This window comes from Salvelinus fontinalis, chromosome 42, assembly GCF_029448725.1.
Source record: "Salvelinus fontinalis isolate EN_2023a chromosome 42, ASM2944872v1, whole genome shotgun sequence".
NCBI lineage: Eukaryota > Metazoa > Chordata > Actinopteri > Salmoniformes > Salmonidae > Salvelinus > Salvelinus fontinalis.
In genome coordinates this window covers 23,364,482-23,485,567 of record NC_074706.1, presented here as the reverse complement: position 1 = coordinate 23,485,567, position 121,086 = coordinate 23,364,482, and the positions used below count along the sequence as shown (strand labels likewise).

The following is a 121,086-nucleotide window of genomic DNA, read 5'->3' as shown; positions in this document are numbered from 1 at the left end:
AGGTTTCTATTCAAGCGTTGATCGACATGGTAATGGCTCTATAGTATTGGAGAAAAGTTGAAAAAACGGACCCTCCGTTAAAGTACAGCACACATAAAGCAACTATTTCTGTCTTCCAATGTCTCTCCACCAGGTGTAGCACTTCGCTCATCGTTTAAAAACAAGAAATGGACAGTGACAGGGGTAAGTCATTTTTTGCGTCATCATAGCATGCAATCATCATTCTCAAAGCCGCTGTTTACTTCTAAGATCACTTTAGCACCGCCCTAAAAACCTGATTTAAATTCAATTCAACACAAACCTTCAAATAGGTATGTAATGACACATTATATAAACTCTTTATAGTGTTTTATTTACATTTTAAAGGTGATAAGTTGGACAGATCGAGTGAAAAAAAGCAATTTTCCCACACAACATCTCTTTCTCACTATCACGCGTTAGTTTCGCTTCCCCACCTGCCATTTTTTAAAAGACCCGACGGGGCTCATTGCCTGCTTGAATTATGCAGAAACGGGCTGCGTTTAGGTCATGTAATTGATTCTGTTGGAAAGGGGAGAAATTGTGCTTTACAATGGTATTGACATTACAGTTGATCTGGAAGTATTACGTTTTTGGGGTGCTAAAATAAGGGCAATTGTTCCTTACCAAGGCGATGTACGAGTTTACGTGAGTTTACGTTACATTCAATAATGACAAACCTTCCCTTTGCAAGTCAGAATATTTAATAAACTTAATTTGAATTTACTCTGCCGATTATCCGTGGTGTTCGTCCTTCTGTTGGTATACATTTTAGACAAAATATCAACAGGACAGTGTTATTAACCCGACTTCAAAACACTGATCTTTGTGTGTGGCAATCAAGATTTTTTTGCCCGTGCACAAGACGGAAGTACGTGCACATGCGACGTTTTCATGAAAAAGTTTGCAGGCGTTTACATGGTTTTGTGCACGTGCCAGGTGATCATAATTTAAAACGGCAGTAATGGTGCTCTAAAAATTCGGGTAAACAATACTTTCCTATGGATAATTTGTCTCGAATTTCGAGCAATTGAAGGTCAAACCGCACAGATCACCGGTGTAGAGTAAGTTCAAATGTAATTGTATTCAATATTCTTGCTTGTAAGGAACATTTGCACAATGTTACATTAGTTTCAGGCTGTATATACCAATTGCATGGTGTAGTACAGCCTAATTAAATAAGACAATTAACAAGTCTGTTCTCAGCTTGAAAGATACTGATTTTATGAGATTTTATGTGTAATGCAATACGCAGCACATATTTCAAAAGAACAGCTACACACCCTTTGAACTATGACTTCAACCAATAAGATCCTTTATTTTCATTGTAAACAGAAATAAACATGACCAAGAACAATTTTCTAGTTAGTGTTTTTAATGTTGTTATTTAGATTAGCGTCCAGGTCTTGTGCTGAAAATCTCCCCCTGACAAAATCACCCTACCCCACACTCAATTCTTCATTGATGCGACTTGCTTGCTATTTGAGATTTCTGCTCTTTACTCCGTTGTCAGTTTAGCCTACATTTCACTGATCTTAGTAGCAGAAAGCATTTTTATTTGTGTCCTTCAAGGCAGCTGTCAGTGATCACGTTAGACTGCATTTGATTTGATATGGAGGTTTGATCGCGGGGGAGGCACTAGTAATGTCTGCAGTTTTCGGTTTGGCTATTTGTTTCAAATGTATTAGTTCATAAATAAATCTCTTTGCCATAATTCGTAATCTCTCCCATGTCTTATTCGACTAGTAGTTGTTCTGAAATGTTTATTGCTTGCCTACATTTTACTCCCTCTGTTTAATATAACACACATATATTTATTTCGGTTGCCTATCCTGACGTGAAGTTTGTTCTATAGAAAGTATTTGACTCTAGTGACAAAATTAAGGAGATTTAATTTTGTCCCCTCAATAATTTGTGCAGCTTTGTATAATGTTAAAAATGATGTTAAAAAGGGTAACTACACAGTGGTGACCCGTCGTTCATGGCAGGTGAGGCAGAGCTGTTTTGAGCCCCACCTCTCCCATCAGGAGTAGGGTGCAATAGGAGTGGGGTGTAATACATGATCAGACTCAGAACATGATATTAAAACCAGTCCAATAATGTTAATGAACAGTAACACATACCAGCTTTTAAAATAGAGAAAACAACAATCATTAGGATTTCATAATTACCATGTGAAGAGTTTCACAACCTTGAAATAATTTTTTAAAGGTGTATGTTTTTTTGTTGTTTAAAAAAATATATATTTTTATTTTTGCATTTTCCAATTAACTACATTCAAGACAAACGTGAAAAGATATTAGACAACAATAGGACAAAGTGACAGTGACAGATGAGTGTAACAAAGAAAGAAAAAAGAAAACTAATTATATATACAAACATACAATAAAAAAGATATATAATGAGACATTGGATCATATAGTCACCTGCTGTAGGCTACATATTATACATTGCGTATGAAACATTATATAAGGATAATATAGAGATTCATTCAATGTGATGTGGGGGGAGATTCTCCATATAGTCAAAAGGTTGCCAAATTCTGTAAAATGTATTTAACTTATTCCTCAAGCGGTAAGTAATTTTCTCCAGTGGGATACAACTATTAACTTCTGATAGCCACATTGCAACTGGCAGGGGGGAATCCAGTTTCCATTTCAAGGCGATACATTTCTTGGCAATCGCTAGCAATATTTCTGTTAGCTCTATAGTGTGGCTTTGCCTAAGATTGGTGTTAGTCAAGTTGCCCAGTAGACAGACCTCCGGGTCTAAAGGGAATGCAACCCCATGAATTGAGGATATGGTATCGCATACTGTTAGGAATTTTGTTAATAAATAGTTAAAACAAATTCTAGCTTTAGATAAAACTATAACTAATTGAACTCTGCACGCCTGGTGAAAAGAGATTTGTGTTGTGGGTTATAAAATAAGCAGAAAGGGTCGTTAAACTATGGTTGAACTGACCCAACTTAGCCCTGAGATGTTTAGATAAGGCTGTGGGTAACTTTTTAGGTCTTCCATTATCTTGAGTTGTCTGCTAAAGTGGTAATAAATTATAGTGAGCCTTCAGGATAAATGATTATATTGTGTGTCATGTGTGTGCCCTGTGAAGTTGGAATGAACTTTTGAACCTGTTTTCTATTTGTCAGGACAATGAGACTTATTTTGTAAACTATGACGTCATATCTTGTATATAAACCTGTGTTTATGATCAAATGGCAGCGTGCTCTGAGAATAAACACTATTATCTAATTTTAATAAGACTGTATCCTGTCTATTTTATGTTAATAAGTATCTTACAAATTCTTATAAATAGACAGATTGAATTTAATGAATGAGTATATTAGAGGAATTATTTAATTCCACTAACACATACCCCCTGCCAGAAACCGTGTAGTTTTGAACACTGCCAAGTGGAATGGAGGAATGTTCCTTTATCTGAGCCACATCTAAAACATAGGGAGGAGATATCAGGGTTGAACTTGTGCAGTCTAGATGGGGTGATATAGAGCTGATGGAGGAAATTCAACTGGATCAGTCTGTATCGGGAGTTCAATGTGGATGTAACACCATCCCTGCATAGGTCACTCCATAGACCCTCATCAAGATCAATACCCAGATCTTTTTCCCATCTAAGTTGGGATTTATCTAGCCCAGACAGTGTTAGTCCTGACATAAGAGCATCGTAAACACGGGAAATGGTCTTGAACAGTGGTTGGTCTGCGTGGCAGAGTTGTTCAATAGGTGACATCTTAGGTAGGTTCCATTGTCCCTTGAGAGACACCCTAATAAAGTTTCGTAGTTGTAGGTAGCTAAAGAAGTCCCTGTTAGGCAAGTGGTATTTCTGTTTCAGCTGATCAAAAGACATAAGAACTCCCTCCTCGTAACAATGTTCCAGAAGAGTGATCCCCTTATCAGACCATGGTCTAAAGTTACTATTCTGGAAAAACATAGGAATCAATCTATTGTTCCATAAAGGGGTTTTAGGGGAAAGGAATCCCCCTCGTCCGAACAGCTCATGCAGTTTGCAGTTTGCACCATGCCAGGACAGAATGTATGATTAAAGGGTTGTCTGTGATGGTTTTTATAGATTTTCTGTCCCATTTGTAAAACAATTCTGCCCCAGTGTCATCATTTACCTCAAGCTTTTCAATGTTCAACCATGAGGGAGAGGGACCCTTGTCAAACCTCTGAGCCAGAAACCTAGACTGTGCTGCCCAGTAGTACATTCTAAAATTGAGGATGTTTAAGCCCCCTTGACTGTAATCCAGGATCAGTTTATCCAGGCCAACCCTAGGGGTTTTGCCGTGCCAGATAAACCGTCTGGTCATCTTGTCGAGAGAGGAAAAGAATGCTGCGGGAACAGGGATAGGGAGAGATTGAAACAGATATAGAAATTTGGGCAGGACATTCATTTTAATTACATTGATTCTACCCAGTAGAGTGAGAGGTAAGTCCATCCATTTACAAAGGTCATCCTCCACCTTTTGCAACAAACTGGCCAGATTGAGTTCATAGAGGTTGTTCAGGTTACCATCCACCATTATGCCCAAATATGTGAAGCCCATAGGCGACCATCTAAAAGGAAACTTGTGCTTGATGGTATGATGGTGAAAGACAGACAACGGTAAGATTTCGCTTTTATCTAAATTGACCTTATATCCAGAGAAAAAACTATAACACTGTAGTAGGATCTGCAAGTGAGAGAGGGAGTGTTCTGGGTTTGTTAGAAATAAGATAAGGTCGTCCGCAAAGAGTGATAATTTATGGGTATGGGGGCCCACCTCAAAGCCATGTATGTCAGGGCACGTTCTAATAGCCTCAGCCAACGGTTCGATGGCGAGGGCAAAGAGGTGGGGGCTAATTGGGCAACCTTGTCTGTTCCCCCTATAGAGAGGGAAAGAGGAGGAAGTAATCCCATTGGTAGTAATCCTAGCTTTAGGAGATTTGTAGAGTGATTTTTATCAAATTTACAAACACGGTACCTAAACCAAACTTTTCCAAGACGCGAAAGAGGTATGGCCATTCAACCCTATCAAAGGCCTTTTCAGCGTCGAGGGAGACTGCGACACTAGGTATTTTGTTTTTGTTAGCAAGGTGAATTATATCAAAGAACCTTCTGAGATTATTGGAGGACAATCTATTAATTATGAAGCCAGTCTGATCTGGGTTGACCAACAGGGGAAGACATGACTCCAGTCTCTTAGACAGCATCTTGGTGACCAGTTTACAATCTGTGTTAAGGAGAGAGATTGGTCTATATGAGGCGCACTTTAGTGGATTTTTCCCTTTCTTGTGGATTACAGTAATCACTGCTTGAGAGAAAGACTCTGGAAAGCAGTTGTCTTCCCTGGCTTTTTTACGTACCTCCATAAGGTAGGGGACCAACAGCTCCCTAAATTCTTTATAGAACTCTGGAGGGAAGCCATCCTCCCCAGGAGATTTATTAGAAGGTAAGGATTTAATGGCCCCCAACAATTCAGGAACTGAGAAGTGTTCACTCAGGCGCTCGCTCTCTTCCCCTGACAGGCATGGGAGGTTGAGAGAGGAGAGAAAGGAGTCGATCTCTGATAGATCATCGCTTGATTGGGAAGTGTAGAGGTCTTCATAGTATTTCTTAAAAGTATTATTAATTTCAGTAGGGTCGAAAGATATCTCATTAGTAAGAGTTTCTATAGCATTAATTGTCCTCTTACTTTCCTCTGCTTTCAGTTGCCATGCCAATACTTTGTGAGCTTTCTCTCCAAGCTCGTAATAACGCTGTTTTGATTTAGTGATGGCCCTCTCAGCTTGATACGTGTTCAGAATATTATATTTCAGTTTTTTATTTACCAAAAGCCTGTATAGATCTTTAGTCGGGCCTCTTTGGTAGGTTTTCTCTAGCTTTGAGATTTCAGATTCAAGGGCACTCAGTTCCGCACCGTGTTTTCTCTTCAGCCCTTTAGTATAGGAAATGATCTGTCCCCTCAGATAGGCCTTCAATGTGTCCCAAAGAATGAAACTGTCAGGAGCAGAGGGTTTGTTTGTCAAAGTGAAAATATTGATCTGCTCTTTGATGATTGCACAAAATTCAGGTTGCTTTAGGAGTGTAGAATTTAGTCTCCATCTATATGCTCCATTTACCTTGGTAGGAAAAGGTGTATGTTTTTAACCAGTTCAATAAAATGTCAGAATTAATTAACAATAATAATTAACCTACTGAACAATAACTCATTAAACCTGTTTATTTATCAGTGGGAAAACTGTGGGTGTTTTTTCAGTTTTATACGTTTATCGAACTCTGAGATGATGATTGACAGGGCAATTCAGAGGTCATGCTTGCCATCCAGTTTGTTTCTGCTTTTAGTTTTCAGCACGGCCATAGCAGAGAAGACACTTTCACACAGATAGGTACTGCTGAACGGTAGCATGCTTCTGATTGCATGACAAGTGAGAGCAGAATGCTCTCCGACTACGCTGCACCAGAACTTTGGCAGTGTCATTTCCTGGAAGCGCATGCTCAGTCCGTGGTCAAATGACAGCTCCACCAGCTGATCCTCTTTGTTGCTTGGCAGCGTGACTCTTTACATCTCCACTCGAAAGGAGTCCTGTACCCAGTCGTCTTGTCTCCTGTTCTCATCCGGGAAGTAGTCTCAATTTTCCCTGCAGCTTAACAAGATGTTTAACAGCAATCTCTGCGTGAAGCTCATAAAAGTGACCCAACACTTTACCCTTGGAAAGCCAGCGGACCTCTGCATGATAAAGCACCTGCTGGTGCTCGCTCCTCATATCCCTACAGAAGGCCTGGAAACACCAGCTTTTTGTGGAACTCTTTTTGATATAATTGACACACTTGATCACATCCTGGAGAGTGGCGTGGAGCTCATGCACCATGTCCTTCGCTGCCAATGCCTCCCTGTGTAGGAAACAGTGGTTCCACGTCACACTCAGTGCTCTCTCCAGTATTCGCTTTACTTCTCCGGAGTGCTTTCTCTTCATGGCAGCTTCCCCATCAGTGGTCACACTGACGCACCCATCCCAGGCCAGTCCCACAGAGCCCAGGTACATATCCATTGTGTTAAAGACAGCCTCTGCAGTGGTGGTGATGGGCAAATCAGCACTAAAAAGGAACTGCTCCTCAAAGTTATTATCCCAGACGTGTCTGACATAGACCATTAGAATTGCATGGTTAGCCACATCTGTGGATTCATCAAGCTGCAATGCGTAATGGCCATTTGCACTGATGCGCTCTGATGTCTGACATGTCCTGGATTCTCCTCCTCACGGTGTCATTGGATAGGGGTATGGTTTTAAGTTTGTTGGTGGCTGACTCTCCCAAGATTTCAGTGCACATATCATTCGCAGCAGGGTGTATGAGATCCTCTTTGCTGGTGTGGGCTTTTTTGCACTTAGCAATGCGCTGGGCCACAAGGTATGATGTGCAAAGTGCCTTTTCTTGTACCGTGCATACGTTCTTTAATGAATCTTGTGAGGCCTCCAGATATTGACATTGTCTTTTTAAAAAGTCAGCTGTCTTGTCTTTATGGCTTGGATGCTTGGTGTCCAGATGCCTTTTCATTTCGGAGGGTTTCATGCTCTCATAAGCTATCAAATCAAATCAAGTTTATTTTATATAGCCCTTCGTACATCAGCTAATATCTATAAGTGCTGTACAGAAACCCAGCCTAAAACCCCAAACAGCAAGCAATGCAGGTGTAGAAGCACGGTGGCTAGGAAAAACTCCCTAGAAAGGCCAAAACATAGGAAGAAACCTAGAGAGGAACCAGGCTATGAGGGGTGGCCAGTCTTCTTCTGGCTGTGCCGGGTGGAGATTATAACAGAACATTGCCAAGATGTTCAAATGGTCATAAATGACCAGCATGGTCAAATAATAATCAGGAGTAAATGTCAGTTGGCTTTTCATAGCCGATCATTAAGAGTATCTCTACCGCTCCTGCAGTCTCTAGAGAGTTGAAAACAGCAGGTCTGGGACAGGTAGCAAGTCCGGTGGACAGGTCAGGGTTCCATAGCCGCAGGCAGAACAGTTGATTGCAGTTAACAGTTAACAGCTCATTGCATAGGACACACAGCGGTCTACACTCACCCTGCCTGTCTTCTCTATACAGTACCAGTCAAAAGTTTGGACACACCTACTCATTCCAGGGTTTTTCTTTATTTTTACTATTTTCTACAGAATAATAGTGAAGACAACACAACTATGAAATAACATATATGGAATCATGTAGTATTGAGATTCTTTAAAGTAGCCACATTATGTAGTCACCTGGAACGCATTTCAATTAACAAGTGTGAATTTCTTTCCTTCTTAATGCGTTTGAGCAAATCAGTTGTGTTATGACAAGGTAGGGGTGGTATACAGAAGATATCCCTATTTGGTAAAAGAACAATAAGAAGAAGAGACTTGCTTGGGCCAAGAAACATGAGCAATGGACATTAAACCTGTGGAAATCTGTCCTTTGGTCTGATTTATTTAGAATTCAAGGCACACTTAACCAGCATGGCTACCACAGAATTCTGCAGCAATACGCTATCCAATCTGATTTGCGCTTAGTGGGACTATCATTTGTTTTTCAATAGGACAATGACCCAACACACCTCCAGTCTGTGTAAGGGCTATTTGACCAAGAAGGAGAGTAATGGAGTGTTGCATCAGATGACCTGACCTCAACCCAATTGAGATGGTTTGGGATGAGTTGGACCGCAGAGTGAAGGAAAAGCAGCCAACAAGTGCTCAGCATATGTGGGAACTCCTTCAAGACTGTTGGAAAAGCATTCCAGGTGAAGCTGGTTGAGAGAATGCCAAGAGTGTGCAAAGCTGTCAAGGCAAAGGGTGGCTACTTTGAAGAATCTAAAATATTTGTTTAACACTTTTTTGGTTATTTTATAGTTTTGATGTCTTCACTATTATTCTACAATGTAGAAAATAGTAAAAATAAAGAAAAACCCTTGAATGGGTAGGTGTGTCAACTTTTGACTGGTACTGTATGTAAAACCATATTTGATAAAGTTAATATCACTTTTAAATTATATTATAATTTAAAAGCTTCAACTGGCTTGGCAAACTCAGATTATTATAATTTGTTTTGCATATGTTGTTTAGACCCTATTTTACATAATCTGAGGTGTTTGTGCCTGCCATCGATTGAGACACAGCATGCTCTTGAATACAGGGTGGGAGTCATTTCAATCAAATCAAATGTGCGGTCAAAGAGTGATTGAAATCAAATGGAACAACCCCTCGGTTTGGCGTTTATCCAAAACCCCTACAAAAAAAATAACACATTAATTTCCCCATAGGTTGGGGTGTAGGGTTTGAGCATAGCTTAAAGGTAGGGAATGTCAGTTCCTCTTCCTGCTCCATAGTCAAGTACCATGGTCTTGTAGTGGATGCGAGCTTCGACTGGAAGCCAGTGGAGTGTGCTGAGGAGCGAGTTGCTGCGTTCTGGCTAAATTGCAGTGATTTGAAGTCACAAGCGGGGAGCCAAGCCAACAGCGAGTTGCAGTAGTCCAGACAGGAGATGACAAGTGCCTGGATTAGGACCTGCGCCGCTTCCTGTGTGAGGTAGGGTCATACTCTACAGATGTTGCAGAGCATGAACCTGCAGGAGCGAGTCACTGCTTTTAATGTTTGCAGAGAACGAAAGGGTTCTTTGCACTCTGGGAAGGAGACAATGTGGAGTGGTCAACCATGATGGAGAGAACTTGAAGACGGCAGGCCTTCCCTGGGAGGAAGAACAGCTCTGTCTTGTTGAGCTTGAGGTGAGCCAACATCCAAGCGGAGATTTCTGCTAGGCAAGCAGAGATGCGTGCTGCCACCTGGGTGTCAGAAGGGGGGGAAGGAGAAAAGTAGTTTAGTGTTATCCGCATAGCAATGATAGGAGAGACCATGTGAGAATATGACGGAGACGAGTGATTTGGTGTATAAAGAGGGCCTAGAACCGAGCAGTGGGGTACACCAGTAATGAGAGTATATGGTGCAGACACAGATCCTCTCCACGTCACCTGGCAAGAGTGGCCTGCCAGGTAGGATGCATTCCAAGAGTATACAGAGACTGAGAAGCCCAGCCCTTAGAGGGTGGAGAGGAGGATCCGATGGTTCAGTGTCGAACGCAGAGGATAGATATAGGAGGATGAGAACAGAGGAGAGCAGTGAGGAGAGCCTCCGTGACACAGAGGAGAGCAGTCTCGGTTGAGTGATCTGTCTAGAAGCCTGACTGGTTAGGGTCAAGAAGATTGTTCAGAGCGATAACGAGAGTTGGTCTGAGACAAGAAGATAGTGTCTTGTAATTGGAACATAAGGGAGGAAGTTATGTTGTGCAGAATGAGATTGGGGCATACGGGATTAAATACTTCTTTGAAATTAATAGGGAAACATGGTACTGGAATGGGTGTATGGTAGAGAACGGTTGAACATGTATTATTATGTGAAATTATGTAGAAAGGGAGAGTTTATTTGATAGGGTTAGAGAGGTATATCTGAGATGGGGATTCGGTGGTATTTTTTTGGAGGGAGGCAGTGAGGTTTGTAGGGAATTTATTTTATTTTATTAGAAATTCAGGGTTAGTTATAGAATAGTAGTAGGGAGACAGTGACCGTCCTCACACTCCACTACAGTAGGTGGCGGTATATGCACCTTTCAGTTGGTTGCGATTCGCCAATAGAAATGTAAAGAAGAAGTAAATGGAAGTGAACATGACCAAGAACAATTTCCACGATAGCGTTTTTATTTAGATATTAACACCACAGAACTCAAAATTACTAATTTAACTGCACAGCATCACATACCTGCTCCGGGTAGTCATTAATTCGTGTTGGAGACAGGACTTGGTTGATAGATGTTATCTAGGTAACTAAGCTATATAGCAGTTAACGTTAGCTAACAATGGCTAACTGTGTGGTTTCTCACACTCAAATAGCCTCCATTATGGAGGTGCTAGCGAATGCCGCCGTGGCAGAGATCTGTAAACTCGTAGACGACGACTATGTAGTGTTTCGTTTGGAAATTTCTCAAAGCCAGAAAGAAAACAGGGGATTGCGGAGGAAACTACAGCTTCTCGAACTGAAGATGGCACGGGAGCGCGCAGAGAGGACAAGGCGAGAGCGCGTCCTCACCAGTCCTCCCAGTAGTGTCAATATTCTCGATGGACACAGAGGAATGGCAAGAGGTACAATTAGCAGAAGGCCGTTCCACTTTGTGCATGTGTCACTAGATTTGTTACACACATATGGTTAACCAGAATTGGTCAGATTTTTTTTTTCTTGGTCAGTTTTTGGACACTATACATTAATTGCCCTTATTACTATCTACCTACCTAATTATCGATCTAGCACAAAGACACTTTCATATTCTAACCAGATTTTTGATTTACTGCATTTTCTATCATTTACTAATTGAAAACAAATAGTATATAAAGAAGTTATACGAAGTGTTACCTAACATCCTTTCCAATTCTATACAGTGTCAATAGTGTACAATATATACTGTTGAACAGTAACAGTACCTAACCTAACCACCTCTTTTCCCCCAATCACTCTCAGGTGAAGGACATCTCACTGGAGGCCACAGGAGTATTGTGAAGCCAGCGGGACACAACGCGTGGAGAGATGACCAACCCATAGCTATAGATGAGGGGAGTGGAACCTCAACCAGACACGTTATCATGATAGAGGTTAGTGTAATTGTGTTGCATTAAAAAGGAGATCGTTTGTAAATCAAATGTGCAGCATTTATTTCAGAAGGGCTCGCCTCAGCTATTCACTTGCTTACATGGACTAATATGTCTGACATAGGGGAGCTTGTGAGACTTCCCTATGACATTGTTATCCAATTCAACTCATGTACCGGTAATAACCTCCTCTCTTCTTGTGTCAGTCTGCAGATGCAGAGGCTGCAGGTCCTGGGCTCAAGCAGGAGACGTCTGAAGGAGAGGAGGACCCACGGCACAGCAGAAACATCCAGACTGGAGACCCTACCATCGCTCCAGCGCCGCCCAGGATCCGAAGCAGCATCACGGAGGTCAGTGGAACGCCGAACGCCGTCCTCAAGTCAGAGACAGACACAGAGACTTTAACTGTACCTTACAGGCTCTTACACACAGGATCTGACCACAGATCAGACCCAGTGGGGCTTGAGCGACTGGGCTGTCCTCCTGCTCCTGGCTCAGAGTATTTACCGGTATTTCACCAGAGCGAGGGGACGGTTAATTCCCAAGGAGATGATGATGGTGACACATTAGACACTGGTGGTGATTCATCTTGTTCTTACGCTACAGAGATGGACCCTTGCAACATGCCCTTGGGTTTAGAGACACAGACTGATCTATCTAGAGGAGACTGGAATCGGTACAGTAGTAGTGTATACTCTGAAGGGTGCCTAGATAAGAAAGGGGAGGTTATAGTGGTAGATGAGGTGAAAGTGGAGGGCAACGCTCCTCTGACATGGAGTGCAGATGAGACTCACTTAGGACACTCACAAGGCAGAGATTTCTTAGATTACACGGAGAACTTAGAGACAAATCAAAATGTCACCACCCACTCCCCTCCACATGCTTTCAGGGATCGCAACCCAGTGTCCACGTCAATGAGGCCTTCTGATTCACACAGCCAGGTCCTTTTCGATCAGGTATTGAACTCAAACGACAGGGCTAGAGCCCAGGCTCAGGGACAGGGAGCCACATCAGGCAATAGTAAAGAGAAGCGGTTCCTCTGCATGTTCTGTAACAAAGGCTTCAGCTGCCCCCAGAAGGTGGAGATCCACCAGAGAGTCCACACAGGGGTGAAACCATTCAGCTGTACCCAGTGTCACATGCGCTTCGCTGAGGCTGGCAGCCTGAAGAGGCACCAGAGGGTCCACACAGGAGAGAAACCCTTCAGCTGTACCCAGTGTCATATGTGTTTCTCCCACTCTTTCAGCCTGAAAAGGCACCAAAGGGTCCACACAGGGGACAAATCCTACAGCTGCCCTCAGTGTGAGAAGAGCTTCACCCACCAGAACCAGCTGAAGATGCACCTGACGGTCCACATGGGAGAGAGGCCGTTTGCCTGTACGCACTGCGGGAAGAGGTTCTCAGAGAGGAGCTACCTCCGGATACACCAGCAGAAAAAACATTCCACTTTATAACATAGAAAGTACCCATTCCACTCGATAGCTTCTGACTTTTCGATCAAACCCTGCATAGAAGACAGATTAATTTTCATTGTCTGCATTAAAGATCCCCAGATGCATTTGGAATAATGAGAGTAACAGATCTGTGTTGAATATTCCTGGGTAGAATATTGCATACAGACATTGTTTGATATAAGGCATATATAAGCCTAAAATGGCTCTTACATAATGTTTGTTCTGTTTAAGCTATATGATGTTCACAAATGCCTCTTTCCATGCTTCCATTGAACTACATTCTTTTCCCCAATACATTTTTTATGAGAAAATGAATGCTGTTGATGCAGATTTTTAGTTGAGATTTTACATTGACATTTTTGTCATTTAGCAGGCGCTCTTATCCAGACCGTCTTACAATTACTGCATTAAGAAAGCTGGGTGAGACAACCACATAACACAGTCGTAGCAAGTACATTTTCCCACAAAATAGTTATCAGCAGAGTCGGTGCTTTTTTTGTTGCCTGTTGTATGGGTGGGTAGGAGGCAGCGTGAGATTCATTTAAGATACTCTTTGAAAAGGTCAGGCTTCAGATTTTTTCAGAAAATGGGCAGGGACTCATGGGGAAGGAAGCTGGTTCCACCATTGCGGTGCAAGGACAGGGAACAGCTTGGTCTGGGAAGGGTGGGAGGGCCAAGATACCAGTGGTGGTAGCACTGAGTGCTTGGGTAGGGGTGTATGGTTTGAGCATAGCATGAAGGGAGAGAGGGTCAGCGCCCCTTCCTGCTCTGAAGGCAAGCACCATGGTCTTGTAGTGGATGTGAGCTTCGACTGGGAGCCAGCTGAGTGTGCAGAGTAGCGGTGCGACATGGAAGACCTTGGAAGGGTTGAACACCAGGCGGGTTGCAGGGGTTTGTTAGCACAAACAGGGAGCCCAGCCAACAGTGAGTTGAAGTAGTCTAGACGGGAGATGACAAGTTCCTAGGACCTGCGCCGAAGGGTCGTACTTTACGGATGTTGTAGAGCATGAACCTGCAGGAGCGAGTCACTGCTTTGATGTTTGCAGAGAATGACATAGTGTTGTCCAGGGTCACGCCAAGGCTCTTTGCACTGTGGGAGAGGGACACCGTGTAGTGTTCAACCGTGATGGAGCGGGCAGGCCTTCCCCAGGAGGAAGAGCACCATCTGATGGAACTGTGGGTTTACACAACTGAAGAATTTATTTTACACCAACTGTCAGAAACCATCTCAGGGAAGCGCATCTGCGTGCTTGTCATCCTCACCAGGGTCTTGACCTGACTGCAGTTCGGCATAGTAACTGACTTCAGTGTGCAAATGCTCACCTTCAATGGCCACTGACACGCTGGAGAAGTGTGGTCTTCATGGATGAATCCTAGTTTCAAACGGGCAGATGACAGACAAGCGTGTATGGCTTAGTGTGGGTGAGCCGTTTGCTGATGTCAACGTTGTGAACAGAGTCCCCCATGGTGGGGTTGTGGTATAGGCAGGCATAATCAACAGACAACGAATACAATTGCATTTTATCGATGAGCAATTTGAATGCACAGAGATACCGTGACGAGATCCTGAGGCCCATTGTCGTGACATTCATCGCAAGGATCTGGACACAATGCCTGGAAGCTGAAAATGTCTCAGTTCTTCCATGGCCTGCATACTCACTCTACATGTCACCCATTGATCATGTTTGGGATGCTCTGCATCGACGTGTACAACAGAGTGTTCCAGTTCTCGTCAATATCCAGCAACTTCGCACAGCCATTGACGAGGAGTGGGACAACATTCCACAGGCCACAATCAACAGCCTGATCAACTCTATGCGAAGAAGATGTATTGTGCTGCATGAGGCAAATGGTGGTCACACCAGATACTGACTGGTTTTCTGACACACTCCCCTACCTTTTTTTTAAGGTATCTGTGACCTAACGGATGCATATCTGTATTCACAGTCATGTGAAATCCATAGATTAGGGTCTAATGAATTTATTTCAATTGACTGATTTCCTTATATGAACTGTAACTGAGTAACATCTTTGAAATTGCTGCATGATTCGTTTTCATATTTTTGTTCGGTATTGATGGCTTCTGACTTCTAAACTTGAAATATTGTTGATCATCAGGTATCCTATGGAATGGAGAAGTTAATGGTTATCTGTAGGAGGAATGTATATGGTGGAGTCAATTAAGGATGAATATGAGCCAGGGGATTGGAATGTTACTGAGTAAGGGAAAGGCAATCACATGGTTGCGGGCACTGATAAGGGGGGAGAGCTGTGGTTTAGTGATGAATGGGGGCCGGGACAGGTCAGGTCACATTAAGGGAGAAGGAACCGTTTATACCCACATCACTTAACTTCCTGCCTAGCAATAATGTTGTGTCTAGAGGGAAGGGGGAGACTTCACCTAAATTGGGGTATATATATTTGTTCTGGTGGGAACATGTCTTTGTCTGTTCAGCTGTCTGACCCATTGGGTGAATAAACTTGGTTTGAGCTTCAATAATCATCTGTGAGTTTTTACTCGGTTCATTTAGAACAGGCCTGGGCAACTCCAGTCCTCGGGGGCCTGATTGGTGTCACACTTTTGTTTGCTAGGGATGGGGGAAAAGTGTGACACCAATCAGGCCCACGAGGAGTGGAATTTCCTATGCCTGATTTAGAACTTAACAGTATATATTATAGCACCACGTCTGATCTCATTAATATGCTACCTTGTAACCGTTTCACGATAAACCATGGTAAAATTCCCAACGGTTAGTATTACTGTTTCAAATTATAATCATCATTAAAACCATGTTTGATTACCGTGGTTTGAAAAACTCACGGTAAATACTGTCCAGCATCAACCAAAGTTATCAACAGTCTGACGCAGTCGCAGCATGCAACGTGGGTTTTTTGTTTTGTGTGAAAACATGGTGGGAGTCAGTGACAGTGCTCAAGAGATTTTTCAGCCTTCTAAGAGGACCAAATCTGAAGTGTGGTCGTATTTTGAGTTTAACAAGAGTGCTGAGGGAAACTTGATCGAAGATGGTCACCCTATCTGCAGCACATGCAAAACCAAAAAAACTTCAAATCAACACTTCAAATCTCTTGAGTCATCTTCGTGACCACCATCTTCGTGCTACTTTATAGCAAATGCAAGCTAAGTTAACTTTTAGCTCAATGCATGGATGTGGTGACTTCAGAATGGGGGAAATATCATGGTTTGTCTGTCTAACTTGCTAATAGCTTGTCAATAATGTAAACTGAAGCTTTCAGTGTTATCTACTCTTTTAAAAACACTTTGTGTGTCTGCAGACTATTCGCCCATTGCACACGATAACACGTTATGTAGTTTAGTTACCCAACCAACATATTTTGTGAAGTTAAAATCTGGCAGTCGTCGACTTGGTTGTGAAAGTGTTCCAACGAGAAAGACTATAGACTCCTATACAAGGCTCCTGTATTTGTCAATTGTTGGGCTCATTGCAATTACTGTCACTATCTTCTTAAGACTCTTGTGCATGGGGGTCATTGCATATACTCATGCAACACAGAAGATGATAGACTGTGTGAGTGAATAATAATTATAATGTAACAACTAGTGATGCAGCGATATTGATATTTTCCTTGACAAAAAAACGATATCGATAACCGATATAAAAAACATTTGCGGCCTTTTAAGCATTCTATTACAGTTAAATAGTTACACACATATGGACGCAGCGTTCTAAGGCACTGCATCTTAGTGCAAGAGGTGTCACTACAGTCCCTGGTTTGAATCCAGGCTGTATCACATCCGGCCATGATTGGGAGTCCCATAGGGCGCCGCACAATTGGCCCAGCGTCGTCCGGGGTAGGCCATCATTGTAAATAATAATTTGTTCTTAACTGACTTGCCCAGTTAAAGGTTACACACACATCACACTGACCAAAGAGTTATTTTGTTGGTATTTACGTATGTCCCCATTAACAGTAAAACATAATCCAAACCTATTTCTTTCACTACCTTGCTGTGCTGTTTCGTTGTTCATTTGTTCAGTCGTTTCATTCTCAACCAGGATTTCTATGGAACGCCGTTGGGGTCTTGGCATGTCAAAAAAGATACACGTCAAATAAGCTTGTTGACCAATCAGGACCGGAACATGACTGCATGTTACAAAATAATTTAAGGCTTTAATTCATTTTTACGTAGTTATTACACATTGATTACACTATCACTCGTATTTCATATGTCACAATGATTCATTGATACGTATGCTATGATGCTGGTAAAGTTGTCCCGCGCGCCTCTAGCTAGCTCATGGAAGCAAAAAAATGTCAAAACAAAATCCGTTTCAGACACTCTAATGTGCTTGTCCTCTTGCTCAGTTGTGCACCAGGGCCTTCTCCTCCTCTTTCTATTCTGGTTAGAGCCAGTTTGCGCTGTTCTGTGAAGGGAGTAGTACACAGCATTGTTTCTTGGCAATTTCTTGCATGGAATAGCCATAATTTTCCAGAACAAGAATAGACTGACGAGTTTCAGAAGAATGTTCTTTGTTTCTGGCCATTTTGAGCCTGTAATCGAACCCACAAATGCTGATGCTCCAGATACTCAACTAGTCTAAAGATGGCCAATTTTATTGCTTCTTTAATCAAAACAGTTTTCAGCTGTGCTAACGTAATTGCAAAAGGGTTTTCTAATGATCATTTAGCCTTTTTAAAATGATAAACTTGGATTAGCTAACACAACGTGCCATTGGAACACAGGAGTGATGGTTGCTGATAATGGGCCTCTGTTCGCCTATGTAGATATTCCATAAAAAATTAGCAGTTTCCAGCTACAATAGTCATTTACAACATTAACAATGTCTACATTGTATTTCTGATCAATTTTGTTATTTTAATGGACAAAGAAATGTGCTTTCCTTACAAAAACAAGGACATTTCTAAGTGACCCCAAACTTTTGAACAGTAGTGTATGTTATATAGGTGTGCACGTCAGCTTTGACATCGGTTTTTCACATCAGTGTTAAACTAGACATCGGGCTGATACTGATGTTGGCATTTTTAGCTAATATCGTCCGATTCCGATATGTTCACCGACTATATCGTGCATCCCTAGTAATAATAATACATTTGCTATTCCCTAGTTTACAGAGTGGGCGTGCAGCTGGCAAACCCAGTGATGCTACTGGTCCCTCATCTCCAGTTGTGACACACACTCGAGCAAGCATTTATAAGGCAGGCTGCTGATGCACCCACATCAAAAAATGCTCAAAACCTCACCGCAGCCCTTTCATATTACATTGCAAAGGACATGATGCCATTTCAAATTGTTGCGAGGCCTGGCTTTCTGAGGCCGATGAAGGTTGCCGTGCCTACCTACGGAGTGCCAACACAAACATTATTTTCCAAAACTGAAATCATAAGCCTGTACAACCAGGTTTCAAGCTGATGTTGGAAAAAGTTTGGCTCAAGGCACATGGTTTCTCAACCCTACATCAGCTTCACTATCCATTACCTCACCCCAGACTGGCAACTGGAATCAAACTGCCTGGAAACACAGTTCTTCCCAGAAGATCACTCAGCTCACAACATCAGGGAGTTTTTTGAGAATAGACTGGAAGAGTGGGGGATCAACAAGAAAGACCTGGTCTGCATAACCACAGACAATGCAACAAACATGATCAAGGCTTTTGAAGAGTTCCCAGATCTGTGGCTTAGGTGCTTTTCCCATAATTTGAACCTGGCCATCTCAGAGTTGACACAGCAGTCAAGGCCTGCCGTCATCTGGTCCAAGGCTTCTCACAGAACCTGGATTTCTGCATAAATTGGTCATAATTTGATCTGATCTTTATCTAAGTCACAACAATAGACAAACAGTCTGCTTAGTCTAACAACATACAAACGATTATACGTTTTCATGTCTTTATTGAACACACCATGTAAACATTCACAGTGCAGGGTGGAAAAAGTATATGAACCCTTGGATTTAATAACTGGTTGACCCTCCTTTGGCAGCAATAACCTCAACCAAACGTTTTCTGTAGTTGCGGATCAGACCTGCACAACGGTCAGGAGGAATTTTGGACCATTCATCTTTACAAAACTGTTTCAGTTCAGAAATATTCTTGGGATGTCTGGTGTGAACTGTTCGAGGTCATGCCACCGCATCTCAATCGGGTTGAGGTCAGGACTCTGACTGGGCCACTTCAGAAGGCGTATTTTCTTCTGTTGAAGCCATTCTGTTATTGATTTACTACTGTGTTTTGGGTCGTTGTCCTGTTGCATCACCCAACTTCTGTTGAGCTTCAATTGGTGGACAGATAGCCTAACATTCTCCTACAAAATGTCATGATAAACATGGGAATTAATTTTTCCGTTGATGATAGCAAGCTGTCCAGGCCCTGAGGCAGCAAAGCAGCCCAGACCATGATGCTCCCTCCATCATACTTTAGTTGGGATGAGGTTTTGATGTTGGTGTGCTGTGCCTTTTTTTCTCAACACATAGTGTTGTGTGTTCCTTCCAAACAACTCAAATGTAGTTTAATCTGTCCACAGAATATTTTGCCAGTAGCATTGTGGAACATCCAGGTGCTCTTTTGCTAACTTCAGATGTGCAGCAATGTTTTTTTTTGGACAGCAGTGGCTTCTTCTGTGGTGTCCTCCCATAAACACCATTCTTGTTTAGTGTTTTACGTATTGCAGACTCGTCAACAGACATGTTAGCATGTTCCAGGGATTTCTGTAAGTCTTTTAGCTGACACTCTTGGATTCTTCTTAACCTCATTGAGCATTATGCAATGTGCTCTTGCAGTCATCTTTGCAGGAAAGCCACTCCTAGGGAAAGTAGCAACAGTGCTGAACTTTCTCCATTTATAGACATTTTGTCTTACTGTGGACTGATGAACATCAAGGATTTTAGAGATACTTGTGTAACCCTTTCCAGCTTTATGCAAGTCAACAATTCTTTATCTTAGGTCTTCTGAGATCTCTATGGTTCAAAGCATGGTTCATAACAGGCACAGCTTCATGTGAATAGCAAACTCACATTTTGTGAGTTTTATATTGCAGGGCAGCTCTAACCAACATCTTCAATCTCATCTCATTGATTAGACTCCATGTTAGCTGACTCCAGTTATCTTTTGGAGAAGTCATTACCCTAGGGGTTCACATACTTTTTCCAACCTACACTGTGAATGTTTAAATTATGTATTCAATATAGTCAAGAAAAATACAATATTTTGTGTGTTATTAGTTTAAGCACACTGTTTATTGTTGTGACTTAAAGGAAGATCAGAAAAAAAAATTGACCAATTTATGCAGATATCCAGGTAATTCCAAAGGGTTCACATACTTTTTCTTGCAACTGTAGCCACCGTAGGTAGCTAGATAATAATGGTTTACGATAATTGCAGTTTAGTTCATTATCCATCTAGCTACGTGTAAAACTGACAGCTGTAAAACACAGCTAGCTAGCAATTGTCTGTATTTTAGCTATCTTGACGCTTACCATGCTTTGCAGGACAACATGACATTCTTCTCGCCACTCCCGTCTGTCTTCTTCTAGGTTTCAAACCCTTATGGTTACAGCAGCATCGATTTTCTCAAATTTCCAATGTTGATTTATTTTTTATTCAACGAAGACCACAAACCAGGAACTACTGCTGCTCGTAATCACATAATTCTACACAAGTATTGACAGATTCTCGCCGTTTAGACATGAATCTGTCCACGAGAGGTTACCCCACAAATACAGACAGGGTCAGAATTGGCATTCACCATGAGAACATATAAGGAGAACCTAGCCCATAACATAACACAATCCCAACAACACCCAAACAATGGCTTGAGGAGGGAGCTCAAAGACTAGGATGGTGGTTCCTGCTTCTACCTCCTCGAGTGTCATTGGGTCACAATGTGGGAGGCTGATCGTTATGACGTACACCTGCCCCACGTGTGGGAAGCGCTTTTCCAAGGCAAACTATGCCAATTGTTGCAAACATTGCCACTCAACAATTGACTCACTCAGCCACACAACTCACACACTCAAAGTTGGCTGTATTTATACTGAATTACGTCACCATGTCACTTTGTTCATTACATTTTTATATTTAAGTCATTTAGCACAGGGGTTCCCAAACTTTTTCACTCCGCCCCCCCCACACCCACCACCCAGGATTGGGGAACATCCCGCACCTACCACATCTATTTCTATGGGTACAAGCACTGTTCATGACAGACTGTTCACACCCCTCTTGTTGGCGGAGAGAACATTTTGCCTCTTTAAAGCTAAGTTTCTTGCAATTCTATATATTTTGCCATGTCTAATATGTATGTATTTGTGATATTTGATTGACTCGAACATTACTACAAAATCTATGGGCAAAAAATTGTTAGCTGACATGGCTTACTTGATCTGGACATTTCTGACAAGTTCTAAATAGCTGTCTAAGGTATGCAGTGACTAACATGACAAGAGGAATACTGATGATGCACTACACAATTTAGAGATTTCACCTTGTGCATTCTACTATTACAACTTTCAAAAGTATGTTGAAAGCCAGACAGACTGAGCCCCACAGTTTAGGAACCACTGATTCAGCAGACGCTCTTAGGAAGAGCGACTTACAGGAGAAATTAGGGTCAAGTGCCTTGCTCAAGGGCACATCGACAGATTTTTTCTCCTAGTCTGCTTGGGGATTCTTTTAGGTTACTGGTCCAACGCTCTTAACCGCTAGGCTACCTGGAACAACGAGCAAAACATGCTCAAGTCAAGTCCCTCTTAACTGTTTGTTATTTAAAAAAGAAAAGCTTGTGAACTCAGTTATCTAAATCTTTAATTTGTGGTTTGAGATCTTTACAAACAGTCCTTGACCTCAAGCTGTTTGCAGTAAATGGCATGAAGGCTTCAGGTCTTGTGATAACTGGGGTAAAATATAAAAAATGAATGCATTTGCACCTCTACTTGATATTCCAAAATTACTTGTCACATTCTTTTAAAGGTACAATGCTGCCATTTTTTATCTAAATATCAAATAATTTCTGGGTAACAATTAGGTACCTTACTGTGATTGATTATTTTTGACAGTTTTAATTTAAAAACAAAGAACAATTTCTCAAGAATTTTGCTAGAACTGTCAGTGGTCTGAGTGGGTAGAGGAAAACTGAAAATGAGCTGTTATCGGCAGAGGTTTGAAACTCTTTCTTGGTTTCTAGGTCATTTTCAATGAAAAAAAGTATTGAGCTTTCAATTTGCCTGCTGGGGGGCAAGGAGAGACACCGCTCTGCTAAAACCATTTACAACTGTGCCATTTTCAAGGAATTGTTAAATAAATGTTAACTATTTGGTCATAATATCATTACCTCTTGAAGAGAATAGTCAGACCTACACATTTCTGATTATTCCATGTAAAACTTTGTACAGTTGGCTAAACATATAAGTAGACCCAAGCAATGTAGGCCTACCTAGGGAAGTTAGCTAACATGATCCCCTTTTCAACATTGTTTATAGGAGTGTTTAATCACGATTGCTGCTGACAGACATGATATAGGCTACATTAATTGATGGGCCACATTAAATTGGAGAGCTAGCTAATAACATCACGTCAATATGGCTGGTTAACAAACAAACTTTCAGGTGTTAAACTAGATGGCTATAACCAGATATTGTTTGAGTTGCGTGCCATCTATAGTGGTGATGACAGTAGTCCAACTGACAACTTTACCAGGATGAGGACTTGCCGATGTCAAGCTCTTTCCAAAAACCTAATCTCTGATGAACAAGATAAATGTTGCTTGCTAAGCTAGCCCAGGAATGAACGTGGGTCTGTAGTAACGCCTCTATTAAACAATATATTAATTCATTTACATCATGGTGATGTCACCATGGAAGGCCAAAACTCCATCCCACCAAAACAGGCAGAGATTTCAGGCGGTATTTTCAAACAGCTCACAGGGTCTGAGCGAATCCGGGACAAAGAGAGGCGTGTTTTTTTTAAATGGAAAAGCGTCGCGGTAGCTTTTGATAAAGAAAAATATCAAGACGAAGCAGCTGCTTTACAAGTGCGACGCAGACAGGGTGGCGAGAGTGGTTAAATAGAAGTCATTGTCTATTCTTTTGAGTTGATGTTGAGTCTTTGCCCAACAAAGTGATGTTAGGATATATAAGTTATCCTGTACGAGCTTTTGTGCCGAATACATTCTGTTATTACAGGTGTCAAGCTCATGGGCATGTGGCAGCAGTGTGTAGGCGGGAGGGTCCAAGGTGTGCAGAAGGGCATGAGACAAAGGAATGTGTAGCATTGGGGAAAGTAGTGGTATGTGTCAATTGTAGGGGTGCCCATGGGGCTGGGGATCAGAAATGTCCCCGTGCGAGAGAGGCAGGTTGCGGTTTCCAGGCTTAGAGTAGTGCAGAATTTGGCATATGCTGAGGCAGTGAAGAAAGTAGAGGAACATGGGTCAAGAAGGAGAAGTGGTGTAAGTAGTAGATCTGATCTTTTTTTATCCTGCTGCTGAGCCACTTTACCCCTGATTTGTATGCATATAACTACCTCGTCTATCACTGATATTGTTCTTGTACATACTGTGTATTTTATTTATATTGACACTATCTATTTCTGATATTGCTACTATGCAAGTAACCATTTGGCTGTACCGTTTACACCTTCTGTAGAGACCATCACCACTTAGCAAAATATTGATATATATAAAATTAATATTGAAATGTGTGGTCGTAACATGATTTTGTGACCTACCACAACAATATCATGTGACCGTATCAAGTGTCCACCACATAAATATATGGCGCATGCATCTGTTTATGTACTGTACATGTGCACCTCACTCAGGTTTCAATTCAGGTTGCATGGCCTTATCACATAGTATTCCATACATAAGTTAAGTGCAGGTGTGACTGTATATATATGCTAATGTGCTGGTGTGAAGGCATTTGGGCAGTGATGTAAAAATACTTTAAAGTACTACTTAAGTAGTTTTTTATGGTATCTGTACATGACTTTACTATTTATGTTTGGCAACGTTACTTCACTACATTTGTAAAAAAGAAATAAAAAAAGAATGTACTTTTTACTCCATTTTCTTTGACACCCAAAAGTACTTGTTACATTTTGACAGGAAAATTGTCAAATTCAAACACTTATCAAGTGAACATCCCTGGCCATCCATACTGCCTCTGATCTGGCAGACTCACTAAACACAAATGGGTAGTGCGGTCTGCACAACGCATCACCGGGGGCAAACTACCTGCCCTCCAGGACACCTACACCACCCGAGTCACTGCCTGTTCACTCCACTATCATACAGAAGGCGAGGTCAGTACAGGTGCATCAAAGCTGGGACCGAGAGACTGAAAAACAGCTTCTATCTCAAGGCCATCAGACTGTTAAACAAGTGTGTCTGGTTAAGCGTCATCTAATATTTATAAAATATTTTGATCTGGACACTTTCTGTTTACCTGGAATTTTTCCTTATTGTAGGCTACTACCACTTTCAGTCTTTAGCACATGACCTCATGTGAATTCTTAAAGAGATGGGTGGGGCTGGCTTAAGAGGGTGCTGAATGGGTGTATGCTGAATGGGTGTAGACAAATGAGAGCTCTAGTTGGTAACAAAACATTCAAAGTCTGTTTTCTCAAAAGTGAGTTTACAAGTGTATCAACTTTCCCATTGTTACTCAAAAATGCTGTGTTTGATATACCATTTTGTAGCTCTGAGTCGCTACTTTTATCCAATGTAAAAAACTGAAGTTCAAATTTTGCTACTTAAAACAGAATCCAGGTGGGGAGTCACATATGCTGAGGCAGTGAAGAAAGTAGAGGAAGATGGGTCAAGGGGGAGGGATCCTGAGAGGAGTGGTGTGAGTAGTAGATCTGTACCAGTACAGAGGAATAAACCAATAAGTGATGTGTTTCAATAAGATTGGATTTTTGGCATTTATAGCAATGGTTATTAACTGTACTGCAGGGGTGGAACATAAGTTGCAGAAAATTGAGGTTGTGGTGGCAGCTGCAGAGAGGTATTTGGGTGTGCGAGACTTGACATCAGAAGAGTTACAGGGTGTGTTGAGTGGTGGTGTCCCATCCTTTCAGGTTGTTGGCCTGACATAGGACTAAATAGATTTAAATAGTGGAGTTTTTTTTGTGAGTGTAGTGTTAGATGGTAGTGTATTTGTTGTATTATTATTATTAAACCATTTTTTCAAGCAAAGTATAAGGGAGTTATACTCCAGTCTAGTAGGAGGCAGTAATGCAACATTTATTGGATGCCAACCGCCCTTAAACGTCATCGAAGAAGAAGTAGTAGTAAACGGAAGTAAACAGTGACCAATAACCATTTCCACGTTAGCGGTTGTATTGTTATTTAGACGTTTATTAATATCTTGGAACTCAACATATTACTAAGTTAACTGCACAGCATTACATACTTACCCCAGGTAGTCTTTAACCTGCGTTGGAGACAGGACTTGGTTGATAGATGTTATTTAGCTAGGTAATGCTAGCTAGGTAGCCGCTAATGGATAACTGTATGGGTTTTCACACTCAAATAGCCTCCGTCATGGAGGTGCTAGCGAATGCAGCCGTGGCAGAGATATGTAAACTCGTAGACGACGACTATGCAGTGTTTCGTTTGGAAATGTCTCAAAGCCAGAAAGAAAACAGGGGATTGCGGAGGAAACTACAGCTACTGGAACTGAAGGTGTCACGGGAGCGCGCAGAGAGGACCATTAGAGAGCGGGTCCTTGCCAGTCGTCCCAGTAGTGTCAAGATCCTCGACCGATACAGAGGAATGGCAAAAGGTACATTTTGCATAAGTTGTCCCGTTCCCCTCTGGGCATGTGTTCAGATGTTACACAGAATTGTGACTTGGTCAATTTTGGATAGTATGCAATATACGCTTTGGTTGTTTTAGAGTTTTTCCTGGTCAGGTAAAACTCTGTGTCCTCTTCGTAGGCTATGACAAAAGATTGTTATAGATAGCTTCCCTTTTCATCTATGTTATGACTATAGGGCTTGAATTTTTTGTCAGGTCATGTGAATTGGAAACACTCAGGACAGGTTTGAAAGTCTTAATTTAATGTCTTAAGACCTATTTCTTCGTCTGTTTACAGTGCTCTTTAGAAAGTATTAATTATGTTATCTTTATATAAGGCATGGTTTCATTTAACACTATACACAGACTTTGTAACAATTTTTGTAAGTCATAAAACCAGTAACTTTGTGTTATCCTGGTCTCCATCCATCCCACCAGAAGTTGGTTTCCTGTCGCTCACTGTAGGAATTGATTGCCTGTAAAATCCATATATTCAATCATTAAATCAACTATTTCCTAAAGTTTAATTGAAAATAATACCCCCCTTTTCATTAAGTATATTTTATTGAATATTACTCATTCTATTGCACTCTATTCTAACCAAAGTTGCATTACCAGTTCATATCAGTAAGTTGGAACCGGTTCAGGGAACAGAACAGAAAACCGGAAAATAACGAAATTATATTTCATAGGTTTAAAAGGGAACAGAAAGGAACTATATAATCGGGTACTTTTCTTAGGTTTGAACCAGTTCAGGAATTTATTTTGCTGGTCGGAACAGAACAAAAAAAATAATGGTTTTAACTTACTTCGGGTTCAACCCTTGGTCACGATGCACGTGACTAGCTAGTCGAAAAAGACTGATGCCCTGATGGCTGCCTGTCTCTGTATTTAAGAAAGTTATGGTGGTGCTAGAATCCATAAATTCTCTCTATCTGCATTAGCTATCCATCTGTTATGGTTGGACAAATGTGTTCATATTGTCTGTGTAGACTGCTCTGTGGTGGAATTTGTTTTTTTACTTTGAAGATAGGGAAACTTGCTCCAGAAACATAATAATAAGTAAAATAATATGCCAACAACGTTTTTTAGACTAATAAACTGGCTGACTAACCCTTTCAGGAATTTGAGTATCCCTAAGCCTTGGGTAGCAGCAGTAGATTGTTTCATCTTCTTTACCTGTGCCAAACACATGTATTCAGTGAGTCTAAATCAGGGGCGCAACTTTCACAGGGGACGGGGGGATATGTCCCCTCCACATTCTGAAATAGCATTTTTGCCCCCCCCAGTTGTATCATTGGAATGTGATACAAAACAAGGCAACGGTGTGCTTTAGGACCATGCGGACGCCTCCAAGCGGTCGAGTAGGATGCTTCTGGAACAAAGCCTATTCCCCCTCAGGAGACTGAAAAGATTTGGCATGGGTCCTCAGATCCTCAAAAAGTTCTACAGCTGCACCATCGAGAGCATTCTGACTGGTTGCATCACTGCCTGGTATGGCAACTGCTCAGCCTCCGACCGCAAGGCACTACAGAGGGTAGTACGTACGGCCCAGTACATCACTGGGGCCAAGCTTCCTGCCATCCAGGACCACTATACCAGGCGGTACTGGAGCGCCAAGTCTAGGTCCAAAAGGCTTCTTAACAGCTTCTACCCCCAAGCCATAAGACTCCTGAACAGCTAATCAAATGGCTACCCAGACTATTTGCATTGTTGTTGTCCCCCCCCCCCCCCCCCCCCCCCCCTTATGTTATGCTGCTGCTACTCTGTTTGTTGACTATGCATAGTCACTTTAACTCTACCTACATGTACACGTTACCTCGACTAACCTGTGCCCCCGCACATTGACTCTGTACCGGTACCCTGTATATAGCCTTGCTACTGTTATTTAACTATTGTTATTTTTTATATTAAAAACACCCCCACGTATATAGTTTTACTTAACAGTTATTTTTATTGTTGGTTAAGGGCTTGGAAGTAAGCATTTCACTGTAAGGTCTACACCTGTTGTATTCGGCGCAATTTGATTTGGAGTGTATCTGACTGGATTTTTTTAAAAGTGCGCCCCCCCCACTTCTAAAAATCAATATTAACGTTAGCTGCTGGCTGCATAAACATATCTAGCTAATGTTATCTAGCTAGTCTACTATAGCTATAGATTGGATCGTTCTACCTAGTTTTGGACAACGACTAAACTGCTTTTATAACGGCTTTTATTAACACATACTCTGTTTGTATGAAAATGTGTGTTCGCTCTCTCTTGAGGCAGGCAGGAGAATACTGTGTACACTAGATAACACAGCCACAAAGTCTGGTCCCACAGAACGTGAGCGAAGACCGAGGCAAATTGCGAGTCAAACAATGGTTAGTGCGATCCGAAATCATTGGGACATCCCTACCCTTAAGTCCTAACCATTTTAACTTTCAACTTCAATTGGGGTAGGGCCGTTCCAATGATCCATGATAGCAAGGACAGCCAAACAACGAGGTCACAGTTTCTAAACCGAGACGCAACATTGCGAGACTTCCGGTAACCCTTGCGAAGCAGACCAAACAGACCAGGCCGGGGTTTGAGAAGTCGATTAGAGAACAAAAACAACTTTAGATCAAAGTAGTGTCTTTGATTTGACGCCGCGAGACCACCGTTATAACCGATGACATGTTTCGGTGTATGAGTAAAGCTAGCCAACGTTGCAATGACATCGCCTACAAGCGTGATCAGGGATTTCTATTGGAGAAACAGTTTCTGCCTATTTTCATACTGTACTGTCTTTGACCAGATGCTGGTGCAACCAAACTAGTTGTTGAGAGGCGTGGTTGATGATGGCCTGTAGGCTGTAGCTAGGAGACACCTGTGACTGACAAGTGAATCCACCTGTCACAGCAAGTATGGGGGCTACCACATCACTAGACAAACGGAGGAAAATAGGCTGAAATTGGGGGAGGTACTATGTTAGCTTGTCCAATAAGAAACGTCTTCTTTCTTTTCAGTTAAAAAACATTTTTCTATGACATTAACTAATGAATATGTCTGGTAAACGCATTTGTTGCTGCTGCTGCTTGGAAGGTGTTGAAAAGTACAAGGGCAAATGCTGTCTCGCCACACGTTTTCCGGCGGGTCGGGCTGGCCCTAGCTTTTTGGGGGCCCTACGCAAAAGTTAAGGCCGAGAATATTTTAGAGTTAATATCCTGCAATTTTACACATTTTGCCATGGGGTACATATAAAATGTTTTCAAAATGCGCACCGCCTCCAGATTAGAGGTCGGCCAATTTATGACTTTTCAACGCCGATGCCGATTATTGGAGGACCAAAAAAAGCTGATACCGATTAATCGGACAATTTTTATTTGTAATAATGACAATTACAACAATACTGAATTAACACTTTTTTAAAAATTGTATTTTATTTTTTACATTTTTCTCCCCTTTTCTCCCCAATTTTCGTGGTATCCAATCGCTAGTAATTACTATCTTGTCTCATCGCTACAACTCCCGTACAGGCTCGGGAGAGACGAAGGTCGAAAGCCATGAGTCCTCCGAAGTACAACCCAACCAAGCCGCACTGCTTCTTAACACAGCGCGCCTCCAACCCGGAAGCCAGCCGCACCAATGTGTCGGAGGAAACACTGTGCACCTGGCCCCCTCAGTTAGCGCGCACTGCGCCCGGCCCGCCACAGGAGTCGCTGGAGCGCGATGAGACAAGGATATCCCTACCGGCCAAACCCTCCCTAACCCGGACGACGCTATGCCAATTGTGCGTCGCCCCACGGACCTCCCGGTCGCGGCCGGCTGCGACAGAGCCTGGGCGCGAACCCAGAGACTGGTGGCGCAGCTAGCACTGCGATGCAGTGCCCTAGACCACTGCTCCACCCGGGAGGCCGAATTAACACTTATTTTAACTTAATATAATACATCAATAAACAATTTAGCCTCAAATAAATAATGAAACATGTTCAATTTGGTTTAAATAATGCAAAAACAAAGTGTTGGAGAAGAAAGTAAAAGTGTAATATGTGCCATGTAAAAAAGCTAACGTTTAAGTTCCTTGCTCAGAACATGAGAGCATATGAAAGCTGGTGGTTCCTTTTAACATGAGACTTAAATATTCCAAGGTAAGAAGTTTTAGGTTGTAGTTATTATAGTATTTATAGAACTATTTCTCTCTCTACCATTTGTATTCCATATACCTTTGACTATTGGATGTTCTTATAGGCACTTTAGTATTGCCAGTGTAACAGTATAGCTTCCGTCCATCTCCTCGCTCCTACCTGGGTTCGAACCAGGAACACATCGACAACAGCCACCCTCGAAGCAGCGTTACCCATGCAGAGCAAGGGGAACAACTACTCCAAGTCTCAGAGCGAGTGACGTTTGAAACGCTATTAGCGTGCACCGCGCAAACTAGCTAGCCATTTCACATCGGTTACACCAGCCTAATCTCTGGAGTTGATAGGCTTGAAGTCATAAACAGCGCAATGCTTGAAACACAGTGAAGAGCTGCTGGCAAAACGCACGAAAGTGCTGTTTGAATGAATGCTTACAAGCCTGCTGCTGCCTACCATCGCTCAGTCAGACTGCTCTATCAAATCATAGACTTAATTATAACATAACACACAGAAATACGAGCCTTTGGTCACTGATATGGTTGAATCCGGAAACTATCATTTCGAAAAAACAAAATGTTTATGATTATCGCATATACCCTGACTCTGCGTGCAATGAACGCAAGAGAAGTGACACAATTTCACCTGGTTAATGCCTGCTAACCTGGATTTCTTTTAGCTAAATATGCAGGTTTAAAAATATATACTTCTGTGTATTGATTTTAAGAAAGACATTGATGTTTATGGTTAGGTACACGTTGGAGCAACGGCAGTCCTTTTTCCGCGAATGCGCACCGCATCGATTATATGCAATGCAGGACACGCTAGATAAACTAGTAATATCATCAACCATGTGTAGTTATAACTAGTGATTATGATTGATTGATTGTTTTTTATAAGATAAGTTTAATGCTAGCTAGCAACTTACCTTGGCTTCTTACTGCATTCGCGTAACAGGCAGGCTCCTCGTGGAGTGCAATGAGAGGCAGGTGGTTAGAGTGTTGGACTAGTTGACTGTAAGGTTGCAAGATTGAATCCCCGAGCTGACAAGGTAAAAATCTGTCGTTCTGCCCCTGAACAAGGCAGTTAACCCACCGTTCCTAGGCCGTCATTGAAAATAAGAACGTGTTCTTAACTGACTTGCCTAGTTAAATAAAGGTCTAAAAAAAATAAACATTTCCGATTGTTATGAAAACTTGAAATCGGCCCTAATTAATCGGCCATTCCGATTAATCGGTCGACCTCTACTCCAGATTGTAAAGTGGTGTGTGCGGAGCTGATGAAGCCTGCCTTTCCGTTGTCACATTTTGTGGTATACCTCATAACCTGGCCGGTGAGTGCCTTCAGAATGTATTCCTACCCCTTGGCTTATTCCACATTTTGCTGTGTTACAGCATGAATTCACAATGGATTTAATTATAATTGTTTCTCACCAATCTACACACTACCACATAATGACAAAATGAAAACATGTTTTAGAATTTGTTTTTGTTTCTGTACAAGCTTCCTTTTCACTCTTGTCATTTATATTAGTATTGTGGAGTAACTACAATGTTGTTGATCCATCCTCAGTTTTCTCCTATCACAGCCATTAAACTCTGTAACTGTTTTAAAGTCACAGTTGGAATCATGGTGAAATACATAAGCGGTTTCCTTCCTCTCTGGCAACTGAGTTAGGAAGAACACCTGTATCTTTGTAGTGACTGGGTGTATTGATACACCATTCAAAGTGTAATTAATAACTTCGCCGTGCTCAAAGGGATATTCAATGCCATTTTTTGTATATTGGTATTGGAAAACCTCCTTGGTCTTTGTGGTTTAATCTGTGTTTTAAATTCACTGCTCGACTGAGACCTTACAATTATCTGTATGTGTGGGGTACAGAGATGAGGTAGTCATTCAAAAATCATGTTAAACACTATTATTGCACACAGAGTGAGTTCATGCAATGTATTGTGATTTGTTAAGAAAATGTTTACTCCTGAACTGATTTATGCTTGAACACTTATTACTTTTTATTTAATTTGTATTCTTTATAAAAAAATAAAAAAACATAATTCCACTTTGACATTATGGGGTATTGTTTGTAGGCCAGTGACCCCCAAAGATCCACATTTAGTCCATTTTAAATTCAGGCTGTAACACAAATTAATGTGGGAAAAGTCAAGGGGTGTCAATACTTTCTCAAGGCACTCTATACTTTTTTGTGTGGGGGGGGGGGGGGGGGGGGGGGGGGGGCACTACTGGATGGCCGCCTAAGCAACTGCTTATGTCACTTATGCCTGGGTCCCGGGCCTGATGTAATAGTTCCCCTGATTACTTAGCTATCTTGCAAAAAAAATATTTACTAGGCAGGTCAATTAAGAATACATTATTCTAACACAAAGACACAAAATCATATTCTAACCAGATTATTGAGTTAATGAATTTACTATTGTCATACTCAATAAAAACTAATGTGATGCATGGAACACAATCAATCAATAAATAGTATATCAAGAAGTTATAAGAAGGGACATCCTTGCCACTTGTAGACATTGTCATGTGCACAATATAGCATTGAGCATTGACAGTACCTAACCTAACCACCTCTTTTCCCCCAATCACTCTCTCAGGTGAAGGACATCTCGCTGGGGGTCACAGGAGCTTTGTGAAGCCAGCGGGACACAACACATGGCGAGATGACCAACCAATCACTGTTGATGAGGGGAGTGGAACTTCAACCCAGCATGTTATCGTGATAGAGGTTTGTCTAATAGTATTACATCACCATTACAGTTCATCAAATGTGGACCATTTTAATTTCAGAAAGGCTGCCCTCAGCTATTCATTTATTTGCCATAGGGGACTTTGAGACTTCAGTACCACATTGTTATCCAATTCAACTCATGTACTGATAATAACCTCCTCTCTTCTTGTCAGTCTGCGGATGCAGAGGCTGCAGGTCCTGGGGTCAAGCAGGAGAGGACTAAAGGAGAGAAGGACCCACGGGACAGCAGAGACATCCAGACTGAGGCAGCGGCTGGAGTGGCGCCCCCTATAGCCACGGAAGACCTCACCGCCGTGCCCCAGGCCAGGACCATACGCAGCATCACGGAGGTCAGTGGAACGCCGAACGCCGTCCTCAAGTCAGAGACAGACACCGAGACTTTAACTGTAACACACAGGCTTTTACACACAGGATCTGACCACAGATCAGACCCAGAGAGACTGGGGCTGTGGAGACTGGGCTGTCCTCCTGCTCCTGGCTCAGAGTACCTACCGGTATTTCACCAGAACCAGAGGATGGGTCATTCCCGTGGAGATGGTGACACGTTAGACACTGGTGGTGACGATCTGTCTTGTTCTTACACTACAGAGATGGACCCTGGCAACATATCCTTGGGTTTAGAGACACAGACTGATCTGTCTAGAGGGGAATGGAACCGGTACAGTAGTAGTGTATACTCTGAAGGGTGCCTAGATAAGAAAGGTGAGGGTTCAGTCGTAGATGAGGTGACTGTGAAATTGGAGGGCGACAGTCCTTCCACATGGAAAGGTCACCTAGGAGACAGGCACTCGCAGGGCAGAGATTTCTTAGATTACAGGGAAAGCTTAGAGACGAATCCAAATGTCACCACCCACTCCCTTGTACACACGTTCAAGTATCACGACCCAGTGTCCACGTCAATGGCACTTTCCGATTCACACAGCCACATCCTTTTCGATCAGGTATTGAACACAAACGACAGTGCTAAAGTCCAGGCTCAGGGAGGGGGAGCCACATCAGGCAATAGTAAAGAGAAACGGTTCCTCTGCATGTTCTGTAACAAAGGCTTCAGCTGCCCGCAGAAGGTGGAGATCCACAAGAGGGTCCACACTGGAGAGAAACCCTACAGCTGTACCCAGTGTCATGTGTGCTTCGCCCAGGCTGGTGACCTGAAAAGGCACCAGAGGGTCCACTCAGGGGAAAAACCCTACAGCTGCCCCCAGTGTGAGAAGCGGTTCTCCCGCCAGGACCAGCTGAAGAGGCACCATATGGTCCATACGCGAGAGAGGCCGTTTGCCTGTACGCACTGCGGGAAGAGGTTTTCAGAGAGGAGCTACCTCAGGATACACCAGCAGAAAAAACATTCCACTCAATAGCTTCTGACGTTTACATCAAACCCTGCATTAAAGACAAATGTACATTCTCACGATTGTCAGCAGAAAAGATCCACAGATACATTTGGAATAACAAGAGTAACATATTTCAGTGTTGAACATTCCTGGGTAGAATATTGCATCCAGACATTGTGTGATATATATATAAAGGCATATATAGGCCTAAAAAGTATGTTACATATTGTGTTTGTACTGTGTAGGCTATATGATGTTCACAAATGTCTATTTCATTACTTCTTTTAAACTACAAAATGTTTTTCCAATACATTCTTTATGAGAAAATGTATGCAAGTTATCAATTTTGTTGTTGAGATGTGTACATGTGGTTTTAATATGGTGTACTTAAAAGTTGTTTGTTTAATAAACACAAAATGGGACTTTTTATTCTAAGACTTTCCTTGAGACTCTTTAGTATACATCACATCTGATCTCACCCACCAGCGCTTTATAATCAATATACACTTAAATATAAATATACTTACACACGAACAAAAGAGTTACACTTACTGTACAATTCAGAATAGGTTAGTTAAGTTTGTCTGATGACTTTTGACTTATCTAACTCATATTTACCAACATCATATTTATGTCCACCATGATGGGTTTAACAACAATGAAGTCATTCTGTAACTACAGTATAGGACTTAAACGTAGTGGGGATGGGTAAACACTCCATGTTGAAAGTGTGTTTATCTGTGTGTGTATACGTACCTGAGGGAGTATATGTCTGTAATCTGTACCACCTGTCTCTTCTAGGAGGAGGAGAGTCCAGAGGTGCTGCTGGTGAAGGAGGAGGGTCTGGGGAACCCTGAGGGGACCATGGTCATGGAGGACAACCAGACTACACCTCCTCCTGAACCCACAGAGGAACCAGCTGAGCAGCACAGGACCACACACAGTCTCACTGAGGTGAGCCCACTGTGAACTATTTCTGAATGGTATTAGGTCAGCTCGTATCCACAAAGCCTCTCAGAGTCATAGTGCTGTTGTCTTATCAAACCATGAAAGTGTGTAAAGTAATCAAAAACTAACATGTTTGCATATTATTCATAGCAATCCCTCATTGCCCAATCAGAAGCTGCTTCATAGCAGCGTGCTCATATCAGATTTCTTGATCCAACATCCTCTCACTCTGTATCTCTTACAGTCAGTAGACATGGAGGATTGGAAGCCTGATCTGCTGCTGGTCAAAGAGGAGACAATAGAAGATGAACCAGAGAGCATTGACCTGCTGAGTGGACTAAAGATGGGGGAGCAAGGTAAGGTGGAAATAATTACAGCATAGAGCAACTTATATTTGCATACAAAAACACACATCTTAACTTGACCAGGTAATTGACCCCCCAAAAATCCATATGTAGTGTTTTCTCTGCCACGTTTGTAAAGTCTATCTTCTAACCTCCTTCTGCAGGTGGTTGGCTGGAGGCTAACAGAAGAGACTGGGTGGCCATCTTGGATTTCCAGACCCAGACGGGTGCAGCCAAGGGCCCAGGGGACAACATTACTGAGCAGGCCAGGACCAGAGGCGACATAGTAGAGGTCAGTGGATGGGACAGCGTTCTCAACTCTGGGCTGGGAAACAACACTGTTAATCACAACCAGAAAAATACAGTCGAACACAAAACAACAACCGAATCTAGTCTCTATGACAGCAGATTGGCTGACAGCAGGGTGATGTGTAGATTTGGTCTGCAGGAACAGGGAGGTGTCCGTATGCGGGGGGGGAGAGAATGTGTAGCTGTGCAGACTGACTTGGTTATTTTTGTATTATTGCAGAGACTGAGTTTCCCTTATCTCAGTTGAACCAAAACATATTTAATTCTTGAATCAACACACATGGACATTGTTTCATTATAAACTCCAATGGCTCCATATTGTTAGGTACTTGACTGTGGTTAACATTTTATAATATCATGTTTCTGTGTGTACAGCAGTTTCTTATATAAACTTGTATGCTTTTCTGTTAAATTTGTGTTTACAGTCTGCAGTCCATGAGGACCTGCTGATATCTGGTGTTGCTGACGGGAGAGACTGGACCTCTGAGGTTGGTGGTCACAAACCCTGGCCCCGGATCAAAACCCTGGATCTGGAGCCATCACTCTTCCTTCCCGAGTCGGAACTAGGACCCAACCGTGAGGGACAGAGACTCCACCACCACACAAAACACAACCAGTGGACAGGAGGACTGAACAACCTCAGTCCTAGTGGTCATCAGAGTGACAGAGGCGCCAGTCAGGGATCCAGTCTGCAGTCTGGGGCTGATAGAGATAGACCCTCCTGTTCCTATGATACAAACACCACAGTATCCATGATGAACAGATCAGGTCACCCTGGGCTTCAGCCTTCACAGAGAGTGACGGGAGCCCCCCCTGGTGGTAGTCTATCAGCAAGTCGGTCTTCTCCTTCAGGGCCTTGTCCAATGCCTGGTGACTGGGTTCATAGAAAGTCTGGACCTGGGTCTAGCCTTCCTCAGCTACCTCATGGTTACCCCACCAATACAGACAGGGTCAGGATGGGCGTTCACCATAAGAGGTACCTAGCCTATAACACAGCACACAATCCCAACAACACCCAAACAATGGCTAGAGGACAAGCAGGGAGCTCAAAAACTCTTGTTTCTACCTCCTCTGGTGTCATTGGGTTACAATGTGGGAGGCCGAGCATTAGGACGGACGCCGACAAGCCATATGCCTGCCCCACGTGTGGGAAGCGCTTTGCTGAGGCAAGGTATGTGAAGCAGCACCAGACTGTTCACACCAAAGACAGCTTCAAGTGCAAATTATGTCACAAGAGCTTCTCGTTCTTGAGTAGCCTTATCAGACATAGGAGTGTCCACAATGGGGAGAAATCGTAGCAGTGTGGCTTAAGATGTACACAGGGGATGTCTTTATCTGACATATTATAGTTATCTTGTGAAGTGTCTAGGGATAAGAGGGTAATTAACCACATACCCCTCGTTAACCCCTTTAACTTTTAATTTGAAACAGGCTTGCGTTAATACCTGTTTTTAGAGAGATAGTAAACCTAGGCTAGAACATGTATAGTTTAATATTCTCTGGTCTGATGAAACCAAGATTGAACTCTGGCCTGAATGCCAAGCGTCACGTCTGGAGGACACCTGGCAGGGACTGGGAGACTAGTCAGGATCGAGGCAAAGATGAACAGAGCAAAGTACAGAGAGATCCTTGATGAAAACCTGCTCCAGAGCACTCAGGACCTCTGACTGGGGTGAAGGTTCATCTTCCAACAGGACAATGACCCTAAGCACACAGCCAAGACAACGCAGGAGTGGCTTTGGGACAAGTCTGAATGTTCTTGAGTGGCCCAGCCAGAGCCCAGACTTGAACCCGATCAAACATTTCTGGAGAGACCTGAAAATAGCTGTGCAACCTGACAGAGCTTGAGAGGATCTGCAGAGATGAATGGGAGAAACTCCCCAAATACAGGTGTGCCAAGTTTGTAGCGTTATACCCAAGAAGACTCAAGGCTGTAATCGCTTCCAAAGGTGCTTTAACAAAGTACTGAGTAAAGGCTCTGAATACTTGTGTAAATGTGATATTTCAGTTTTTTTTTTAAATAAATTAGCAATAGTTTCTAAAAACCTGTTTTTGCTTTGTTATTATGGGGTATTGTGTGTGTGGATTGATGAAGGAAAAAAACCTATTTAACACATTTTAGAATAAGGCTGTAATGTAACAAAATGTGGAAAAATACTTTCCGAAGGCACTGTAACTCAAAGCAAGAAAGAAAACAGGGCATTGCGGAGGAAACTACAGCTACTGGAACTGAAGATGGCACGATAGTGCGGCCCCGCCAGTTGTCCCAGTACTGTCAAGATACTCGACCGATACAGAGGAATGGCAAAAGGTACATTTTGCAGAAGACCGAGGCTGCGGTGCCTGTCGCCCCGTTCCCCTCTGTGCATGTGTGACTTTAGATTTGTTAACCACATAAGGGTCTTGGAAAGTTGGATTGTATGTGATAATTCACCAGATTACTTAACTAGATATCTTGCACAAAGACACAATATCATTTTCTAACCAGATTCTTGATATACTGCATTTCCTATTATTTACTCATTGAAAATAATGTAATACATCGATCAATGAATAGTATATCAAGAAGTGATGAGAAGTGTTACCTTACAATAGTGTACAATATACCGTTGACCATTGACAGTAGTTAACCTAACCACCCCAATCACCCCAGTTAACCTTTTACCCCAATCACTCAGGTGAAGGACATCTCATTGGATGCCACAGGAGTTTGGGAAATCAGTGGGACACAATACATGCAGAGATGACCAACCAATCACTGTTGATGAGGGGAGTGAAACCTCAACCCAGCAAGTTATCGTGATAGAGGTTAGTGTAATAGTGTTGCATAAAATATGACAGTTACTTTGTAAATCAAATGTGGACAGTTTTTTCAGAAAGGCTCCCCTCAGCTATTCATTTGTTTACATGTGCATCCTTATCTATCTGCCATAGGGGAGTTTGTGAGACTTCATCAAATCAAATGTTATTGGTGACGTACACGTGTTCAGCAGATGGTATTGCGGGTGTAGCGAAATGCTTGTGTTTCTAGCTCCAACAGTGCAGTAATATCTAACAATTTCACAACATATAAACAATACACCCAAGTCTAAGTAAAGGAATGGAATTAAGAATATATAAATCTCATGGACGAGCAATGTCAGAGGGGCATAGACTAAGATACAGTAGAATAGAATACAGTATATACAGTTGAAGTCGGAAGTTTACATACATCTTAGCCAAATACATTTAAACTCAGTTTTTCACAATTCCTGACATTTAATCCTAGTAAAAATTTCCTGTCTTAGGTCAGTTAGGATCACCACTTTATTTTAAGAATGTGAAATGTCAGAATAATAGTAGAGAGTGATTTATTTCAGATTTTATTTCTTTCATCACATTCCCAGTGGGTCAGAAGTTTACATACACTCAATTAGTATTTGGTAGCATTGCCTTTAAATTGTTTAACTTGTGTCAAACATTTCGGGTAGCCTTCCACAATCTTCCCACAATAAGTTGGGTGAATTTTGGCCCATTCCTCCTGACAAAGCTGGTGTAACTGAGTCAGGTTTGTAGGCCTCCTTGCTCGTAAACGCTTTTTTAGTTCTGCCCACAATTTTCTATAGAATTGAGGTCAGGGCTTTGTGATGGCCACTCCAATACCCTGACTTTGTTGTCCTAAAGCCATTATGCCACAACATTGGAAGTATGCTTGGGGTCATTGTCCATTTGGAAGACCCATTTCTGACCAGGCTTTAACTTCCTTACTGATGTCTTGAGATGTTGCTTCAATATATCCACAAAATTTTCCTACCTCATGATGCCATCTATTTTGTGAAGTGCACCAGTCCCTCCTACAGCAAAGCACCCCCACAACATGATGCTGCCACACCCGTGCTTCACGGATGGGATGGTGTTCTTCGGCTTGCTAGTCTCCCAATTTTTCCTCCAAACGTAACAATGGTCATTATAGCCAAACAGTTCTATTTTCGTTTCATCAGACCAGAGGACATTTCTACAAAAAGTACAATCTTTGTCCCCATGTGCAGTTGCAAACCGTAGTCTGCCTTTTTTATGGCGGTTTTGGAACAGTGGCTTCTTCCTTGCTGAGCGGCCTTTCAGGTTATGTCGATATAGGACTCGTTTTACTGTGGATATAGATACATTTGTACCCGTTTCCTCCAGCATCTTCACAAGGTCCTTGGCTGTTGTTCTGGGATTGATTTGCACTTTTCGCACCAAAGTACGTTCATCTCTAGGAGACAGAACACATCTCCTTCCTGAGCGGTATGACGGCTGCCTGGTCCCATGGTGTTTATACTTGCGTACTATTATTTGTACAGATGAACGTGGTACCTTCAGGCATTTGGAAATTGCTCCCAAGGATGAACCAGACTTGTGGAGGTTTTTTTCTGAGGTCTTGGCTGTTTTCTTTTTATTTTCCCATGATGTCAAGCAAAGAGCCACTGAGTTTGAAGATAGGCCTTGAAATACATCCACAGGTACACCTCCAATTGACTCAAATTATGTCAATTAGCCAATCAGAAACTTATAAAGCCATGACATATCATTTTCTGGAATTTTCCAAGCTGTTTAAAGGCACAGTCAACTTAGGTTATGTAAACTTCTTACCCACTGGAATTGTGATACAGTGAATTATAAGTGAAATAATCTGTCTGTAAACAATTGTTGGAAAAATGAATTGTGTCATGCACAATGTAGATGTCCTAACCGACTTGCTAAACTATAGTTTCTTAACAAGAAATTTGTGGAGTGGTTGAAAAACGAGTTTAATGACTCCAACCTAAGTGTATGTAAACTTCCGTTTTCAACTGTAAATATGTAAACATTATTAAAGTGGCCAGTGATTTCAAGTCTATGTAAAGAGGCAGCAGCCTCTAATGTACTAGTGATAGCTGTTTAACAGTCTGATGGCCTTGAGATAGAACCTGTTTTTCAGTCTCTCGGTTCGAGCTTTGATTCACCTGTACTGACCTCGCCTTCTGGATGATAGCGGGGTGAACAGGCAATGGCTTGGGTGGTTGTTGTCCTTGATGATCTTTTTGGCTTCCTGTGACATTGGGTGCTGTAGGTGTCCTGGAGGGCAGGTAGTTTGCCCCCGGTGACGCGTCTGGCAGACCGTACTATCCTCTGTACAGCCCTGTGGTTGCGGACGGTGCAGTTGCCGTACCAGGCGGTGATACAGCCCGACAGGATGTTCTCAATTGTGCATCTGTAAAAGTTTGTGAGGGTTTTAGGTGCCAAGACAAATTTCTTCAGCCTCCTGAGGTTGAAGAGGTGCTGTTGCGCCGCCTTCACCACACTGTCTGTGTGGGTGAACCATTTCAGTTTTTCAGTGGTGTGTACGCCGAGGAACTTGAAGCTTTCCACCTCCACTGCGGTCCTGTCAATGTGGATAGGGGGGTACTCCTTCTGCTATTTTCTTTAGTCCACGATCATCTCTTTTGTTTTCTTGATGTTGAGTGAGAGGTTATTTTCCTGGCACCACACTCCCAGAGCCCTCACCTCCCTGTAGGCTGTCTCGTCATTGTTGGTAATCAAGTCTACTACTGTTGTATCGTCGGCAAACTTGATGATTGAGTTGGAGGTGTGCGTGGCCACGCAGTCATGTGTGAACAGGGAATACAGGAGGGGGCTGAGCACACACCCTTGTGGGGCCCCAGTGTTGAGGATCAGCGAAGTGGAGGTGTTGTTTCGTACCTTCACCACCTGGGGACGGCCTGTCAGGAAGTCCAGGACCCAGTTGCACAGGGCGGTGTTCAGACCCAGGGCCTCGAGCTTAATGATGAGCTTGGAGGGTACTATGGTGTTGAATGCTGAGCTATAGTCAAGGAACAGCATTCTTACATAGGTATTCGTCTTGTCCAGATGGGATAGGGCAGTGCCAGTGCGATGGCGATTGCATCGTCTGTGGATCTATTGGGGCGGTTAGCAAATTGAAGTGGGTCTAGGGTGACAGGTAAGGTAGAGGTGATATAATCCTTGACTAGTCTCTCAAAGCACTTCATGATGACAGTAGTGAGCGCCACAGGGCGATAGTCATTTAGTTCAGTTAACTTTGCTTTCTTGGGTACAGGAACAATTTTGGCCATCTTGAAGCATGTTGGGACAGCAGACTGGGATAGGGAGAAATCAAATATGTCCGTTAACACACCAGCCAGCTGGTCTGCGCATGCGGCTAGAGATGCCATCTGGGCCGGCAGCCTTGTGAGGGTTAACACGCTTAAATGTCTTACTTATGTCGGCCACAGAGAAGGAGAGCCCACAATTTATTATTTACAATGACGGCCTACTCCGGCCAAACCCGGACGACGCTGGGACAATTGTGCGCTGCCCTATGGGACTCCCAATCACGGCCGAATGTGATTCAGCCTGGATTCGAACCAGGTACTATAGTGACGCCTTTTGCATTGAGATGCAGTGCCTTAGACTGCTGCGCCACTCGGCAGCCCAAATCCCTGCTGCTTGTTGCAATTTCCATCGGCTTTACGAGCTGTGCTGGCTGGAATTGTGTGGAGTACCAGCGTTAGCCTACGTTGCTACCATAATGCCGCCCAAAGTTAAAGAAGGTTGGAGTAGTGGAGAGGACAGTGTTTAACTATGACACGTACGTGATCTTTTACATCAACAAAAACACGTCTACAAGAAATTGCAGCAACAGGAAAATAGCTTCGAGACCCTTGTCCAAATATTGGTGGACTCAACTAACAAAGGGACGATCTGACCAGAGAGGTCCAAGACCTTAAGAACAGTTTGCAGTTCTCCATGGAGAGGTGGATGTACTGAAAGAGGCTTGCAACAAACTGTAAATCACCACAAGATGACATTGCTGTCTGTGAATCATTACAGATGACTGGGAAAACAGGCTATCTAGAAGGTGTCAAACATAAGGCCAACGCAAATATTTGGGTTGTCAATTCATTTTTGCCCGCTTCCATACCGCCCGCGATGCGCTGCACTACAAGTCCCAGCAAGCACTGCCGATGTGCTGCACGCCAAACATCAGTGGATTCCCACAGACACACCCCTTTTCCCAGATCCACACACAGACCCACATACGAGCCAGCCAGTGCACTGTATCATATCACTAATGGTATCTACCAGACCGAAAATTTAAACATGTTGTAGGCTTAACAATGAATAACCAAAAAACGAAACTATTTTATTTAACTCATTAAACCCCTTTTTTAGGCACCAAACTACTTCTATATACTGTAGACTTCCATTCATTTATTAAACTGGTACCAGTGTACTTTCAGACGAGGCTTCTGAGTGTCCTAGAGCAAAACAAACGACACATACAGTGCCAGTCAGAAGTTTGGACACACCTACTCATTCCAGGGTTTATCTTTGTTTTTGCTATTTTCTACATTGTAGAGTGGTGGTGGTGACATCAAAGCTGTGAAGTGGCACATATGGAATCATGTAGTAACCAAAGAACAGAACAAGAACAGTTCAAATAAGCAAATAGAAACGACAGTCCATCATTACTTTAAGACATGAAGGGTCAGTCAATATGGAACATTTCAAGAACTTTGAAAGTTTCTTAAAGTGCAGTCGCAAAAACCATCAAGTGCTATGATGAAACTGGTTCTCATGAGGACCACCACAGGAAATAAAGACCCAGAGTTACCTCTGCTGCAGAGGATAAGTTCATTAGAGTTACCAGCCTCAGAAATTGCAGCCCAAATAAATGTTTCACAGAGTTCAAGTAACAGACACATCTCAACATCAACTGTTCAGAGGAGACTGCGTGAATCAGGCCTTCATGGTCGAATTAATGCAAAGAAACCACTACTAAAAGACACCAATAAGAGACTTGCTTTGGCCAAGAAACACGAGCAATGGACATTGGGCTCCCGAGTGGCGCAGCGGTCTAAGGCACTGCATCTCAGTGCAAGAGGTGTCAATACAGTCCCTGGTTCGATTCCAGGCTGTATCACATCCGGCCGTGATTTGGGAGTTCCATAGGGCGGTGCACAATTGGCCCAGCGTCGTCCGAGTTTGGCCGTCATTGTAAATAAGAATTTGTTCCTCACTGACTTGCGTAGTTAAATAAAGTTTCAATTAAAAAATATATATATTTATATATAATAATACATTTAAATATCAAGGATATGGAAAGATTCTGTGTGGTGGAATGGTCTAAGACCCCTCCCATTTTTTTCTCCAATCTCATAAAACACTTAAAGGGCTGTCATTATCCTCGCAAGAGGAGGGTGCTGGAGTATTGAAAACAGGTGTAACTATATAGATATGATTTATTTTATTTTTTTACTAGTTAAAAAAAATCTCTAACCAATTCTGTTAGTATACAAGAATATTATTCTCCAAATTTTTTGAGCATACAATATTTTTTATTTCTTTCTTTAACTACGCAAGTCAGTTAAGAACAAATCATTATTTACAATGATGGCCTACCAAAAGGCCTCCTGCGGGGACAGGGGCCTGGGATTCAAAATAAAAAATAAATACAATATAAATATAGGACAAAACACACATCACAACAAGAGAGACAACACTACATAAAGAGGGACCTAAGAGGACAACATAGCAAGGCAGCAACACACGACAACACAGCATGGTAGCAATACCAACAACATGGTAGCAGTAACAATAACAACAACATGGTAGCAGTACAAAACATGGTACAAACATTATTGGGCACAGACAACATCACAAAGGGCAAGAAGGCAGAGACAACAATACATCACACAAAGCAGCCCCAACTGTCAGTAAGTGTCCATGATTGAGTCTTTGAGTGAAGAGATTGAGTTAAAACTGTCCAGTTTGAGTGTTTGTTGCAGCTCGTTCCAGTCACTAGCTGCAACGAACTGAAAAGGGATTTTATTTTTATTTATTTCACCTTTATTTAACCAGGTAGGCAAATTGAGAACACGTTCTCATTTACAATTGCGACCTGGCCAAGATAAAGCAAAGCAGTTCGACACATACAACAACACATAGTTACACATGGAGTAGAACAAACATACAGTCAATAATACAGTGAAAAATAAGTCTATATACAATGTGAGCAAGTGAGGTGCGATAAGGGAGGTGAAGGCAAACAAAATATATATAAAAAAAAAAAAGGCCATGGTGGCGAAGTAAATACAATATAGCAAGTAAAAAAAACACTGGAATGGTTGGTTTGCAGTGGAAGAAAGTGCAAAGTAGAGATAGAAATAATGGGGTGCAAAGGAGCCAAAATAAATAAATGAATACAGTAGGTAAAGAGGTAGTTGTTTGGGCTAAATTATAGATGGGCTATGTACAGGTGCAGTAATCTATGAGCTGCTCTGACAGCTGGTGCTTAAAGCTAGTGAGGGAGATAAGTGTTTCCAGTTTCAGAGATTTTTGTAGTTCGTTCCAGTCATTGGCACCAGAGAACTGGAAGGAGAGGCGGCCAAAGGAAGAATTGGTTTTGGGGGTGACCAGAGAGATATACCTGCTGGAGCGCGTGCTACAGGTAGGTGCTGCTATGGTGACCAGCGAGCTGAGATAAGGGGGAACTTTACCTAGCAGGGTCTTGTAGATGACCTGGAGCCAGTGGGTTTGGCGACGAGTATGAAGCGAGGGCCAGCCAACGAGAGTGTACAGGTCGCAGTGGTAAGTAGTGTAAGGGGCTTTGGTGACAAAACGGATGGCACTGTGATAGACTGCATCCAGTTTATTGAGTAGGGTATTGGAGGCTATTTTGTAAATGACATCACCGAAGTCGAGGATTGGTAGGATGGTCAGTTTTACAAGGGTATGTTTGGCAGCATGAGTGAAGGATGCTTTGTTGCGGAATAGGAAGCCAATTCTAGATTTAACTTTGGATTGGAGATGTTTGATGTGAGTCTGGAAGGAGAGTTTACAGTCTAACCAGACACCTAGGTATTTGTAGTTGTCCACATATTCTAAGTCAAAGCCGTCTAGAGTAGTGATGTTGGACAGGCGGGCAGGTGCAGGCAGTGATCGGTTGAAGAGCATGCATTTAGTTTTACTTGTATTTAAGAGCAATTGGAGGCCACGGAAGTAGAGTTGTATGGCATTGAAGCTCGCCTGTGTGTGCTTTGGAGACCTTTAACAGAATGTGACTGGCAGAACGGGTGTTCTATGTGGAGGATGAGGGCTGCAGTAGATATCTCAGAAAGGGGGGGTGAGGCCTAAGACAGTTTTATAAATAAGCATCAACCAGTGGGTCTTGCGACGGTTATACAGAGATGACCAGTTTACAGAGGAGTATAGAGTGCAGTGATGAGTCCTATAAGGAGCATTGGTTACAAATCTGATGGCCGAATGGTAAAGAACATCTAGCCGCTCGAGAGCACCCTTACCTGCCAATCTATAAATTATGTCTCAGTAATATAGCATGGGTAGGATGGTTCTCTGAATCAGGGTTAGTTTGGCAGCTGGGGTGAAAGAGGAGCGATTACGATAGAGGAAACCAAGTCTAGATTTAACTTTAGCCTGCAGCTTTGATAGGTGCTGAGAGAAGGACAGTGCACCGTCTAGCCATACTCCGAAGTCCTTGTATGAGGTGACTACCTCAAGCTCTAAACCCTCAGAGGTAGTAATCACACCTGTGAGAAGAGGGGCATTCTTCTTATCAAACCACATTACCTTTGTTTTGGAGGTGTTCAGAATAAGGTTAAGGGTAGAGAAAGCTTGTTGGACAAAGAAAGCTTTGTTGTAGAGCATTTAACACAAAATCCGGGGAGGGGCCAGCTGAGTATAAGACTGTATCATCCGCATATAAATGGATGAGAGAGCTTCCTACTGCCTGAGCTATGTTGTTGATGTAAATTGAGAAGAGCGTGGGGCCTACGATCGAGCCTTGGGGTACTCCCTTGGTGACATGCGGTGGCTGAGACAGCAGATTTTCTGACTTTATACACTGCACTCTTTGAGAGAGGTAGTTAGCAAACCAGGTCAAAGACCCCTCAGAGACACCAATACTCCTTAGCCGGCCCACAAAAATTGAATGGTCTACCGTATCAAAAGATTTGGCCAAGTCATAGAAAAATAGCAGCACAATATTGCTTAGAATCAAGGGCAATGGTGACATCATTGAGGACCTTTAAGGTTGCAGTGACACATCCGTAACCTGAGCGGAAACCAGATTGCATACCCGAGAGAATACTGTAGACATCAAGAAAGCCAGTCAGTTGATTATTGACAAGTTTTTCTAACACTTTTGATAAACAGGGCAAAATAGAAATAGGCCTATAACAGTTAGGATCTGCTTGATCTCCATAAAGGACAAACTGTGGCTGCCTTCCAAGCAATGGGAACCTCCCCAGAAAGGAGACAGGTTAAAAAGGTTGGAGATATGCTTGGCGATGATAGGGGCAGCAACCTTAAAGAAGAAATGGTCTAAACCATCTGACCCAGATGTTTTTTTGGGGTCAAGTTTAAGGAGCTCCTTTAGCACCTCGGACTCAGTGACTGCCTGCAGGAAGAAACTTTGTAGCGGGACATGGGAAAAAGAGGGAGAAGCATCGGGGATATCCGCATTAGAAGGGATGGGAGATGAGGGAATGTTGGATAGGGAAGGAGGCATGGCTGAGTCAAATAGGAATCCTGACTTAATGATGTGGTGATTAAAAGCTCAGCCATGTGCTTCTTGTCAGTAACAACCACATCAACATTAAGGGACATAGGCAGCTGTGAGGAGGAGGGTTTGTTCTCCAGGTCTTTAACCGTTTTCCAGAACTTCTTGGGATTAGACCCACAAAGAACTGCTCCTTAAAGTAACGAACTTTGGCCTCCGAAAAGCCTGAGTGCACTTATTTTTAATTTGCCTGAACAATAGCCAGTCAGCCTGAGTATGCGTGTGCCAAGCCTTTCGCCAAATGGAATTCTTGAGGTGGAGTAACTCTGCAAGATCACAGTCGAACTAGGGGCTGAACCTGTTTTTAATATTACTTTTCTTTATGGGGGGTGTGTTTGTTAACAATACCACTGAAAATATCAAAAAAGAAGGTTGAAGCATCTTCAACAGAGGGGATCAAGCTGATTCTATACCATTTTAGAGGCCAGTTCATGAAGGAAGGCTTGCTCATTAAAGTTTTTTAGCAAGTGTCTATGACGAATCAGGACAGGTCGTTTCAAACACAGGCTGTAAAACAGAGATCACTAAGGTCATTACAGAAAACACCAGACTGATACCTATCAGGATTATTTGTGAGGATAACATTGAGGAGCGTAGCTTTTTCTGGGTGTTTGGAGTCACACCTTGTGGGATTGGTAATAATCTGAGAAAGATTTAGGGAGTCCCATTGCTTTAGGACTTGGTCAGGTGGTTTAAGCATGTCCCAGTTTAGGTCACCTAGCAGGAAAAATGCAGACTTAGTGTAAGGGGCCAGGAGAGAGCTTAGGGCAGGTAGGGTACAGGCCGGTGCTGATGGAGGACGATAGCACCCAGCAACAGTCAACCAAGAGCTATTTGAAAGTTGAATGCTTAAAACCAGCAAATCAAATTGTTTGGGGACAGACTTGGTGGAGAGAACCGAGCACTGAAGGTGATCGTTGGTAAAGATTGCCACTCCCCCACCTTTGGAAGATCTGTCTTGCCGCAAAAGGTTATAACCAGAAAGGTTAACATCAGTATTCAAAACACTCTTCCTTAACCACGTCTATGTACCAGTCAAAAGGTTGGACACATCTACTTATTCCAGCGTTTTTCTTTATTTTTTACTATTTTCTACATTGTAGAATAATAGTGAAGAGATCAAAACTATGAAATAACACATAAGGTAGTCACCTGGGGGGGTATGATATTGTGCGTCTAACTTTCACAAATCATTATTCACGATTTCTTCAGGATTATCTACATTAATGTATTAGTGTTTAGAAACATATTCCATTCACAATAAGTTCTAAACAGTTCATCCGATATGGATGAAAATACCCTCAAATTAAAGCTGACAGTCTGCACAAAGGAAAACACCCCAAAACGATATTTTGATATTCAGAAAGTATTCAGACCACTTCACTTTTTCCACATTGTGTTACTGTACAACCTTATTCTAAAATTGAGAAAAATATATATTTCATCCATCTACACACAATACCCCATTGGGGGCAAGAAATTTGAATTATTTCACTGTCAAGAAAAGGGTGCCATTGAAAGGAGTGATTACTGGGGTAGCTGTAAATGTAAAATTTGACCAACTGAATTGGAAGATTCCCGGTGTTTGTGATGCTCGTTTTTTTGGTGCGATGCAGACAGTGTGGCGAGAGTAGTGAAACAGAAGAGTCATTATCTGTTCTTTTGAGTTTTGATGAGTCTTTGCCCGACAAAGTGATGTTAGAATATAAGTTATCCTGTAGGCGCTTCTGTGCCAAATGCATTACGTTGTTACAGGTGTCAAGCTTATGGGCATGTGGCAGCAGTGTGTAGGAGGGAAGTTCGTACAGTAGGTATGAGACGTGTGCAGAAGGGCATGAGACAAAGGAATGTATAGCATTGGGGAAAGTAGTGGTATGTGTTAATTGTAGGGATGCCCATGGGGCTGGGGATCAGAAATGTCCCGTGCGAGAGAGGCAGGTTGAGATTTCCAGGGTTAGAGTAGTGCAGAAGTTGTCATATGCTGAGGCAGTGAAGAAAGTAGAGGAAGATGGGTCAAGGGGGAGGGATCCTGAGCAGAGTGATGTGAGTAGTAGATATGTACCAGTACAGAGGGATAGGCCAACAAGTGATGTTTCAGTAAGATTAGATTTTTAGCAATGGTTATCAACTGTACTGCAGGGATGGAACTTAAGTCGCAGAAAATTGAGGTTGTGGTGGCAGCTGCAGAGGTAGTTGTGCATGCAAGACTTGACATCAGAAGAGTTACAGGGTGTGTTAAGTGGTGGTGTCCCATCCTTTCGGGTTGTTGGCCGGAGGTAGGACTAAATAGATTTAAATAGTGGAGTAGGGTGGTGTTAATATTTTTGTGAGTGTAGTGTTAGGGTATTCTTTTCTTTTTTAAGCAAAGTATAAGGGAATTGTACTCCAGTCTGGTAGGTGGCGGTAAATCAACATATTGGATGCCAACCGCCGTTAAACCTCATCGAAGAAGAAATAAAAGCGGGTACGCTTTTAATTTAGGCAAGCTTTGCTCTACGACGCCAACCTATAACGTTTCTCTTCACTGTAAACGGAAGTGAACAATGACTAAGAACAATTTCCACGTTAGCGTTTATTATTTTAACTACACAGCATCACATACTTACGCCATGTAGTCTTTATTTCGCGTTGGAGTTAGGACTTGGTTGATAGACGTTATATAGGTAACGCAAACTGCTAACAATGGCTAACTGTATGGTTTTTCACACTCAAATAGCCTCCATCATGGAGGTGCTAGCGAATGCAGCAGTAGCAGAGATTTGTAAACTCGTAGACGACGACTATGCAGTGTTTCGTTTGGAAATTTCTGAAAGCCAGAAACAAAACAGGGCATTGCGGAGGAAATTACAGTTTCAGGAACTGAAGGTGGCACGAGAGCGCGTCCTCGCCAGTAGTGTCAAGATCCTCGACCGAGGAATGACAAGAGGTATGACTGACAAGAGGTACTTTTCGCAGAAGGCGGAGACTGCGCGGCCTGTCGCCGTTCACATATGCTGTAGCTCAACGCCCGTTCCCCTCTGTGTTCAGATGTGTTACCCAGAATTCGGTCTTGGTCAGATTTAGGATAGTATGCAATATTTCCGCTGAATACTTAACTATCTTGCGCAAAGACACTGTCATATTCAAACCAGATTCTTGATTCACTCCATTTCCTATTTACTCAATGAAAACAATGTGATGCATGGAACATAACACATCAATGAATAGATAGTATATCAATAACTTATGAGAAGTGTTACCTTATATCCTTGCCAATTCTAGACCGTGTTTAAACTGTCACTAGTGGGAATATACTGTTGAGCATTGACGGTAGCTAATCTAACCACCTCTTCTCCCCAATCACTCTCTCAGGTGGCAGACATCTCACTGGAGGCCACAGGAGCTTTGTGAAGTCTGTGGGACACAATACATGGAGAGATGACCAACCAATCATTGTTGATGAGGGGAGTGGAACCTCAACCCAGCACGTTATCATGATAGAGGTTAGTGTAATAGTGTTGCATAAAAAATCACAGTCACCCGTTTGTTTCAGAAAGGCTCCCCTCAGCTATTCACTTCAGCTATCTGCCTTAGGGGAACTTGAGAGACTTCCCTACAACATTATCCAATACGCCATGGTTCCTCGTTTTGTAGGTTAAGAATTTGCTTGAAATTTATATAGATATATATATTAAAATGTATGTGTTTCCAAGGTAATGTACTTACCATATGCCGTTTTTCAACGTATCTGACGACCAAGAAGAAGCATAAAGCCTAAACGTTAATCATTAAATGTTTAGCGTTTTTTTTTAGTACTGGCTGGCAATGTTCAGTAAAAACGGTCCAGCGTAATCTAATATAAAGCATATCAAACGGATTGTAATTTAAAGGTTTTTATCGTCCTGTGAGTCCAACTTGAGCAGGCACGCTAACAAGGCTGCTGAGTTGTAGTTCAAATTAAACTTTATTAATTTATTTCTTGAGTGTTGAATATTTAGATAAAAGGCATCTAAATACACAAATACGAATATAATTGTACCTTCAGAAAGTATTCACACCACATTTTGTGATGTTACAGCCTGAATTGAAAATGTATTAAATTACATTTTTGTGTCACTGATCTCCACACAATACCCCATAATGTCAAAGTGGAATTTTGTTTGTAGAACATTTTAGAAATGAACACAAAATTAAAAGCTGAAATGTATTGAGTCATGTTTTCAACCCCTTATCAAGAGTACAAATTTGCTTAACAATTCGCATAATATGTTGCATGGACTTATTCTGTGTTCAATAATAGAGGTTAACATGATTTTTGAATAACTAGCCCATTTCTATACCCCACATATACAATTATCTTTAAGGTCCCTCTATCGAACAGTGAATTTCAAGCAGATATTCAACCACAAAGACCAGGTAGGTTTTTCCATTCCTCGCAAAGAAGGGCACCTTTGAGCATGGTTTAGTAATTAATTAGGCTATAGATGGTGTATCAATACACCCAGTCACTACAAAGATACAGGCGTCCCTCCTAACTCAGTTGCCGGAGAGGAATGAAACTGATCAGGGATTTCACCATCAGGCCAATGGTGATTTTAAAACAGTTACAAAGTGTAATGGCTGTGATAGGAGAAATCTGGGGATGGATCAACAACATTGTAGTTAGTCCACAATACTAATGTAAATGGCTGAGTGAAAAGAAGAAAGCCTATACAGAATACAAATATAACAAAACATGCATCCTGTTTGCATTAAGGCACTTGGGAAAATATTCAGACCCCTTGACTTTTTACACATTTTGTTAGGTTACAGCCTTATTCTAAAATTGATTAAATTGTCCCCCCCCCCCCCCCCTCAGTCTACACACAATACCCCATAATGACAAAGCAAAAACAGAATTTCAGCAATGTTTGCTAATTTATAACATTTTAACTGATGTAAATGTGATAAGTATTCAGACCCTTTACTCAGTACTTTGTTGAAGCACCTTTGGCAGTGATGACAGCCTTGAGTCTTGGGTATGACGCTACAAGCTTGGCACACCTGTATTTGAGGAGTTTCTCCCATTCTTCTCTGGAGATCCTCTCAAGCTCTGTCAGGTTGGATGGGGAGCGTTGCTGCACAGCTATTTTCAGGTCTCCAGAGATATTCGTTCGGGTTCTGGCTGGGCCACTCAAGGACATTGAGACTTGTCCCGAAGCCACTCCTGTGTTGTCTTGGCTGTGTGCTTAGGGTCGTTGTCCTGTTGGTATGTGAACCTTCGCCCCAGTCTGAGGTCCTGAGCACTCTGGAGCAGGTTTTCATCAAGGATCTCTCTCTACTTTGCTCCGTTCATCTTTTCCTAGATCCTGACTAGTGTCCCAGTCCCTGTCGCTGAAGAGTGGCTTCCGTCTGACCACTCTACCATAAAGGCCTGATTGGTGGAGGGCTGCAGAAATGGTTGTCCTTCTGGAAGGTTCTCCCATCTCCACAGAGGAACTCTAGAGCTCTGTCAGATGAACCATCGGGTTCTTGGTCACCTCACTGACCAAGGCCCTTCTCCTCCAATTGCTCAGTTTGGCCCGGACGGCCAGCTCTAGGAAGAGTCTTGATGCTTCCAAACTTCTTAGATTTAAGAATGGTTGGGCCACTGTGGGGACCTTCAATGCTGCAGAAATGTTTTGGTACTCTTCCCGAGATCTGTGCCTCGACACAATCCTGTCTCAGAGCTCTACGGACAATTCCTTCAACCTCATTGCTTTGGTTTTGCTCTGACATGCACTGTCAACTGTGGGACCTTAAATAGACAGGTGTGTGCCTTTCCAAATCATGTCCAATCAATTGAATTTACTACAGGTGCACTCCAATCAAGTTGTAGAAACATCTCAAGGATGATCAATGGAAACAGGATGCACCTGAACTCATTTTCGAGTCTCAAAGCAAAGCGTCTGAATACTTATGAAAATAAGGCATTTATTAAAACCTGTTTTCACTTTGTCATTATGGGGTATTGTGTGTAGATTGATGAGGGGAAATTATTTTTTTTAAACAGGCTATAATGTAACAAAATGTGGAAAAAGTCAAGGGGCTATATACTTTCTGAAGGCTCTGTAAATCTGCAAAAAATGTGGCAAGAAATGAAAGCTTTGTAGTCAGGACATAAAGTTATGTTTGGGGCAAACACTACACATCACTGAGTGCCGTTCTTCATATTTTCAAGCATGGTTGTGGCTGCATCATGTTATGGGTATGCTTGTCATCGGCAAAGACAAGGGAGTTTTTAGGATAAAAGGTAACGGTATAGAGCTAAGCACAGGCAAAATCCTAGTGAAAAACCTGGTTCAGTCTGCTTTCCAGCAGACAATGGGAGACAAATTCAGCAGGACAATAACCTAAAACACAAGGCCAAATATGCATTGCAAGATGACCTTGAATGTTCCTAAGTGGCCTAGTTACTGTTTTGACTTAAATTGTCTTGAAAATCTATTGCAAGACTTGAAAATGGCTGTCTAGCAATGATCAACAACCAACTTGACAGCTTGAAGAATTTAAAAAAGAATAATGTGCAAATATTGTACAATCAATCCAGTTGTGCAAAGCTCTAGTAGACTTACCCAGAAAGACTCACAGCTGTAACCGCTGACAAAGGTGACTCTAACATGTATTGTGTCATGGGTGTGAATACTTATGTATATGAGATATTTCTGCATTTCATTTTCAAAAAATTTGCTAACATTTCGAAAAATATGTTTTCACTTTGTCATTATGCTGTATTGTGTATACAGTGGCTTGCGGAAGTATTCACCTCCCTTGGCATTTCTCCTATTTGGTTGCCTTACAACCTGGAATTAAAGTGGATTTTTGGGGGGTTTGTATTAGAGGTCGACCGATTATGATTTTTCACCGCCGATAACGATTATTGGAGGACCCAATACCGATTAATCGGTCAATTTTTTTAAATGTATTTGTAATAATGACAATTATAACAATACTGAATGAACACTTATTTTAACTTAATATAATACATCAATAAAATCAATTTAGCGTCAAATAAATAATGAAACATGTTCAATTTGGTTTAAATAATGCAAAAACAAAGTGTTGGAGAAGAAAGTAAAAGTGCAATACAGTGGGCCAAAAAAGTATTTAGTCAGCCACCAATTGTGCAAGTTCTCCCACTTAAAAAGATGAGGCCTGTAATTTTCATCATAGGTACACTTCAACTATGCCAGACCTAATGAGAAAGAAAAATCCAGAAAATCACATTGTAGGATTTTTTATGAATTTATTTGCAAATTATGGTGGGGAAAAGTATTTGGTCAATAACAAAAGTTTATCTCAATACTTTGTTATATACCCTTTGTTGGCAATGACAGATGTCAAACGTTTTCTGTAAGTCTTCACAAGGTTTTCGCACACTGTTGCTGGTATTTTGGCCCATTCCTCCATGCAGATCTCCTCTAGAGCAGTGATGTTTTGGGGCTGTTGCTGGGCAACACGGACTTTCAACTCCCTCCAAAGATTTTCTATCGAGTTGAGATCTGGAGACTGGCTAGGCCACTCCAGGACCTTGAAATGCTTCTTACAAAGCATTTCGTAATGCTTGTTTGGGATCATCGTCATGCTGAAAGACGCAGCCACGTTTCATCTTCAATGCCCTTGCTGATGGAAGGAGGTTTTCACTCAACCCTCACGATACATGGCCCCATTCATTCTGTCCTTTACACGGATCAGTCGTCCTGGTCCCTTTGCAGAAAAACAGCCCCAAAGCATGATGTTTCCACCCCCATGCTTCACAGTAGGTATGGTGTTCTTTGGATGCAAATCAGCATTCTTTGTCCTCCAAACACGACGAGTTGAGTTTTTACCAAAAAGTAATATTTTGGTTTCATTTGACCATATGACATTCTCCCAATCTTCTTCTGGATCATCCAAATGCTCTCTAGCAAACTTCAGACGGACCTGGACATGTACTGGCTTAAGCAGGGGGACACGTCTGGCACTGCAGGATTTGAGTCCCTGGCGGCGTAGTGTGTTACTGATGGTAGGCTTTGTTACTTTGGTCCCAGCTTTCTGCAGGTCATTCACTAGGTCCCCCCGTGTGGTTCTGGGATTTTTGCTCACCGTTCTTGTGATCATTTTGACCCCACGGGGTGAGATCTTGCGTGGAGCTCCAGATCGAGGGAGATTATCAGTGGTCTTGTATGTCTTCCATTTCCTAATAATTGCTCCCACAGTTGATTTCTTCAAACCAAGCTGCTTACCTATTGCAGATTCAGTCTTCCCAGCGTGGTGCAGGTCTACAATTTTGTTTCTGGTGTCCTTTGACAGCTCTTTGGTCTTGGCCATGGTGGAGTTTGGAGTGTGACTGTTTGAGGTTGTGGACAGGTGTCTTTTATACTGATAACAAGTTCAAACAGGTGCCATTAATACAGGTAACGAGTGGAGGACAGAGGAGCCTCTTAAAGAAGAAGTTACAGGTCTGTGAGAGCCAGAAATCTTGCTTGTTTGTAGGTGACCAAATACTTATTTTCCACCATAATTTGAAAATAAATTCATTAAAAATCCTACAATGTGATTTTCTGGATTTTTTTTTCTCATTTTGTCTGTCATAGTTGAAGTGTACCTATGATGAAAATTACAGGCCTCTCTCGTCTTTTTAAGTGGGAGAACTTGCACAATTGGTGGCTGACTAAATACATTTTTGCCCCACTGTATGTGCCATGTAAGAAAGCTAACGTTTAAGTTCCTCGCTCAGAACATGAGAACATATGAAAGCTGGTGGTTCCTTTTAACATGAGTCTTCAATATTCCCAGGTAAGAAGTTGTAGTTATTATAGGAATTATAGGACTATTTCTCTCTATACCATTTGTATTTCATATACCTTTGACTATTTGTTGTTCTTATAGGCACTTTAGTATTGCCAGTGTAACAGTATAGCTTCCATCCCTCTCCTCACCGCTACCTGGGCTCGAACCAGGAACATACTGACAACAGCCACCCTCGAAGCACCGTTACCCATGCAGAGCAAGGGGAACAACTACTCCAAGTCTCAGAGCGAGTGACGTTTGAAACGCTATTAGCGCGCACCCCACTAACTAGCTAGCCATTTCACATTGGTTACACCAGCCTAATCTCGGGAGTTGATAGGCTTGAAGTCATAAACAGCGCAATGCTTGAAGCATTGCGAAGAGCTGCTGGCAAAACACACGAAAGTGCTGTTTGAATGAATGCTTACTAGCGTGCTCGTGCCTACCATCGCTCAGTCAGACTGCTCTATCAAATCATAGACTTAATTATAACATAATAACACACAGACATACGAGCCTTAGGTCATTAATATGGTCGAATCCGGAAACTATCATCTCGAAAAATAAAACGTTTATTCTTTCAGTGAAATACGGAACCATTCCGTATTTTATCTAACGGGTGGCATCCATAAGTCTAAATATTCCTGTTACATTGCACAACCTTCAATGTTATGTCATAATTACGTAGAATTCTGGCAAATTAGTTCGAAACGAGCCAGGTGGCTCAAACTGTTGCATATACTCTGACTCTGCGTGCAATGAACGCAAGAGAAGTGACACAATTTCACCTGGTTAATATTACCTGCTAACCTGGATTTAGCTAAATATGCAGGTTTAAAAAATATATACTTCTGTGTATTGATTTTAAGAAAGGCATTAATATTTATGGTTAGGTACACGTTGGAGCAACGACAGTCCTTTTCCGCGAATGCGCACCGCATCGATTATATGCAATGCAGGACACGCTAGCTAAACTAGTAATATCATCAACCATGTGTAGTTATAACTAGTGATTATGATTGATTGATTGTTTTTTATAAGATAAGTTTATTGCTAGCTAGCAACTTCCCTTGGCTTCTTACTGCATTCACGTAACAGGTGGGCTCCTCATGAGGCAGGTGGTTAGAGCGTTGGACTAGTTAACTGTAAGGTTGCAAGATTGAATCACTGAGCTGACAAGGTAAAAATCTGTCGTTCTGCCCCTGAACAAGGCAGTTAACCCACCGTTCCTAGGCCGTCATTGAAAATAAGAATGTGTTCTTAACTGACTTGCCTAGTTAAAAAAAGGTGTAAAAAATAAAAATAAAATCTGCAAAATCGGTGTCCAAAATTACCGATTTCCGATTGTTATGAAAACTTGAAATCGGCCCTAATTAAATCGGTCGACCTCTAGTTTTTATCATTTGATTTACACAACATGCCTACCACTTTGAAGATGCAAAATAGTTTTTATTGTGAAACAAATAAAGAAATTAGACAAACAAAACTTGAGCGTGCATTACTATTCACCTCCCAAAGTCAATACTTTGTGGAGCCACCTCTTGCAGCTGCAAGTCTCTTGGGGTATGTCTCTATAAGCTTGGCAGATCTAGCCACTGGGATCTTTGCCCATTCTTCAAGGAAAAACTGCTCCAGCTTCTTGAAGTTTGCTGTACACCAGCGGAACCCATCCATCTTTAAGTCATACCACAGATTCTCAATTGGATTGAGGTCTGGGTTTGACTACGCCATTCCAAGACATTTAAATGTTTCCCCTTAAACCACTCGAGTGTTGCTTTAGCAGTATGCTTAGGGTCATTGTCCTGCTGGAAGGTGAACCTCTGTCCCAGTCTCAAATCTCTGGAAGACTGAAACAGGTTTCCCTCAAGCATTTCCTTGTATTTAGCGCCATCCATCATTTCTTCAAATCTGACCAGTTTCCCAGTCTCTGCCGATGGAAAAACATGGGATGGTGTTCTCGGGGTGATGAGAGGTGTTGGGTTTGTGCCAGACATGGTGTTTTCCTTGATGGCCAAAAAGCTCAATTTCTGTCTCATCTGACCAGAGTACCTTCTTCCATATGTTTGGGGAGTCTCCCACATGCCTTTTGGCGAACACCAAACATGTTTGCTTATTTTTTTCTTTAAGCAATGGCTTTTTCTGGCCACTCTTCCGTAAAGCCCAGCTCTGTGGAGTGTACGGCTTAAAGTGGTCCTGTGGACAGATACTCCAATCTTCGCTGTGGAGCTTTGCAGCGTCTTAAGGGTTATCTTTGGTCTCTTTGTCACGTTCCTGACCTTATTTCCTTTATTTTGTCTTTGTTTAGTATGGTCAGGACGTGAGCTGGGTGGGCATTCTATGTTATGTGTTTCTATGTTGGGTTCAATGTATTAGCCTGATATGGTTCTCAATTAGGGGCAGGTGTTTTACGTTTCCTCTGATTGAGAACCATATTAAGGTAGGCTGTTCTCACAGTTTGTTTGTGGGTGATTGTTGCCGTGTCTGTTGCACCACACGGTACTGTTTCGTTCTTTCCTGTTTGTGCGTTCATTGTTTTATGTTCTCAAGTTCAGGTCTGTTAACGTCGTTTTGTTGTTTTGTATTTATCAAGTGTGCTTCGTGTTCGTTTTTTCGTTAAATAAATCTTTATGTCTTCATACCTCTCTGCATATTGGTCCGATCCTTGCTCCTCCTCAGACGAGGAGGAGAACGAGCGTTACACTCTTTGTTGCCTCTCTGATTAATGCCCTCCTTGCCTGGTCTGTGAGTTTTGGTGGGCGGCACTCTCTTGGCAGGTTTGTTGTGGTGCCATATTCTTTCCATTTTTTAATTATGAATTTAATGGCGCTCCTTGGGATGTTCAGTTTAAGATATTTTTTTATAACCCAACCTTGATCTGTACTTCTCCACAACTTTGTCCCTGACCTGTTTGGAGAGCTCCTTGGTCTTCATGGTGCCGCTTGCTTGGTGGTGCCCCTTGCTTCGTGGTGTTGCAGACTTTCAGAACAGCTGTATATATACTGAAATCATGTGACACTTAGATTGCACACAGGTGGACTTTATTTAACTAATTATGTGACTTCTGAAGGTAATTGGTTGCACCAGATCTTATTTAGGGGCTTCATAGCAAAGGGGGTGAATACATATGCACGCACCACTTTTCAGTTTGTTTTATTTTTTTGAAACAAGTTATTTTTTACATTTCACTTCACTAATTTGGACTATTTTGTGTATGTCCATTACATGAAATCCAAATAAAAATCTATTTAAATTACAGCTTGTAATGCAACAAAATAAGAGCAACGCCAAGGGGGATGAATCCTTTTCAAGGCACTGTAGATGGGTGAGAAAACAATCAATTTAATACATTTTGAATTCAGGCTGTAACACAACAAAATGTGGAATAAGTCCAGGGGTATAAATACTTTCTGACGGCACTGTATATCTTATTTTTTCACCACGTTTCTATGAATTTGATGATATAAACGTGAAGCCTATTATAAACACGTACTTCTTGTGTCAGTCTGCAGAGGCTGCAGGTCCTGGGGTCAAGCAGGAGAGGTCTGAAGGAGAGGAGGACCCACGGCACAGCAGAGACATCCAGACTGTATCAGCGACTGGAGTGGCGCCCCCTGTAGCCACGGAGGACCCCACCACCATTCCAGCGCAACCCAAGACCCAATGCAGCATCACGGAGGTCAGTGGAACGCCGAACGCCGCCCTCAAGTCAGAGACAGACACCGAGACTTTAACGGGGCTGGGGCAACTTGGCTGTCCTCCTGCTCCCCGCTCAGAGAATTTACTTTACGGTAGCCCGAGGACGGTTCTATCCCATCAGGACTCAGGTGACTCGTTACAGACTGGCAATGATCCGTCCTCTTCATACGCTACAGAGACAGAGATGATACCTGATGACATGCCTGTGGGCTTAGATACACAGACTAATCCTACGAGAGGGGAAATGAACCGGTACAGTAGTAGTGTATACTCTGAAGGGTGCCTAGAAAAGAAAGGAGAGGATATAGTGGTAGATGCGGTGACTGTGAAAGTGGAGGGTGATGCACTGACATGGAATGTGGACGAGACTCACTTAAGAGAAGGACACTCACTAGGCAACACCAGTGACTTCTTAGACTACAGGGAAAGTTTAGAGACAAATCTAAATGTCGTGACCCACTCCCCTTTACTCACTTTCAGGGATCGCGACCCAGAGTCCACGTCGATGAAACCTTCAGATTCACACGGTCGCATCCTTTTCGATCAGGTATTGAACTCAAACAAAAGGATTAGAGCTAAGGCTCAGGGAGGGGGAGCCACAACAGGCAATAGTAAAGAGAAACGGTTCCTCTGCATGTTCTGTAACAAAGGCTTCAGCTGCCCCCAGAAGGTGGAGATTCACCAGAGGGTCCACACAGGGGAGAAACCCTTCAGTTGTACCCAGTGTCACATGCGCTTTGCCCAGGCTTGCACCCTGAAGAGGCACCAAATGGTCCACACGGGGGAGAAACCCTTCAGCTGTACCCAGTGTCACATGCGCTTCGCCCAGGCTGGTAACCTGAAGATGCACCTGAAGGTCCACACGGGAGAAAGGTCTTCTGACATTTAAATAAAATCCTGCATTAAAGACAACGATGAATTGTCATTGTTGTCAGCATAAAATATCCACAGATGCATTTGGAATACTGAGTAACAGATTTCAGTGTTGAATATTCCTGGGTAGAATATTTCATCCAGATGTGTGATATATAAGCCTAAAAAGTCTGTTACATATTGTGTTTATACTGTGTAAGCTATATGATGGTCACAAATGCCTATTTCATTACTTCCATTCAACTTAATTTTTTCTACAAGAAAATGAATTACATTTATCAAATTCATGCAGATTTTTTGTTGAGACATGTATGTGTGGTTTTCACATGGTGTATCTAACACTTGTTTCTGTTTAATAAACACAAAATGGGACTTTTCATTCTAAGACTTTCATTGAGACTCTTTTTAGTATACATCACATCTCACCCTATTCTGCATAAACACAACGTTTTATAACCAATATATACTTACTAAATATACATAAGACTTGCCTCATAAAATGAAGTAAAATGTTAATGTTTCAAACAATTAAGTATGTTTTCAAAATGCATAATGCCTCCAGCTCACACTGCAAGTGGTGTGTGATGCACTGAATGGCGAATGGGAAGTGCGCTTCAATTACCAGTTGAGAATTAAAAACAGTGTCTCTATGTAATAGTGACCAACACTCGCATGTGCGGTGCACTTTTAACAGCTGTGTTTTCCCGCTAGTTGCATTATGGAATGAAAATTCGCACACTGCCTTGTGCACATTGCTGCGCTTATAATGTGAAGAAATAATAGTTTATCAACATTTTAAGCTAAACGTTCTGATCTGTTGCATCAGCCTCATTGTTTTTTTTAAATGTTTTGATGTAGCCGAGGCCTACTGGTTGATTGACTTTGGGATCTTTCGTCCCACAACTGTCCCAGAGTCTGTTTGGAATAGGCAATTTCTTTCTCGCACAAAACGACAAGCTGACCAATAGAATAGGTACACTTTTCTACTATGGAGGATAGTAGATTGACATAGGCTAGTGATAATGCTGTTTGACTTTTCTTCAGCCAACAAGAAGAGTAACAATGTGGACAGTTATTCTAACATCTTCAAAGTGTGCATCGGAATTCGGTAAGAAGGATGCACGTTCTATTGAGATGAATGACCATAGTCTGAATGTGATTTCTGTCATTCTGAGCACCGTGGGTGGACGCCTAATCAGGTTATGCACCCAATGCATATGGGTCTTGTACATTTCTCAAATGTCAGATAAATTAAAACGCTTCCAGTCAAATGTCCGGTGTGTACATACCTGAGGGTATCACCTGTCTCTTCCACGAGGAAGGTCCAGAGGTGCTGCTGGTGAAGGAGGGGTGAGAGGAGAGTCTGGGGAACTCTGAGGGGACTATGGTCATGGAGGACAACCAGACTACACCTCCTCCTGAACTTACAGAGGAACCAGCTGAGCAGCACAGGAACACACACAGTCTCACTGAGGTGAGCCCAATTGTAAAGTAGAGCCTGAATGGTATTAGGTTAGAGCCTGAATCCACACAAAAACGTGAGTGCTGACCTGCATCAGTTTTGCCTTTTAGATCATAATGAATAAGATTATATGTACAGATCCTAGATCAGCACTCCTACTCTGATACATTTTGTCTTAAATGTGGAACCATGTCTTTTGAATTATCAAACCATTAAAGACTGCCAGGTAATCAAATCAACTAACATGTTTGCATAGTACTCATAGCAATCCCTCATTGTCCAATCAGAAGATGCTCCATATCAGATTTCTATGTCCAACATCCTCTCACTCTGTATCTCTTACAGTCAGTAGACATGGAGGATGGGAAGCCTGATCTGCTGCTAGTCAAAGAGGAGACAGTAGCGGATGGACCAGAGAGCATTGATCTGCTGAGTGGACTAAAGATGGGGGAGAAATACATATTGCCTACATACTAGTAGTAATAGATCTTCAATGGGAATAGTGATGCACCTGGCTATTGGGTTATTACACCAATTAGGTGGCTTTTGAGTAGTGTAACTTGGTGTAAAAAATAAAGAGCACATATTAAATTTAATAAAAAATACTTTTTCCCATCTCAAGAGGTTAAATTAAAAAAAGGGCTATTAAGTGCCAAATAAAGTAACAGGGTTGACCATAACAGGGTTAATAAATTCATCTTAAATCAGTCATGAATCCCCTTGTGAAGGGGAATGGTTGGCTAAACATCAGACTGTTACCATGGTTACTCCATGATATCAGTCTTAAAGAAATAGTCTCTACAAGGCAGAATAATGAATAAAAATTATATTTGCCATTAACAAAAAAATAGTAAAAATATATATATATATTCAGCATTATGGCTTGTAGAGGTCTTGAGAGGAAACTTTCCTGATCCAAATGCACATTTCTGCCCGACGTAGAATTCTATCTAATTCAATGTCGGGTCTTCAGCCTAGGGCAATGGACCCTTCTTATGTTCAACAAGAAGGGACAATTGAATGCAAGCTTCACAAAAAAATAAAAAATAATCTAGCCTGTCTATCTATAGGTAACAGGGTTGATGTGTTATGCTCGACCCGCTCAGTTCCAAACCACAAAACAACAGAATATGGCCAAAAAGAGTAGAACCAGCTCACCTGATTTTACACTATGATTTCACGATTAGATGTTCAATGTCTTTTGAAAATAATATTTTTTCACCGTAAAATTAGGCAAATAAATGAAAATGAATCACTAATCAATCACTAATCACTAATCAACAAATGGAAATTAATCACTAACCACTAATGAATCACTAATCAACAAATAATAATCTTCAGTAATTAATTTGTCAAAGCCAAAAAATAACTAGGCCTTTATGATGGTGAAAACTTAGAGAAATGTTGGTTCAGTGGGTTAAAATCTTCCTAGAAGTCACAATAAATGCACAAAGGGAAATGTCAAAATGCTGAATTTTGATACAGGCTAGAAATGTCTTTATTCATATAATAAATCAGAATGTTTTGTGGTCTATATTAAAGGGCACTTCATTTTAAAATGCAATATTGGTGAATAATTTATATCTAAAATATCAAAGGAATGCAAAAGAATTCAAATTATTGTGTGACGATCATTATTCTTTCACATTTTAAAATTAATTCCAATAGATGATATCAATAAAATGTACACTACCGGTCAAAAGTTTTAGAACACCTACTCATTCAAGGGTTTTTCTTTATTTTTACAATTTACTATTTTTTACATTGTAGAATAAAATAACATGAAATATTAAACAAATCAAAATATATTTTATATTTGAGATTCTTCAAATAGTCACCCTTTGCCTTGATGACAGCTTTGCACACTCTTGGCATTCCCTCAACCAGCTTCATGAGGTAGTCACCTGGAATGCATTTCAATTAACAGAAGTGCCTTCTTAAAAGTTAATGTGTGGGATTTCTTTCCTTCTTAATGCGTTTGAGTCAATCAGTTGTGTTGTGACCAGGTTGGGGTGGTATACAGAAGATAGCCCTATTTGGTAAAAGACCAAGTCCATATTATGGCAAGAACAAGTGACTACTAAGAACAAGTGACTACTCTATTATGGCAAGAACAAGTGACTACCTGTATTTGTTCAAGTAACAGACACATCTCAACATCAACTGTTCAGAGGAGAATGTATGAATTGCTGCAAAGAAACCACTACTAAAGGACACCAATAAGAAGAAGAGACTTGCTTGGGCCAAGAAATACGAGCAATGGACATTAGACCGATGGAAATGTGTCCTTTGGTCTGGAATGTATTTGGTTAACTTGTACAGTTGAAGTCGGAAGTTTACATACACCTTAGCAAAACACATTTAAACTCAGTTTATCACAATTCCTGACATTTAATCCTAGTAAAAATTCCCTGTCTTAGGTCAGTTAGGATCACCACTTTATTTTTAGAATGTGAAATGTCAGAATAATAGTAGAGAGAATAATTTATTTCAGCTTTTATTTCTTTCATCACATTCCTAGTGGGTCAGAAGTTTACATACACTCAATTAGTATTTGGTATTATTGCCTTTAAATTGTTTAACTTGGGTCAAACATTTCAGGTAGCCTTCCACAAGCTTCCCACAATAAGTTGGGTGAATTTTGGCCCATTCCTCCTGGCAGAGCTGGTGTAACTTGAACCAGGTTTGTAGGCCTCCTTGCTCGCACACGTTTTTTCAGTTCTGCCCACACATTTTCCATAGGATTGAGGTCAGGGCTTTGTGATGGCCACTCAAATACCTTGACTTTGTTGTCCTAAAGCCATTTTTCCACAACTTTGAAGTATGCTTGGGGTCATTGTCCATTTGGAAGATCCATTTGCAACCAAGCTTGAACTTCCTGAATGATGTCTTGAGATGTTGCTTCAATATATCCACATAATTTTCCTACCTCATAATGCCATCTATTTTGTGAATTGCACCAGTCCCTCCTGCAGCAAAGCACCCCCACAACATGATGCTGCCACACCCGTTCTTCACGAATGGGATGGTGTTCTTCGGCTTGCAAGCCTCTCCCTTTTTCCTCCAAACATAACAATGGTCGTTACGGCCAAACAGTTCTATTTTTGTTTCATCAGACCAGAGGACATTTCTCCAAAAAGTATGATCTTTGTCTCCATGTGCAGTTGCAAACCGTAGTCTGGCTTTTTTATGGCGGTTTTGGAGCAGTGGCTTCTTCCTTGCTGAGCGGCCTTTCAGGTTATGTCGATATAGGACTCATTTTACTGTGGATATAGATACTTTTGTACCTGTTGCCACCAGCATCTTCACAAGGTCCTTTGCTGTTGATCTGGGATTGATTTGCACTTTTCACACCACGGTACGTTCATCTCTAGGAAACACATCCCCTTCCTGAGCGGTATGACGGCTGAGTGGTCCCATGGTGTTTATACTTGCATACTAATGTTTGTACAGATGAACGTGGTACCTTCAGGCGTTTGGAAATTGCTCCCAAAGGATGAACCAGACTTCTGGAGGTTCTCCAATTGTTTTTCTGAGGTCTTGGCTGATTTCTTTTGATTTCCCCATGATGTCAAGCAAAGAGGCACTGAGTTTTAAGGTAGGCCTTGAAATACATCCACAGGTACACCTCCAATTGACTCAAATGATGTCAATTAGCCAATCAGAAACTTCTAAAGCCATGACATCATTTTCTGGAATTTTCCAAGCTGTTTAAAGGCACGTCAACTTAGTGTATGTAAACTTCTGTCCCACTGGAATTGTGATACAGTGAATTATAAGTGAAATAATCTGTCTGTAAACAATTGTTGGAAAAATGACTTGTGTCATGCACAAAGTAGATATCCTACCAACTTACCAAAACTCTAGTTTGTTAACAAGAAATGCATGGAGTGGTTGAAAATTTTGTTTTAATGACTCCAACCTAAGTGTATGTAAAAATATGACTTCAACTGTATGTATGCCTGTGCTGTTGTTGGCCTGAGGGAAGTCATTGCCTGGTCCTGTGACTGGCTTTAGGGCATGTAGTTGTATTGTATATGAATGTCTGTGCCATTACAGGCTTGGGGAGAGTCATTGTGTAGTTCTATGAGAAATTGAGACAGAAAGATAATGGTGGCGAGAAGCCAAGGGGTGTTAATCATCAACATAGAGGGGAGTGACCATGTGTGCTATCTGAAGGTGGAAACCTATAAGGCCTGACGTCTGTGGCAAGATAATTTAGTTGTTCCATGGAATTGCTCGGCTTCTGTTACTTTTGTAATAAAGTCTATTTGAATTTACAAGTTCCGGTATCTGAGAAATATTTGATTCAGTATTTTTCATTTATTTTGCTATTATCTACATTGTACAATAATAGTGAAGACATCTTAACTATGAAATAACACATATGGAATCATGTAGTAACCAAAAAAGTGTTAAACAAATCAAAATATATTTTAAGATTCTTCAAAGTAGCTACCCTTTGCCTTGATGACAGCTTTGCACACTCTTGGCATTCTCTCAACCAGCTTCACCTGGAATGCTTTTCCAATAGTCTTGAAGGAGCTCCCACACATCCTGAGCACTTGTTGGCTGCTTTTCCTTCACTCTGCGGTACAACTCATCCCAAACCATCTCAATTGGTTTGAGGTCGGGTGATTGTAGAGGCCAGGTCATCTGATGCAGCACTCCATCACTCAACTTCTTGGTCAAATAGCCCTTACACAGCCTAGAGGTGTGTTTTGGGTCATTGTCCTGTTGAAAAACAAATAGTCCCACTAAGCGCAAACCAGCTTGGATGGTGTATTTCTGCCAAATGCTTTGGTAGCCATGCTGGTTAAGTGTGCCTTGAATTCTAAATAAATCACTGACTGCCACCAGCAAAACACCATCGCACCACCTCCTCCTCCATGCTGGGAACCACACAGGCGAAGATAATCCATTCACCTACTCTGCGTCTCACAAAGACATGGTGGTTGGAACCAGAAATCGAAAATTTTGACTTTGGACAGATTTCCACTGGTCTAATGTTCATTGCTGGTGTTTCTTGGCCCAAGCACGTATTTTCTTCTTATTGGTGTCCTTTAGTAGTGGTTTCTTTGCAGCAATTCGACCATGAAGGCCTGATTCAGACAGTCTCCTCTGAACAGTTGATGTTGAGATGTGTCTGTTACTTGAACTCTGTGAAGCATTTATTTGGGCTGCAATCTGAGGTGCAGTTAACTCTAAAGAAACGTATCCTCTGCAGCAGAGGTAACTCTGGGTCTTCCTTTCTAGTAGTTCTAAAGTAAAGATGGACTGTTGTTTCGCTTTGCTTATTTGAGCTGTTCTTGCCATAATATGGACACATGGTCTTTTACCAAATAGTGCTATCTTCTGTCTACCTTGTCATAACACAAATGATTGGCTCAAACGCATCATTATTCAAAGAGGTTGCAGGGTGGGCCCAACGGCTCAGTGGACACAGCAGAGCGAAAGAGAGAGCAATGACGTGGTGCACATATCTGAACATACAGTGGGGCAAAAAAGTATTTAGTCAGCCACCAATTGTGCAAGTTCTCCCACTTAAAAAGATGAGGCCTGTAATTTTCATCATAGGTACACTTCAACAATGACAGACAAAATGAGAAAAAAAATCCAGAAAATCACATTGTAGGATTTTGAATGAATTTATTTGCAAATTATGGTGGAAAATAAGTATTTGGTCACCTACAAACAAGCAAGATTTCTGGCTCTCACAGACCTGTAACTTCTTCTTTAAGAGGCTCCTCTGTCCTCCACTCGTTACCTGTATTAATGGCACCTGTTTGAACTTGTTATCAGTATAAAAGACACCTGTCCACAACCTCAAACAGTCACACTCCAAACTCCACCATGGCCAAGACCAAAGAGCTGTCAAAGGACACCAGAAACAAAATTGTAGACCTGCACCAGGCTGGGAAGACTGAATCTGCAATAGGTAAGCAGCTTGGTTTGAAGAAATCAACTGTGGAAGCAATTATTAGGAAATGGAAGACATACAAGACCACTGATAATCTCCCTCGATCTGGAGCTCCACGCAAGATCTCACCCCGTGGGGTCAAAATGATCACAAGAACGGTGAGCAAAAATCCCAGAACCACACGGGGGGACCTAGTGAATGACCTGCAGAGAGCTGGGACCAAAGTAACAAAGCCTACCATCAGTAACACACTACGCCGCCAGGGACTCAAGTCCTGCAGTGCCAGACGTGTCCCCCTGCTTAAGCCAGTACATGTCCAGGCCCGTCTGAAGTTTGCTAGAGAGCATTTGGATGATCCAGAACAAGATTGGGAGAATGTCATATGGTTAGATGAAACCAAAATATTACTTTTTGGTAAAAACTCAACTCGTCGTGTTTGGAGGACAAAGAATGCTTATTTGCATCCAAAGAACACCATACCTACTGTGAAGCATGGGGGTGGAAACATCATGCTTTGGGGCTGTTTTTCTGCAAAGGGACCAGGACGACTGATCCGTGTAAAGGACAGAATGAATGGGGCCATGTATCGTGAGACTTTGAGTGAAAACCTCCTTCCATCAGCAAGGGCATTGAAGATGAAACGTGGTGGGTCTTTCAGCATGACAATGATCCCAAACACACCACCCGGGCAACGAAGGAGTGGCTTCGTAAGAAGCATTTCAAGGTCTTGGAATGGCCTAGCCAGTCTCCAGATCTCAACCCCATAGAAAATCTTTGGATGGAGTTGAAAGTTTGTGTTGCCCAGCAACAGCCCCAAAACATCACTGCTCTAGAGGAGATCTGCATGGAGGAATGGGCCAAAATACCAGCAACAGTGTGTGAAAACCTTGTGAAGATTTACAGAAAACGTTTGACCTCTGTCATTGCCAACAAAGGGTTTATAACAAAGTATTGAGATAAACTTTTGTTATTGACCAAATACTTATTTTCCACCATAAATTGCAAATAAATTCATTAAAAATCCTACAATGTGATTTTCTGGATTTTTCTTTCTCATTAGGTCTGGCATAGTTGAAGTGTACCTATGATGAAAATTACAGGCCTCTCTCATCTTTTTAAGTGGGAGAACTTGCACAATTGGTGGCTGACTAAATACTTTTTTGCCCCACTGTATGTCACGTAGTACCAAATTTTCGGGGACCACTTCTGGCTCGTGCGTGCTAGTTTCAGAACTACTGGCTAAAAATTATACAAAAGTACCAGAGAATCTCTTTAAAGAGTGGCCTATCGGGCCTCTCGAGTAATCGCAGTTGCAAGCTGTGCCACTAGAGATCCTGGTTCGAGTCCAGGCTCTGTCGCAGCCGGCCACGGCGCACAATTGGCCCAGCGTCGTCCGGGTTAGGGGAGGGTTTGGCCGGCAGGGGTGTCCTTGTCCCATCGTGCTCTAGCGACTCCTGTGGCGGGCCGGGCGCAAGCACGCTGACAAGGTTGCCAGGTGTACGGTGCTTCCTCCGACACATTAGTGTGGCTGGCTTCCGGGTTAAGCGGGCATTGTGTCAAGAAGCAGTGTGGCTTGGATGGGTTGTGTTTCAGAGGTTGCATGGCTCTCGACTTTCGCCTCTCCCGAGTCCGTACAGGAGTTGTAGTGATGAGACTGTAACTACCAGTTGGATACCACTGGGGGGGAAAACAGGTCAAAGTAAAAAATAAAATGTTAAAAAGTTGCCAATCCACTTAAATCCAATATTTTTTCTGAAATAAAAAGACGTCTTAAACTAGTCATATTTTGGTCATATGGCATCCTGACCAGAATATGACCATTATATAACATCATAGTGATGTTGGTATAATGTGCCGTTGTTATGGAGTACTGTCTCATGTGGTCTCACCCTCTCAGGCCCCAGAGCTTTTTTGTTTTTGAGTTTGAGTGACTGGAGTGGGATTTTTTGTTTTTGTGGAATAATGTTATTTTCCCTTCCCCAATAATATGTCATTTTCTTTTGTCTATTTTTTTCACCCCATCCAGTTGGTGGCGGCAATACACCTTTTGCGTGAAATTCGCAACAAAATCTCACCTAAGAAGTAGTAAACGGAAGTAAGCGTTGACAAGTTAACATTTTTACATTAGCGTTTTTATTGTTGTTATTTAGACATTTATTAAACCCATGGAACTCAAAATATTACTAATTTAACTACACAGCATCACATACTTGCCCCAGGTAGTCTTTGATTCGCGTTTGAGACAGGACTTGGTTTATGTTGTCTAGCTAAAGTTAGCTGCTAACGTTAGATAACAATGGCTGACAGTCTGTTTTTTCACACTCAAATAGCCTCCATCATGGAGGTGCTAGCGAATACAGCCGTGGCAAATATCTGTAAACTCGTAGACGACGACTATGCAGTGTTTCGTTTGGAAATAACTCAAAGCCAGAAAGAAAACAGGGTATTGCGAAGGAAACTACAGCTACTGGAACTGAAGGTGGCACGGGAGCGCGTCCTCGCCAGTCGGCCCAGTCGTGTCAAGATCCTTGACCAGTACAGAGGAATGGCAAGAGGTACATGTTGCAAGGCCCAGCCTGCGGGGGCTGTCTCGGTTCATATAGCTCAGTGCTGTCGCTCCGTTCCCCTTTGTGCATGTGTGTCTTTAGATGTGGTAATCAGAATTGGATCTTGGTCAATTTTTGGATAGTTAGTATGCAATAATTCACCTGATTACTTAGCTATCTTGCCCAAAGACACAATAGGGTCGTTCCACGTCTGCCCCCCCCCCCCCCTCCAAATTAGCTTAACCAAAACATATTTATAGCTTGATTATGTTCCATACATCACATTGTTTTAAGTGAGTAAATAATAGATAATGCAGTAAATCAAGAATCTGTTCAAGATATTGGGTTGTTCCATTTGATGTCTGTCACTTTTTGACCACACCCCTTTTGATTTGAACGAAACTTTATATACATATTTGCTCATTGTAGAAGTGGTCAGAAAGTATTTAGGAGATAGATGTGCTCAAAGTTGATGCGTTTTACATACCCCACCCTACCATGAAACATCCATGTCTAAATCACTGGAAAATATACATTATTGAGTCGTATATAATTTAAAAGCTTACAAACAGGGTTGTCAAACTATTAAAAAAAGAAAAAAGTTTAAAAATAATAATATTTTTACCATTAAAGTGAATTATCTTAAAATGCTAAAATCAGCTACTTTCTCAGAACTGTTCATTTCTGACTACTTCTATCATGGGCAAATGTGTAGTCCAAATTAAAGGTTGTGTGGTCAAAATATAATTGAAATTAAATGGAAAGACATATCTACAATATCATCTAACTTGATTTACTGCATTTTCCATGATTTACTCATTGAAAACAATGTGATGCATGGAACATAATCAATCAATAGTATATGAAGAAGTTATATCCTTGCCAATTTTAGACCATGTCAATAGTGTATAATATACCATTAAGCATTGACAGTAGCTAAACTAACCACCCTTTAACCCTCAATCACTTTCTCAGGTGAAGGACATCTCACTGGAGGCCACAGGAGCTTTGTGAAGCCAGCAGGACACAATACATGGATAGATGACCAACCAATCACTGTTGATGAGGGGAGGGGAACCTCAACCCAGCACGTTATCGTGATAGAGGTTAGTGTAATAGTGTTGCATTAAATATTACAGTTACATTGTAAATCAAATGTGTCTGTTTATTTAAGTAAGGCTCCCCTCAGGTATTCACTGTATAACATGTACATCGAAAATGGCGCCAGAAAGAAGGCTGACGTTTTACATGTCCCCAACCGATAGTGTTTTTGTTCGTTTATTTGCGTTGTTTGTGACTTATTTTTAAACTTATTTTGTACATATTGTCTCTTATGACCGAAAATAACTTCTGGACATCAGGACTGCGATTACTCACCACGGACTGGCAGAATCCTTTTTTTCCTTTAACGAGTCCGACAAGAATGATATAATGCTTTTTCGGGAACAGGCCCAGATCCCCATGATTTGCGTGAAGAGGAGGCGGAGAAAAAGGGGCCAGAGGGCGGGCTGCCTTCAGAGAATTCGTAGGCGATTGAATAACCCCCACTTCCTTCCATTCTGTTAGCAAACGTGCAATCTTTGGAGAATAAAATTGATGACCTACGCGGAAGATTAAACTACCAACGGGACATTCAAAACTGTAATATCTTATGCTTCACGGAGTCGTGGCTGAACGACGACACCATCAACATACAGCTGGCTGGATATACGCTGTACCGGCAGGATAGAACAGCGACGTCTGGTAAGACGAGGAGTGGCGAACTATGTATTTTCGTAAATAACAGCTGGTGCACGATATCTAAGGAAGTCTCAAACTATTGCAGGCCCGAGGTAGAGTATCTCATGATAAGCTTTAGACACTATCTACCTAGAGAGTTTTCATCTGTATTGTCGCTGTTTACATACCACCACAAACTAAGGCTAGCACTAAGACAGCATTGAATGCGCTGTATTCCGCCATAAGCAAATAAGAAAACGCTCACCCAGAGGCGGCGCTCCTAGGACTTTAATGCAGGAAACTTAAATCCATTTGACCAAATTTCTATTAGCATGTTAAATGTGCAACGAGAGGGGAAAAAAACTCTGGACCACCTTTACTCCACACACAGAGACGCATACAAAGCTCTCCCTTGCCCTCCATTTAGCAAATCTGACCATAATTTTATCCTCCTGATTCCTGCTTACAAGCAAAAATTAAAGTAGGACGCACCAGTGACTAGATCAATAAAAAAGTGGTCAGATGAAGCAGATGCTAAGCTACAGGACTGTTTTGCCAGCACTGACTGGAATATGTTCCGGGATTCCTCCGAATGCATTGAGGAGTACACCACATCAGTCATTGGCTTCATTCATTGATGATGTCTTCCCCACAATGACCGTACGTACATACCTCAACCAGAAGCCATGAATTAGAGGTAACATCCGCACTGAGCTAAAGGCTAGAGCTGCCGCTTTCAAGGAGTGGGACTCTAACCTGGAAGCTTATAAGAAATTCCGCTATGCCCTCCAACGAACCATCAAACAGGCAAAGCGTCAATATAGGACTAAGATCGAATCATACTACACCGGCTCTGGCTCCAGTCGGATGTGGCAGGGCTTACAAACCATTATAGACTACAAAGGGAAGCACAGCCGAGAGCTGCCACGTGACACGAGTCTACCAGACGAGCTAAACTACTTCTATGCTCGCTTTGAGCCAAATAACACTGAAACATGCATGAGAGCACCAGCTGTTCCCGGAAGACAGTGTGATCACTCTCTCCGCAGCCGATGTAAGACCTTTTAACAGGTCAACATTCAGAAGGCCACAGGACCAGACGGATTACCAGGATGTGTACTGCGAGCATGCACTGACCAACTGGCAAGTGTCTTCACTGACATTTTCAACCTCTCCCTGTCTGAGTCTGTAAAACCAACATATTTTAAGCAGACCCCCATAGTGCCTGTGCCCAAGAACACTAAGGTAACCTGCCTAAAGACTACCAACCCGTAGCACTCACGTCTGTGGCCATGAAGTGCTTTGAAAAGGCTGGTCAAGGCTCACATCAACACCATTATCCCAGAAACCCTAGACCCACTCCAATTTGCATGCTGCCCCACAGATCCACAGATGATGCCATCTCTGTTGCACTCCACACTTCCCTTTCCCACCTGGACAAAAGGAACACCTATTTGTGAGAATGCTATTCATTGACTACAGCTCAGCGTTCAACACCATAGTGCCTTCAAAGCTCATCAATAAGCTAAGGACCCTGGGACTAAACACATCCCTCTGCAACTGGATCCTGGACTGCCTGACGTGCCGCCCCCAGGTGGTAAGGGTAGGTAACAACACATCCGCCACGCTGATCCTCAACACAGGGGCCCCTCAGGGGTGCGTGCTCAGTCCCCTCCTGTACTCCCTGTTTACTCATGATTGCACAGCCAGGCATGACTCCAACACCATCATTAAGTTTGTTGATGACACAACAGTGGTAGGCCTGATCACCGACAACAACGAGACAGCCTACAGGGAGGAGGTCAGAGACCTGGCCGTGTGGTGCCAGGACAACAACCTCTCCCTCAACACGATTAAGACAAAGGAGATGATTGTGGACTACAGGAAAAAGAGGACAGAGCACGCACCCATTCTCATCGATGGGGCTGCAGTGGAGCAGGTTGATAGCTTCAAGTTCCTTGGTGTCCACATCACCAACAAACTAACATGGTCCAAGCACACCAAGACAGTCGTGAAAAGGGCACTACAAAACCTATTCCCCCTCAGGGGACTTAAAAGATTTGGCATGGGTCCTCATATCCTCAAAAGGTTCTACAGCTGCACTATCGAGAGCATCCTAACTGGTTGCATCCCTGCCTGGTATGGCAACTGCTCGGCCTCCAACCGCATGGCACTACAGGGGGTAGTGCGAACGGACCAGTACATCACTGTGGCCAAGCTTCCTGCCATCCAGGACCTCTATACCAGGCGGTGTCAGAGGAAGGCTCTAAAAATATTCCAGCCACCCCAGTCATAGACTGTTCTCTCTGCTTCCGCACGGCAAGTGGTACCGGAGCGCCAAGTCTAGGTCCAAGAGGCTTCTAAACAGCTTCTACCCCCAAGCCATAAGACTCCTGAACATCTAATCAAATGGCTACCCAGACTATTTGCATCCCCCCCCCCCCTTCTACACCGCTGCTACTCTCTGTTGTTATCATTTATGCATAGTCACTTTAATAACTCTACCTACATGTACATATTACCTCAACTAACCGGTGCCCCCGCACATTGACTATGTACCGGTACCCCCCTGTATATAGTCTCGCTATTGTTATTTTACTGCTGCTCTTTAATGACTTTTATTTCTTAAAACTTTATTATTGATTAGGGGCTCGTAAGTAAGCATTTCACTGTAAGGTCTACCCCTGTTGTATTCGGCGCATGTGACTAACATTTGATTTGACATCATTTATCTGCCATAGGGGAGCTTGTGAGACTTCCCTAGGACATTGTTATACAATTCAACTCATGTACCGGTAATAACCTAATTTTGTGTCAGTCTGCAGATGCAGAGGCTGCAGGTTCTGGGGTCAAGCTGGAGAGGCATGAAAGAGAGGAGGACCCATGGCATAGCAGAGACACCCAGACTCGAGCGGCTGTAGAGCCCAATGTAGCCACAAAGGACTCCCCCACCATCGCCCCAGCGCCTCCCAGGACCCGACACAGAATCAAGGAGGTCAGTGGAACGCAGAACGCCGTCCTCAAGTCAGAGACAGACACCAAGACTTTAACTGTAACACACAGGCTTTTACACACAGGATCTGACCACAGATCAGACCCAGAGAGACTGGGGCTGGGGAGACTGGGCTGTCCTCCTGCTCCTGGCTCAGAGTATTTACCTTACGGTAACCCAAGTCCGAGGACTGTTCATTCCCTTCGGGATTCAGGTGATGCATTAGAGACTGGCAATGATCTGTCTTCTTACACTACAGAGATGGACCCTGGCATCATGCCCTTGGGCTTAGAGACACAGACTGATCTGTCTAGAGGGGAATGGAACCCCTACCGTAGTAGTGTTTACTCTGAAGGGTGCCTAGATAAGAAAGGGGAGGTTCTAGTCATAGATGAAGTCACTGTGAAAGTGGAGGGCGACGCTCCTCTGACATGGAATGTAGATAAGACTCACTTAGGAGGACACTCACAAGGCAGAGATTTCTTAAATTACAGGGAAAGCTTAGAGACAAATCCAAATGTCACAACCCACTCCCCTTTACACACGGTCAGGGATCATGAGTCAGTGTCCACGTCGATGGGACCTTCGAAGTCACAGGACCGCGTCCTTTTCGATCAGGTATTGAACTCAAAGGGCCAAAAGGCTAAGGCACGGGGTAGAGGAGCAACATCAGGCAAAAGTAAAGAGAAACGGTTCTTATGCATGTTCTGTAACAAAGGCTTCAGCTGCCCCCAGAAGGTGGAGATCCACCAGAGGGTCCACACAGGGGAGAAACCCTTCGGATGTACCCAGTGTCATATGCGCTTCGCTGAGGCTGGCAACCTGAAGAAGCACCAGAGGGTCCACACAGGGGAGAAACCCTTCGGCTGTACCCAGTGTCACATGCGCTTCGCTCAGGCTGGTCACCTGAAGAGACACCAGAGGGTCCACACAGGGAAGAAATAATACAACTGATCCCAGTGGAAGAACAGATTCTCCAGCCACCACCAGTTGAAGATGCACCTGAAGGGCCACACGGGTGAAAGGCGGTTCACCTCTATGCATTGTGGGAAGAGGTTGTCAGAGGAGCTACCTCAGAATACACCAGTAGAAAAAACATTCCACTCTATAGCCTCTGATGTTTAGATCAAACACTGCATTAAAGACAAAGATTAATTTTCATTATTGTCAACAGAAAATCATTTGGAATAACCAGAGTAACAAATTTCAGAGTTGAATATTCCTGCGTAGAATATTGCATCCGGACATGTGTGATATACACTGAGTGTACAAAACATTAAGGATACCTGCTCTTTCCATAACAGACTGACCAGGTGAATACAGGTGAAAGCTTTGATCCCTTATTGATGTGATTTTTTAAATCCACTTCAATCAGTGTAGATGGAGGAGTAGACAGGTTAAAGAAGGATTGTTACGCCTTGACACAATTGAGACATGTATGTGTGCCATTCAGAGGGTGGCTGGGCGAGACAGAATTGTGTCTTTGTAAGGTGTATGGTAGAACAGTTGAAGTCGGAAGTTTACATACATTTAGGTTGGAGTCATTGAAACTCGTTTTTCAACCACTCCACAAATTTCTTGTAAACAAACTATAGTTTTGGCAAGTCGGTTTGTGCATGATACAAGTAATTTTTCCAACAATTGTTTACAGTCAAATTATTTCACTTATAATTCACTGTATCACAATTCCAGTGGGTCAGAAGTTTACATACACTAAGTTGACTGTGCCTTTTAACAGCTTGGAAAATTCCAGAAAATTATTTCAGGGCTTTAGAAGCTTCTGATAGGCTAATTGACATGATTTGAGTCAATTGGAGGTGTACCTGTGGATGTATTTCAAGACCTACCTTCAAACTCAGTGCCTCTTTGCTTGACATCATGGGAAAATCAAAAGAAATCAGCCAAGACCTCAGAAAAAAAATTGTGGACCTTCACAAGTCTGGTTCATCTTTGGGAGCAATTTTCAAATGCCTGAAGGTACCACGTTCATCTCTACAAACAATAGTACACAAGTATACACACCATGGGACCACGCAGCCATCAAACCGCTCAGGAAGGAGACGTGTTCTGTCTCCTAGAGATGAACGTACTTTGGAGCGAAAAGTGCAAATCCATCCCAGAACAATACCAAAAACCTTGTGAAGATGCTGGAGGAACAGGTGAAAAGTATCTATATCCACAGTAAAACGAGTCCTATATCGACATAACCTGAAAGGCCGTTCAGAAAGGAAGAAGCCACTGCTCCAAAACCACCATGAAAAAGCCAGACTACGGGTTGCAACTGCACATAGGGACAAAGATCGTACTTTTTGGAGAAATGTCATCTGGTCTGATGAAACAGAAATATAACTATTTGGCCATAATGACCATTGTTATGTTTGGAGGAAAAAGGTGGATGCTTGCAAGCCGAAGAACACCATCCCAATCGTGAAGCATGGGGGTGGCAGCATCATGTTGTGGGGGTGCTTTGCTGCAGGAGGGACTGGTGCACTTCACAAAATAGATGGCATCATGAGGTAGGAAAATTGTGGATATATTGAAGCAACATCTCAAGACATCATTCAGGAAGTAAAAGCTTGGTCGCAAATGGGTCTTCCAAATGGAAAATGAATTAAGCATACTTCCAAAGTTGTGGCAAAATGGCTTTAGGACAACAAAGTCAAGGTATTGGAGTGGCCATCACAAAGCACTGACCTCAATCCTATAGAAAATGTGTGGGCAGAACTGAAAAAGCATGGAGCAAGGAGGCCAACAAACCTGACTCAGTTACACCAGCTCTGTCATGAGGAATGGGCCAAAATTCACCCAACTTATTGTGGGAAGCTTGTGGAAGGCTACCTGAAATGTTTGACCCAAGTTAAACAATTTAAAGGCAATAATACCAAATACTAATTGAGTGTATGTAAACTTCTGACCCACTAGGAATGTGATGAAAGAAATAAAAACTGAAATAAATTATTCTCTCTACTATTATTCTGACATTTCACATTCTAAAAATAAAGTGGTGATCCTAACTGACCTAAGACAGGGAATATTTACTAGGATTAAATGTCAGGAATTGTGAAGACTGAGTTTAAATGTATTTGGCTAAGGTGTATGTAAACTTCCGACTTCAACTGTAAATGACAGGCGCACCGGTTTGTGTCAAGAACTGTAACGCTGCTGGATTTTTCATGCTCACAGTTTTCTATGTGTATCAAGAATGGTCCACCACCCAACGGACATCCAGCCAACTTGTAGGAAGAATTGGAGTCAACACGGGCCAGAATCCCTGTGGAAAACTTTTGACATCTTGTAAAGTCCATACCCCAACAAATTGAGGCTGTTCTGAGGGCAAAAGGGGGGGGTGCGCGCAACTCAATATTAGGAAGGTGTCAATGTTTTGTACAAGTGTTATATAATGTGTTTGATTCTACATGTATTGATTCAGGGGTTGAATACTTATCTAATCAAGAGATTCGTTTTATTTTTCATATTTTATTACTTACAAATGTTACATTTTTCTTACACTTTGACATTAGAGTATTTTGTGTAGATCGTTGAAGAAAAAAAGGACAATTAAATCCATTTTAATTCCACTTTAACAACAACATTTGGAAAAAGTAAAGATGATATTTTGTGTTAGTACTGTGTCGGCTAAATTATGTTCACAAATGCCTATTTCATTACTTCCATTCAACTGCTGCATTTTTTTCCCCCAATAACCTTTTAATGAGAAAATGAATGCAGTTTATCAAGCAGATTTGTAGTGGAGACATGTGCATGTTTGGTTTTCATATGGTGTATTTTAAAATTTGTTTTGTTTAATAAAAACAAAATGGACTTTTCATTCTACTACTTTAAAAAATAATTGAAACTCTCTTTAGTATACATCGCATCTGATCTCACCCTATTCTGCATACACCTGACAGCACGTTATAAACAGTATACACTTACTAAATATACCTACATGTACCCACACACTAACAAACACCTACTGTACATGTCAAAATAGTTTAGTCAATTTTGATATTTATGTCCACCATGATGGGTTTAACAACAATGAAGTCATTCTGTAACTACAGTACAGGACTTAAACGTAGTGGGGATGGGTAAACACTCCATGTTGAAAGTGTGTTTATTATCTGTGTGTACGTACCTGAGGGAGTGTATGTCTGTGTAATCTCTATCACCTGTCTCTTCCAGGAGGAGGGTCCAGAGGTGCTGCTGGTGAAGGAGGAGGGGAATGAGGAGGGTCTGGGGAACCCTGAGGGGACAATGGTCATGGAGGACAACCAGACTACACCTCGTCCTGAACCCACAGAGGAACCGGCCGAGCAGGACAGGAACACACACACAGTCAGTCTTACTGAGGTGAGCCAACTGTGAACTACTGTCTGAATGGTATTAGGTCAGGTCTTGATACATTTTGTCTTAAGTGTGGGATCATACCTTTGAAAAAAACAGTGTGAAGTAATAAAGTCCACAAACATGTTTGCATAGTACTCTTAGTGGTCCTTCATTGTCCATTGAGAGGATGCTCCATAGCAGGGTGCTCATATCAGATTTCTTGATTCAACATCCTCTCACTCTGTATCTCTTACAGTCAGTAGATATGGAGGATGGGAAGCCTGATCTGCTGCTGGTCAAAGAGGAGACAATAGAGGACGGACCAGAGAGCATTGATCTGCTGAGTGGACTAAAGATGGGGAAGCAAGGTAAGAGAGACATACGTATACAGAACATAATAGATATACTTCAATGGGAATAGTGGTGCACCCTCATAAAATGAAATCAATACAATTTATGTTTGCATAAAAAAACAATGTATGAACTTGACCAGGTAGTTGACAAAAAAAAACTCCTTATGTAGAGTTCTCTGCCATGTTTGTAAAGTTTATTTTCTAACCTCTTCCTATAGGTGGTTGGCTGGAGGGTAACAGAGTAGACTGGGTGGCCATCTTGCATTCCAAGACCCAGACGGGTGCAGCCAAGGTCCCAGGGGACGACACCACCGAGCAGGCTAGGACCAGAGGCGACAGTCAAAACTGTAACTCGGCCACTCAGGAACATTCACTGTTTTCTTGGTAAGCAACGCCAGTGTAGATTTGTCCTTGTGTTTTAGGTTATTGTTCTGCTGGAAGGTGAATTAATTTCCCAGTGTCTGGTGGAAAGCAGACTTAACCATGTTTTCCTCTAGGATTTTGCCTGTGCTTAGCTCCATTCTATTTTTTATCCTGAAAAACTCCTGATTACAAGCATACCCATAAAATGATGCAGCTACCACTATGCTTGAATATCGGGAGAGTGGTACTCAGTAATGTGTTGTATTGGATTTGCCCCAAACATAACACTTTGTATTCAGGACAAAAGGTTAATTGCTTTGCCACATTTTTTGCAGTATGACTTCAGTGCCGTGTTGCAAACAGGATGCATGTTTTGGAATATTTCTATTCTGTACAGGCTTCCTCCTTTTCACTCTGCAATTAGGTCAGTATTGTGGACTAACTACAATGTTGTTGATCCGTCCTCAGTTTTCTCCTATCATAGCCATTAAACTCTAACTGTTTTAAAGTCACCATGGGCCTCATGGTGAAATCCCTGAGCTGTTTCCTTCCTCTCCGGCAACTGAGTTAGGAAGTACGCCTAACCTTATCTTTGTAGTAACTGGGTGTATTGATACACCATCTAAAGTGTAATCAATAACTTCATCATACTCACAAATCATGTTAAACCCTATTATTGCATACAGAGTGAGTCTATGCAACTTATGTGACTTGCTAAGCACATTTTTACTGCTGAACTTATTTAGGCTTGCCGAAACAACAAATCTAAATTTAATCAATTTTACATTCAAGCTGTAACACAACAAAATGTGGAAAGAGTCAAGAGGTGTGAATACTGTATTTTTTAAAGAAGTGAGCTCAGCTAACCTGTCAGAGGATGACCAGACGGGGGAGAGAGAACGAGAATGCTGAATATGAGGGAGGATGTAAATGATGCATTGAATGCACCATTTACCATGGCAGAGGTGAAGACAGCAATAGGCAAGACTGTGTTAACTTCACCTGGGAAAGATGGGGTTTGCTATGTCATATTGGCCCATGTCAGCAATGAGGCGCTGGATAATGTATTGGATTGAGGTCATGGCTTTGTGATGGCCACTCCAATACCTTGACTTTGTTGTCCTTAAGCCATTTTGCCACAACTTTGGAAGTATGCTTGGGGTCATTGTCCATTTGGAAGACCCATTTGCGACCAAGCTTTATCCTCCTGACTGATGAGATGTTGCTTCAGTATATCCACATAATTTTCCTTGTTCATGATGCCATCTATTTTGTGAAGAGCACCAGACCCTCCTGCAGCAAAGCACCGCCACAACATGATGCTGCCACCCCCCTGCTTCTATTCAGTTCTATTTTTGTTTCATCAGACCAGAGAACATTTCTCCAAAAAGTACGATCTTTGTCCCCATGTGCAGTTGCAAACCGTAGTCTGGCTTTTTTATGGCGGTTTTGGAGCAGTGGCTTCTCCCTTGCTGAGCGGCCTTTCAGGTTATGTCGATATAGGACTCATTTTACTGTGGATATATTTAGATACTTTTGTACCTGTTTCCTCCAGCATCTTCACAAGGTCCTTTGGTGTCGTTCTGGGATTGATTTGCACTTTTTGCTCCAAAGTATGTTCATCTCTAGGAGACAGAATGCGTCTCCTTCCTGAGCAGTATGACGGCTGCGTGGTCCCATGGTGTTTATATTTGCATACTATTATTTGTACAGATGAACGAGGTACCTTCAGGCGTTTGGAAATTGCTTCCAAGGGTGAACCAGACCTGTGGAGGTCTACAATTTTTTTCCGAGGTCTTGGCTGATTTCTTTTGATTTTCCCATGATGTCAAGCAAAGAGACACTGAGTTTGAAGGTAGGCCTTAAAATACATCCACAGGTACACCTCCAATTGACTCAAATAATGTCAATTAGCCTATCAGAAGTTTCTAAAGCCATGACATAATTTTCTGGAATTTTCCAAGCTGTTTAAAAGCACAGTCCACTTAGTGTATGTAAACTTCTGACCCACTGGAATTGTGATACAGTCAAATAATCTGTGTAAACAATTGTTGGGAAAATTACTTGAGTCATGCACAAAGTTGATGTCCTAACCGTCTTGACAAAACTATAGTTTGCAAACATGAAATTTGTGGAGTGGTTGAAAAATTTGTTTTTATGTAAACTTCCGACTTCATAATCTTACATACAGTTGGAGAGACATACTTCCTGGAGAACAGGGGGTTAATATCGCCACATCAGAGTGGGTTCAGGAAGGGGAACTATGGACCCAGTGCTCTGCTTAGAAGCAGAGGTCAGGAAGGCCCAGGTGAACAGGGAGACGGTTGTAGCTGATGCAGATGTTGGCATTTTTAGTTAATATCGTCCGATTCTGATATGCTTACCGATTTGTTGTGTGTCCCTAGTGATTTGTCATCTTTTGTTCTCAATCAATATCAATTATGTTTACTCTCAGGTACAGCCGGATATTGGAAGGTCTTTATTTGCAGATGATGGGGCCTATTGGAAGAAATGTACCATACACAGTCAGGATGTACAGGAAGCAGTCGATGAGGTGGTCATTAAAGTAGGGATTCAGATTCTCTGTAGAGAAGTCAGACAGTGTTCTTTACCATGAGGAAGGTGGGAGATGAGGTACGCCTGAGGTTGTATGGGAGAAATGTGGAGAGACTGGGGGGCCTTCAGGTTCCTAGGGATGTACTTTGACACTAGGTTGACCTGGGCAGAACACATTGAGAGAGTGGTGGGAAAATTCTATAGGTTCTGAATGTGATGCGCTGTCTGATGGGGATGGAGTGGAGGACTGGGTGTTCCTCACTGATAAGACTTTGGCAGTGTACGTATGGTTCAGCAGCCAGGATATCAATGGAAAGATTAGATGTCATACAGGCGCAAGGACTCAGAATATGAAGCCGGACAGAGTAGGTGTGTACTCTAGAGAGAGTAAAAATAGAGTAAAAATAACATGGTTATATACGGGGAGTACAAGTACTGAGTCAGTGCAAGAGAATTAATACAAAAAAGGGTCAATGCGGGTAGTAAGGGTAGCCATTTGATTAGCTATTTATCAGTCTTATGGCTTAGGGTTATAAGCTTGTTGGTCCCAGACTTGGTGCACTGGTAGTACTGCTTGCCGTGCAGTAGCAGAGAGAAGTCTATCTTGGGTGACTGGAGTCTGAACCTTTTTTGGGCCTTCCTCTGACACTGCCTGGTATAGAGCTCCTGGATGGCAGGGAGCTTGGCCCCAGTGATGTACTGGGCTGTACTCACCACCCTCTGTAGTACCTTGCGGTCGGGTGCCTTGCAGTTGCCGTACCAAGCCGTGTGCAGCCAGTCAAGATGCTCTCAAAAAGTTGGGGGCGGGAGGAGTGCAGCATGAGAAAGATGATAGGAGGCCACCTTAACTAGACATAGGTTGGGACACAACCGGCTGAATTATTGCCAGGAAATAGAAACAGTAGGAAATCTGTTGATATAGTGCGGGAAGTATAAGAGGGAGAGAGATATTTGAGAATCTGTATGAGAAAGAATGGGATACAGGAATTAAGTGTAATGAGTCCATTGAGTAGAATATGAACATATACAGTATCCGTTTTTTTGTTTTATTTTCTGAGATAAACGGGGCAGGCAGGCAATATTTAGTTCCTCCCGGTCTCTGGCCCACACTCCACTCCAGCACAGTAGTAGGTGGCGGTAATGCACTAACAACATAGGATGCCAACTGCCCAAAAATACCACCGAAGAAGTAAACGGATGCGAACAGTGACCAAGAACAATTACCACTTTAGCGTTTTTATTGTTGTATTTAGACGTTTATTAACACACTGGAACTCAAAATATGTCGAATTTTACTTCACAGCATCACATAATTACCGCAGGCAGTCTGTAATTCGCGTTAGAGACAGGACTTGGTTGATATATCTATGTTATCTAGGTAACGCTAGCTAGCTGCTAACAATGGCTGACTGTATGGTTTTTCACACTCAAATAGCCTCCATTATGGAGGTGCTAGCGAATGCAGCCGTGGCAGAGATCTGTAAACTAGTAGATGAAGACTATGCAGTGTTTCGTTTGGAAGTAACTCAAAGCCAGAAAGAAAACAGGGGATTGCGCAGGAAACTACAGCTACTGGAACTGAAGGTGGCACGGGAGCGCGCAGAGAGGACAATACGAGAGCGTGTCGTTGCCAGTCGTCCCAGTAGTGTCAAGATCCTAGACCGATACAGAGGAATGGCAAGAGGTACATTTTGCAGAAGGCTGAGGGTCTTGGCGCATTTGTTCAAATGTGTTATCCAGAATTGTATCTTGTTCAGAGTTTGACTAGTGTGCAATAATTCCCTTGATTACTTTGCTATCTTGCACTCGTATTATTTCTTTTACCTTTATTTTACCAGGTAACGTTAGGTCAATTGAAAACAAATTCTTCTTCCACAAAGACTCATATTCTAACCAGATTCTTGATTTACTGAATTTCCTATTGTCATACTCAATTAAAAGCATGTGATGCATGGAACATAATCAATCAATAAATAGCATATAAAGAAGTTATGACAAGTGCTACCTTACATCCTTGTCAAGTGTACAATATAGTATTGAGCATTGGCAGTACATAACTTAACCACTCCTTTTCCCCCTATTACTCTCTCAGGTGAAGGACATCTCACTGGAGGCCACAGGAGCTTTGTGAAACCAGCGGGACACAACGCGTGGATAGATGACCAACCAATCACTGTTGATGAGGGGAGTGGAACCTCAACCCAGCACGTTATCGTGATAGAGGTTAGTGTCATAGTGTAACATAAAAAATGACAATACATTTAAATGTGTCCCGTTTTATTTCAGAAACACTCCCCTCAGCTATTCATATGCTTACATGTGCATCCTTATTTATCTGCCATAGGGGAGCTTGTGACACTTACATTTTAGTCATTTAGCAGACACTTATCCAGAGCGACTTCAAATCAAACTTTATTTGTCACTTTATTTATTTTATGCGCCGAATACAACAAGTGTAGACCTTACTGTGAAATGCTTACTTACAAGCCCTTAACCAACAGTGCAGTTCAAGAAGAGTTAAGAAAATATTTACCAACTAAAGTAAAAAATAATAAAAATGAACACACAACAATAATGAGGCTATATACAGGTTAGTTGAGGTAATTTGTACATATAGGTAGGGGTGAAGTGACTATGCATGAATATTAAACAGCGAGTAGCAGCGTGTACAAAACAAATGGGATGGGTCAATGTAAATAGTCTGGTGGCCATTTGATTAATTGTTCAGCAGTCCTTTTAGCGGGATCGATTTGACAAAATCCGATGAAATTGCAGAGTGCCAAATTCAAACTACAGAAATATAAATATTTAACATTCATATAAATACAAGTGTAATACATCAAAATAAAGCTTAACTTCTTGGTAATCCAGCCGCGGTGTCAGATTTCAAAAAGGCTTTACGGCGAAAGCTCACCATGCGATTATTTGACAGCGCCCACGCATACAAAAACATGAAACCCATATTTCAACTAGGCAAAAACAAAAAGAACGCGGACTCGTCCAAATCAGTGGTAGGATGATTTTTTTGAGGGGGGAGGGAGGGGGGGGGGGGGGGGGGTGCTTTGTCCTCGGGGTTTTGCCTGCCATATCAGTTCTGTTATACTCACATACAGTTTTAGAAACTTTAGAGTGTTTTCTATCCACATCTACCAATTATATGCATATCCTAGCTTCAGGGCCTGAGTGACAGGCAGTTTACTTTGGGCACGCTTTTCATCCAGACGTCAAAATACTGCCCCCTAGCCCAAAGAGGTTAAGGAGCCTTTTGGTCCTAGACTTGGCACTCCGGTACTGCTTAGCAGAGAAAACGGTCTATGACTTGGGCTTTCCTCTGACACCGCCTATTATATAGGTCCTGGATGGCAGGAAGCTTGGCTGTGATGTACTGGGCCGTACGCACTACCCTCTGTGGCGCCTTACGGTCAGTTGCCATACCAGGGAGGTGATGCAACTGGTCAGGATGTTCTCGATGGTGCAGCTATATAACTTTTTGAGGGTCTGGGTGATCCAGTACATCACAGCCAAGCTTCCTGCCATCCAGGACCTATATAATACGCTGTGTCAGAGGAAAGCCCAAGTCATAGACCGTTGCCATGCCAAATCTTTTCAGTCTCCCGAGTGGGAAAATGTGTTGTCGTGCCCTCTTCACGACGGTCTTGCTGTACTTGGACCATGATAGTTTGTTGGTGATGTGGACACCAAGGAACTTGAAACTCTCAACCCGCACCACTACTGCCCCGTCGATGTTAATGGGGGCCTGTTCGGCCCGCCTTTTCCTGTAGTCCACGATCAGCTCCTTTGTCTTGCTCACATTGAGGGAGAGGTTGTTGTCCTGGCACAACACTGCCAGTTCTCTGACCTCCTCCCTATAGGCTGTCTCATCGTTGTCGATGATCAGGCCTACCACTGTTGTGTCGTCAGCAAACTTAATGATGGTGTTGGAGTCGTGTTTGGCCACGCAGTCGTGGGTGAACAGGGAGAACAGGAGGGGACTAGGTACACACCCCCGACGGGCCCCAGTCTTGAGGATCAGCATGGCAGATATGTTGTTGCCTACCCTTACCACCTGGGGTTGACCCGTCAGGAAGTTCAGGATCAAGTTGCAGAGGGAGGTATTTAGTCCCAGGGTCCTTAGCTTCGTGAGGAGCTTCGTGAGCACTATGGTGTTGAACGCTGAGCTGTAGTCAAGGAGTAACATTCTCACATAGGTGTTCCTTTTGTCCAGGTGGGAAAGGGCAGTGTGGAGTGTGATTGTTTCATCTCTAGATTTGTTGGGGCGGTATGCTAATTGGAGTGGGTCTAGTGTATCCGGGAGGATGCTGTTGATGTTGGCTCGGGGATTCGAACCAGCAACCTTTTGGTTACTAGCCCAACACTCTTAACCACTAAGCTACCTGCCACCCCCAGACTTCCCTACGACATTGTTATGCAAACCTATTATGTATCGATAATAACCTCTCTTTTTGTGTCAGTCTGCAGATGCAGAGGCTGCAGGTCCTGGGGTCAATCAGGAGGGGACTGAAGGGAAGGACCCACGACATAGAGACATCCAGACTGGAGCGCTCCCTGTAGCCACGGAGGACCGTGCCGCCACGCCCCAGCTCAGGACCTCCCGCAGCATCACGGAGGTCAGTAGAACGCTGAACGCCGTCTTCAAGTCAGAGACAGACACCAAGACTTTAACTGTAACACACAGGCTTTTACACACAGGATCTGACCACAGGTCAGATCCAGAGAGACTGGGGCTGGGGAGACTGGGCTGTCCTCCTGCTCCTGGCTCAGAGTATTTACCTTACGGTAACCCAAGCCCGAGGACTGTTCATTCCCTTCGGGATTCAGGTGATGCATTAGAGACTGGCAATGATCTGTCTTCTTACACTACAGAGATGGACCCTGGCATCATGCCCTTGGGCTTAGAGACACAGACTGATCTGTCTAGAGGGTAATGGAACGCCTACCGTAGTAGTGTTTACTCTGAAGGGTGCCTAGATAAGAAAGGGGAGGTTCTAGTCATAGATGAAGTCACTGTGAAAGTGGAGGGCGACGCTCCTCTGACATGGAATGTAGACGAGAATCACTTAGGAGAAGGACACTCACAAGGCAGAGATTTCTTAGATTATAGGGAAAGCTTAGAGACAAATCCAAATGTCCCCCTTAACACGAGTACAGGGATCGCGACCCAGTGTCCACATCGATGGGACCTTCCAATTCACAGGGCCACATACTTTTCAATCAGGTATTGAACTCAAACGACAGGACTAGACCCTACGCTCGGGGAGGGGGAAAACATCAGTCAATAGTTAAGAGACGCGGTTCCTCTGCATGTTCTGTAACAAATGCTTCAGCTGCCCCCCGTTCGCCTGTATGCTAAACTGTCTCCTACCTTCATCTACACAGATTGAAGTGGATTCAAAGGTGACATCAATAAGGGATCATAGCTTTCACCTGGTCAGTCTGTCATGGGAAAAGCAGGTGTTAAGGTTTTTATACTCATTGTACATCTCACCCTATTCTGCATACACCCAACAGCACTTTATAACCAATATACACTTACTAAATATATCTACACATACCTAACAAACACTTACTGTACACATAAAAATAATTTAGTCAGGTTTGGCTTTTGCTGATTCATGTTTACATTTTAACAGACGCTCTTATCCAGAGCGACTTACTGTAGTGAGTGTGCATGCATTTTATCAGTTGCAGCCTTCATCTGCCTTTCCAGCCGTTTGCGAGATGGGACACCTTTATCCCCCTGGTCAGTCGTTTAGGAGTTGTGGCTTTGAAATTGGGAGTTGTCCATCTCCAAGACTGGCTGCCCGCCAGGGTTTGAGGGCGTAGTCTACCAAAGATTTTCCCATAACACTGATTTACCCACAACATCATATTTATGTCCACTGTGATGGGATTAACAATGATGACATCATTCTGTAAATACAGTCTAGGATGGGTGAACACACCATGCTGAAAGTGTTTATTATCTGTGTGTACGTACCTCAGGGAGTGTATGTCTGTGTAATCTCTGTCACCTGGCTCTTCTAGGAGGAGGGTCCAGAGGTGCTGCTGGTGAAGGAGGAGGGGTGTGAGGAGGGTCTGGGGAACCCTGAGGGGACCATGGTCATAGAGGACAACCAGACTACACCTCCTCCTGAACCCACAGAGGAACCAGCTGAGCAGCACAGGACCACACACAGTCTCACTGAGGTGAGCCCACTGTAAACTACTGTCTGAATGGTATTAGGTCAGGGCCCATATCCAAAAAGCCTCTCAAGAGTAGGTATGCTGATCTAGGATATCAACTTATTCATTATGATCTAAAAGGCTAAACTGATCCTAGAACAGCACTCTGAGACTCTGTGGATACTGACCCAGGTCTTGATTCATTTTATCTTAAGTGTGGGAACATGCCTTTTGAATGATCAAACCATTAAAGAGTGTCAAGTAATGTAATCAAATCAACTAACATATTTACATAACTCATAGCAATCCCTCTTTGCCCAATCACAAGAAGCTCCATAGCAGATGTCTTGATTCAACATCCTCTCACTCTGTATCTCTTACAGTCAGTAGATATGGAGGATGGGAAGCCTGATCTGCTGATAGTCAAAGAGGAGACAATAGAAGACGGACCAGAGAGCATTGATCTACTGAGTGGACTAAAGATGGGGGAGCAAGGTAAGGGAGAAATACATATAGCCTACATTAGAGGTCGACCGATTATGATTTTTCAACGCCGATACCGATTATTGGAGGACCAAAAAAAGCCGATACCGATTAATTGGCCGATTTTTATTTGTTTGTAATAATGACAATTACAACAATACTGAATGAACACTTATTTTAACTTAATATAATACATCAATAAAATCAATTTAGCCTCAAATAAATAATGAAACATGTTCATTTTGGTTTAAATAATGCAAAAACAAAGTGTTGGAGAAGAAAGTAAAAGTGCAATATGTGCCATGTAAGAAAGTTAACGTTTAAGTTCCTTGCTCAGAACATGAGAACATATGAAAGCTGGTGGTTCCTTTTAACATGAGTCTTCAATATTCCCAGGTAAGAAGTTTTAGGTTGTAGTTATTCTAGGAATTATTGGACTATTTCTCTCTATACCATTTGTATTTCATTAACCTTTGACTATTGGATGTTCTTATAGGCACTTTAGTATTGCCAGTGTAACAGTATAGCTTCCATCCCTCTCCTTGCTCCTACCTGGGCTCGAACCAGGAACACATCGACAACAGCCACCCTCGAAGCAGCGTTACCCATGCAGAGCAAGGGGAATAACTACTCCAAGTCTCAGAGCGAGTGATGTTTGAACCGCTATTAGCGCGCACCCCGCTAACTAGCTAGCCATTTCACATCGGTTACACCAGCCTAATCTCGGGAGTTGATAGGCTTGAAGCACAGCGAAGAGCTTCTGGCAAAACGCAGGAAAGTGCTGTTTGAATTAATGCTTACGAGCCTGCTGCTACCTACCACCGCTCAGTCAGACTGCTCTATCAAATCATAGACTTAATTATAACATAATAACAGACAGAAATACGAGCCTTAGGTCATTAATATGGTCGAATCCGGAAACTATCATCTCGAAAACAAAACGTTTATTCTTTCAGTGAAATACGGAACCGTTCCGTATTTTATCTAACGGGTTGCATCCATAAGTCTAAATATTCCTGTTACATTGCACAACCTTCAATGTAATGTCATAATTCCGTAAAATTCTGGCAAATTAGGCGGCCCAAACTGTTGCATATACACTGACTCTGCGTGCAATGAACGCAAGAGAAGTGACACAATTTCACCTGGTTAATATTGCCTGCTAACCTGGATTACTTTTAGCTAAATATGCAGGTTTAAAAATATATACTTCTGATTTTAAGAAAGGCATTGATGTTTATGGTTAGGTACACATTGGAGCAACAATACGCATCGATTATATGCAACGCATGACACCCTAGATAAACTAGTAATATCTTCAACCATGTGCAGTTAAGTAGTGATTATGATTGATTGATTGATTGATTGTTTTTTATAAGATAAGTTTAATGCTAGCTAGCAACTTACCTTGGCTTCTACTGCATTCGCATAACAGGCAGGCCCCTCGTGGAGTGCAATGTAATCAGGTGGTTAGAGCGTTGGACTAGTTAACTGTAGGGTTGCAAGATTGAATCCCCCGAGCTGACAAGGTAAAAAAACTTTCGTTCTGCCCCTGAACGAGGCAGTTAACCCACCGTTCCTAGGCCGTCATTGAAAATAAGAATGTGTTTTTAACTGACTTGCCTAGTTAAATAAAGTTTAAATAAAGGTGTAAAAAAAAAAAAATCGGCCAAATCGGTTATAAAAACTTGAAATCGGCCCTAATTAAATCGGCCATTCCGATTAATCGGTCGACCTCTAGCCTAGATGCCCAGGTAACAACCTTGCCGCACCTTCTAAACAATGACTTAGGTAAGATTAGTAAAGTTATCCTCATGTTTTGACCTTATCACTTAGGATCGCCCCTTTCATTCTCCACCTGTCCGATACTCCCTTGGGCGTCCGTTCATGTCTATCCTGTATCAATTCTCTGTCAGGTGTCTTATCTACTTTAAAAGTTATCTGTCCTGCCCCCTAGTTCCTGAAACCAACTAAGTTTTCATTCTCTCTTTGTCTCCCCTCAGTAACCGTGACCCAGTCTGTGTTCCTCCTTATCTTGATGATTTCCTGGCCCCCCTTCCCCACCTTCTCCTCTCTGCTCCCAAACCTTCAAGGTTTTAGCAGTGCGGGGAGGGCTCCTCCTTCCTCCTATCTGTCTGTCAATTATATTGGTGGTTGCCAAATCTTGACTAAGTGTCTTACTGTCTGAACTCATAGATTTTGGAAAAATTACCTGTCTATGATGGCCATTTCCAAAGTAATTACATAGGTTGATTAAGGTTATCTCTGTGTTCCCCATAATTCGGACTCAACACAAATGTAATTTATCCCTGTCCTGTTGGCCTGGATTATGTTCTAAATACTAAATATAAGTCTACCATTAATCCAAGGCTATGCCACTTCTTTCTTCTCATTGGTTCAAATTACCACTATGTAAAAGAACTATAAACTCATTCATAATTATCAATTACTCAATTTACCTTAATATCAGTATCACAAATGACCTCTAAATCTCCCTCCAAATGGCCCTCCCATGAGGCTGATCAGACCACAAGAGAAAGCCATGATAGAGGTCAAGAATCATACCACCCTTTTATAGTCGTTTTCCATACTATATTAGACATATTAAAGAACCCTTCATCTAAAGGATTCACGTTTTGAATTAAAACTCAGAAACTCCTAATATTCCATATGTGAGTGTACCCCTTTAACCTGTTTGGCGTGCAAGCCCGACGTCGGTACACTTATGACAACAGCCAGCTCAAAGTGCAGGGCGCGAAATTCAAAAGATATTTTTTTTAAATATTTAACTTTCACACATTAAGAAGTCCAATACAGCATATGAAAGGTACACATCTCGTGAATCCAGCCAACATGTCCGATTTTTTTAATGTTTTACAGGGAAGACAAAATATGGAAATCTATTAGCTAACCACGTTAGCAAAAGACACCACTTCTTTTACTATAACAGTTTTTTACTCCATCAGTAGCTATCACAAATTCGACCAAATAAAGATGTAAATAGCCACTAACCAAGAAACAACTTCATCAGATGACAGTCTGATAACATATCTATTGTATAGCATATGTTTTGTTAGAAAAATTTGCATATTTCCCGCTCCCGTCAATACAGAATCTTATGCATTCTAATAACCGCCCATTCGGAAAAGGAAAATACAAGATATATAAACTCAGCAAAAAAATTAACGTCCCTTTTTCAGGATCCTGTCTTTCAAAGATAATTCGTAAAAATCCAAATAACTTCACAGATCTTCATTGTAAAGGGTGTAAACACTTTCCCATGCTTGTTTAATGAACCATAAACAATTAATGAACATGCACCTGTGGAACGGTCATTAAGACACTAACAGCTTACAGACGGTAGGCAATTAAGGTCACAGTTATGAAAACTTAGGACACTAAAGAGGCCTTTCTACTGACTCTGAAAACACCAAAAGAACGATGCCCACGGTCCCTGCTCATCTGCGTGAACATGTCTTAGGCATGCTGCAAAGAGGCATGAGGACTGCAGATGTGGCCAGGGCAATAAATTGCAATGTCCGTACTGTGAGACGCCTAAGACAGTGCTACAGGGAGACAGGCGGACAGCTGACCGTCCTCGCAGTGGCAGACCACGTGTAACAACATCTGTACAGGATCGGTACATCCGAATATCACACCTGCGGGACAGGTACAGGATGGCAACAACAACTGCCTGAGTTACACCAGGAACGCACAATCCCTCCATCAGTGCTCAGACTGTCCACAATAGGCTGAGAGAGGCTGGACTGAGGGCTTGTAGGCCTGTGCAACAACGTCGTCTATGGGCACAAACCCACCGTCACTGGACCAGACAGGACTGGAAAAAAGTACTCTTCACTGACGAGTCGCGGTTTTGTCTCACCAGGGGTGATGGTCGGATTCGCGTTTATCGTCAAAGGAATGAGCGTCACACCGGGGCCTGTACTCTGGAGCGGGATCGATTTGGAGGTAGAGGGTCCGTCATGGTCTAGGGCGGTGTATCACAGCATTATCGGACTGAGCTTGTTGTCATTGTAGACAATCTCAACACTAAATGTTACAGGGAAGACATCCTCCTCCCTCATGTGGTACCCTTCCTGCAGGCTCATCCTGACATGACGCTTCAGCATAACAATGCCACCAGCCATACTGCTCGTTCTGTGCGTGATTTCAGCAGTAGCAATACATTGTTCACCCTCCCTCCTAGAAGCCTGGAGGGAACGAGAGAGCCAAGCCTATGGGTTCGTAGCTTCAACCCCGCAGCACAGACACACCAATTTATTATTTTCTTCTCTTGCTTTGTTTGCTCTTTTCAGTATTATGTCTATCTCTGATAAGCTACCCAGGAAAGGGCTGTAAATAGCCCAAATGAATATGTTACCTTAGAAATAAGGTTCATGAAATTAATAACTTGCTAACATCAGATAACAATAATATATTAGCCATTTCTGGGACTCACTTAAATTCATTTAAAGATACAGCAGTAGCAATACAAGGATATAACATCTATAGAGACAGAAATGCTCATGGAGGAGGTGTTGCTGTATATATTCAAAGCCATATCCCTGTAATGCTTAGAGAAGATCTTATGTCAAGTGTTATTGAAGTGTTGTGGTTGCAGGTTCACTTGGCACATCTAAAGCCTTTTCTTTTGGGGTGTTGCTATAGGCCATCAAGTGCAAACATCAGTATATAATATAAATAATATGTGTGAAACTCTTGATAGTGTACGTGATGTAAACAGAGAGGTCTACCTTCTTGGGGACCTGAATATTGACTGGTTTTCATCAAGCTGTCCGCTCAAGAGGAAGCTTCTTACTGTAACCAGTGCCTGTAATCTGGTTCGGGTTATTAAATTTGCTGAAAATAAACGCAGTTGACAGTGAGAGGACGTTTCTTTTTTTGCTGAGTTTATTTACACTGAGCTGCACTTCGATAGATGGGTCGAAGATGGACGACTGGTTTGCCTAGCAGAGATCGCCCTTGTCCTTTGTAGAATCTTTCTGGTCGTAGTGTTGTATAGCGGATACGTTGAAGTAGCCTGTCTTCTCATAGGATTATCTGTCCTTTCCTAGGCCACGTACGTCTTTAGTGAATAAGAGTTCAAAGTTCATACCAAGTTGCCATACTCAGCTCGTGCTGTATTCTGGCTGGTCTAAACGTATGGACACCAGTCCTCACACCTCACTAAAATTACACTTAAACATTTCAAATTGCACAACAATGTGTAGCCTTTCCAAGATACAATTTATGTCGTCCTATCATCAGATATAATGTCCCAGACACCAACTGATCTGACATCATATTCTTTAAGTACCAACAGACACTTTCAACTGGTTGGATTACAGAAATATTGCACCTTCCCCCAACCTTTTGATGTTACCATATTCTCTCTGTTAACAAAGGGCTTTCCAAGAGTCCATTCTGTAGGGTGGAGGGGAAAGTATTTATAGGGGTCATAAACCTCATACAACAGGGCAATGTCATGACAATATTGAAATATAAACTTGGTAATGCTTTCACTGATTGCACATAAAGCAGCGTTTCCCCAAGTATTTTTTTCAGCAGCGGTGGAAAGTTAGTGCGGGTGGGTCGTTTCTGTGGCCAACGGCGCCATCTACGACCAAACATTTTAGAGGACCTCCTCTTGACCGCAGAGACAAATTGTGTTGCTTTAAAGCAAATTTCCTACAACTCTACACATTTTGCCATGGGGCGGAGAGAACATTATACAGTTTTAACGCTAGTTTCCTGCCATTCCACACTTTGTCATTGCTGCTTGCAGCTATGCATTTTTTTAAACGTATTCATTAAATGAAATCAATGCAACTTATGTTTACATACAAAAACACACATTATAATGTATGAACCTGACCAGGTAATATTCCAAAAACACTCCATATGTAGAGTTCTCTGCCATTTTTGTAACCTCTTTCTGCAGGTGATTGGCTGGAGGCTAACAGAGGAGACTGGACAGCCATCTTGAATTCCCAGACCCAATCCGGTGGAGCCAAGGGCTTACGGGACAACATCACTGAGCAGGCCAGGACCAGAGGAGACAAAGTGGAGGTCAGTGGCTGGGACAGCGTCCTTAACTCGGTGCTGCGGAACAACACTGTTAAAAACAACCAGAAACAGATAGTTGAACACAAAACAACATCTGAACTTACTCTCCATGACAACAGACTGACTGAGCCCTGGGCTAGGTGTATATTTGGTCTGCGGGTACGGGGAGGTGTCTGTATGCGGCGGGAGAGACAGTCTCAGACGAAAGAATGTTGCGAACGACAGAGCAGCGGAAGGATTTAGTGTGAGTCGTCAGGCTAGGGCTGAACTGCGGTTACCATTTTATAATGTCATGTTTCTGTGTGTAGAGCAAATGGGTTCTTAAATAAACCTATATGCTTTTCTGTTCAATTTGTGTTTACAGTCTGCTGTCCATGAGAGCCTGCTGACATCTGATGTTGCTGGTGAGAGAGACTGGACTTCTGAGGTGGCTAGTCACAAAGCCTGGCCCCGGATCAGAAACCTGGATCAGGAGCCGCTCTTCCTTCCCGAGTCGGAACCAGGACCCAACTACGAGGGACAGAGACTCCACCACCACACAGAACACAACCAGTGGACAGGGGGACTGAACAACCTCAGTCCTGGTGGTCATCAGAGAGACAGAGGCTCCAGTCAGGGATCCAGTCTGCAGCCCAGACCCTTCTCTTCACAGTCTCAGAGCAGGGATGGAGCAGGGCCTGGGGCTGATAGAGATAGACCTTCCTGTTCCTATGATACAAACACCACAGTATCCATGATGAACAGTGCAGGTCTTCCTGGGCTTCAGCCTTCACAGAGAGTGGTGAGAGACCCCCCTGGTGGGAGTCTAACAGGAAGTCTTTCCTCTCCATCAGGATCTCGTCTAATGCCTGGTGAATGGCTTCATAGAAGGTCTGGGACTGGGTCTAGCCCTCCTCATTTACCTCATGGTTACCCTAGCAATACAGACAGAGTCAGGATGGGTGTTCAGCACAAGCGCTTCCTAGCCTCTAACACAGCACAAAATCCTAACAACACCCAAACAATGGCTAGAGGTCAAGAAGGGAGCTCAAAGACTAACCACCTGAGGCTGGCTCCTGCTTCTACCTCCTCTGGTGTCATTGGGAGGCCGAGCATTAGGACTGACGCCGACAAGCCGTACACCTGCCCAACGTGTGGGAGGCGCTTTGCTAAAGCGAGCTATGTGAAGATGCACCAGACCGTTCACACCAAGGAGAAGCCCTTCAAGTGCAAACTATGTTACAAGAGCTTCTCCTTCCTGACTAACCTTATCAGACATAGGAGTGTCCACAATGGGGAAAAATTGTAGCAGTGTGGCCTGAGATGTACACAAGGGATGTCAGGGAACCATTCTTTTGGTGACATATTATAGTTATGTGAAGTGTCTTTGGGTAAGAGAGTAACCACATACCCCTCATTAACCCATTGTAAACAGGCTTGTGTAAACTGTTTTTAGAGAGAGAGTAAACCTGGGCTAGAACAAGGACAGTTGAATATTTACCTTACTGAGGTGATGTAGATGGAATAAAGGAATTGTATTATTTTCTACTGTGTTCTTGCTAACACACCGTTCTTTATAAACAAATCTGCTCTGAGCTTGAAAGATGGTGATCATGAATAGGAGATTTGATGTGTAACCTAATAAGCAATGGCGTATTTGAAAAGAACAGCATGCATACCTATTTCATTTAACCACATCCTTTGAGCTATGACGCCAACCATTAAGTATGAGGCGTTATACGTGCCTATTCCTTGATTGTAATATTCAACTGATAAGGCAATGCCGCAATAGTGATTATTGGAAGAATTGAACCGCTCATGCAACGAGAACCGGAAGCACCGACTGCTAGCAGAGCAGAGTGGATGATTGTAAGTAGAAACTTCTTTGGAAGACTGTTGTGGGGTGGGCAGACTGCTATAGAAGGTTGACTGGAAGATAGCTACAAATTGTTAAACCAGATAATGTGATTGAACCAAAGATTTCTGGGAGTTACAGGTTAGGTACTGTTTGGTGTAGCACAGAGAATTTTCTACCAACCCTAACTTCTAATTGTATTGGTCACATACACTTATTGTGGGTGTAGCTAAATACTTATGTTCCTAGTTTCAACAGTGCAGTAGTATCTAAAAACGATTCACAACAATACACATGAATCTAAAAGTAAATTAATGGAATTAAGAAATAAATATTAGATCGAGCAATGTCGGAGTGGCATTGACTAAAATACAGTATATACATATGAGATGAATAAAGCAGTATTTAAACATTATTAAAGTGACTAGTGTTCCATTATTAAAGTTGCCAGTGATTCCAAGTCTGTATATAGGGCAGCAGCCTCTAAGGTGCAGGGTTGTGGAAGCCGGCTAGTGATGGAAATGTAACAGTCTGATGGCCTTAAGATAGAAGCTGTTTTTCAGTCTTTCGGTCCCAGCTTTGATGGACCTGTACTGATCTCGCCTTCTGGATGATGGGGCTGAACAGGCAGTGGCTCAGGTGGTTGATGTCCTTGATGATCTTTATTGCCTTCCTGTGACATTGGGTGCTGTAGGTGTCCTAGAGGGCGGGTAGTTTGCACCCGGAAATGCGTTGGGCAGACTGCACCACCCTCTGGAGAGCCTTGCGGTTGCGGGCGGTGCAGTTGCCATACCAGGGGGTGATGCAGCCGGACAGGATGCTTTCAATTGTGCATCTAGAAACATGTGTGAGGGTTTTAGGTGACAAGCCAAATTTCTTTAGCCTCCTGAGGTTGAAAAGGCTCTGTTGTGCTGTCTGTGTGGGTGGTCCATATTTCAGTTTCAGTGATGTGTACGCCAAGGAACTTGAAGCTTTCCACCTTCTCCACTGTGGTCCTGTTGATGTAGATAGAGGGGTGCACCCTCTGCTGTTTCCTGAAGTCCACAATAATCTAATTTGTTTTGTTGACGTTGAGTGAGAGGTTGTTTTCCAGGCACCACACTCCCAGAGCCCTCACCTCCTCCCTGTAGGCTGTCTCCTCATCATTGGTAATCAAGCCTGCTACTGCTGTGTCGTCTGCAAACTTGACGATTGAGTTGGAGGTGTGCTTGGCCACGCAGTCATGGGTGAACAGGGAGTACAGGAGGGGGGCTGAGCTCGCACCCTTGTGGGGCCCCAGTGTTGAGGATCAGCAGAGTGGAGGTGATGTTTCCTACCTTTACCACCTGGGGGGCGGCCCGTCAGGAAGTCCAGGACCCAGTTGCACAGGGCGGGGTTCAGACCCAGGGCCTTGAGCTTAATGATGAGCTTGGAGGGTACTAGGGTGTTGAATGCTGAGCTATAGTCAATAAACAGTATTCTTACATAGGTATTCCTCTTGTGCAGAGTGATGGCGATTACATCGTCTGTAGATCTATTGGGGCGGTAAGCAAATTGAAGTGAGTCTTGGGTTGCAGGTAAGGTAAAGGTGATATGATCCTTGACTAGTCTCTCAAAGCACTTCATGATTACAGAGGTGAGTGCTACGGGGCGATAGTCATTTAGTTCAGTTACCTTAGCTTTCTTTGGAACTGGAACAATGGTGGCCATCTTGAAGTATGTGGGGACAGCAGACGGATAGGGAGAGATTGAATATGCCCGTAAATACACCAGCCAGCTGGTCTGCGCATGCTCTGAGGACGCGGCTAGGGATGCCATCTGGACTGGCAGCCTTGAGAGGGTTAACACGTTTAAATGTTTTACTCACGTCAGCCATGCAGAAGGAGAGCGCTCAGTCCTTGGTAGCGGGCCTCGTTGGTGGCACTGTGTTATTCTCAAAGCGCGCGAAGAACGTGTTTAGCCTGTCCGGAAGCAAGACGTCCGTCTCTGCGACGTGGCTGGTTTTCCTTTTGTAGTCCCTGCCACATACGTCTCATGTCTGAGCCGTTGAATTGCGTCTCCGCTTCATCTCTATACTGACGTTTGGCTTGTTTGATTGCCTTGCGGAGTGAATAACTACACTGTTTATATTCTGCCATATTACAAGTCGCCTTGTCAATGTTAAATGCGGTGAATGCTACCATCTATCCACGGTTTCTGGTTAGGGTAGGTTTTAATAGTCAGTGGGTACTACATATCCTATACACTTCCTTATGAACTCAGTCACCGTATCTGTGTATGCATCTAGATTATTTTCGCACACTACCTGGAACAAATCCCAGTGCACGTGGTCAAAACAATCCTGAAGCATGGATTCCGATTGGTCAGACTAGTGTTGAATAGTACGACGCACGGGCACATCCTGTTTGAGTCTTTGCATATAGGACGGGAGGAGCAAAATGGAACCGTGGTCAGATTTGCCGAAAGGAGGGCGGGGGAGGGCCTTGTAAGCATCCCGGAAGTATTAATAGCAATGGTCGAGAGTCTTAGTGGGACAGTCAATATGTTGATAGAATTTTGGCAGCCTTGTCCTCAGATTTGCTTTGTTAAAATCCCCAGCTACAATAAATGCAGTCTCAGGATATGTGGTTTCCAGTTTGCATAAAGTCACCCTCTAAAGAGCCTTACGGTCCGCGGCGGTGGAGTTGCCGTACCAGGCTGTGATGCAGCCCGATGGTGCTCCTGGAGAACACTGAGGGCCCTCGGGGACAGGCAGAATTTCTTCAGCATCCTGAGGTTGAAGAGTCGCTGTTGTGCCTTCACTACGGTGTCTGTGTGGTTAGACCATTTCAGCTTCTCTGAGATGTGTGCGCAGAGGAATTTGAAGTTATTGACCGGCCCCATTGATGATGACGGGCGTGTCCAGCCTGGTTCCCCCTGAAGTCCACAATGATCTCCTTTGTTTTGCGAACGTTGAGGGAGAGGTTGTTTACCTGGCACCACTCCGTCAGAGTGCCTACCTCCTCTCTGTATGCTCGTCGTTGATCAGGCCTACTACTGTCATGTCATCAGCTAACTTGATGGAGTTGGAACTGTGTCAGTCCATGCAGTAGGGGACTAAGGACACCCTTGTGCGGCCCCTGTTTTGAGGATCAGTGGCAAGGAGCTAATGTTGCCTAACTTCATCACCTGGGGGCGGCCTGTCAGGATGTCCAGGACCCAGGTCCATATGGAGGAGTTCAGACCCAGGGCAGTGAGATTTTTAATGAGCTTATTGGCACTATGGTATTGAAGGCTGAGCGTTAGTCAGTCGATGAACAGCATCCTCACATATGCATTCCTTTTGTCAAGGTGGGTAAGGGCAGTGTGCAGTGCAATGGCGATTACGTCCTCCCTGGATCTGTCAGGGCGGTAGGCAAGCAAATTGGAGGTTGAGTGTGTCGGGGAGGGAGGAGGTGATGTGGTCTTTCAGTTGTTACTTTCCCTTTCTTGGGCATGGGGATGATAGTGGACACATTGAAGCAGGTATAGAGGCCTGTATCATTGGTTGACGTGAAAAAACAAACAATGGCGGCGGCAAAACTACCCACCGTCGGATTAACAAAGATGTATAGAGGTCTGAGTTAGAGATTGAAAATGTCAGCAAACACAACAGCTGGTCTGCACATGCTCTGGGCACGGCTAGAGATGCTGTCTGGGCCGGCAGCAATGCGAGGGTTAACACGTTTTGAAGGACTTACATACATACTCAGTGGAGACTGTGTGTGTTGCCTACGTTGTCATCGGGGGCTCTCCTCAACAGCTCATTTTGCTCAAATCTTGAGAAAAGGGTCTTTAGCTCGTCCGGTAGGGTGGCGTTGGTGACCGGCTTTCTTTTTGTAATCCGGAGACCCTTCCACATACGCCTCATGTCCGACCCACTGAATTGCTCCTGTACTTGTTTCGCCATCTTGATCAATCTGTACTGTTAAACCAAACTATTGTTTTTTTTAAATCAATCGACGATTGTGCACCCCAATACATATAAGACATGCTTTTGAGTTATGTACCCAGTAGGTCCCTCACATTCTCTGGCACTGGCCTTTTTTAACTATCCAAAGCCTAGGACTGAGAGGCAGCCTTTAGTTCTATGCCCCCCTGCCTCTGGAATAGCCTGCCAGAGAACCCGAAGGCGGCCGAAACTGTGGACATATTTAAGAGATCTTAAAACACACCTTTTTAGCTTTGCTTTTCCTTAGGGTGCTTTTTAGTCGTTTAGTTGTTATCCTCATGTTTGTTGTGTAGTAAATATTTCAGTTTTCATTTTCATAGTTTTAGTTTTTTCCTGTGAAGCTCAGTGCATCGCATTCATGTCTGAAATCTGCTATATAAATAAAGCTTGATTTGATTCTAAAAGTCAAAAGTATTCCCACAGAACAATGAGACAGATATTTCACTGGATGTCTAAATGTGAAGCATCCACTTATAGTGAGAGAAGATGGATTTTGTCTGACGTTCTGCAAAATGTTCTCATCTATGAAACATTTGATCTCAATACAGTTTTCTGTTCCCAAAACTAGAATCTGTTACGAACATAGTGGACTTAAGTATTGTAGCTGTTACCCTTTGCCAAAGTGTTAAAAATGTCATCGTTGAGGAGTGCAAGGTCAAATGGAGTTATTGCATGCGCACTTCAGAGTAGGCGTTCCCTAACGGTAATATGCAAATACATGCTGAACGCGCCTCTCCTTGCTTGTTCTGCCCACTGACTCATTTCTTTCCATTGGAAATGACAGGCTGTGGTTTATCTTGGGTTAGTTATAAACATTTTTGGTAATCCGACGGTGGGTAGTGTTGCCGTCGCCATTCACTTCCGTAAGTTTACTCAAAAGATGAGTGAACCATCCCTTCACCTTGTTTTGGTATAACATCTTTGGTCTGACAGACGTTTATAATGCATTGTATGACATCAACAAACATGGCTTAGCATTAGCTCATCAGTACAACCTTCAAAAAAGTATTTTACACGCGTGTCCATTACAATTTATGCAAGAATCGAATGCATGATGTCACCAGTAAATGTATTAATTATTACCACACAAACCATTTATTGATGCACGTGCCAGCAGTCAATCACGTAACCTCTGACACTCACTCAGCCATTCAGTCTTGTTTATGTATGTAGCTAGTGGGCTAAGCTGTAGCATTAGCAATATCTTTCAAAAGGAGACAACTCACAAATGTGGAAATTCTGACAGTAAAAGTCAGAAATCAGATTTTGATGGTGAGGGTCTGCTTCCCATCCTTGTGGCCATTAACCCTAAATCTGAGGACCCCTTGCTCACCGACAAAGTCCCATGCCCCTCTGAAGATGCTGGTGGTGATGGAGGCAGACCGACGAAGATAAAGTACAAGAGGTCTGTGGTAGCTGGAAGGCCGCGAGCCATTTCACCACTCCTGGCACTGCTGTTTGATGACCTTCATGTCCTCTCCACTGTCTATACAGCGGCCTTGTCGGCCACAGGGAAGGTGGACCACCTGATGGGAGAGAGTAAGATCAAACCAGACTGAGCTTGACTAACCTCAAAATGGGGGCAGTGGATAAGACAGACATGATAATCAGCTTTGTGGAATGCGCTCAGGAGACTACCAAGTGGTATAAGATCTTTTTCCATCTGATTGACACTGCTGTCCTCAATGGCCACACAGTTCACCACCAGATAACAGGTGAGATTATTGAACAAGTTTTTTTTTGTAATGGACATAGTTCAGTTCTAAAATTAAAGTGACTCTCTCACCCACCTCTCCACTCCCTCATCCTCCATAGGTGAGGTAATTACCTACCAAAAGTACAGAGAGAACCTCCACTGGGGGCTGTCCTGCTGCAGACAAGGCATTCTTTCAAACTGCTGCTCAAGACAGTCGCACACGGAGGCACTGCAAATCTGACTGGCACCATGAGAAGGAAGCAGAGGTTGTTGACAAAGTACACGTGTTCAGCTTGTGTCGCACCATGCTTTGGAGAGTACCATACACTCAAGCACATTTGCTGCAATTACTAGCTGACATGCCATGATACTATGACTTTAGGGGTGGATTCGTGGGAATGCAGTTCAAATCACGACATGAATATTTAAATATGGGTTATGCATATTAATAAGTTGTCAGTCTTTTCTTGCTGTTTTTCCCCCAAGTAAAACTGTAAAGGAGTGTCTGTTTAAAACGGTATGTTGCTGGCCTTAATCGTCAGCAAGAAAGTTCCAGTTATGATGTTGGCAAATAATGTTTGTGTGTGGTTTCTGAAAGCACAGAATAAAGAGGAATTATTACTAATTACAATACAGCATCAGGATATAGCAATAAAACAAATTAAAGTAGTAACATAACCCTGCTATAAAAGTAATAAATTGCATTGACAAAATCACATATGAATAACAGTAACTGTTGCGCTCCACAAGGAGGCAGGGCCCAGCAGAGCTAAAATAGACAGGCCATGAGGCCAGGGCAGCTTCAAAAGATACAACACAAGCTAATACTTCTCTGTAAAACACACGTAAGAGACATATATATATATACGGTGTGCTACAGTAGAAATGACATAACACGATACACAACCTATAATGTAATAAGTCACTTACTTTGATAGAAACGCACACATGTCCAACGTTATTATTTGTAAGGAAAACAACAATGAAGGTAATTCAGGCATCAGGAGGAAAAAGTTAGCATTTCTCTTCTGATCGGAGATGCTCAAATGTCTGCATACGTGACCGGGGGAAACACTGGGGAAGTGCTTGGCCTCTCATTGAAGAGAGAAGTTTGTCCGGGTTCATCGTAGTGCATCAAACGTAAATTCTCCACAGTGAAATGGGATACTTTATGTGAATTAATAAGGAATTGGAACACACCTGAATTCAAACTGTTTGAAAATAATTTGAAATTGACCAGTTGAAACAGCCTATAGATAATTAGCAGGCAGCGTGGGTTAACTGTCCTGTTGCATAACAATCACATTTTGGAACACCAATTACGTTTCCATCCAAAAATGTGTCTTTTTTTTTTTTTAAATGCCGACAGATCATTTGTTCCTTCGACATGGAGGGATCTTTGTGTCGGTAAAATTAATAACACGGGAAATGCCGGTGAAAACGCCTTTATGTGCAAATATTGATATAATAACCACCATATCTAAGTAACTTTGGAGTCACGCATGATATGGTGTATGGTCCTCCCACTACGACTTGAGAAACCATGCAGTTTATTAGGCTTCAGATGAAATATGTTGTGAAAGTGCATGGTGATGAGCTTGATGCTGCTTTCCAATAAATACAGAGGGTCTTATTCTGTGACATGATGATCGATAATTGACTCCCGTTTGACAAATATATTTGCTGTTATCCATAATAATCTCATGTAGACTAGACAAGCCACAGCCTACCCGTATTGTATCTGCGAGCTGTTGGCTAAAGTGCAAGTGCCAAGACCAGATTAGACACATTTGCTATTTAACACAACAGTTTATGACAAAACTATCAGAGTTGAAAATGCGACGGAAACACATTGATCTTTATATTTTTATTAGGTACATGAAAACTTTAATCGAAAAAGTAAATTTTGGGTGCACTACGTCATCACGCACTGATTTGATGGAAACATTTCTGGTGGGAATATGTGCACATTGTTTTTATGCAGATTTGAGAATATTCGCATGAAAATCTGTTGCCAATTGGTATGGAAACCTAGCTAGTGAGTGCATTCTGACATCACGCGCATAACAAAAAAAAACTCACGCTGGGGGGTTAATGCAGGGTTTGATCTAAATGTCAGAAGCTATCGAGTGAAATTATTTTCTAATTTACAGAGTGGAATGGTTTTTCTGCTGGTGTATCCTGAGGTAGCTCCTCTCTGAGAACCTCTTCCCGCAATGCCTACAGGCGAACGGCCTCTCTCCCGTGTGGACCTTCAAGTGCATCTTCAGGTTGCCAGCCAGGGCGAAGCGCATGTGACACTGGGTACAACTGTAGGGTTTCTCCCCTGTGTGGACCCTCTGGTGCCTCTTCAGGTCACCAGCCTGAGAGAACCTCTTCTCACACTGGGGGCAGCTGAAGGGTTTCTCCCCTGTGTGGACCCTCTGGTGCCTCTTCAGGTCACCAGCCTGGGCGAAGCTCATGTGACACTGGGTACAGCTGAAGGGTTTCACCCCTGTGTGGACTCTCTGGTGGATCTCCACTTTCTGGGGGCAGCTGAAGCCTTTGTTACAGAACATGCAGAGGAACCGTTTCTCTTTACTATTGCCTGATGTTGCTCCCCCTCCCCGAGCCTTGGCCCTTTGGTCATTTGAGTTCAATACCTGATCGAAAAGAACGCAGCCTTGTGAATCGGAAGGTGTCGTTGATGTGGACACTGGGTCGCGATCCCTGAATGCATGTAAAGGGGAGTGGGTGGCGCCATTTAGATTTGTCTCTAAGCTTCCCCTGTAATCTAAGAAAACTCTGCCCTGTGAGTGTCCGTCTCCTAGGAGACGATCTGCATTCCAGGTGGGAGGAGCGTCACCCTCCACTTTCACAGTCACCTCATCTACCACTATAGCCTCCCCTTTCTTATCTTGGCTCCCTTCAGAGTATACACTACTACTGTACCGGTTCCATTCCGCTCTAGACAGATCAGTCTGTGTCTCTAAACCCAAGGGCATGTTGCCAGGGCCCATCTCTGTAGTGTAAAAACAAGACGGATCATTGACAGTCTCTGACGCATCACCCAAGTCCAGATGGGAATGAACCGTCCTCGGGCTTGGGTTACCGTAAAGTAAATACTCTGAGCCGGGAGCAGGACAGCCCAATGGCCCCTGCCCCAGTCTCTCTGGGTCTGATCTGTGGTCAGATCCTGTGTGTAAGAGCCTTTGTGTTACAGTTAAAGTCTCGGTGTCTGTCTCTGACTTGAGGACGGCGTTCGGCACTCCACTGACCTCCGTGATTCTGCGTTGGGTCCTGGGCTGGGGCGCGGCAGCAGTCGCAAGGTCCTCTGTGGCTACAGGTGGCGCCACTCCAGCCACTTCTCCAGTCTGAATGTCTCTGCTGTGCTGTGGGTCCTCCTCTCCTTCAGTTCTCTCCTGCTTGACCAGAGACAATCCTTCAGGACCTGCAGCCTCTGCATCTGCAGACTGACACAAGAAGAGAGGAGGTTATTACCGGTACATGAGTAGAATTGGATAACAATGTCTTGGGAAGTCTAACAAGCTCCCCTATGGCAGAAAAATAAGCATGTACATGTAAGCAAGTGAATAGGTGAGGGGAGCCTTTCTGAAATAAACAGGCCACATTTGATGAACTGCGATTTTTTTTATGTCACACTATGACAATAACTTGCTGGGTTGAGGTTCCACTCGCCTCAATTGCTATGCTTTGGTCATCTCTCCACACATTATGTCCCGCTGGCTTCACAAAGCTCCTGTCGCCTCCAGTGAGATATCCTTCACCTGAGAGTGATTGGGGGAAAGGGGTGGTTAGGTTAGGTAATGCTCACGCTATATTGTACACTATTGACAGACGCCGTGCCGAATACCCATACTTGCGTCCTAAATAGTAGGCCGTTTGAGTAATGCAAAAATAGAACGTTTTAAATTATGTGAATTTTCTAAAATCGAGTATGCTTTAAATGCCAGGATGTTATACTCATTTCGGCTCTTCATCTTGTAGAATTCGTTGCACACCTTTCAGGAATTTTACAGCCACAATGCATTGGAAGAGGGGGAATAGTGAAGCTTCTGCGGTGGTGTTCAAATATAAGTAGTTTTTGTTTTCCTTGAAATGATTACGAATGTATCATCGTAATGTTACATCTTTGAAAACAGATCTGCTGTCTGCTGTGCCTTTCAATAGCGTGTGACTGCGATCCGCAATTCGGGGCGTTCCTGCATGTGGGCATTGCAGGAACCCCCTCCTCCCCTCCCTAGAGCATCCCATTGGTTCCTGCATGAACGCCCCCCCATCGAGCATCCCATTGATATTCTGGATTTTCCCTGATTTGTTTATGTAATTAAAATGTGGGTCAAAAGGGAAATAAATGTATATCTGAGTTTTCACACTGTCTACCAATGTCCTAGCTAGCTACCGTTATCACCCCCATCTCCTGTACACCGGAGTCCTCCTTGCTAGCTAGCTAACTCTGAAGTTTCTAAAACTGTTTGAATGATGTCTGTGAGTATAACAAAACTCATATGGCAGGCAAAAACATGAGAAAAAAATCCAACCAGGAAGTGGGAAATCTGATGTTTTCAAGTCTTTGCCTATCCAATATACAGTAGAAATTTGGTCTGATTGCACTTCCTAAGGCTTCCACTAGATGTCAACAGTCTTTAGAACCTTGTTTCAGGCTTCTACTGTGAAGGGGGAGAGAATAAGAGCTGTTTGAGTCAGGTGTCTGGCAGAATGCCATGAGCTTAGTCAGGCGCGCGCCCATGAGAGCTAGCTGCGTTCCTTTTCCTTTCTAAAGACAAAGGAATTGTCCGGTTGAAACATTATTGAAGGTTTATGTTAAAAACATCATAAAGATTGATTCTATACATCGTTTGACATGTTTCTACGAACTGTAATATAACTTTTTTGACTTTTCGTCTGGACTAAGGGTGCCTGCGCTTCATGAATTTGGATTTGTGAACTAAACGTGCAAACAAAAAGGAGGTATTTGGACATAAATGATGGACTTTATCGAACAAAACAAACATTTATTGTGGAACTGGGATTCCTGGGAGTGCATTCTGATGAAGATCAAAGGTAAGTGAATATTTATAATGCTATTTCTGACTTCTGTTGACTCCACAAAATGGCAGGTATCTGTATGGCTTGTTTTGGTGTCTGAGCGCTGTACTCATATTATTGCATGGTGTGCTTTTTCCGTAAAGCTTTTTTGAAATCTGACACAGAGGTTGCATTAAGGAGAAGTATATCTTTAACAGAACTGCAAGAAAACCGCGCTGGACAGGCCGGGGCGAATGCCCTGTCTACCGGTGTACTAGCTAGCTACTAGAAGTTATAACTGTTTAGAACAGTAACGTTACCTACAGGGTTACTTGCTTGCTGTTGAGCAACAACTTCATATTTAACATTAGCCTAGTTAGCTACTTGTTGTAAATACCAGGCCTGTGTTCAAACTGTTGCCGGGTCTGATGACAATACCAAACTTTTAATTCAGTGGCAAACACAGCAACTTGATAAAGTATGTAGCAGTCTAGCTACAGTTGAAGTCGGAAGTTTACATACACTTACATTGGAGTCAAACTAATTTTTCAACCACTCCACAAATTTCTTGTTACATGGTTAGGACATCTACTTTGTGCATGACAAGTCATTTTTCCAACAATTTTTTACAGACAGATTATTTCACTTGAAATTCACTGCATCACAATTCCAGTGGGTCAGAAGTTTACATACACTAAAGTTGACTGTGCCTTTAAACAGCTTGGAAAATTCAAACTCAGTGCCTCTTTGCTTGACATCATGGGAAAATCAAAAGACAACATTTTAGACCACAAGTCTGATTCATCCTTGGGAGCAATTTCCAAACGCCTGAAGGTACCTCGTTCATCTGTACAAACAATAGTACGCAAGTATAAACACCATGGGACCACGCAGCCATCATACCGCTCAGGAAGGAGACTCGTTCTGTCTCCTAGAGATTAATACACTTTAGTGCGAAAAGTGCGAATCAATCCCAGAACAACAGCAAAGGACCTTGTGAAGATACTGGAGGAAACAGGTACAAAAGTATCTATATCCACAGTCAAATGAGTCCTACATCGACATAATCTGAAAGGGCGCTCAGCAAGGAAGAGGCAACTGCTCCAAAACTGCCATAAAAAAGCCAGACTACGGTTTGAAACTGCACATGGGGCCAAAGATCGTACTTTTTGGAGAAATGTCCTCTGGTCTGATGAAACAAAAATAGAACTGTTTGGCCATAATGACCATCGTTATGTTTGGAAGAAAAAGGGGAACACCATCCCAATCGTGAAGCACGGGGGTGTCTGCATCATGTTGTGGGGGTGCTTTGCTGCAAGAGGGACTGGTGCACTTCACAAAATAGATGGCATCATGAGGTAGGAAAATGATGTGCATATATTAAAGCAACATCTCAAGACATCATTCAGGGAGTTAAAGCTTGGTCGTAAATGGGTCTTCCAAATGGACAATGACCCCAAGCAAACTTCCAAAGTTGTGGCAAAATGGCTTAAGGACAACAAAGTCAAGGTATTGGAGTGGCCATCACAAAGCCCTGACCTCAATCCTATAGAAAATTTGTGGGCTGAACTGAAAAAGCGTGTGCGAGCAAGGAGGCCTACAAACCTGACTCAGTTACACCAGCTCTGTCAGAAGGAATGGGCCAAAATTCACCCAACTTGTGGAAGGCTACCCAAAACTAAACAATAAAGGCAATGCTACCAAATAATAATTGAGTGTATGTAAACTTCTGACCGACTGGGAATGTGATGAAAGAAATAAAAGCTGAAATAAATCATTCTCTCTTCTATTATTCTGACATTTAACATTCTTAAAATAAAGTGGTGATCCTACTGACCTAAGACAGGGAATTTTTACTGGGATTAAATGTCAGGAATTGTGAAAAACTGAGTTTAAATGTATTTGGCTAAAGTGTATGTAAACTTCCGACTAACTATCTACAGAAAGTTCACAGCTCTACTTTGCTCATGTTTTGATTAATGTTTTACTTCATCTTATAACTTTTCAGGATCTATGGGCAGGATCACCTGCATGAGCTGGAGGGGCAGTCATCACCTGCATGGTTGAAGAAATCAAAAGTTGGTACAGGTACCCCTGTCCTCTGAAAGCAACAACACTTTTCCATCTATTACACCGGTCAAAAGTTTTAGAACACCTACTCATTCAAGGGTTTTTCTTTATATTTTTTTTTACTATTTTCTACATTGTAGAATAATAGTGAAGACATCAAAACTATGAAAAAACACATATGGAATCATGTAGTAACCAAAAAAGGTGTTAAAATATATTTTGATTTGTTTACATTTGAGATTCTTCAAAATAGCCACCCTTTGCCTTGACAGCTTTGCACACTCTTGGCATTCTCTCAACCAGCTTCATGGGGTAGTCACCTGGAAGGCATTTCAATTAACAGGTGTGCCTTGTTAAAAGTTAATTTGTGGAATTTCTTTACTTCTTAAGCGTTTGAGCCAATCAGTTGTGTTGTGACCAGGTAGGGGTGATATACAGAACATAGCCCTATTTGGTAAAAGACCAAGTCCATATTATGGCAAGAACAGCTCAAATAAGCAAAGAGAAATGACAGTCTATCATTACTTTAAGACATGAAGGTCAGACAATACGGAACATTTCAAGAACTTTGAAAGTTTCTTCAAGTGCAGTCGCAAATACCATCAAGCGCCATGATGAAACTGGCTCTCATGAGGACCGCCACAGGAATGGAAGACCCATAGTTACCTCTCCTGCAGAGGACAAGTTCATTAGAGTTACCAGCCTCAGAAATTGCAGCCCAAATAAATGCTTCACAGAGTTCAAGTAACAGACACATCTCATCATCAACTGTCCAGAGGAGAGCGTGTGAATCAGGCCTTCATGGTCAAATTGCTGCAAATAAACCACTACTAAAGGACCAATAAGAAGAAGAGATTTGCTTGGGCCAAGAAACACGAGTAATGGACATTAGACCGGTGGAAATGTGTCCTTTGGTCTGGAGTCCAAATGTGATTTTTGGTTCCAACCGCCGTGTCTTTGTGCTACGCGGTGTGGGTGAACGGTTGATCTCTGGATGTGTATTTCCCACCGTAAAGTATGGAGGAGGAGGTGTTATGGTGTGGGGGTGCTTTGCTGGTGACACTGTGTGTGATTTATTTAGAATTCAAGGCACACTTAACCAGCATGGCTACCACTGCATTCTGCAGCGATATGCCATCCCATGTGGTTTGGGCTTAGTGGGACTATCATTTCTTTTTCAACAGGACAAGGGCCCAACATACCTCCAGGCTGTGTAAGTGCTATTTTACCATGAAGGAGAGTGATGGAGTGCTGCATCAGATGACCTGGCCTCCACAATCCCCTGACCTCAACCAAATTGAGATTGTTTGGAATGAGTCGGACCGCAGAGTGAATGAAAAGCAGCCAACAAGTGCTCAGCATGTGGGAACTCCAAGACTGTTGGAAAAACATTCCAAGGGAAAGCTGGTTGAGAGAATGCCAAGAGTGTGCAAAGCTGTCATCAAGGCAAAGGGTGGCTTCTTAGAAGAATATAAAATATGTTGATTTGTTTAACACTTTTTTGGTTACTACATGATTCCATGTGTTATTTCATAGTTTGTCTTCACTACTATTCTACAATGTAGAAAATAGTAAAAAGAAAAACCCTTGAATGAGTAAGTGTTCTAAAAACTTTTTACCGATAGTGTAAATGTGAAGACATACATGTTAGAAAGGTGGAAGTATTACAGAGAAATGTATTGCAATTAGCACAATCATTTACAGGGCTTTATATGTAGTATATTTGATGCTGAAATCTATCCTTTTCCATATTTTTCCAGGAATATGGAGTCCGTGCTGACTCGGGAGGACACAGCCGCATCCTGGAAGTGGTATTCGGTGATGGATTTGGTGCTAGGGTGTTGCCACTCCATCACCCTACCGGTTATCATCTCCTCATCCTCCCTAGGTGTAGCTGTGGGCTCCAGATGTGGATGCTGGAGAAAGTATGGCCATTAATAAGATGTAGTTTTAGGTATTTTGTTTCATAGCTATTATTTATTAATTTTGTACTGTTTTTGGTGAGATTTTTTTTTTTTACCCAACATGGATCTCTTCTCATTGAAGTGTTTCTTGTTTATAAGAAAATATTTGTACATCGACTGTTGGTGTGTTTTACTTTCAACATACTTTTTTTTTTTATACACTCGCACATCTGAGCCATTTTGTTGCAGGTGCATGGTAAACAGTTGATACGTTTAAAAAAATAGAAACCCACGCACACTTGCTAGTATCACCTTTTTTTTTTATTGAAGAGTGCGTGTCGGGTTCTTGGCCTTTCATCAGCTTTTTGCTCTACTAAACTAAATACAATATCTTTGGTAGAATAATAATTAATTTAATTTCTATAGCTCTCTTCATTACAATCTCAAAGTTCATCAAAAGCAAAAAAACGTAATACATCGTCATAAGTAGCCTAGCGATAGTTGCCTAGGTCATTCCAATGGAGGCCAAGTCTTTGAGTGCATGCTACTTATCTAGCTAACATTAGCCCAAAACATCAACACTCCGCTATAGTGAAAGGGCTTCTTCTTTTGTGTTTTCACTTTGTGAAACAAAAGGGGAAAGAGAACCACCCTTCTGATTGCCCTACACTCATTAAAACCCACAACCCCATTCCACTACTTTGACCCTATTGTCTCCTACACCAGGCCGACACCCTGTAACTCTTATTTTTTTACCAGTCTGACCTCGTTTTTTTTTACAAGTTTCCAGTTGTCTTGAACGCACCAAAAGTAGTAAGTTTCAGCCATGGCATACTGAATATTTTTTACTAAACAGTGCGTGCTTAATACTAAGACGATAAGTACATACTATGCAGTTTAAGTATGTAATATGCTATTATTCAGACACGCCCAGAGTCTACAATTGACAAGGATGTAAGGTAATACTTCTTAACATAACTTCTTGATATACTATTTATTTATTGATTGATTGTATTCCATGCATCACATTTTTTTTATTGAGTATGACAATAAGAAATTCAGTAAATCAAGAATCTGGTTAGAATATGATACTGGTTGTGTCATCTGGCTTGTCTACAACTTAAACGGCATACTGTGTACTAATCATACTACATTCTATTTAGAACTACTAAGTAAAAACGAATGCAGTAAGCAACAAATACCAACATACTAGGCTCATCTATAATGAGAATGTGTCATCTAATACGCAATTGCGCTATTTCCCACCATTTGTTCATTTCGGTAGCACATTCCCATTTTTAAAACTGCAACATGTAACTTTTTGTGGACTGACAAAATTCACATAGAAATGTGTTATAGATCTGTCACTCATTGAAAGCAAGTCTAAGAAGCGGTAGATCTGTTTTATGTGTGCCATTTCTATGCTTCCCATTCTTAAGTTTAGTTTTTACGTCTTTTGCTTTAAACAGCTGAAAATACAATATTTTTGGTTATGGAAAATATATTTAACCTCGGTTTAGATGTTACAATGATTCTCTACACAATGAATGCTTGTTTTGTAACAAACTGAAATTGGGCGAACTATTAGAATTTTAGCAACCAGGAAATGGTGGAAGGATTTCTGCATATTGCACCTTTAATTATCAGCATATGTCAAACACATGGGAGTCTTCCACAAAAGTCTGCAGTGAATTCTACTAGATGAAATGGCGACATGAGTATAACATACTAGCATTTGCTGTCCAGTGTACCTCAGTTGGTAGAACATGGCACTTGTAACGCCAGGGTTTTGGGTTGGATTCCCACGGGCGTCCAGTACAAAAAAAAGTATGAATAAGTATGCACTCACTACTGTAAATCGTCAACAAAATGGTACATTTAAATCAAACTCGATTTTTGAAAATGTACATACTTAAAACGTTCTGTTTCCTCATACCTAAAATGACTATTCTGACATGGTCTTTGTGGAAGAGGATTTTGTTCTTAATTGACCTGCCTGGTCAAATAATAGCGATTTTTTTTTTTTTTGCAAGATTGCAAGGGGAACTATTGCACCTATGTGGAATTTGTGGATTGCCTTCAAAATAAAAAATTGAAAGTGACGGAAACGGATACATACATAAGAATCATGCCATATTTGGACTAGCTATTGCTGAACAAGATTGGAATGTCATATAAATTAAACAAAAGACAATAATAAAAAAAATTACATCACTATGGATGTATTAGACTTGAATTGCATTGGGGGCATAATTATATGCACTGTACAGCCTTACCTATGGATTCTGGGTCCATGAAATGGAGAATCAGCCCACTCAGTGATGCCCACATAACATAACTGAAGACTTTACACACATATTAGTGTCATAGATTTTATTGCGAGACTTCGAAACCACTGAAATGAGCCACATTGCAATATAAAATGTCAATACGTACAATAGGCTTTATAGTGAGGTGTTTGTGTTAAAATAACAAATTATTGTATTTAGTTGAATTTGACATTCTGACTTTGTCAGAAGAAAAAAAACATTGTAGCATGATCTATTCCAAATATGCCATGACTCCATGATTTTAACCATTTGCATCACTTTCAATGGTGGAATTTTACTTTGAAGGCGAAATTAAAGTTCCACTCGTGTGGCTAATCCTTATTGTGGCTAGCTTAACAAAGGTCAGTATTGCGTACTATTCAAAAACTAACCAAGACACAATTCTGAGTAACACATCTGAACACGTATGCAGAGGAGAACGGTGCAACAGCCCCGCAGCCTCCACCTTCTGCAAATTGTACCTCTTGCCATTCCGCTGTTTCGGTCGTGAATCTTGACACTACTGGGACGACTGGCGAGGACGCGCTCTCGTATTGTCCTCTCTGCGCGTTCCCGTGCCACCTTCAGTTCCAGTAGCTGTAGTTTCCTCCGCAATCCCCTGTTTTCTTTCTGGCTTTGAGTTATTTCCAAACGAAACACTGCATAGTCGTCATCTACGAGTTTACAGATCTCTGACACGGCTGCATTCGCTAGCACCTCCATAATGGAGGCTATTTGAGTGTGAAAAACCATACCGTTAGCCATCGTTAGGTTAGCAGCTAGCTAGCGTTACCTAGAATAAACCAAGTTTCGTCTCCAACGCGAAGTAAAGACTACCTGAGGTACGTTTATGATGCTCGTATGTATTTTGAGTTCCAAAGTGTTAATAAAGGTCTAAATAACAACAAAAACGCTAACGTGGAAATTGTATTTGTTCACTACACTACTTCTGTTTCTTCGGTATCATGGTGTTCGCACATTGTTTGTGCATGACGCCACCTACTGTGCGGGAGTGTGGGCGATCACGTTAAATTGAGTGATACAAAAAGGAAGAAGGAAAGGGAAAATTGTACCATCAAACTAACTCTTCACCTATATACCACTATTTCATTAAAAAAACACCACCACTAAGTCCACTACGTTGACCCTCACTGATCCTACACCAGGCCTACTATTTCATTCAACACACCTTGTAACTCTCCTGCAGTAAAACCTTGTACACCCAAGTACTTCTTTGCAGCTGCCACCACATCTATTTTCTGTGGTACAGTTGATAACCATGGCTATGAATGCTAAGTAGCCAACCTTACTGAAGCACAAATGTGTATCACTCTATATTACTACTCACCCTTGACCCATCATCCTCTACTCTCTTCATTGCCTCAGCATACGACACCTTCTGTTCTACTCTGACAACCTCAACCAGTCTCTCTCGCACTAAGGCACTTCTGATCCCCAGCAACATGGGAACCCCCATAATTGATACTAACATTCCTTCGGCCCATGCCCTCCTGCTCACTTCTCGGAAATCTACCTCCTACACACTGCTGCTGCAACATGACCATAAGCTTGGCATCTGAAACACTTTAGTGGGTTCGGCTCAAAAGCTCTCACGGGATAACTGACATATTCTAACATGACTTTGTTAGGTAAAGACTCAAAAGGACAGACAGTGTCAGCGTAGCACCAAACGGCGGGCGTCACAGACAAAGGGAATCTTCCATTTCAGTTTCTCCACCTCAACACTTAATGCCACCCCAGTAATAACTCCTTTCAAAGGCACCCTGCTCCAGAGAGCAAATCAAGTCACGGGTCTTGTCCCGAGGTGCGTTCTGCGAAGTGCCCTCTTCCTCAGAAAGGGAAGAAACACTGAAAATCATTAAGTCTTCCGGCGCCGAGCGAGATGGCTGCCTCGCTTCGCGTTCCTTGGAAAATATGCAGTATTTTGTTTTTCTATGTGTTATTTCTTACATTGGTACCCCGGGTGATCTTAGATTTCATTACATACAGCCGGGAGGAACTACTGAATATACGATTAACGTCAACTAACCACCGTTCCTACCAGGAATATGACTTTCCCGAAACGGATCCAGTGTCTTGCCTTCCACCCAATACAATGGACCTGATCCCAGCCGGCGAAGCTACACGACGCCGAAAAAGGGGCAAACGTAGCGGTCTCCTGGCCAGGCTTCGGAGACGAGCACATCGCGCTCCACTCCCTAGCATACTACTCGCCAATGTCCAGTCTCTTGACAATAAGGTCGATGAAATCCGAGCACGGGTAACATTCCAGAGAGACATCAGGGATTGCAACGTGCTCTGCTTCACGGAAACATGGCTAACTCAAAAGACGCTAACGGAGTCGGTGCAGCCAGCTGGTTTCTTCACGCATCGCGCAGACAGAAACAAACATTTTTCTGGTAAGAAGAGGGGCGGGGGGGTATGCCTCATGATTAACGAGACGTGGTGTGACCATCATAACAACACTCAGGAACTCAAGTCATTCTGTTCACCTGATCTAGAACTCCTCACAATCAAATGTAGACCGCATTATCTACCAAGGGAATTCTCTTCGGTCATAATCACAGCCGTATATATTCCCCCGCAAGCAGACACATCGATGGCCCTGAACGAACTCTATCTGACTCTCTGTAAACTGGAAACCACACACCCTGAGGCTGCATTCATCGTAGCTGGGGATTTTAACAAGGCTAATCTAAAAACAAAACTCCCTAAATTCTATCAGCACATCGATTGTCCGACCAGGGCTGGCAGAACTCTGGACCATTGTTATACTAACTTCTGCGACGCATATAAGGCCCTCCCCCACCCTCCTTTCGGAAAAGCTGACCACGACTCCATTTTGTTGATTCCAGCCTACAAACAGAAATTAAAACTACAAGCTCCCGTGCTCAGGTCTGTTCAACGCTGGTCCGACCAATCTGAATCCACGCTTCAAGACTGCTTCGATCACGCGGATTGGAATATGTTCCGCACGGCGTCCAACAACAACATTGAAGAATATGCTGATTCGGTGAGCGAGTTCATTAGGAAGTGCATTGACGATGTCGTACCCAGAGCAACGATTAAAACATTCCCAAACCAGAAACCGTGGATTGACGGCAGCATTCGCGTGAAACTGAAAGCGCGAACCACTGCTTTTAACCAGGGCAAGGTGACCGGAAACATGACCGAATACACACAGTGTAGCTACTCTCTCCGCAAGGCTATCAAACAGGCTAAGTCCCAGTACAGAGACAAAATTGAATCGCAATTCAACAGCTCAGACACAAGGGGTATGTGGCAGGGTCTACAGTCTATCACGGATTACAAAAAGAAAACCAGCCCCGTCGCGGACCAGGATGTCTTGCTCCCAGACAGGCTAAATACCTTTTTTGCCCGCTTTGAGGATAATACAGTGCCACTGACACGGCCCACTACCAAAACCTGCGGGCTCTCCTTCACTGCAGCCGAGGTGAGTAAAACATTTAAACGTGTTAACCCTCGCAAGGCTGCAGGCCCAGACGGCATTCCCAGCCGCGTCCTCAGAGCATGCGCAGACCAGCTGGCTGGTGTGTTTACGGACATATTCAATCAATCCTTAGCCCAGTCTGCTGTTCCCACATGCTTCAAGAGGGCCACCATTGTTCCTGTTCCCAAGAAAGCTAAGGTAACTGAGCTAAACGACTACCGCCCCGTAGCACTCACTTCCGTCATCATGAAGTGCTTTGAGAGACTAGTCAAGGACCATATCACCTCCACCCTACCGGTCACCCTAGACCCACTCCAATTTGCTTACCGACCCAATAGGTCCACAGACGACGCAATCGCAACCACACTGCACACTGCCCTAACCCATCTGGACAAGAGGAATACCTATGTGAGAATGCTGTTCATCGACTACAGCTCAGCATTTAACACCATAGTACCCTCCAAACTCGTCATCAAGCTCGAGACCCTGGGTCTCGACCCCGCCCTGTGCAACTGGGTCCTGGACTTCCTGACGGGCCGCCCCCAGGTGGTGAGGGTAGGTAACAACATCTCCACCCCGCTGATCCTCAACACTGGGGCCCCACAAGGGTGCGTTCTGAGCCCTCTCCTGTACTCCCTGTTCACCCACGACTGCGTGGCCATGCACGCCTCCAACTCAATCATCAAGTTTGCGGACGACACTACAGTGGTAGGCTTGATTACCAACAACGACGAGACGGCCTACAGGGAGGAGGTGGGGGCCCTCGGAGTGTGGTGTCAGGAAAATAACCTCACACTCAACGTCAACAAAACAAAGGAGATGATTGTGGACTTCAGGAAACAGCAGAGGGAGCACCCCCCTATCCACATCGACGGGTCAGTAGTGGAGAAGGTGGAAAGTTTTAAGTTCCTCGGTGTACACATCACGGACAAACTGAATTGGTCCACCCACACAGACAGCGTTGTGAAGAAGGCGCAGCAGCGCCTCTTCAACCTCAGGAGGCGGAAGAAATTCGGCTTGTCACCAAAAGCACTCACAAACTTCTACAGATGCACAATCGAGAGCATCCTGTCGGGCTGTATCACCGCCTGGTACGGCAACTGCTCCGCACACAACCGTAAGGCTCTCCAGAGGGTAGTGAGGTCAGCAGAACGCATTACCCGGGGCAAACTACCTGCCCTCCAGGACACCTACACCACCCGATGTCACAGGAAGGCCATAAAGATCATCAAGGACAACAACCACCCAAGCCACTGCCTGTTCACCCCGCTATCATCCAGAAGGCGAGGTCAGTACAGGTGCATCCAAGCAGGGACCGAGAGACTGAAAAACAGCTTCTATCTCAAGGCCATCAGACTGTTAAACAGCCACCACTAACATTTAGCGGCCGCTGCCAACAAACTGACTCAGCTCCAGCCACCTTAAAAATGGGAATTGATGGAAATTATGTAAAAATGTACCACCAGCCACTTTAAACAATGCCACCTAATATAATGTTTACATACCCTACATTACACATCTCTTATGTATATGTATATACTGTACTCTATATCATCTACTGTATCTTGCCATCTTATGTAATACATGGACCACTAGCCACTTTAAACTATGCCACTTTATGTTTACATACCCTACAGTACTCATCTCATAGGTATATACAGTACTCTATACCATCTACTGCACCTTGCCTATGCCGTATGTACCACCACTCATTCATATATCTTTATGTAGATATTCTTTATCCCTTTACACTTGCGTGTATAAGGTAGTAGTTGCGGAATTGTTAGATTAGATTACTTGTTGTTATTACTGCATTGTCGGAACTAGAAGCACAAGCATTTCGCTACACTCGCATTAACATCTGCTAACCATGTGTATGTGACTAATAAAATTTGATTTGATTTGATTTGAGCTACCTTCACCGATTTAACAGTACCCAAATAATTTTTGCCTGAGACGACATATGGTTCAGCCAAAAGGCAGGGATCCACTTTCTCCAAAAATGTCACTCCATCTGGGACCGAATCATACTTTGCATGATCATCGGGGCGAGGCTTGGACTCTGAGGTCTTCATCACACCTGCCCCCGCAGGTAATTCATCCTCACTCTCGTCAGGTTAAATTTCTGAGCCATCAGAAAAAGCAGAGTACGGTTTGTACTTGCCATTCTTCCTCAACACACATCTTCCAACTACACTCGTCTTTTCTTCCTAGCTGTCCATAACCACATCTCTCTGTTCACAACGCTCATGCCGCACCTTCATCCGCTGTATTGTTTACAGAACACGCGCTGATGGCCTTTCTCCAATACCCAACATCTGTTCCTTATCCCAATTTACGCGTCTGGTAATCTCTGGCCTCTCCCAATTGGGATTGTTACCTGCTGTTCCTTTTGCTTATTTTGCACGTGTTAATTTCATTTGACAGCTGACATAACAAGGAATTGCCAAAGAGCCACTATTCACTTCCGTTTACTTATTCTTAAAATTTGTATTGTCGGATTGCAACTAGTGATGTGCATTTCGAACGATTCGTTCTTTTTTAACAACTCTTTTAACTGACTCGAGAGTCATGATTTGTTTTTCTGAGTGACTCGTTCATTTGACCGGCTAGTGCTGGTCGCAATGAGTTCTACAGTATGATTACTACACGCTTCTCCGGCTCAGCGGCTCCAGCGAATTGCAACTGAGAAAATAATCAATCCATTGGCTAATTTGTCAAGTTTCACTTATTTTTTTAGCTAGTCTGTACAACAACAAAAAACTGACCATTTTATAAATGGTATAACTGTGTGATAAACAAGTTCCTTGAACTTTCATATCTATTTTGTTGTGCTGTTTAATTTGTATTGGTGTTTTGTGTCCGATGCGTGGTGTCTTCCATATCATTTGCGGTGTGCATCATGAGCAAAGTCATTGTAGCCTATAATTTCAATTCCCCTGTGAAAACCATGAGCATGGGACTTGGCTTTGCTATACCGCAGCCTACCAAAGGTTGTACCGTGTCCATTACAGCGTAGAAAGACGCCTCTCCAATTTACGGAATATACCAAAGCATTGGCCATAACAATAAATGGTGAAGTGAATGATACTCGTTTCTCCTATCCATCTGTGGCTAAGTTTTTCCTAAATGCTTATGACAAACCCAGCTCCAACCATATTCCAGACAGCTGGACTATTCCCAA

The 121,086-nt window shown here is 42.7% G+C and overlaps 5 protein-coding genes across 13 annotated transcripts; 4 read left to right on the top strand and 1 right to left on the bottom strand.

Moving 5' to 3' along the window:
• The first annotated feature begins 10,654 nt into the window (after nucleotides 1-10,654).
• Nucleotides 10,655-80,864, top strand: LOC129841198 (zinc finger protein 79-like). 4 transcript variants are annotated; one of them, XM_055909360.1, is made up of 6 exons: nucleotides 10,667-11,184; nucleotides 71,572-71,702; nucleotides 75,134-75,310; nucleotides 79,493-79,660; nucleotides 79,893-80,004; nucleotides 80,208-80,864. In XM_055909360.1, exons 1-6 carry the CDS (start codon nucleotides 10,902-10,904, stop codon nucleotides 80,375-80,377), a joined length of 1,041 nt encoding a protein of 346 aa, XP_055765335.1. In that variant the 5' UTR covers nucleotides 10,667-10,901; the 3' UTR covers nucleotides 80,378-80,864. The 4 variants fall into 4 exon arrangements, with proteins under 4 accessions (XP_055765333.1, XP_055765332.1, XP_055765335.1 ...); XM_055909358.1 differs by lacking the exons at nucleotides 79,493-79,660; nucleotides 79,893-80,004; nucleotides 80,208-80,864 and having other exon boundaries at nucleotides 10,655-11,184; nucleotides 75,134-79,134; XM_055909357.1 differs by lacking the exons at nucleotides 71,572-71,702; nucleotides 75,134-75,310; nucleotides 79,493-79,660; nucleotides 79,893-80,004; nucleotides 80,208-80,864 and adding exons at nucleotides 11,558-11,688; nucleotides 11,892-15,640 and having other exon boundaries at nucleotides 10,662-11,184.
• LOC129841188 (uncharacterized) lies at nucleotides 25,405-38,062 on the top strand. Its single transcript, XM_055909339.1, has 7 exons — nucleotides 25,405-25,914; nucleotides 32,648-32,778; nucleotides 32,955-33,131; nucleotides 34,932-35,084; nucleotides 35,323-35,434; nucleotides 35,587-35,714; nucleotides 36,157-38,062. Exons 1-7 carry the CDS (start codon nucleotides 25,632-25,634, stop codon nucleotides 37,027-37,029), a joined length of 1,857 nt encoding a protein of 618 aa, XP_055765314.1. The 5' UTR covers nucleotides 25,405-25,631; the 3' UTR covers nucleotides 37,030-38,062.
• LOC129841204 (B-cell lymphoma 6 protein-like) lies at nucleotides 49,783-61,047 on the top strand. Of its 2 annotated transcripts, XM_055909368.1 has the most exons (4): nucleotides 49,783-50,256; nucleotides 50,682-50,812; nucleotides 59,356-59,421; nucleotides 59,602-61,047. In XM_055909368.1, the coding sequence occupies exons 1-4, from the start codon at nucleotides 50,013-50,015 to the stop codon at nucleotides 60,682-60,684; spliced, it is 1,524 nt and encodes a 507-aa protein (XP_055765343.1). In that variant the 5' UTR covers nucleotides 49,783-50,012; the 3' UTR covers nucleotides 60,685-61,047. The 2 variants fall into 2 exon arrangements, with proteins under 2 accessions (XP_055765343.1, XP_055765344.1); XM_055909369.1 differs by lacking the exon at nucleotides 59,356-59,421.
• On the top strand, nucleotides 80,416-97,165 carry LOC129841184 (uncharacterized). 3 transcript variants are annotated; one of them, XR_008757287.1, is made up of 9 exons: nucleotides 80,955-84,592; nucleotides 85,001-85,131; nucleotides 87,381-87,536; nucleotides 88,306-88,356; nucleotides 88,954-89,115; nucleotides 89,475-89,586; nucleotides 95,516-95,643; nucleotides 95,760-95,884; nucleotides 96,005-96,094. XR_008757287.1 is itself a non-coding variant. In XM_055909333.1 (8 exons), the coding sequence occupies exons 1-8, from the start codon at nucleotides 84,310-84,312 to the stop codon at nucleotides 96,926-96,928; spliced, it is 1,947 nt and encodes a 648-aa protein (XP_055765308.1). In that variant the 5' UTR covers nucleotides 80,416-84,309; the 3' UTR covers nucleotides 96,929-97,165. The 3 variants fall into 3 exon arrangements, 2 of the variants coding, with proteins under 2 accessions (XP_055765308.1, XP_055765309.1); XM_055909333.1 differs by lacking the exon at nucleotides 95,760-95,884 and having other exon boundaries at nucleotides 80,416-84,592; nucleotides 96,005-97,165; XM_055909334.1 differs by lacking the exons at nucleotides 88,306-88,356; nucleotides 95,760-95,884 and having other exon boundaries at nucleotides 80,417-84,592; nucleotides 96,005-97,165.
• A 5,322-nt stretch (nucleotides 97,166-102,487) lies between these two features.
• On the bottom strand, nucleotides 102,488-115,652 carry LOC129841197 (zinc finger protein with KRAB and SCAN domains 8-like). 3 transcript variants are annotated; one of them, XR_008757288.1, is made up of 4 exons: nucleotides 114,913-115,652; nucleotides 106,798-106,886; nucleotides 103,256-106,571; nucleotides 102,488-102,949 (listed from the first exon to the last, which is right to left on the bottom strand). XR_008757288.1 is itself a non-coding variant. In XM_055909356.1 (3 exons), the coding sequence occupies exons 1-3, from the start codon at nucleotides 115,193-115,195 to the stop codon at nucleotides 105,267-105,269; spliced, it is 1,677 nt and encodes a 558-aa protein (XP_055765331.1). In that variant the 5' UTR covers nucleotides 115,196-115,652; the 3' UTR covers nucleotides 102,488-105,266. The 3 variants fall into 3 exon arrangements, 1 of the variants encoding a protein (XP_055765331.1); XR_008757289.1 differs by having other exon boundaries at nucleotides 102,488-103,710; nucleotides 104,050-106,571; XM_055909356.1 differs by having other exon boundaries at nucleotides 102,488-106,571.
• Nucleotides 115,653-121,086: the final 5,434 nt, after the last annotated feature.

Bases quoted from the DNA above. Each gene is read 5' to 3' on its own strand.
- LOC129841198 (XM_055909357.1), top strand. From the start codon at position 10,902: ATGGCTAACTGTGTGGTTTCTCACACTCAAATAGCCTCCATTATGGAG. The intron at 11,185-11,557 runs GTACAATTAGCA...AATCACTCTCAG, and splicing joins ACACAGAGGAATGGCAAGAG to GTGAAGGACATCTCACTGGA. The intron at 11,689-11,891 runs GTTAGTGTAATT...TTCTTGTGTCAG, and splicing joins GACACGTTATCATGATAGAG to TCTGCAGATGCAGAGGCTGC.
- LOC129841188 (XM_055909339.1), top strand. From the start codon at position 25,632: ATGGATAACTGTATGGGTTTTCACACTCAAATAGCCTCCGTCATGGAG. The intron at 25,915-32,647 runs GTACATTTTGCA...TCACTCTCTCAG, and splicing joins ATACAGAGGAATGGCAAAAG to GTGAAGGACATCTCGCTGGG. The intron at 35,085-35,322 runs GTGAGCCCACTG...TATCTCTTACAG, and splicing joins CCACACACAGTCTCACTGAG to TCAGTAGACATGGAGGATTG.
- LOC129841204 (XM_055909368.1), top strand. From the start codon at position 50,013: ATGGCTAACTGTATGGTTTTTCACACTCAAATAGCCTCCATCATGGAG. The intron at 50,813-59,355 runs GTTAGTGTAATA...TTTAAATTACAG, and splicing joins AGCACGTTATCATGATAGAG to CTTGTAATGCAACAAAATAA. The intron at 59,422-59,601 runs GTGAGAAAACAA...TTCTTGTGTCAG, and splicing joins TTTCAAGGCACTGTAGATGG to TCTGCAGAGGCTGCAGGTCC.
- LOC129841184 (XM_055909333.1), top strand. From the start codon at position 84,310: ATGGCTGACTGTATGGTTTTTCACACTCAAATAGCCTCCATTATGGAG. The intron at 88,357-88,953 runs GTCAGTCTGTCA...TGGCTCTTCTAG, and splicing joins GGGATCATAGCTTTCACCTG to GAGGAGGGTCCAGAGGTGCT. The intron at 89,587-95,515 runs GTAAGGGAGAAA...CTCTTTCTGCAG, and splicing joins ACTAAAGATGGGGGAGCAAG to GTGATTGGCTGGAGGCTAAC.
- LOC129841197 (XM_055909356.1), bottom strand. From the start codon at position 115,195: ATGGCTAACGGTATGGTTTTTCACACTCAAATAGCCTCCATTATGGAG. The intron at 106,887-114,912 runs GTACAATTTGCA...AATCACTCTCAG, and splicing joins AAACAGCGGAATGGCAAGAG to GTGAAGGATATCTCACTGGA. The intron at 106,572-106,797 runs GCGAGTGGAACC...TTCTTGTGTCAG, and splicing joins ACCAAAGCATAGCAATTGAG to TCTGCAGATGCAGAGGCTGC.